The sequence below is a fragment of the Rhododendron vialii genome, chromosome 7a, assembly GCF_030253575.1.
Source record: "Rhododendron vialii isolate Sample 1 chromosome 7a, ASM3025357v1".
Taxonomy (NCBI): Eukaryota; Viridiplantae; Streptophyta; class Magnoliopsida; order Ericales; family Ericaceae; genus Rhododendron; species Rhododendron vialii.
Genome location: NC_080563.1, coordinates 28836573 through 28980751, shown reverse-complemented (window position 1 = coordinate 28980751; position 144179 = coordinate 28836573). Strand labels below are relative to the sequence as shown.

General features: G+C 38.0%; 5 protein-coding genes, 1 non-coding gene and 1 pseudogene across 19 annotated transcripts; 5 read left to right on the top strand and 2 right to left on the bottom strand.

Annotated features, from left to right (window-relative positions):
• The first annotated feature begins 25261 nt into the window (after positions 1 to 25261).
• LOC131334380 (CHD3-type chromatin-remodeling factor PICKLE-like) lies at positions 25262 to 76092 on the top strand. Of its 2 annotated transcripts, XM_058369357.1 has the most exons (30): positions 25262 to 25277; positions 25482 to 25639; positions 29362 to 29516; positions 29760 to 29921; positions 33642 to 33892; positions 34018 to 34113; positions 34607 to 34743; positions 34821 to 35033; positions 35113 to 35220; positions 40760 to 40810; positions 40905 to 41004; positions 42406 to 42548; positions 42635 to 42738; positions 48627 to 48765; positions 49607 to 49776; positions 52939 to 53005; positions 53102 to 53224; positions 59136 to 59245; positions 59329 to 59410; positions 61340 to 61540; positions 62020 to 62170; positions 62262 to 62367; positions 63613 to 63687; positions 65798 to 65859; positions 66005 to 66081; positions 67050 to 67180; positions 69507 to 69873; positions 70615 to 70747; positions 75180 to 75253; positions 75384 to 76092. In XM_058369357.1, the coding sequence occupies exons 2-30, from the start codon at positions 25490 to 25492 to the stop codon at positions 75903 to 75905; spliced, it is 4260 nt and encodes a 1419-aa protein (XP_058225340.1). In that variant the 5' UTR covers positions 25262 to 25277; positions 25482 to 25489; the 3' UTR covers positions 75906 to 76092. The 2 variants fall into 2 exon arrangements, with proteins under 2 accessions (XP_058225340.1, XP_058225341.1); XM_058369358.1 differs by lacking the exons at positions 25262 to 25277; positions 25482 to 25639 and adding an exon at positions 29003 to 29260.
• On the top strand, positions 25928 to 26033 carry LOC131334925 (small nucleolar RNA snoR100). Its single transcript, XR_009202328.1, has one exon. It is a non-coding gene; the product is annotated as a small nucleolar RNA snoR100 (small nucleolar RNA).
• On the top strand, positions 57511 to 57612 carry LOC131334958 (small nucleolar RNA snoR100; annotated as a pseudogene).
• Positions 76093 to 83562: 7470 nt separating the features above from the next.
• LOC131334382 (two-component response regulator ARR12-like) lies at positions 83563 to 91043 on the bottom strand. 2 transcript variants are annotated; one of them, XM_058369360.1, is made up of 6 exons: positions 90666 to 91042; positions 89574 to 89726; positions 88290 to 88670; positions 87704 to 87780; positions 86359 to 87627; positions 83563 to 83828 (listed from the first exon to the last, which is right to left on the bottom strand). In XM_058369360.1, the coding sequence occupies exons 1-6, from the start codon at positions 90793 to 90795 to the stop codon at positions 83778 to 83780; spliced, it is 2061 nt and encodes a 686-aa protein (XP_058225343.1). In that variant the 5' UTR covers positions 90796 to 91042; the 3' UTR covers positions 83563 to 83777. The 2 variants fall into 2 exon arrangements, with proteins under 2 accessions (XP_058225343.1, XP_058225344.1); XM_058369361.1 differs by lacking the exon at positions 83563 to 83828 and adding an exon at positions 83888 to 84692 and having other exon boundaries at positions 90666 to 91043.
• A 735-nt stretch (positions 91044 to 91778) lies between these two features.
• Positions 91779 to 103896, top strand: LOC131334383 (Golgi SNAP receptor complex member 1-1-like). Of its 12 annotated transcripts, none has more exons than XR_009202146.1 (7): positions 91779 to 92140; positions 93357 to 93587; positions 95112 to 95279; positions 99073 to 99186; positions 99489 to 99602; positions 100015 to 100121; positions 103427 to 103896. XR_009202146.1 is itself a non-coding variant. In XM_058369363.1 (6 exons), exons 1-5 carry the CDS (start codon positions 92102 to 92104, stop codon positions 99600 to 99602), a joined length of 666 nt encoding a protein of 221 aa, XP_058225346.1. In that variant the 5' UTR covers positions 91779 to 92101; the 3' UTR covers positions 100015 to 100985. The 12 variants fall into 12 exon arrangements, 3 of the variants coding, with proteins under 3 accessions (XP_058225346.1, XP_058225345.1, XP_058225348.1); XR_009202151.1 differs by having other exon boundaries at positions 99489 to 99923; XR_009202149.1 differs by lacking the exon at positions 103427 to 103896 and adding an exon at positions 100461 to 100985.
• Positions 103897 to 115571: 11675 nt separating this feature from the next.
• LOC131333473 (deSI-like protein At4g17486) lies at positions 115572 to 120506 on the top strand. The gene is made up of 3 exons (XM_058368010.1): positions 115572 to 115988; positions 117543 to 117830; positions 119790 to 120506. Exons 1-3 carry the CDS (start codon positions 115856 to 115858, stop codon positions 120041 to 120043), a joined length of 675 nt encoding a protein of 224 aa, XP_058223993.1. The 5' UTR covers positions 115572 to 115855; the 3' UTR covers positions 120044 to 120506.
• An 11169-nt stretch (positions 120507 to 131675) lies between these two features.
• LOC131333544 (uncharacterized) lies at positions 131676 to 133464 on the bottom strand. Its single transcript, XM_058368116.1, has one exon. It carries the CDS (start codon positions 133348 to 133350, stop codon positions 132244 to 132246), a length of 1107 nt encoding a protein of 368 aa, XP_058224099.1. The 5' UTR covers positions 133351 to 133464; the 3' UTR covers positions 131676 to 132243.
• Positions 133465 to 144179: the final 10715 nt, after the last annotated feature.

Sequence of the window (144179 nt, the reverse complement as noted above, 5' to 3'; positions counted from 1 at the left end):
CTCCTCCTATCATTGTAAATGGACCTATCCACTTACATTTATTTTCAACTTTCTCTACTAAAAATATATTTTTGATTATGGACCACTGTGAGGCTTCACATTGTTATTCTTAACAACCCTTAAATGGATAACCAAATGATAAAGTGACAAGTTTTGATTATCCTACCTTAGGTCATTCACAATGGTATAATCAAAAGTCAATTGTTTTTAAAATTAACAATATTGGTGCAAAAATAGCTTATAATGGTATAATCAAATTTAGCAACATCCTTAGAAATAATCAAATTTTAGGTTTTGGATAATCAAAACTAGCAACATTTTTCAATAATCAAAATTTGTGAACCACACATTACATAAGTTAACTAGCTCCAAAATTTGTATACACACGTGTTTCAACTGGTATTTTCTTCTTCTCTTCTTCGCTTACTCTATATCTTCTTCACTTCACTTCACCTACAAACTATTTCTCTTTTTTTCCCTCCAAAAGTAAAGCTCATATCTTTCAATCATTTACAATTCAACCTATCGTCGCCGGATTAAAGTATTTCACTATTCTTTCCAATTTCTATTCCCTCCAACCCCCACCCCCGCCCCCCCCCCCCCCCAAAAAAAAAAAAAAAATCATAATAGGAGGCAAAAAAAGTCACCGTTTTTTTTCCCAAAATTAAAAGAGGGAATCAATATATTTTTGCCCAAAAAAATCGTAAATGGAGAGAAATGAATGACAGGAAACAGAGAGGGAGAAAGAGTGAATGAAATTGTAGTGGATCTCTTATTTTAGTTATAGACTAGAAGTGACTATTGTGAAGCTCAACATTGTTAAGCTTAACAATCTCATAAGTGAATAATCAAAAGTTGATGTGTCAACTTTTGGTTATCATTTTTTGATTATACCACTGTGGATGGCCTTAGAGTATCCACAATGACATAATCAAAAATAATAGATTTCTAAAATTAACAATATTGATGCAAAATATGGCTCACAATATTATAATCAAATTTAATAACCTCCTTAGAAATAATCAAATTTTAGAATTTGGATAACCAAAATTAGCAATCTTTTGCCAATAATCAAAGTCAGTGAACCCTATTATTACACAAAAATGTTACTATCTCTTTTCCTTTTTCCTCTCTTTCTTTTTCAACAATACTTTAAAAAAAATAGTTTACTAAGAAACTACTCCTATTTTTTTTTTAATTTTTTTTCCAAAATTTTTTTTAACTGTTTTAAAAAATAGTTTTTCTACAAAAATATTGTACTTTTTTCGGAAACCCTATTTTGGTTTGAAAACTGTTTTTTTTAAACATTTCTTATATAAAAATTATTTTTCAAAAATTGTAGTTACACAAAAACAGTTTTTAAAAAAAAAATTGGAAAAAAATTTCAAAAAATATTTTTAATTTAAATTTTATTAGTTTAAAAATTATTTTTAGAAAAAAAAAACTATTTTCTATTTCACAATTTTTAGTTTTTTTGTGATTTTAAAAATTATCGCCATTATGAACCTCTACATTACTAACTGAGCAATCTCTTAAATAGATAATCAAAAGCTGATGTGATAACTTTTGATTATCCTTTTTTGATTACAGCATTGTAATACCATTAGGAATATATTATTAAATATACTAATGTGCTCAAAGAAGAGTGTTTTTTTTTTTGATAAGTACTGACTTTTATAGAAGCACAAACTCATTTACAAAATCGTGAGGGCATTCCCCCGAAAACACAAAGCCAAGCTATACAACTTTAGCAAGCCAAAACAAATGGCAGCAGAGAAAGAAACAAAGAAAGCAAAGCTAACCATCCAACCCCTGCCTCCATTGTAACAACCCGTATTTTTTTTTATCATTAATAATATTATTAATAAGTATTATTAGTAATAATAAAATTCTTTTCCTTAATATATATACAAATATATTTATTTTTTTTTAATTTTGCATGCAATTACATACATGCATGCATGCATTTATTATTTGTTTTCCTACACACACATGCATGCATGCACACCCTCTCCATCTCCCACACCTCACTCCCCTGCAATGTCTTTCTCTCTCCCTCCCACAGCTCCCTCTCCTCCAGCCATTACTCCATCCATTCCTTTTCCTCCAAGAAAAACCAAATACATCCCCCATTGCCCAAAACCAAAAATTTCTTTATCACCAAGCCTAATCCGAATTCAGAACCTCCTTATCCCCTTAATACTTCCTGCCTGAACATAAATTCATTCTTATCTCGTTCATTTCAAAGCCCAAGAGATCAAACTTTCATTAATGCAATCTTATCACCTTCTTCAAAATTCTCCTATAAATACCCCACCACTCTGACCCACGAGCACGCCACCATCTTCCCACACTCCACTAAGTCAGAATAGAAGAGAAAATTTTAAGAATTCGAGCTCCAATCAATGGAGTTTTAGAGAGAGAAAGAAAGAGATAGAAAAGTGGGTTTGTGTTCCAAAACCAGCCGAAACCCAAATTGACCGTTCCAAACACTTCCCACAACTCCTAGCATCGCCAAACAACACTCAATTCAATCCCAAGGTTCCCACTCGGCCAAAACCGAAGTCACCTTCCAAAAAGTTTCAAAGCTTCGTTTTCAATCCAATCTGGACAATTCAAGGTATTATAATCCTATCCAACTCCCTTATAAGCATATTTATGTGTTTTTAGGCATAACCATGTTTCCCCCGTAGCCCCATGCATCAAAACCGAGGCCTACGAACAAAAAAAAAAAAAAAGATTCCAACCTGCGGGCTGCAAGAACCAGACTCGAGTTCGTGTTGAACTGCTTCACTGCAAGGATGACCAAATCAAACATTGTAGCCATGACTACCAGAGGCAAACTCCCTTCGGTTTTTATAAAAAACGATCGAAACCACTTTGCGACCTTCCAAACATGATTTTTGACACGTGAACTATTTTTTCTAGCCTTCTCACACCTCAAAGATCATACCTTGTTAATATCATTTTTTTATTTTATTATCTATTTATTAATTATTTACTTGTTTCATTCAAAAGTTTACATACGAAAAATCTTTATGACCACCTTGTTCAAACCATTTTCAAACACTCAAGCAAAATGTATAATTCCTTGTTGTTTATTGTTTTGATCCCTGAGGGGGGCTGGCAGGACCAAGGCTGGTAATCTATACCTGTCCTGGACCTAAAGTCAGCAGGGCTACAAGAACCAACCCATTAGTATTCTCGCGCGCGACGGACCCACTATCTCGGGCGACTGTTTCAGTCAGCATGTGACGGTCCTCGTGGGGATGGGATGCTGATCCTTTCTTGTTTTTTTTTATATGGTATTGTAAACTACTGTGAAGCATGTTTAAATATTAACCCATTGTCTTGCATGCTAATAGTCATAGCTTAGTTCAGATAGTTTGTTTAAATTCTCTAGGATGCCCCCTGGGTGGCTTCTGAGTATGTTTCAGAGCCCAGGCATGCAAAGCAATTCCTGGAAGTCCAATCAGGATCAACGCGCGAGGGTTTCGTACCATCGCGCGATGGTTTTCTTGTTTCCAGAACTGCCCTTGCATGGGCAACTAGGCCCTAGGCCTTTGCTTTAATACCCCCACTATTTAGGGGTTCTAATGCAAAGTTTGGTTATTCTGTTTATAATAATTATTTGATTTCAGTTATTATAAACTGCTTGGTTTGAACCTGGGTGTACACTGGTCCTTCCCCAAAAGGAGGTAAAATTGAACCCGTTGGAGGGACTTGACCATCGCGCGATGGTATGAGTCTGATGCGCGATGGTTGACTTGCATGCTGGCAGATCCATGCATGCAAGTTGACTACTGCTTGTATCAGATTCATTCCGATGCACTATTTTTATGTCCAGCCACGGTTTTGGATTTTATCTCATTTATTTTTCAATATTTCATCCATACATGCTATCTATCACATCCTACAAACATGTTATAGTTTTAATCCCCATTAAACTGTTTTTCCGCCCTAATTGGCTAAAAATTGGATAATAAAAGAAGAATCGCAAACTTTTTCACAAAATGCTTAAGTAGAGACCGATCTCCGAATTGAGCGAAAGGGGTGCCTTAAAACCCTTCCCCTCTCGTAACCAGGCTCCCGAACCCATATATGGTTATAACGGACTGGTTCCTTAATTTTTTCAAATCAAAATAGCGCAGCAGGTGCTTCGAAATACGGTTCCTTGGGTGTCGGACCTTTAAAAACCCAAGTGGCGACTCTGTATTTTGCGAGCGCACGCCGTCCGCGCATCCCTCGATTTCCGAGCTCTCGCATTCGGAAACCCGGGAGTTTCGGGAGTTTCCGAAGGGCTTGCTGCCCACAATGGTGACTCTGCTTGGGATCGAACCAATATTAATCCATGCTTAAAAGTTTAAATACACTTATGAACAATCCTCTAAGAGTCTGTCAAAACGGTGAGCTTCGTGCTGTTGAAGGTCAGAATGGTGATTTAACAGGACCTCGTGTCCGGCCAATCCAATCTGGGACTTTTCCGATTGATCATTTGTGTATTTTCCTTTTAAAATGGACTAAATAAAGTGAGCCAAATTTGAAAAGGCATTTTGCGATTTTGCGATTCTTCTTTTCTTAAAATCAATTTTCAGCATTCTTCATTTGCATCGATGTGGGATAAGTCTCGTTTGATCGTTTTGGCAATCCGACACGGTTTACTGGAGCTCGAGGACCCCGAATGACCAACAACGTTCGACAATGATAAGTCATTCTACCGTTCGACTGTTGCTCTGCGATTACGCGGGCAGCGGGAGGTATATCTTGGCTTTAGTCCGAGGAACCCTTTACAAGCCAAAACCAGCCTTTGCATATACAAAGCACTAGCACTCTTCAAACTAGGACAGGAACCCACAGGGTAAAATTTACTTGCATCTAACCCCCATATACTGTCTTCGTGTTACAGCTTTCCCTATCGCATGCACTGTACATACATACCGCTTGCGTAGGAGCAGGTTTAGGGCGGCTTCTAGGTTCTCAATTTTTCGAGTCTATCTTGAAAATGTTAGGACACTGCTACGGGCCCGATGAAGAGTCATGCATCTCGACGGAGCATGTTAATCAATTTTCAAAGTCCTTAGATCAGCGAGGCTTTGGGATATCAAACATTTGTCTAATACCCAATCGAGGTTTCAAACAGAAAACAAGGAACAACGGAGCAAATGTCGTGATGCTCATACCACCTTGGTTATCGTGTGCAACACGTACACCGTTTAGGCTATGGCATTGGCTGCCTACCTGCCCCGGTTCCGGTATCACGTCATCTATACCGAGTTGTTCCAAGTTCAAAGTTGAAACTTCGAGAATGGAATAGTCAAGGGCATAGGCTAGTTTGACATCTCTTAGTGTTAGTCAATTCAAATAAGGATACACTCTCAAAAGGATTTTTCGAGGAATCTAGTAGTGTCCGAACATTTCAGGACGGACTTCTCTTCTAGATCTAGAGTCTAGGACGACACTGACGACGGTAATTGCGCTTTCGCTTTAGTCTTTTATTTAGATTAAAGTTATTACAGGACCCCGATTAAGTCTTTTTTTACTTTACTGCAAGCAAAGTTCTGAATCATTGCACCACCACGGAGAGTATCGAAGCAGAAAGGCAAACCCACTTGAGAACGTCTGCATCAGAATCCGGTTCAAAGGCTAGTCAGGTTACAATCCCAGTCAGTCGCAACGGAAGACTCTCCGCGTTCTCTGTTGGCTATTCTTCAGCCAGGTTCGTTTTCAGTTCTCCAGGAAGTTAAACCCCCGACATCGCCAACCCCTTCATCTTCATCAAGTTCCTCCGAAACACCAGTCATGGCAGATCAACCCCAACCACTCACTGTGGGAGCAATGTTCACAAGCCTGCAGAATAGTATCGCCGTCATGCAACAAAGGGTTGCTCAGACAGATGCCAATGTTACTCGTTTGAATGACCTCTTTAACACTCGTCTTCCGCCAGCAGCAGAAATGGGAGGCAAGGTCGATGAGGATGTCCATGCAAAACCCATCTTTGTCGAAAACCCGAATCACGCAGGACGGCTCATAGTTTAGCCTAATCCAAGAGAAGCTCGCCCAATAGCTGTAAACCTGAACCCTGCTGTCGTTAGGCCTACTCAAAATCCTGATTTGGTTGCTCTTATGGCCAAGATTACCAAGATGGAAGAATCTGTCTCTAAATCTGAAAGGATCAGTGCCGGAGGAATCGACTTGGACTATCTGTGTTTGTATCCCAATGCCAAACTTCCCGACTAGTTCAAAATGCCAGACCTAGCCAAGTTTGATGACAATGGTGACCCTAAGACCCATCTTTAAAGTTATCACACTGCTATGAAGCTCTTGTCAATCGAGCCCGAAGCCATGTAGCAACTGTTCCCTCAGACTCTCTCTGGTCTGGCTTTCCATTGGTTCTTATCGCTTAACATAGCCAAGAGGAGAACTTGGGAGGATATTGCTGCTGCGTTTATTTCGCAATACAGTTACAACTCCCTGCTAAAAATGACGACGCAAGAACTTGAATCCACCAAGATGGAAGCCAAAGAGTCCTTCGCGGACTTTGTCAAGAGGTGGAGAGCCAAAACTGCCCTAATGACTGATCGTTCGAGCGAGAGGGATCAACTTCGCATCATTTCTCGCAATCTCCAGCCAGATTATGCTAAGCATTTGGTTCTTGTTCAAGCGTTGGCAAACTTTGAAACCTTCTTCGACTCTAGCCTGACCATCCAAGATGCGCTGCAAAGTGGTATTCTATTGAAAGGAGAATCCTTTAACCCTCCGAAATCAAAACCTCGGGCATACGCTGGCAATGCTAATGCACTGTTTGGGGGTGGGACTTTCTCCAACGCAGCAACCAGTGGCACCAATGCCTCGTTCAACACTACCAATCACATCGCCGACGTCAATCAAGTGCAAACTCCACAGAACAATCGTCCTCGTAATCAACCCCGCAGTTTCTCTGCGTTCGAGGCTCTATTGTCCTTTGTTATGGAGAAATTGATCAAATCGGGTCATCTGAAACCCCTTGATCCAACTCCTCTACCCAAAAATCCTTCACCCAGTTTCAAAGCCAATCTTTACTGCGCCTATCACCAAGGGGCTGGTCATCTTACAGATTCCTGCTTCCGCCTCCGTCATGCGATTCAGGATCTTATAGATGAAGGGACCCTTCAGGCTCCACCTCCACCATCTCAAAAACAAACATCCTTTCCAATTCCATGTCAAAGCACAACGCTTGCCAAGTTGAAAACTCGGGAGGGGCATGTCCCTGTTCTTCGAAAGTTCTTCGAACGACTCCGTAAGTATAGAATACGTCTCAATCCGCAGAAGTGTACTTTTGGGGTCACGACAGGTAAAATGCTTGGTTTTCTGATCACTACTCGTGGGATTGATGTTGACCCGTCGAAGATTGAGGCTGTACTTGAAATGAAGCCACCAGAATCTGAAAAGGGAGTGCGGAGCTTTTTGGGGAAGGTTCAGTTCATCAGCAAGTTCATCGCCAAGTTAACTTTGACTTGCGAGCCGATGTTTCGTCTTCTAAAGAAGAATACTCCGTTTCTATGGACAGACAGGTGTCAAGCAGCTTTTACATCCATTCAAAATTACTTGCAGAATCCTTCGGTTCTCATGCCTCCGGTTCCCAGGAAGCCTTTGATACTTTATTTGTCTGTGAATCTTTCGTCTATGGGGTGTTTACTAGCTCAAGAAGGAGATAAGGGTGTCGAGAAGGCCATTTATTACTTAAGTAAAAAGATGGTCGGATGTGAAGAACGCTACATAGCTCTGGAAAAGACATGTTGGGCTCTTGTTTGGGCTTCTAAGAAGCTGAGACACTACATGCTGGCTTATCTAGTGAAATTGATTTCTCGAATGGATCCTCTCAAGTATCTGTTTGAAAAGCCAACACTTACTGGTAAGTTAGCACGTTGGTTGCTCTTGTTGGCAGAGTTCGATCTTGAGTATGTTACGAGGAAATCCGTCGAGGGACAAGCAGTTGCGGAATTTTTGGCCGATCACCTTGTTGATGGACCAGAGGACTCAGATTTCGTGTTCCCAGATGAGGAAGTGCTAATAGTTGTTGAGGACGTGTGGACACTCTACTTTAATGGAGCGGCCAACCAGAAGGGATATGGGATCAGAGTACTTTTGATTACACCTGATGGCTCTCATATTCCGCTTGCGTTCAAGCTCAATTTTGATGTCACAAACAACCAAGTTGAGTATGAGGCCTGTATTGTTGGTATGGAGGCCGCTCTTACCCTCGGAGTGGAAAAACTCGAGGTCATTGGTGATTCTAATCTCGTCGTATCTCAAGCCAACGGGGACTGAAAGGTTCACGAAGAGAAGTTGAAACTGTATCATCAGGACTTGGAGGATCTTATTCCTCGTTTTAATAAGGTTACTTTTACTCACATCCCCCGCTTAAAGAATCAATTCGCTGATGCCTTGGCAACCTTGGCTTCCATGGTCGAACTTCCTTTGGGTGTCAAACTCCGCCCTATTCTGATCGAACAGCGGGACTGTCCTACCTATCAGTATGTCAATACCATTAATGATGTAGATGATGGCTTACCTTGGTACCACGACATATGGAATTTTGTTGAAAGTGGGGAGTACGCGGCTGAAGCTTCTAAGAAGGATCAGCTCGCGCTACGAAGGATAGTTGCCCAGTACATCCTTTGTGGAGGGAAGTTATACAAGAGATCCCATTGTGGGATGCACAAACTCTGCGTCAATGGCTCTGAAGCCGCAAGGATTATAGAGGAAGTTAATAAAGGAGTCTGCGGTCCTCATATAAGTGGTGTCATGCTTGCTAGGAAAATCCTACGATAGGGTTATTTATGGTCCTCATATGAGTGGTGTCATGCTTGAGGTGCCATCATTGAGAATCATGGCAGAGTGCGAACTCACGGAATCTAAATGGCTCAGCGGGAGGTTTGTTGAACTCATGCCTTATGAGAGGAGACTTCATGCCTTATACCATGTTCAGGGGTATCAACAAGAAGGTGAAGTCTAGGGACTTGGTTGAGGGAGACATGGTTACGAAAGAGATTCGGGCGCCTGTATTCGATCCCCGTGGCAAGTTTCGTCCGAAGCGTTCAGGGCCTTACATTATCAAGACTATCCTTTCTGAGGGGGCAGCTCAACTTATAGACCTCTACGGCAATGAGTTCTCCACTTTGGTGAACCTAGATCAACTCAAGCGTTACCACTCTTGAGATAAGCTCGTTGGGCCGAAAACCACAAGGGTGGGCGGTTCTAAGCAAAAATTAGAGCAAGCCTGCTGGATCGAAAACCTGAGAAGGCGATTCAGGCAAAAATAAATAGGCAATTTTCAAAAGCTCGATAGGCCGAAAACCCAAAGTGGCGGCACTAGGCAAAAGTTAGAGTGTAAAAGGAGAGTAAAAAATACTCGAGCGAACCTAAGCTTGAACTACGTTTTGACCTGAATCCTTGAAAAGGGATACGTAGGCAGTCTCTTCGTGAGATTCGGTCACATTCCATCAACATGATCCGAGGTTTACCATTTTGGAATTGTCTTCGATATTCAAAGCGGCGTGGTGTTCAACATTTGGATCAACAGGAGAAATTTTTAAATCTTTCGATTTTATTCAAACTACTACTTCTATTACACAGCTGAGCAAAGCCTTAAAACAGTTAAGCATAAAAATAGAATAAAATGCTAGAGGCCTTAACAGGCTCATAATTTATTCTAGATCATTAGAGTCTGTCAGGAGTCAGTCGTCGCCTTGTCTTCTTGCGATTTCCCTTTTCAGCCACGCTTTGTATCGATGCATGAGCTCTGTGCTGAAGTCTGGTTCTGCTCCGCCAAGTTGCCGTAGACCCCAATTGCGCTCATATCCGGCTAGGTTCTGTGCAGTGAATGCAGGGATATTGAAAGTTTTGATTCCGGCTCGGTGCAGTCCTTGACTTATCCCTAGCTGACGGAGAATGCGACCGGGAATGTAGAATGTGAAAGCGGTCAGCTCGGCTATCACCATCCTCTCGAAACCTATAGAATTAAGGGCCATGTCTGGAATGTCCAGGGCCTCATGCCTCCAAATGATCTCATTCGGGAGCATTTCCTTCATGAACGTGTACCACTGGTTCACGGACATCTCCGGATAGATCATCCATGCATCCGACCGGGTAGATGAGGCCAGTTTGCCTCTAGTGCCGTGAGCAATCCCAATTTGTCGGATAGCCATAGCTGTATGAGAGGGTTAAAAGACAAGTAAGGAGCCATATAAAACTTGAGCGAGAAAACAACTGAGGATCCCCGATATGACCTAAGCCGAGAGATGAGGTAAAAGGGTAAAAGTGCGAAAACTGGAAAAAGGTGAGCTGAGTGAGAATTTACCTACAGTAGGCGTGGACTACCACCGAATACGTTTGTTTGGCCAGTAAAAACCAAATCCAAGTCCATGAGTGTCTTTGCTAGAACCAGCGGCACCACATTTCTTCGAGTACCCATTTGAGCGGCAACGCTCACTAGCGAGGGGTTAACTCGCCCATTCGGAGATACTAGCAAGTAAGCGGCCAGTACACTGATCGTCAGGGCGAATTGGCGTCGAGCTTGCAAAGCGGTGTCCTCTGTGTTCCCTTCAGGCCCGTACCATTCCATCAGACACATGATGTTGATTTGCCCCTTAGTTAATAAACTTTCAGCTGCTCCCCTCGAAATGTTGAGACATGATTGCAACAGTTTTGACATGCTCTTCCTGTAAGGTGGTATGACAATCATGCTCAAACTGAACCCCTGGAGATATGCTTGGAATTCTTTCACAGTTGGGCACAGCTCGTTGTCCCCGAACCTTTAAACATGAATTTCTGGGTCCCAAAACTGTAGCGCCGGCATCAGAATTTCGGGCCGGACCCTCACGTTTCGAAGAAAATGAAAAGCGACCAACCTATGAAATCGAAATGATAGCCAATCTCCGACTACAAAGGCCGTTAGCCATGGGCTGATCAAGACTGGAAGGTTATTTGCCATTGTAGGGGTGTTAAAAGTGTTTGCTCTAGAGGATGTGCCTCACATTGGCAGGGGCATACTCTTTTATAGCCAAGGCTTGGTAAAATATCTTCACTTTCCTAGGTAAATATCCAAGCAAGGTGGCATTGCACTCTTCAATGCAAGGGCACACCTGTGAACTGCCCCAGAGGTATCCTGGACGGCCAAGGACAGTGACAAGGCATCCAATGTCTCAGATTCGAGTTTGGTCAAAAAAAAGTGGCTTGGCAGGGATTGTCCATTGCGCGATGGTTTGGTCTGCAATTTGACAATTTGCAGCAGCTACTGACCAACTTTGGTCATTTTTCATTACAGGGGTTGTTTTGCAGTTTTGATGGTTCTAGTAAGTCACTATTGGTATATATGACTGTATCCAAGTGTCGGATTCGGAGTATCGCGTTTAACGAAGATTTTGAACCTTCGGTGGCCCATTTCAAGGTCAAATGGGGATTTCAGGTGGTTGAAATTGGTTTCAAAGGTTTTTGCCCCATTCTCTCATGACGTATAGGTCATATGAGCCTAATATGACTGTATGGAGGTGTCGGTTCCAGTCCAGGACATAATCGAGTCGTGTTTTGCGTCTTGTGTCCGTTTTTGTGTCTTTTTAGCACTTTTTGGTCTAAACTTTGCTCAGGGATGTATTTTTCAGTTCCATTGATTTATGCAAGTCATGTTGTACATATTTGACCTCGTAGAAGTGTCGGTTTTATAAACACTGAAGTATTTTGAGTTTTGGCTTGTTGTTGCCCAAGATTTCATTTTATTTCCTGTATCCTCGAATCCTGGTCGTGTCCTTGGACGTATCCTCAAATTTTCTTCTGATTCAGTCACATTTATACATGTTTTTGTGTCTGTAAGCAGTCTCAGCATGTCATCAATGCAAGTTTGGTATTAGTGGTGAGTTTTAATTGCTCTAATCTGTTGCAGGAGTAAATAAGTCGTGAAAATGCAAATTTTATGGCTAAACCATGATCTATCCACGTCAAAATGAAGAAAACTACTGCATGCTTGGCACTTCGACCGATCAAAATCATCATGTCTGCTTGGGCACATCCGCCCGCGAATCAAAGGCACGCAGACCCGAAATCAAAAATCAAAAGTGCAGGAAGTAAATGAGGCTTTGTAGTAGCCCTCAATCCTCTCCTAGCCAATCACCGTCGCCATCGTCGTCGTCCATCTCTCTAGGATCTTGCTTGTATCCGGGATCGTCCGCAGTATCATCAAAGCCGCTGTCGTCGGACGACCCCTCTTCCCCCTCTTCTTCCTCTTATTCCTCTTCTTCTCCTTCTTCTTCTTCCTCCTCTTCGTCTTCCTCCTCAGAGACCTCAGGGAGGATTAGTCGTTTCTTGCGGACCGGCTCATCTTGCGAAGGCCTCTGGCGCATCTTGATTTGGTACCATTCCTTTGCGCGCGCCACCGCCTCTCGGGCTACCTCCTCACTCGTGGCGGTCGGCTGTGGGCCTCTCGTCTGTCGTCTAGTAGTGACCGGAGGAGGCAGAGCCTTTTCTGCCAATTTCCTCTGTGGGGGGTCTCTAGCGCTTTTCCTGCTAGGAGCCGCCTGCCTTTGCGTCTGCATGGTAAATTTCGTGCATTAGTATACATTGTGCATATTGTATGTCTGAAAGTAGGTACGATCAATTCCAAAATCAATGGCTATCAAAGCAAAATATGCGTCAAGCAAGGAAGCGTACATCAAGTATTGAAAGCAGGAATGTATCATTTTCTGAAAGGTATACCTGAGATCTTTGAGCCGCCAATGATGGAGTTGGCGCTGGATAGCGCAAGTCCAATAGCAAACCATTTGCCACTCTTCTTACTACATTCTCCAGTGCAAGCATGCGACGAACAGCTTCGTTCGCCCACTCAGTTGGCACCTGTAATAGTGAATTGGGAGTTATCAGGGCATTTCAACGATGATTCAATTCTAATGACGTGTAGTGAAAGGAAACAACAATGTCTTACTGGAACAGTAATCGGCGTAGGCTCAACTCTGGCAGGGGCTAGGTGTAGCTCGGCTGGATTGCCCTGAGAGTCTACCACTACTATCTTCCACAACAGCTCTGGTGGCCCACCTATCACTAGGGGTGATTTCGGTTCGGGGTCGGTCGGTTCGGGGTGGATTTTTCCCGGACCGAATCGGTTCGGGGTGAAATTTTTCAGGACCGATCCCGACCGAAGTTAGGTTCGGTTCGGTTCGGTTCGGGGTGGATTCGGTCCGGTCGGGGATTTCGGTCTGCCTGAAATGGAAGGATCAACCTCTTCGCCGGCGACTACTCCGGCTTCTTCTCCGGCGAAACCATGAGAAAGAGGAGAGAGAAGGAGGGGGTCAACTATATATATATATATATATATATATATATATATTACTATAATACTAGTAAAAAAGCAAAAGAAAGGACAAGGCTAGGGCAACTAACAGTCTAGCAGCTATATATATAAAGAACGGACTGTGTTTGACAAGTTCAAATTTTTTAAAAGGACATGGTTCAGACGTTCAGTGCATTGTTGCTTGTGCAGCAAGTGGGAGGACACGCATGTGTACAATGGTTTTGGGAAAAAGAAAAAGCTGCCGGCTTTCTTCTCCCTTTTGTAAAAGAAATATATATATAAAAACAAATTTCGGTTCGGTCCATTCGGTTCGGTCCGTAATTTCACATAACCGAGACCGAACCAAACCAGGTTCGGTCCGGTTCGGTCCACCCCGAACCGAAAATTTATGGCGCCACCCCGACCGAACCCCGAACCGATCGGTCGGTTTTTTCGGTTTTTTTCGGTCCGGTCGGTTTTGAAACACCCCTACCTATCACTGGTCTGCTTAAGCCTCATCTCACACGGCCTTCGCCACCACTCTGTCTCTCTCCTGTAGCCCTTCTCTCCTCAGCAGCTCCATGAGCCTGACTCCGGACCTCTCTGAACTCCCGAACTCTCAGTGGTCCTCCCAAACGCTCCCTCTCGTATTTTGCATAGTCCATGTCGGGATGCAAGTGGCGTGTCAAGTCGGTGTCAGGCTGTGTGAACGTCTCCAGCTCAGCTAGTGTGTACTCTCCTGTGTGTGAGGCCCGTGGTGGAAGTGGCCCCGACACTTGGAACTCAGTGAAGCCGAGCGACTGGCGTGTCACCCGATCTCCCAAGTACCACTGCCAACTAAAGGCTGACTCTAGCACTCTAGCAACACTCTGCTAGTTGTCACAACCCTGCTCCTAGCCAAGTACTCAGGCTCTGGCCCTGGCACTCTCCAAGAATCCCACTCGACCTACACACGTGATAGGGAAACAATGTAAGTATTGATCAGCGACATCATTAAAGCAATACAAAAGGTTATGTACTTTGTTCGGTCAAGTTCGATGTCATACCTGTGAGGGTCAGAGCTCGTCGAGGTATATCCGGAAGCCGTTCAGGTCGTCTCTCCCTTTCTTCTCTCCCATGTTCTTCTTGCTCCAAATGTGTGCGCGTGGGAGAATTCCCAAGTCTAAGCTTTTGGATGCTGGGCGGCACATGTTCAAAACCTCGTAAGCCCAGAGCTGCTTAGTTCATGAGCAAATCAAATCATCAGTGCATACAATAATACGATCAAGCAAGCTATGTAATCAAATGGATACAAGTGTAATCTGAAATTATGCTCTACTTTATGGAAATCATACCTCCCAGATTCTCCAATATCCAGTAGTGCTCATCTTCGTCCTCGACGAGTCACCCAAGAAACCATAGGCCGCGTCTAATGCCGCTCCACCCCAGTCGAAGCGTGAGGCTGTCCTCAAATCTCTCAGTGCAGGCAAGTATGACAAGTGAACCTTACTGCGCCTATTCGGGTACAGGGTTGTGCCAAAGAGGTACAACAGGTACACCCGGGCCATCTGCTCCGCTTCCTGTTCGATTGTCACCTTTTTCTTAAGGTATCTGGTGAACTACCTATACCGTGCCATCCCTTCCTCAATCTTGGGCGCCTCTCCCAAGAACCACTCCAGAGCCGCTGGGTCTTCATGAATGCCCAAATCAAATGGGATAGGCTCGCCCCCTACTCTCAAGCCGGTGATTGCTGCGAAGTCAGCGAGTGTCACTGTCATCTCCCCTATAGGTAAGTGAAAGGTGTTGGTAGTGTCCCTCCACCTCTCTGCAAGTACTACTAGGACGGCATGGTCATTTCTGGCCGGGGTGAGCGTCTGAATGAACTCACCAAAGCCCGCCTCACCACTAACTCCCTCACTCTGGCGGGCAAACCTTGGTACAGTGCCAAGGAACTACATGCGCCTCCAAAGCCGCGAATGTCTCTCTGTCTCGCTCTTGCCTGTTCCAAACACAAAACAAGCAACACGAGGGCATGTTAGTATGCAAGGCTTTCATTCTCAAGTTCTAGGTAATCAATGTAACTTGGCAATGGATGGTTGGTTCAAGTTATTATGTTGCATACATGGCATTCGATACGAAGATTGTGGTATCGTAGTTTGGTCTTTTCTTTTAAGGGTTACTGTGTGTGTTTCGACATTCAAGTACAAACAGGCAAATTCAAATTTGAAGCTACAAAGGGGGATTTCGGAAAGTTACCTCTGTCCAGTTGCTCGAAATATGAGTCTCGGGATCTCTCAGGATGAGCTCGGAGTCGTACTCTGTCCGCCATGGCCTGTATGCCGCAAAGCCCGATGGCACAAACAAGTGTGGTGTGGGCGGCACGTACCCCTCTGCTGTAAAAGGGACATGAGTCAGTCCCTCCGCCTTCGTCACTGCCATCACTCTGGGCCCATAAACCCTAGTTCTGGTCCTCTCCTCGACCTCCATGCGTCTCAGAACCTCCTTCTCCTCTGCTTTCTCTCTCTCGGCCCTCGCCGCGGCCTCTGAAGCTGCTATCACTCTCTCATGCTCCTCCCGGGCCTCCAAAATCGCAGCCCCTATTGCGGGGTTATCCTCTAAAAGTTGGGCTAGTTGTTCGTCACTCAGGAGCTCTGCGACATCCTATTTCGTGATTGGCGTATGGCCCGATGATGTTGCTGCTGGCCGAAAGAGTACATCCTCCTCTCTGTACACAAACGGGACCCCTGTGGTCTCTACCTCCTTGGTTGCCACACCATTGCCTCTTGCCGGATCTCTCGGCAGAGACCCACTCAGCCCAACGCCATCACCACCAGCACCACTATCCCTGGCGCCTTCAGAGCCACCACCAATCACCACCGAGCCTTCCACTGCCATGCTCGGATCCAATGGCCGAACAATAGACCCCGAGGTCCCAGCCTCCTCCGTCGTGCGACGATCTAGCTCCGTCGTGCGATGCTCATCGTCACCACCAACCTCCTGCTCGTGGCTTTGATCTCCATCACCGCCGCCTGTTACCATTGCACCAGTACCCCAAGACAGCCTCCACTGGCCGTTGGTCTCTTATTTCGACCTCCATTGGCCCTCCCTCGTCCTTCGGACGATCAACAACCTCTCCTCCACTGCCATCATTGCCGTGATCCGCCATGGGTGTGTGTTTGAGCGTGGGTTTACCTATTTTCGTGAAGAAATCAAGGGTTTGAGGGAGTAGAGAGTTAGAGAGAGTTTGAAACCGCTGGGAACTGTTTCTGTAACTTCCCGGGGAAGAAAAGGGGAGAAAATAGGTGTGGGCCGGGTCTGGGCTCTTTCTAAGCCCAAGCCCTAATAGGAACCCTCGCGTGACGGAGTGGCTCTGTCGCGCAATGGTTTGATTGGGCCTCCAGGCCCAATGCAGCTTCTGGATAGGGCCGGTCATGTTTATCTCTCTTACAAAGGCCCATTGTCTCTGGGTATGACACTACAGCAATTTTTGATGGTCGCCATGAATTACATGATTTTCAAATCCGGATTACTTTTTGCATCTCCAGCGGTAGTCTGCCTGCTCACACACTCAATTTCAAATCAACGACGATCTATCCGTCCAATCTTCAATCAAGGACGATCCATCCGTCCCATTATAAATCAACAACGATCCATCCGTCCAAATTTTAAATCAAGGACGATCTATCCGTCCAATCTTCAATCAAGGACGATCCATCCGTTCCATTATCAATCAACGATGATCTATCCGTCCAATCTTCAATCAACGACGATCCATCCGTCCAATTTTAAATCAAGGACGATCTATCCGTTCAATCTTCAATCAACGACGATCTATCCGTCCAATTTCGAATCAAGGACGATCCATCCGTCCCATTATCAATCAAGGACGATCCATCCGTCTAATTTTAAATCAAGGACGATCCATCCGTCCAATTATCAATCAAGGACGATCCATCCATCCAATTTTAAATCAAGGACGATCTATCCGTCCAATCTTCAATCAACGACGATCCATCCGTCCCATTATCAAATCAAGGATGATCCATCCGTCCAATTTCAAATCAACGGTGATCTATCCGTCCAATTTCAAATCAACGACGATCTATCCGTCTGATTATCAAATCAAGGACGATCTATCCGTCCAATCAACGACGATCCATCCGTCCAGTTCTACTCAATGATGATCTATCCGTCCATCTTGTTTATTCCCCAGGAGAGTTTATTCAAACGGTTGATCAGCTCTCCGATCCATTGGTGCACGGTATTTTTTTTATATACTTGTTTGCATTTTTCCATTTTATCAGCTTTTGGGTAAATTGGATGGGTGTCTAGAAATCTTTGACGTTACCCGTACCAGTCAATGGTGCTCTGCGTGCTGTCAAAGAGAGACTACTGTAGACACCCCAATCTGGTTTCCCAATTGTTTTACTTTGTTTTTCGGTTTCTTGTTTCCCCGATGATGAATCAGATCAAAAACAGTCTTGAGAGTGAAATGGTTTGAGCTTAGAGTGAGTGGAGCCCGTCCTAAACCCTGAAACCCTAAGTCAAAACCTTGTTCTCAGGGTTGACCGTCGCGCGATCAGTTGACTCTCTCGCGTGATGAAGTACCTGCTAGGTGTTGGTCAAAGTCAAAGCCTTGACTGTTGACCATCGCGTGGGTTGGTACCACTGTCGCACGATGGAGTCACTCCCTCGCGCGATGGTCAATACCTGTCACTTTCACCTTTTTCCAGCTGGATTTTGTGATGATCAGGGGGTTACTGTCCTGAGGAACCCCGTTTTCATCGACTAAACAGTGTTCTGCAGGTGCATGGGTTGCACCGCCCTCACAATCTTTCCCATCACCTTGTTGGAACCCTTTTCCACCAAGCCTCCTTCAACCAACCTTGTTGGTTGGTTTTTCCACCAAGTCAGCCACCCACTACCTTACTCCCTTATCTTGTTCTATAAATACCCCCATTGTCTTTCAAGAAAAAGGTTACAAAAAATCAAGCAATAGAAGGCATACAAGCCCAAGTATACTTCATATTCTCTCACTCTAGCCATCGTCATATACTTATTTCACAAGCTCCACCACCTTGTTCAAATCATTTTCAAACACTCAAGCAAAGGTATAATTCCTTGTTGTTTACTGTTTTGATCCTTGAGGGGGGCTGGCAGGACCAAGGCTGATAATCTATACTAGTCTTGGACCTAAAGTCAGCAGGGCTACAAGAACCGACCCATTAGTATTCTCGCGCGCAACGGACCCACTATCTCGCGCGACTGTTTCAGTCAGCACGTGACGGTCCTCGTGGGGATGGGATGCTGATCCTTTCTTGTTTTTTTTATATGGTATTGTAAACTACTGTGAAACATGTTTAAATGTTAACCCATTGTCTTGCATGCTAATACTCATAGCTTAATTCAGATAGTTTGTTTAAATTCTCTAGGATGCCCCCTGGGTGGCTTCTGAGTATGTTTCAGAGCCCAGGCATACAAAGCAATTCCTGGAAGTCCAGTCAGGATCAACGCGCGAGGGTTTCGCGCCATCGCGCGATGGTTCTCTTGTTTTCAGAAACTGCCCTTGCCTGGGCAACTAGGCCCTAGGCATTTGCTTTAATACCTCCACTGTTTAGGGGTTCTGATGTAAAGTTTGGTTATTCTGTTTGTAATAATTATTTGATTTCAGTTATTATAAACTGCTTGGTTTGAACCTGGGTGTGCACTGGTCCTTCCAGAGCCCAAAAGGAGGTAAAATTGAACCTGTTAGAGGGACTTGACCATCGCGCGATGGTATGAGTCTGATGCGCGATGGTTGACTTGCATGCTGGTAGATCCATGCATGCAAGTTGGCTACTGCTTGTATCAGATTCATTCCGATGCACTATTTTTATGTCCAGCCACGGTTTTGGATTTTATCTCATTTATTTTTCAATATTTCATCCATACATGCTATCTATCACATCCTGCAAACATGTTATAATTTTAATCCCCATTAAACTGTTTTCCCGCCCTAATTGGCTAAAAATTGGTTAATAAAATAAGAATCGCAAACTTTTTTCACAAAATGCTTAAGTAAAGACTGATCTCCGGATTGGGCGAGAGGGGTGCCTTAAAACCCTTCCCTTCTCGTAACCTGGCTCCCGAACCCAGATATGGTTATGACGGACTAGTTCTTTAACTTTTTCAAATCAAAATAGCGTGGCAGGTGCTTAGAAATACGGTTCCTTGGGTGTCGGACCTTAAAAAACCCAAGAGGTGACTCTGTATTTTGCGAGTGCACGCCGTCCGCGCACGCGCTCCCTCGATTTATGGGCTCTTGCGTTCGGAAAACCAGGAGTTTCTGAAGGGCTTGCTGCCCACAAAATCCCAATTGACTGAGGCTATTAGGCAACATTCAATTCTACAAAGGAGAGAAATTAGATTTTTTAAAATTGAAATCACCAGGGTGAGGGCTAAATGCAAGGTTTATAAGGAGGAAGAGGACAAGATTGATTGTATATGGAAAATTTCTACTACTAATAGAGCGACGGGTAACAAAGCACTAAAAGTAGTTGCATACAACCCAAACCATAATTGTGGGAGGATTTGGAATAATAGGTTGATGAATAGCAATTGGTTGGCTAGGATTTACTTTGATGATATCAGGATCAATCCCAGTTTGAAGATTTTAGAGTTTATGGAAAAGGTTCAGGAAAATTTCATGTGTAACGTATCACAAAGTCAGTGCTATAAGGTAAAGAAGAAGGTGTTTAGAAAAATTGAAGGCAAATGGAAGACCAATATGCTAAGTTGTGAGATTACTGCTATGAGATAAAAAGAGCCAATCCTGGTACTTCTGTGTATATACACTTGAAACCAGACCAAGATGGAATAGTAACCAACGTATTCCAAAGATTCTATATTTGTTGGGAATCATTGAAAAGAGGATTTGTAGAAGGTTGTAGACCAGTTGTTGGGGTGGATAGAACTCACTTGAAGGGGGGGGGGGGGGGGGATTATAATCTTGGTCCACTACTAATAACTATGGGTATAGATGCAAATGATCAGACATTTCTTGTGGCATATACAAATGTGGAGCAAGAGAACACAAGTACCTGGACTTGGTTTTTGCAGGTTAATTTTGAATCTCTTGCCTATTTACTAACTTTCATTTGATGTAAAAAATCACTTCTAAATTATGACTTTGTTTATGCAGCATTTGATTGTTGACATAAAAATAGTGAATGAGCCTAGTTGGACTATTATTTCTGATTAGCAAAAGGTACACTAATTTAATAATCTATTGTTTTTTGTTTTTCACACTTGTTTATAAGTTGTTGTAAATGGTGAATGAACCAACTTCCTTTTGTTTGGCATAGGGATTGGTGTCATGCCCCGCCCCGCAAAAGGCACCCAAAGTGGGCCCCAGTTAGTGCGGCCACGTGACATTGTACACAGAAGACCCAACCATATAACAGAACTTGACAGAATAAACACCCAGCGGAAGACTTCTCACAAAAAAACAGAAATGAGTCAATGTACCTATAACAAGCTTGACCATCAACATCTCCCAAAGCTAACCCTCAAATATACCTCGACATGTTGATCGGTAGTGGACCCACTCTAAGCCATCTGCTATCTGGCAATCCAAAAAGGATAATCAGAGTGTGTGAGACATAAAAGTGCTCGATAAGATATCACAATACCCGAAGGAATATCAACATGAAAATGAATCTACCCACATAATTGAAACACTCGAATGTAACAGTTGTATCCATCACATGCTCCAAACACAATAATAATATCCAACGATAACACACCTATAAGACCACGTCATAGGGGATGACACGTCTGCCACATTCCCTTATACCCCAAGAGTTGTGTCCCACATACCATGCTCCCATCCACCGATAATCAGTCGGCATGGCATACGACATGGTATGCCTCACACGTAAACTCTCGACGGTACAATCAAGACGTCAACAAGTACACATAATTCTCAATCATGCATAACAACAATTAACCTCATGTCCCACACCGTGCTCTCAACCACCGTTAGATATCCAGTTTGGCTTACGACATGGTGTGCCTCACACGCACACTCTCTCAATATATCAACAACTAACAAAGATAGCATGATATAAATCACCACCACAACAATACCTTACTGAACATAACCATGTCAAACACACTCACCTTTGATTTGACTGGAGCATGCCAAACTTGCGGTTTCAGCACCTCCCATTTTACCAACTCGCTACCTAGTCACAAGCTAACTCATATTAGCATACGACTCCACTGGAATGTTCAAACAAATGTATGATAACACTCCATAATATTTTACCAAGCTAACACATGTCAAAAGGTTAACCAAGTCCCCAAACATCCCATAAGACATTCAAACGAATATTTAATATCGAGTTGCAAAACTAACTAGGTATTAAATAAACCCCAAAGAATACAAACATGTCCATCACAAAAGACCTATATGTGTACCAAAACATACATAAAGTTCAAGTACAACTTAAACCCCAAAATCTATATAGAAGCTTATAACCATTTCACCATATTCTGGCCATAACTTCTTTTAGGATTAGAATTAGGTTAGAAAACCACCACCATCAAAAAGTAAATTTTTAGTACATCAATTTCGATATATAATTTGCCCAAAACGGAGTCCGGATGAAAAAGATATGATCGTCCGAAGTTTCACGACAGTTGTTGAAAATTACCCGAGAGGTACAGGTACCACAAAAACTCAGTACACGTACCCACCCAAAATAGACCCAAATGTTTCAGTTCTGATCCGCCGGTACAGGTACCACCAAAAAGTGGTACAGGTACCAACTGGGTTTTTCAGCGAAAATCCAGCATGATTTCCTTCCGATTCCCAACCTTTTCCTCTACTCAAACCACATCTAAAACTCCTCAAATTTCACCAAATCATGTTTTAACTCATGTATAAAGAGCTACTTAAGAATATCAAACCCCATGAATCAAATAAGCTTAAAATACAACAACTTAAGAGATTCAAGTGGTATTCTTCTCATACCCAAATCAACTTGCATCTTCTAATTAAGGCATGAACCTAACTATTAAAGCATGAAATTAGGCTTACCCAAACATGAAATCTAACAAATAAAACATGGAATTACCTAGATGATCAACAACCTAGAAGCTCTCCTCTCTTCTTTTCCTTCTTCTTTTTATTCCTCTCTCTCTCTCTCTCTCTCTCTCTCTCTCTCTACGTTAGAAACAAGATGAGAAAGGGAAAGAAATATCTACCAAAATATCCCCCAGGATATTTAACAAAGGCCTAAGGAAAAATTATCCGACGCAAGTGAAATCACATGCTCACTTATGCTCCACCCTTAAGTCACACACAAGACCCTCAAACTTCCAATATAAACAAATCAACCCCAAAAACATATAATTCAATTAAAAGATGAATTAAATACTCTAATATCTGGGATGGGTATTACAACTGAAGCATGCAATCAAGGAGTTGCTACCATCAATTGAGCATAGGCATTTGTGTAAGACACTTGCACAACAACTTCAAAAATGCTGGATTCGCAAGCCAAGTCTTGCATGATAAGATGTGGAATCTAGCTAGGGCAAGTTATGTGGGTAAGAACTAAAGAAAGAAGACCCGGGGACATTTACTTGGTCGTCTCACCCAGATAGAAACCCTTGTCATTGGTCTAGGTCACACTTCATTGTTGCCCCCAAGTGTGACATTTTTAACAATCTCTGTGAACCATTCAACAAGGAGATATTGTGTGCTAGGGACAAACCTGTGCTTACTATGTTGGAAAGACTTAGAACGTATTTCATGAATAGGTTAGAGGAGAAGAGGGAATTTGCAACTAAATGGGTAGATCACTTGGGTCCTACGATACATAAAAAGATCGAGAAGACTAAGAAGTGTGGTGACTTTGACATAGTACCATGTGGGGGGCGATAGTTTGAAGCAAGAGCCATAGTGGTGGTCAGTACACTGTGAATCTACAAGCACAAACCTATTCTTGTAGAAGATGGGACCTCACTGGAATTCCATGTGAGCATGCTGCAACAGTCATAGCTCGAGAGGTTGGACAACTAGAGGATTATGTGAGTGCATGGTACCATAAGCATTGTTTCCTGACTTCTTATAGCCACATAATGCATCCTATGAATGGTTCTGATATGTGGGAGAAGTCAGGTAAGCCTCCAATCAAGCCTGCAGAGTTCACAAGGCAACCTGGGAGGCTTAAAAAATCAAGAAAAGAGAAGCTGATGAACCTCCAAAGAGCCAATACAAGCTGAATAAATTTGGTGTGAAAATGACTTGTAGAAGATGTGGGACACAAGGTCACAACACCAGGACATGCAAAGCCCCTGTGGATTCCCTCCCAAGTGGATCTACAAACCCCATTCCAATCCACAACACTAGTGCAAGAGGAAGGGGAAAGGGAAGGGGAAGTGCAAGAGGAAGAGGGAGGGAAAGATTCACCAATAGTGCACAATGAATCTGTGTCTAAACTGGACTGCTGCAGTTTGATAGCTAATAGTAGAACCATAATGTGGGTTGTTTTTTTGTAACTAATAGCAGAACCATAATGTGGTCTGTTTTTTTTTTTTTTTGTAGCTAATGACATTTGAATCTGAACTAATTGAACCTACTTTAGTTTGATAAATGCTGAATTTGTATTTGATAGCTGCTGAATCTGTATTTGGCATTTAATATGCTCTTTCAATTTAAGTTTTGTGCTCTGCACTTTCAGTTTCAACTTTGATTTGCAATGATTGCTGCACTTTGATTGATGCACTTTCCTACACCATGCCAGTTTAGATGCAGCTTTGTTACCAATTTTGGAGTGGTGAAATCATTTCATTGCACAAACAAATGCACAAGGCAGTGGTGAAATCATTTCATTGCATTTTAAGACACAAATTTAGGACACTAACACGACTTAAGACACCGTCATAACTTCTGTTTCAGCACTTCAAACATGGACACAACTTCATGGTAGATACTTTAGATTTCTAGCAGTTATACTCTTGTCAACCATAAAATGATCAATATGATACTCATTTAGAGTGTTTGAAGAGGAAGAGGATATGAGGAATGCATGGGTGGATATGGAGGGAGGTCACAAGAAGGGAGAGAAGTCACAGGAAGGGAGAGCGGTCAAGGGATGGAGGCTGGTGGTGTACTCTTGGCATTGTACTCTGTTTTTTCTCGATTGTAAGTATGTATATGGGAAAATGACGGATCATGATGTGTTTTGATAATTAATACCCGCCAAGGACATTTTCAGCATTAACAAATGTTCTCAGCATGTCCTCGGCGGATATTAATTATCAAAACACGCCATTGGCCGTTATTTTCCCTATGTATATAGACCCAAAATGGAGGGAACCCATTTCAGTTTGGCGCTAGATTGGTGGATTGAAGTGGAATGACATTTCTACCCTTTAAGGTGTGGAATGTGCTGCTCACATGGGTGCTTTTTGTTTAAAAGTTAATAAAAGTCAGAGAGGAGGACAACGTAGACTTGGTTTCAATAGTTGGAGGACTAAGTAAACATTTTTGATAGTTTGAGGATGAAGTAAACAAATGGTGTATACTTTTAGGGATGTTTCCGAAAAAAACTTTTTAAGCAACCAATAACCCAATTTTTGTTTTAAACACCCAATAACCCATTTTTTTCGAATATTGTAAAAATTCTTCAATAATTTGATGAGTTATTTGTAGCTTTAAAGTGTTTGAAAAAAGTATTTGAATGCTAATTGAATAGAATCGACCTGGTCTCGCAATTTGATTCTGGTCATATTTCACGGTTCACACATATTTTTACAATTTTTTCTCTAGTTTTGGTTCTTAATTTTTGAAAACCGTTTAGAAGAGTCCAATTACTAATCACGTAGGAATCGAACCAATGCAAATCATATACACCCCGTCGCAAAGTTGGATACGGAGTATCACTTTCTTCATTAAAATAGTGGGCCTAGTGGCAAAATCAGAAGCTGCCGCTACCCGGCGAGCCTTTCAGTTACAAATTCTCTCACTACCCCCCCTCCCTCTCTCTCCAAATTTATTTGCGCTTTCTCTCGCCATTGAACTTGTTTTCATTGTTCACTTGGGGTTCAATTCCCTTCGTTCACTCACTCCTTCAGCGATTTCAGTTCTGTCTCGCTCGCACCTTTGCGCTCTTTCGGTCCTATACATACATATATCGTATCTCTGTTGTTTCAGGGAAAAAAATGACGAGTTTGGTCGAGCGACTCCGTGTTAGATCAGACCGAGGACCCATTTACAACGCAGACGTCGCAGAGGATTCAGACGAGGAGTTTCTCGACCCAGAACATGGGTCTTCTCGACACAAGATCGAAAAGATAGTCAGAGATGATGGGGTTCGTCATTGCTCTCTCTCTCTCTCTCTTTATGGTTTTCTTTTTTTTTTTTTTGGTTTGTTTTCTTTGGTATTGCCAACTTAACCATTACGGTTGTATGAACAATTGCGTTGGGAACTGATTAATGTGTTGTTTTGCTTTCCTTAATTCATAGTAATGTGTAGCTGTGCCGAAAATTTTGGTTTCGGGCTTTTTTTGGGGGTGGGTTTAGTGTTTAAGAGTTTTAGGGTTTTTTGAGTGAGATGTTTCGATGGATGTCGGGTTGTGCATACCGATGCTCTGGACTATTAATGAAGGAAGCATGGTAATGTGCACATAAATAATTGGGTCTCTAGGCCTGCCCTCTTTGATGCCATTCGGCTTTGATTTGGGGGCATGCTTCCGCAGCAAAACAGATATAGGGGGCCATTGTTTCAGTGGTGTTTTGAGAGCAGCTGCTTTGTGCATAATACCAAAGGTTAGGTCTGTTTCCAATCCTCCCCGCCCATACCCCAAATGATTGGGGACTACATGGGTTCTGGTTGTTGTTGTTGTGTTGTGATGTTTCGATGGATGTCGAGTTCAAAAGGAGGCATTTCCAGTTCAGCTTGAAGGAATTGGTAATAGTTTTACCTATAGGTGGCTTGTTAAATTAGAGTGGAAGATGGGTTCTATCTATGGCTGGACCTACTAATGAATCACTTACTATACAACGCACCTAGCTTCTCGGACATTACGACTTCAAGTTGAGAAAAGGGGTCAGACTGGGATGGGGCAACAATAAAGCTATGATAGGTGTCACAGTGAAAAACCAGACCTTTTCTTCTTTATCCCTATCTTTTGGTTACTAGCCCAATAAAGGTTGCTTAGAGATGAGTTCTATGAATGATGCTCTACTTACCAAGTTGGGTACCCTCCAACTGAGGCATGTCATTTTTCGTGTAGAAGATAGGATAAAAAAATTCTTTATTCAAAACTTTTTGTATTAAATGGCTATTTCAAATCTGTGGAATTCTTGATATTTTGTGCCCGGTTGAGCAACAAAGCGGGGGGCGAACTATGGACCACCTGCTGTGATACGAAATATTGTGAATCTGTGATAACGCTCCTAAACTCTATATCAAAACCTATTTCAAAAGCTAAATTGAGCTGTTCTAACTGGATAAATTTGATATTTTGAGGTATTATGGACTGGTTATGAACTCCTTATTTCTTACCTCAATTCAGCATTCTTGCTATCTCTGCCATTTACACAGGTTTCGTGTGTTTTTTTATTGTGTGGGTGGCATCCTTTTATTGTTTTTTTGACTGGAAAACTTTAATTTCTGATTCCCGGGTTCATGCAGTGCAGCAGTAGAGTCATGCTACGTTAAACTGGAAAGTGTAAATTACAACTAAATATTCATTGGGGGAAGTTTGTATTTTGATTAATTCATAAATTTATGTTGATAAGAAATTTGCAGTAGTTTAAAACCAGGTATCAAGATGATTTAGAGTCAATGCTGGAAATAAAGTCTGGAAGTAATGAACGTTTAGTAGCTACTCAAGTGTAAGTAAACACGCTAAATGAAAAAACCATGGAAAATATTTAGTTTCAACGTTGATAGAGTAACAGAATGGCCACTTATAGGAAAAATATGATCCATGACACATTCTCTGGAAGCATAAGCTAACTTTGGGTGTACTCATACATGTCTATTTCGGTGACAGGAGATATTGGTTAAGCTAGTAGGTTGTGGTACTTTGTACATTTGTTTCTAGTGTTGTCAAAATCTTATGATTTGAGATACGTATTGTACGATTCGATAAGTTTAGAGGTAAAACCGATACGTATCTCCTAATGTATGTTCTGTTTAAGAATATCGTACAATATGCATACATACGTATCTATTCGCATCTTATGTTTACAAAGATTCTATGATATGTTATGCTATGATACGTCTTGTTTGATTCAGTGTGTTTAGAGGTCAAACCTTGTGCATCTCTATACGTATCTTACACAAATGTAAATATTTTGTAGGACCCGTATTCTAAAATTGATGATGTATAAAACAGAATGTGCACATATCGTTGCTCATTCTAAAATTGTTTTCATTGATTTATTTTTCAGAAGGCTATTTAGGAATATAACTTTAGAACATGCTATGTTCTGAACCAACATTATAAAAATGAAGTGTGACAATTCACTAATTTAATGATTTTCTATGGGAGGTTATTTGGAGACCTTGTGTTGTGTCATACGTGTGAATGTAAAAAATTGCTATGCAGTAGTATTTTTTTTCTTTATTAGATTGTAGCATTCTTCTGCTGATATTCTTGATGGGGACATGAAACTAGTAGAATATTTAGTTTATACTTGGCTTGTGATATGGGAATTAGGAAAATACGGTTAATTTTTTTGAAGGATGGGCAAACCAGCCTCTCTAAAAATAGTTTTTTTTTTTTTTTTGGGGGGGGGGGGCGGGGGGTGTCCAACACATGTCGGAACTGGCACTTCTCGGACGATGTCGGACATGTGGTAATAGTTTGTTTTCGTGTCCGTGATTAAGAAATAGGAATCTTGACTCAGACAAGTCACCGACACTCTCTTTGCAGCGTATCCGACGCATACTAGGTCTGTATGACTAAAAATTAAGATGCGATTTACACTTCTTAGTTCTTACACACTTGGTAACGTATGGTTTTGGAAATTGTGAAACGAGGCATATCACTATCTTATACAAGTTGTCAATATGTAATAGCTATGACACTCATATTGAAATGCAACTTAAAATACGTAGAAGAATACAAAAGGTACATCAATGATTTATTAACTACTGTAATGTATTACTCTATGTGCTCTTTCCAGAGTCGAGATACAAGATATAGTTGTTATCTCAAATTGAATTACGCGCCACGTATATGTGACAAGAGATGAAGCATGTAGTTGAGAATAAATAAAGTGAAATGATATTGGTACGACGGTACCGTAGGGAAAATGCATCGATGGCCGTGCCGGGCCGTCTCAGGCCACCGTACGGCCGATCCGAGCCGTCCAAATTTTAAAAAAAAAAAACCCGAATGGGCCTACATGAGAATCAATGGCATCCGACGAGCACCGCGCGGCCATCGGTGCATTTTCCCTACAGTACCGTTGGTACCAATATCAGCTCTCATAAATAAAAACTATCATGACCATGAGTAGTATTTCTTAGACATGTCCATATCTTTAAGGATTTCTTTAGGGCAGTGTCTGTGTGAATTCTTCATGATTATTCTATCTTCATGTCCTGTCATCTCCATCCCGTGTCCTGTTCCATATCCACGCTTCTTATAAAGAGGAAAGTTCTAGAAGGTTTCATCTTTGTATAGGTAGGTACAGCACCAGGAATTGGGCTGTTTGATTTTTTTTTGGAAGTAAATGCTTCAGTTTCATGTCATGGTTGTCTCTTTTATATGTTCTAGTGGACACACAGTCTTATGTGACTTAATATGACTTGTTTTCCTACGCGTCGTCTTCTTTCTAAAGAAGATTCATGTCGATCATGTGGTGAAAGGGGAAATCTTTTGTGATGTGAGACATGTACTTATGCGTATCATCCCAAGTGTTTGATTCCACCACCGAGAGCTCGTCTTCCTAGCAAGTGGTGGTGCCCAGAATGTGTATGGTCCCATTGTACAAGACTATTACTAGTTTTTGTTGCACTCGTATGCCAATGTATTGCTTCCATGCTAATTGAAATGTTTTACTGTCGTCCTTGCAGGTTAGCCCTCTAAATGATATCGACAAGATCTTAGACTGTGAAATGCGCCCTACTGTTGCCGATGATAGTGATGCCTTTAAGCTGGGCTCGAAGCAAATATTTGTGAAGCAATACCTTGTCAAGTGGAAAGGATTATCCTATCTTCACTGCACTTGGTAGTTTCATGTTTCTACCAGTAGTTTCTTCGTTTAACAGTCTTTAAATTAGCTACTCTACTTCTCTCCTAATGTCGCAAGGCTTTGATAAAGTTTGCTACCTTGTAACTATTTGTAATGCTTCTAACTTAGTCTCATTATGTTGTACTTGATTTCGATCTTCTAATCAGTTTCTGTCTTCCCTTTTTTTTTTTTAATCTAATATTAGTTTTGTTGCTATAACCTCATCTGGTGGATTCTTAGGGTGCCGGAGAAAGAGTTTTTAAAAGCTTACAAGGCACACCCTCGCTTGAGGACTAAAATCAACAATTTTCAGCGCCAAACATCATCAACCAATATTTCTGAAGATGAGTTTGTAGCCATTCGACCTGAATGGACTACTGTTGATCGGATTCTTGCTTGCAGGTCCTACCATTTCATCATTTACATTCATTTTGTTGTACGAGTAGGGGTTGAATTCTGTCATCTGAACCAAAATTTCTTGCTTTGTTTTGGATTTCTGTTTGTTTGAACCCAATTCCACCAAGAGTTGAAGTATTTACTTGTGTTTGGGATTTTTCTTGTGTTGGGCATGTGCTATGAAACTTGTAGAGAAAATTGACATGGACCCTAACCACAAGGATTGACTATTCGTTCACACTTTACACAATGTCTACAAATAATACTTAAAAGGAGTCCAAAAAAATGCCAACGAAATGGGATAATAAACTGCAAATTCTTCAACAAACTTTGTGTAAATAATGTCATATTAGATAGTTGAATCTGATTTTTAATAGAACTACGGGCAAAAAGGAAAGAAAGAAAACTGGCATGAACTATAGCAGTGAGGATTGATTATTCATTTGCAAAATGTAAACAAACAGCACAAAAAGGTAATCCCAGATGTTGAATAAACCGTATACTTAACTGCTCTTTCCTTATCAAAATTTTCCTGAATAATCTCGTATTCATAAATAGCCGAACTTTTTTTGACAGAACTACTGAGCATCACTTAATATGTAGTAGTATGATTAATCTTATTGTAACTTCTTGGAGTAGCGTTCATTGGTTTTTTATCCAGTCTTATTTAGGTTAATGAGCTTAAGTAGTTGTGTAGATAATTATACATATGTAGCGTATTTTGTCGAGCAATGACTAATTACACAATTTATTCTATAATTCTCATCAGCTTAATTTGGGCTCACCATGAAAATAATCACAAGTTTCTTTTTCTTTTTCTCATTCAATGAGTTTTATTTGCCAAATTAAACACATATGGTGTATTTTGTTGTACAATGACTAATTACACAATTTATTCTATACTTGTTTTGAGTATTATTTGGTCTCAACATGAAAACCTTAAAACCATCACAAGTTCTTTTTTTCTGTGTCATTTAATGAGGTTTCATTATTATCACCACTTTTTATTGCCGCAAATGAAACAAAATCAAACTTAGTAACTGTAGTGAGCATTATTGTTGGAATTGAGTTAGGCCCCGTTCAGCTTTCTTTCTAAACCTTCTTTTTCAAAAAGAAGGTAATTTCAAACTCAAATATAACGAAAATGAAAAATAATATTTCAATTTTTTTTTGCACCGTTTAGAAGATCTCAATGAGATCTATCAAACAAGATCCATATTGGTAGGAAAATTATTTGTGGAAACACATGATTTTTGAGCTTGAAATTACCTTCCTTTTTTAAAAGTTCTTTTTTTAAGAAACTGGAACGCCCCGTTATTAGGACCAACTACCGTATATCTTCACTAACATCACTCAGTTATACACAAGTAAAGAATCTTCGTACACTTCCACAGCGAAGTGGCCTCTTCATATGGGTTTTGTTTTTCTACTTGGTATAAATAGTTATCCTTCACTTCTTATCCCCTCATTGCTCATTCCCGTTCCCTATTGGGAAAAACTTTTAGCTCTGTTCATCTCCTTTTATATCTATATTATTTCCTTTTGTATGCTAACCATCACTTAATGCCCTTGTTTGCTGTTGAAGATACTGTCTCTCACATACTTCACACAGTTTCGCTTTTTCAATGTCGTCCATCCCGTAACATGTGGTAATGAAGATGTGGGGGGATGCAAACTTAGGTTCTGGTATATGAAATGAATAGAAAAAGGAAGCCTTCTTTGATTGGTCGGAGTGTCAGACTAAGGATGAGGGGATATGAAATCCTATTGGATGAGGAATTCCTCACATATTTGTAATCCAATGTCCAATCCTATCAATCAAACAGATAGGGATGGTAATAAAGCAAATCCAAATGTTGCAGACCCACGATGGGTATGTAACGAAGATGTGGAGGGATCTAATCAATGAAATAAACAGAAAACACAAAGATCAAAGGGTAAAATTAACTTATTGTGTACCACCTAATTATAGGATGATCTCACAACTGGGCTTCTAAATGTCAGTTGTTATGTTCCTGTTCGTTTTGGGTTTTGAGGGAGGTTTTTGAGAGTAATGAGTAGAGAGAGAGAAATAAAATTTATTGAGGACTGTGCACGGGGGTTTTGGATACCCAAAACGAACAAGCCCTACATATTGAGTTGTTCGAGGCATAACAAGAATATTGATCAATGATACCAATATTTACTTACATCTGCAGATACTTACTTCCGAATCGACCCATACTGTCCAATATCAACTGATACATGGGTGTATGAAATCACGGATACCCATACGTGGCCGTATCCCTAATAGTCATTCTTATAATGATTTAGAACCTTGCTCACAATGTTTTGTAAACAAAGATGTTCCATCTGATTGAGTAGTTTATGTGGTGGGATGCTGGTCCCACGACCGTTAATACACGAGGATAAGGTGGGATACGATTGGCTAGTTTACGTGGTGGAATATAACTACAATGAATGAGTAGTGCAAAGGGAAAGGTATTAATTTGTTCTGGTTCATGCCAAACGAACATTTAACTCCAACTTGTACATGCACAAGTGGATTTGCGAAATTGTCTTCTGAACCTTAAAGTGCAGGTTGAATTTTAGTGAATCCGAATGTGGAAACGGGTAATAGGACTAACACCAAAAGCAAGCCTAATGATAATAATTTTTTCGTAAGCATGTTGCCTGTCTACGTATGTCTTGACATAGAGAGCCATTGCCTTTTTTCTTCTTCCTGTTTTTCATTTTTCTTTCATTCAAAATTTTGCTTTTCATCGAAGTTCATAGTGTAAGTTGGAATGAAGATGCTGTTGTGAGAGGAAACATGTCTACAATTGGTATGACTTTTATCTGCACTTGAGCGGTCTCTAACTGCTAGAGTTGAATGTTCTTAGGTCAAACTACTACACTCTTGTTTCATTGTAGTACAGCGTAGAAGCATGCATCCTTTCATATCTGGTCTACAGTTCTATTTTATTTGTTCAAGTAAAGCCTCTACCGGCCCAAATGTAGGACTTAGATATGTGGAGCTTATTTCCTCATCCAACACTGAAAGCAATAGTTGCAGGCTGAATTCTAGCTGTCTGAGTTGTGAGGTATAAAGGAACATTACTTGCATTACATTTAGGCAAGCTCATTAACTTTGTTGCACTTAACAGCTTGGTGTATGTGAGGTGAAAAATTTGGAGACATGCTAAGCTCACCTTTTTGGCCTAAATGGGATGAAGGAAAATATGTTACCATGTATTTGATGGTGGAAATCGGCAGTCTATTTTATTTCTTGTCCATCTTGATGAAGGATTTTGTGATAATTACGGTTTATACAGATCTTAACAGTAATTGTCCACGACGATTTGTTATCATATCAGAGTAGAACTTCTGACCGTAGGAAGTAATTTAGCTTGTGTGAACAATGAATTAAATGACCAAATTACTCTGCCTTCCACTACGAGAAAAATGCCATATGGAAATTTGACCAAGCAAAAGGCGAATAATCTTGTAGTTTCTCTGGACAACATTACTCTGCATTCTAAAAGTGGGGAAAATGCCAGCAAATGAAGTTCTGGCAAGCATGAGTTGAATATCTTGTTTTCTTTTTAACGTTTTGGGATTTTGTGGTAAGTTGATAACACAGCATTAATATGTTTCTTTGTTCTTTTACTTGATGCATTCTGATCATGTCTCTTACTTGTTACAATGTTGACATGAGAGCTTTAATTGCATTCCTGAACTTTGCAGGGAAGATGAGGATGAGAAGAAGTATTTTGTTAAATGGAAGGAGCTTCCCTACGATGAATGTTATTGGGAATCTGAGTCAGACATTTCTTCGTTTCAGCAAGAAATTGAAAGATTTAATAGAATTCAGTCTAGGCGTCATAAACTCTCTTCAAGCAAGCAGAAGAGCAACAATCGTGATGTTTTCACAGAATCCAAACTGAAACATAAAGAATTTCAACATTATGATCGCAGTCCCGAGTTTCTTTCTGGAGGTGCATCATTTCTATTATTCGTATTATCCTGTGATTGGGTTCAAATGTAGTTCTTTTCTCCTTCTAGTTCTTTCCTCCTTCTTTGATCCTCCTGAAATCCTAATGGCGTTTTGGTGTAAATGAAGGCTCCCTCCATCCTTATCAGCTGGAAGGGTTGAACTTCTTACGCTTCTCTTGGTCTAAACAAACGCACGTGATACTTGCAGATGAAATGGGTCTTGGTACGTTCTCTATTGTTCTTTCTTTGTTTTTGTTTTCTTTCTTCCTGGAGTTCCTATCTTTTTCCTATTTTCATCACCTTTTTTGTGAACAATAATTTCTGTAGAAAGAAGAGTTGTATCACTCTGAACCTTCTACAGCAAGATAAGTAGTACTGCCATTGTTCTGTTATTAATTCTTATGATTCCTTCAAGAGTTCTGAACTTTTGTTCTGTGCAATGTGGAATGATTTGAACCTGGTCTTCGTAATCAATGTTCGAATTCAGTCTTAAGGAGAAAAAATGATGTTCCTTGAGATAGAATATATCTTAACTTGTTGACAAATAAGAACTTGGGTTTGTGAGGATTTCTAGAGCCATATGCTTGCGTCAGGGCAAGTCACATAATTGTTCTAATGCAGACTATCCTTTGATCATCATGATTTTTGTGTGTGTGTGTGTGTGTGTGTGTGGTAGTTGGGATGAGGATGATATGTCATTTGACCTCTGCATGCAGGGAAAACAATACAGAGCATTGCTTTTCTAGCATCGCTGTTTGAAGATAATCTTTCTCCACATTTGGTCGTAGCACCACTCTCAACATTGCGTAATTGGGAACGTGAATTTGCAACATGGGCACCGCAAATGAATGTTGTATGTGCATGGTCTTCTCTGACTTTCTGTGACTAATTGGTCAGCATGCATTACCTGATGAAATTTACTTGCTGCAGGTCATGTACGTCGGCTCTGCTCAAGCTCGTGCGGTTATTAGGGAGTATGAATTTTATTTTCCCAAAAACCATAAGAAGATCAAAAAGAAGAAATCTGGTCAAATTTTTGGTGAAAGCAAGCAAGATAGGATCAAATTTGATGTCCTTCTTACATCATATGAAATGATTAACTTAGATACGACATCATTGAAACCGATACAATGGGAATGCTTGGTAACTTCTTTGGCCCATTGAATATGTTGCAGTTGGAGTGTGCTTCTTGCCACTAAAAGATGCTGACATCTGTATGTAGATCGTTGATGAAGGTCATCGTCTCAAGAATAAAGACTCAAAGTTGTTCTCTTCCTTCAAGCAATATTCTAGTAAACATCGTGTTCTTTTGACTGGAACTCCTCTTCAGGTTTGTTGATAACTTCCTGCAGTAATTTTTTAGTTGTTTTAAAATCTGTTACTTCTCGTAATATGCATAATTCTTGGTGTCATTTGCGTATCCCTTGGACAGAAAATTAAAGGCCACGAGCCGAAGTGCCTTATTGTTGTTGACATTTCTTAGGGTGACTTATTGGAACTTCTTAATAGTTGTTTCCCGTATCAACTGATTTGCTGCATATCAGTTCATAATTGTTGGTATTTGAGAAATAATTGGACTAATACTGGGCTTATACCTGTATCATACAAAAATTTCATTCTCTTCATTCTCCATGACTTCTTCTTATCAGCCATCTCAGTCTTAATAGGTTGTCCTCAGCATGTAATTGCTTCACTGTAAACTATTAATCTCATCTGTTGGCCATGTTGTCCTTCTCCGTTTTGATGTTGTCTTCCAGTAATATTTCTGTTTTTTTTTTCCTGTGGACTTCTTTCCCCTAAATTTCTTTTTATATTCTCTTTGTTTACGTTAATTTTTTCCCCCATGAGAAACGGTCCAACCCAGTTCTAACAAGGCACTTCTATGCATGATTCTATTATTTTTTCCATGTGAAATACTCTATTGCTGTTTATTAGCATCATTTTATCCTTGAAAATTAACAAAAGTTACGAGATATGAACTTTAGCCATATGTCATGGTGCGGTTGGACTCCCATTATGTTTTTGGCGGAACAGCTGCAAATTAGTTGCATTTGACAATGACATATACCCTCCTGATACCCACACCCAATGAAATGTAACGTAAGTTGTGATTATTAGATTGTTAACCACCAACTCATCTGAAAGCTCAAGCTGTTAGAGAGAGGGCAACTTTATTATTTATATCTTCAACACGCCCCCTCACGTGTTAGCAAGGCTATCCTCCATAAGCGTGCTAAACACGTGTAAATATTTAAACATTAAGTAGACGGTGAGGTTCGAATACATGATCTATTGCCTGCCGTGCTACCATATTAGATTGTTTACCACCAACTCATCTAAAAGCTTAAGTTGTTAGAGAGAGGACAACTTTATTATTTATACCTTCAACATTGATCAACTGCATATCATTATTGTTCGGGAAAGGACTACTACCCTCGCCTACCAGCATCAACCTATAGTTGACTGAAGGTAAGCGTCACATTTTGGAGGAATTTAGGATCTCATGAGCATTGGTAAGAGGTGACATTGCAGTGTTCTAAAAGTCGGTCTAGGCGGCCCACTAGTTGGTGCCTAGGTGCTAAGCAGGGGTCCAATACCTAGATTAAAATCGGCTTAGGCACCGATTAGTCGGCCGCCAAGGGCTCCATCAGCCACTACGTGCTAGGCCTCATCTTCCACCCGACTAGCGCCTAGCAATTTTTAGAACACTTGGACATTGTAGCAACTTAGATAACGTTTTATTAGAGCTGATGTGGTAATCAACGGACTTATCTCCTTGATGTAGAATATTTATCTTCTCCTACTATTCATAGACTGTGTAAGCACTTTTTATCAGCATTTAGGAAATAAGAATTTTTTGTTTTTGTTACAAGGCAAGAATATCACTGCCGCTATTTATTTTTTTAGCAAAAGGAGTGCCCCAATTGTTGGGTTATCTTTTTGTCTCTACAAAGGAATATGAAAATTGTTTAATGGCTCCGCCTCATTCCATAATCACGTGATAAGAAGTCATTTTCTCTTTTGGAATAAGCAAAGAAGTCAATTACTGGTGGTGGGCCAGAGAGTATAAGTTCCACCGTGTTCTTAGCACCAACAGCCACTATGAAGCCTTGTTCCTCCTATAATAAGAAGTCATTTTCATTGGTGGATAAGCAAAGTCGTCAATTACTGCTAGTGGACCAGAAAATATAAGTTCGGTTTTGTTTTTAGCATTCAATCAATTCAATGATTGCATCCTAGCTTTATTTGGGATGAACTCAATGGCCCCTTTAATTGCATTATTATTATTATACTAGAATCAGCTTATCTACACATTTTTGTTCAGTCAAGTTATCAAATGCCCATAAGCTGATTTTTCTAATCGAATAGTGAGTTTGTTATCAGTTTAACGTTTGTCTAAAGCAATAGATAGAAACTCCTTAACTGAGAAATGAGAATGCAAAAAGGGAAAACTAACCAACGTTACCAACTACCCGATGACAAAAACTCCTTAACTGAGAAATGAGAATGCAAAAAGGGAAAACTAACCAACGTTACCAACTACCCGATGACAAAAACTCCTTAACTGGGAAATGAGAATGCAAAAAGGGAAAACTAACCAACTACCCGATGACAAAAGGATGCACATAGCTACTGTAACTTCATTGAAACAATTAGTTCTAGTGTGGAATTTCTGGAATCCTGACTTTGTGAAAAAAGAAGCTTCTTTCATCTAATCCCTCCGAATCTTAATCATATTTTCACAATTGGAAGGTGCACTATAAACAGCTAAAAGTGCTTTACATCTGGAATGATGGCTTTATTTACCACCCATTGGTTTGAGTGGTTATCAATGTGCTGCACAGGGAAAATTTGAACAAAAAATATGAATGAAAATAAGGTTTTATATTTATCACCAAGAAAATAAGGTAAGTACCTGCCAAAATCAGTAGACTCGATCTCCCACTTTAATACTTTCATGCCATGTTTTGGGAGAGAGATTGATGGAGAAACCGCTTCTTGGTCTACCTGCTACCGTGGATGAGTCGTAACCATTTAAAAGTCAATAATGAAGTAGGCTAGTACATATTGCCTTTCAATGTGTCTGATATTATACACCTTTAATGTATCTTACTTTATATGTCCTGTGTATCTTTATTGTTCGAAGTTGTGTTGGCCAATGGGAAAAATAAAACAAATTCAGCCGTTGACCGGTTCATGAAATCTTGAGTTTTTAAACAATCAATTGGATTCTATGTGAAGAGTAATTTTGTTTATTGGAATTGACCCTTTGGAGAAAGGTTAATCCGAGCATGGATTTCTACAAAAGTAGAAATGTTGAGATCTCATGGCTGTAGAAACATTTAAAGCGATATCTAATCATGGTTCAACCAGCACCCTTTGACTAATGGGTACAAAACTGTAGAAACATTTAAAGCGATATCTAATCATGGTTCACCCAGCACCCTTTGACTAATGGGCACAAAACTTGGAAACATATCACCAGGTTTTTAATTGTAGTATAATTGTGCTCCCTTCAGGTGGATTTTGAGTCAGACATAATATTGCTGCCCAAATTGTAACCGCTGAGAATAGAGCACAGAATTTTGGTGATTTTGGTAGGTAAAAATCTATTGCATTGTCTTAATTTAGGAAGTTTTAATGGGTCAGTTATTAGAATTCCGCCATATTAGGTAACTATCTGGTTAATGAAGGTTTCTAGGGATAGGTATTCACATGGGCATTGAGTTTTCTTCTCTCTCACTAACTTGTTTTTCTGTTCATTTAGTCTCATCCTTCATTTTTCACTTGTATTCTTTTCTCTATTCAAGTAGTAGGGAACAGTTTTGGGTACTTGTTTCAACTTTTCTACTTTTTCTCCATTTCCTTCTCATCCTCTATCTCCTTTTTATTTCACATTCATTATCGTTCTCCAGAGTAATTTCTTCTTTCTTTGATAAAAACTGGACCGCAGGGTATGTCATTGTTTTTCTTCTTTTATTTCTCTATTTACATGTCTATTTCTCTGATCTGTGATAAGCTCAAACTTTTCATAAGGTTTCCAGGGGCGAATGCTTTGTTATCTTAGATTTAGGGCTTCAGTTTACAGCTGAGAGTCTGAGACTGATTGGAAAATGTTGCAAAGTGTTTTCTCCCCTAGAATGATGCAAAATTCTCTCTCTCTCTCTCTCTCTCTCTCTGCCCTTGATTTTGGCAAATTTGGATATATGCACATTTGTTTTTAAAAAGTTAAAGACTCAGTTTAGTTGATGGGACTTCTCGTCTGAAATTGCAGTGGTTACAATGAGGGGGTTTTGTACTAGCTCACATTACTTAGCGTGGGCTGATATCATTATTGAGTAATTCATTTCCGGATTTTTGTAGTCAGGGCAAATTTCCGACAAGCTTTAGTTAATATTTTTCCTAACTCGACCTTGCGCCTCATTTCTACTGCTTTGGATGTTTGCAGTTCCATTTTATTTTCACGCGGATATCTTTTGAGTTCGTTCTTGAAATTTTATGAGTCTGATTGTGTTCTAAATCATCCTGCAGAATTTGATATCTCTGCTTCTTTGTGCTGTCTCCAAACCCATAGCAGTGCACTAACACATCGGAGTACCCAGTTCATCATCATGTTTTCGCTTGCCTAATTCACTTGTTTGAGCTAGGACATTGTGTGGATTTGGTATCAGTAATTAGAAACGTCTGGTAAATGAAAAAAAAGTGGTAGTTGTATTTCTTTACGACAAGAATAAATACACTGATGTAATTCCTATTGCGGTTATTTTGTTATTCATACAACAACTGTAGTACCCTGTAATCCCCGGGCCATGGTGGTATAGCTGTATAGGCGGGAGAGGACTGGAGATAGACCTAACATTTAACAATATATGCACAAAGTGGCTGCTATGATAAAGTTTTACCACTGAAATAGCAGCCCCCCTACACATCAAAAACTCGAGGAAGTCAAGGGACGTCATGCCATGGAACCATTCCCACAAATCAAACCTGGAAGGCACAGAGAGTCATCATTCAATTAGTAATTATCTGTAGGAATGTATTATGCTGCTATTTGCATAGCCAAGTCCAAATCTATCTCATGGAAGCTTTGGATGATTATCTGTAGGAATCTATTATGCTGCTTTAAATGGACCTAAATGCTTTGGATGGTTTTATCAATAAATTGTTGAAGTTTAACCAAGTAAAGGTGCTTTAACCCCCAAAAGAAAATGAAGAAAACATTTTCTAAGGTGCAATCTGCATTTTTAATGTAAGATAGTCTAATTCTGCTCGCTTATTCCTCTTCATGGATTTACTATTTCCTTTTATTGATATATAGTTGCTCCCTTATTTGATATGATTTTGAATGAGTTGTTTGTGTAACATCCTATTTGTATGAGCGAAATCGTACTTCAAGGGTAATATATAGGTAGATTCTTGTAGGTATAGTGGATGCATAATGCGGCAATCTGATATTGCTTTCAATAAGTCAGAGCAAATAGTTTTTCCTTTCTTTTTTGAAAGACAGTAAGTAGTCAAATGGCTAACCCAACCATCCCTCTTTAATGGTCCCACATGTTCACCAATTGAGATAGCATGGAGTTAGTTCCTCGATCTTACACACTCTATTTCACTCTATTTTATTAGAGCGGCTTGCGCCCTAGTTTCTAAGTTAAGTTCCATTTCATAGCAAGAAATTACAATTCTTTCCCCTAATGTTGGGGTCATTTCTATCCCCAAAGCGTATGCGTTGTGGTTAATGCCTTATGGCTATTTGATGTGATTTCATAAATTACTTTTCTGTTAGCTGTAGTACTTCAGCCAATTTTTGTAAACTTTCTGCTATACATTTCTTTACTGATGATGACTAGTTTGTCGATGTATTTCAGAACAACCTGGATGAACTTTTCATGCTCATGCACTTTCTTGATGCTGGCAAGGTTTGTATCCATGCAGGCTGCAGCGCTGTAGAAGTAGATACTACTTACATTGAAAGAATTGCTTTCTCTTATAACGGAATTGGAAAAACTGCAGTTTGGAAGTTTAGAGGAATTCCAGGAGGAGTTTAAGGATATTAATCAGGAGGAGCAGATCTCAAGGCTTCATAAGATTTTGGCACCTCATCTGCTTAGAAGTATGAATCTTAAACTCATCTTCTGTGCTCTTCAAGTAAATGTGGAAGAATAGATATATGATTTCTAGCGTGTTAAGAATTTACTTTCATTTGGCGATGTCTTTACTTCTTTCCTTTGCATATGTTGTAAACAGAAACACATATTTTCATAAGATACGTAAGTCTGATGACTCAATAAAAAGGGTAAGTACAGTATTAGTTGCAACCTTAAACTTATTAGTGGTCTTGCAAAGCTTTTACTAGGTTTAGATGGCAAGGAGAAATCTTTAGTTTCGTTTTTTCTTTGCGGCTTAATGTTGAACAATATCTGGTGAAATATGATTAAAAATTTAGGTTGACTGATGCAAATACTTATCAACTCTTTTTGCTCGTGAATCTTAAGGTTAGCTCCAAGAAAATTCGGTTTGACAAACTATTTCCTTATTCAGACACCTATATTGGCATATGGCCGTACAATGATCTATCTGCTGATGACGTCAACACAGTATGTCAAAATGTCTACATTTGTTTTGGCCTTTAGCAGGGTGGTTTCCCTTCAGGTACAGGAAAGTCATGGTACCATGGTGCATAATAGTGAGGTGATTTTTTTTGCCTGTAAGCATAATAATGTTCAGGGCTTTGAGCCGGAATACGTTACTAATAGTAAACACATGTTCTTGCTTTGTTATTGAAGCAATTGAAATCATCAGACGTGTCTAGAACGTGCTCTTTCTGTTTTTCTGTTTCATTTCCTTTTATTTGCTTTCCACCACCTAAAAGGAAACCATGTTTCGGGTCTCATGCAAATAAAGATGGCAACATTACAGATATTTTCTTTTCGTTATCATTTTTCTACTATTTGGCTAGTCTGTTTGTTGTTTCGGAGTGGTGTTGGTTTTTCTTGATCTATGTCATGCGTCGAGAAATGGACGTATAAGCTAAAAAGCAGCAAATTTTCTTCAAGCTCAGCTTTATGGAGTCGATTTTGTCGGTTTGATTTCACTTTGACTAGATTTAATAGTTGTTGTTTTACCAAGCCTGGTGGAAATAAAACCGATTGTAGTGCCGATTCTACTCATTTTGGAAGCCTCATGGATTCTTCAAATATAGGGTCTTCTCAATGCTTGATTGAGGGAAGTTCATAAGTTATGCAGTCCATGGACTTGTGGCCCTCTATTCGCCTGATGAGAGATATTGATCAAAATATAGACTTGAATATGGAGATCAAATCCCTAGGTTGAAGACTAGCTTGCTTAAAAACCTTCTCATTCTTCCTTGTGCATTTGTTTCTCCTGGTCTAGATAGTATCAGTTCTCATTTGTTATCTCTAGCCATGGTTCTTCCGGTAAACAAGATTTTGGCATTTTGTCCATCTATTGAAATACAGCTGTAACATGTAAATCACTGTTGATGACCCTGCAGGAGTAAAGAAAGACGTCATGAAGGAAATGCCACCAAAAAAGGAGCTCATTTTACGTGTGGAATTGAGTAGCAAACAGAAAGAATACTACAAGGCTATTCTCACTCGCAACTACGAGTTACTAACTCGAAGGGGTGGTGCACAGGTGAGATCACCGGTTTTATGGATAAAGAATCTTGTCAATATTATTTTGGTGAACATTAACTTTTCTTGGATATTCCTACAAATCAGATTTCTCTTGCCAATGTGGTTATGGAATTGCGGAAACTCTGTTGTCATCTGTATATGCTAGAAGGAGTTGAACCATATGTAGAGGATGCTAATGAGTCTTTCAGGTAATCATGATTCCTATTAACTCGACATTTTTTTTTATGTATGTGTTTGAAAAGTTGGGTTCCTTGCTCAAGTTACATTTAGTGAAGTGAGAGAACAGATGTATAAAGTGAGGAAAAATAAGAGAGCAACTTATGGTTCTCCCTCTCCCACTAGTTAAACTCCTGAAGTTGGTGCACAAATGTCACTCATGCCCACCTAGCACACAATGGCCCTGTTTGAATGGAAGGATAGGATTAGGTGGGTTTGTAGTCAAGGGGTTATTAGTCCTGTGCATGTTGTGCATGGAAAATACCTTATGGTCAAATTCTGTCCGGTCTATCCCATGTTTGTTTTGAATGCTTCTTGACAAGGATTAATGGTTCGATTGACTGTATTGCCCATAATGCAATTTGTAATCCCACCCTTGGTAGCACGGACACTTCGTTGGAGGTCACGTACCGGTGTCGGACACTGACACTCTCCGGACATGTGTCCAATACTTAAATCCAAAGTGTCCTATTTTTTTCAGCCTTTATAGTTTGGACACTCTGGGTACACTCTAAAAATGCTCCGGACACTCTTGGGACACTTGCATAACAAGTCGGGGTGTTGAACGAAATAGAAGAGTCAGTAGAGTTTAACTGTGGTACAAACAACATAAGCTTAAGTGGTACAAAAAGTAGACTCTAATTAAAACTTAGGGAACTCTTAATTTTTGCCTTTTTGGGTGATGGATGATATTTTATTACTGATTGTAAAGACACCTAAATGACTCAATGCTTTTTGTTGAAATACTTATGTAAATGATGTAATTGTAGGTGTACATTGTGTTACGTATTTACAATTAGTGCTTTATATTTGTATATTCCATGCATATAATAGGACGACCTATATTTTTTTAAAATGTGTTGTGGCCTCCAATTTTGTAAAATTTACGTGTCGGAGTATCGGTGTCGTGTCGTGTGTCCATGTCGTGTGTCCATGTCGGTGCTACATAGATCCCAGTATCCCACCCATGTTTAGCTCTTGACCCTTTTATCTAATCTCTTCAAACATATGATCTCTTTTATAATATTCTTCAAAAATAAGTTTATTTTTGGGTATAAAATGATGAAAGATAACATTAAGTTCTATCGTTTTCTTTATCAAGGTTTGTAAAAATTGAATTTTCGGAGTACAGAATGATGAAGGTTAACATAATTTTTTTTTTTAATCAAGGTTGGTAAAAAAGCTTTTTGGGCTTCAGATCGATGAAGGATACATACAACAATAATATGTTTTTTATGTGTTCTGTATTTTGTTCTTCATTGGGGTTGGTCAGAATCAGGGGAGGCTCGGGAATCCATAAATTTTCTACACACTAGAGGGCTATAGAACGATGAAGGAGAACACAAAACAATAGTACTTTTTTTTATTATATGTTTCGTATTTTGCTCACCCACTCTTCATTTGTGGTGGTTACAGTTAGGGGAGGGCTTACTCTTATTGCTCCTCAGGTTCACCTATTTTCTTAGGATTGGCTGCCCTGACGTTCTTGTTTGGAGTAATTTGATTATCACTGAACATGTCCCCCTTAGTCACACTGCTGTAATTGACCCAATATCAACCCTCTCTGTACGTTAAGTTTTTTGGGGTACAGAATGATGAAGGATAAATAAGTGTGTTTTAAATAAAGTTTGCTATGAATTTTATTTGAAGATTGGTTGAAAAAGTTGTTTTTTTTTTTTTTTTTTTTGGTACAATACAAAATGATGAACTTAAAAGATAAGTTCCTTTTATTTTATTTTATAATTATTACCAAGATTGGTAAAAAAAGTTCTTTTGGGTACAGAATGATGAAGAATAAAAGAAGAATTTTTTTTTAATCAAGGCTGGTACAAAAGACTTTTTTTTTTGCTCCAAAATGAGGTTTTACAGTAAAGTTTCTTTTTTAAAAGAAGATTTGGTGGGAGTAAAGAACAAATAGGGCTAGAGATAAAATTAATTTAAATGAAGTTACCCTTGTGTATATTTCTAAGCCAAGTAAGGCTTTTTTGGTAGACTAGAGCTTGTCAAATCCCGGTTCGGAAAAATATACAAGAACATGAGATGAGGGGAGGTGGGGGTATTCTCAGTCCAATCCTACCTTTGGTCCCCAAAATTAAACAGGCCCAAAGGGTTTAGAAATATTGCTGCTAAGAGACTTGGTAAATAGAACAACTAATTGATTCTCAGATCTCACAAACAACATGCAAATTAAACCCTTGCTTAGTTTTTCGTTAATGATATGGTAAACTTCTGCATCTTTTGTCCTGGAATGTTGCACTATATTGTGATCTATCTTAACAGCTGCCCTATAATCATGAAACAACTTCATGGGTCTACAGTCATCATCTTCAAGTCTTCAAAACCTTTGTCCTTAGAGCCACATAAGTTTGCAAATTGTATGAGTTGAAACTCTTAATTCGGCTTTGGGACTGGATCTTGCCATTTATATTTGTTTACTACTTAGCCAAATTTACAAAATCTTGAAGTACACTGTCAATGAGAGTCAAAGCACCATTGATAAGTAAGGTGCGGTCTTGACCTCCACGTGGCGGGTGCACGAAGTAGGCGCCCTTGTTTGAGTAGCACACTTGTGAGATTGAGTTCTATCAAGACCGTGTGTCAAACCAAGACCACCCCAATCTGCATCAGTGGATGTTCAAATTTCCTCCCAATGCATGAAGGGGGCGCACTTCTGGAAGCTTTAGCCATTGTAGACCTTTGCATCCCATGCCTGATTTGGGTGAAGATTGGGTGTGAAGAGCTTTGAATTGCTCTTCTGTCCTCCTTTCTTTGCGTTAGTAATTGTAGCTCTTGGAGAGAGAGTGTTTCGTGTGTGATCCCGTATCTCCAACAGTTGATATGGGATCGTCAGGCTGTGGGTGAGGTCACAAGAAAATTATTGTCCCTCTGTTCATTTTTTCGAAAGTGAAAAATTGATTGGAAAAGAAACCACAGGGTCAGGAGTGTCTTGTTGAGACAAGCCACCACTGCCTTTACCCTACTGAGATTGATGTCAACAAAAGCCTCGCGCACCGGTTGAAGGTGGTGTGAGGAGGAAGACCACGTGCCACCACATTGGAGCCACCTCAGCACCGAGTTAGAGGAGCGACATGTGGCGGGCATGTCAATTACCATGTCATTGACACATCAACAATAGGGGCGCAAGGATGCCACATCAGCACGACATGGTAGCCAGCTAAGGGCCATATCAGTTCTCTATGTAGGTGACACGTGGCTGGCATGTCAGTAGAGTTGTTGACTGTAGCCAAAGACCAATGGATCAAACCTCTGATTCCAAGTTACATTCCAAGTTACATTCAGGAAGTTAGAGAAGAGAAGAGAAATGCTGTGAGAATAAATAAGAGAGCAACTTGTGTAGGCACTCCAATTTGGACTTTCTGAAATACCTTTAAACTTCCCCAATAATGATAAAAGGGCAAAACAGTCTTTGGATAGCTAAGAACAATGCTCCTTTTGAGTTTTAAAACCCAAACAAAACTTTTTCGAAAACCAGAGCCAAGTGCTCAGGACCCTGACCAGGTGCTTAGGTCCAAGATGGACCAGAGCGCTCAGGAGTGTCTTGGACCTGAGCGCTTAGGTCAAATCTGAGCGCCCAAGTCCTCTGCGCGCACCTGAAAAAGCAGAATATCTGTCAGCCCGCTTTCTGCGGAACTTTTCTGCCAATTTCGGCTGTGCAGGCATGACTCTCCCTCTCCCAAGCAACTATGATGGGATTCTCTTTGAATACAATGATGATTTCCACTATTTTTTTATCAAAAATTTCTCTATAAATACAAGCCTTGTATTTTTTGTATTTGAGAGAAGGGAGCTGATTTTTCTAAGGAGAGGGCTGAATTTTCGGCAGAAGGAGATAGAGCCCAAGGTTTGTAACACTCAAATGCACCAAAAAAACCTCTTTTCTACTTCAAAAACCAGCCTTCTAGCCAAAAAGGAAGTATTGTTCAAGCTTAACAAAGGTAAGCCATCCTTGGCTACTGTTTTCTCACCCTGAGGGGAGCCACTGGGCTCAGGTCAGTTCCTTATACTGACTCAGAGCTCAGCTGGCCTTTAATATGTGAACAAAGCAGAAGTTCAAAACTTCTGAGCTCAGGAGGACCTGAGCGCACTTGAGCGCTCAAGTCCTTTGAAGAGCACCCAGGTTTCCTTTCCCTAGGCTTTCTGGTCAGTCAATACCAGTTCATCATTTAAAACATCTTCATAGCCTGTCCAACTTTACAAACATTCATAGTTTGTTCTTAAGCTTTGAAACTTTACTTAGTTCAAATGCTGCTCATAGTTATGTTAGAGCTAGTTTCTGTTCATTTCAGTACTGATTCTGAGCCTCACACGTGAGCACTCAAGACCAGTTCTTGAGCGCTCAAGAGGGGTTTTCATACCAGCTTCTGTTTTATTCACTGTAAATGTATGCTTCAGGTTATTTGTTGTTTCTAGGTGTGCACTGGTCCTTCTAGAGCCCAAGGTAGCTGTTCCTGATCCTGCAAGGCAGGACCTGGGCGCTCAAGACCAGTTCTTGAGCGCTCAGGTCCACAGCTGAGCACTCAACAGTGTTAGCATTAGCAGTATTCTGTTTTGTTGTATATCCTGCCATCTCATGCTTATTAGTTATTACCATGACTATACACATGCTCATAGGCAGTGGCGGATCGAGAAATATGACAGAGGGGGCACTAATTCATATACTATACTGCACTAATTCATCGTAACTTAGATTTTTTTTTTTCCATAGGCAAACATAAGAGAATAATACTATACGTATACTTTAACCGGTATCCATTTCATGTATAGGTCTACAATGTTTATAAAAATACGCACAACAGTTGAATATTTATTTGTCAAGTTCTTCACCTTTTATAATTGACCTCCTAATTTACATATCAAAAGGTATATGAATCAAAAACCTTAAAGCACACAATTAAACGCTCTAATGACTAACTAAAGAAATTCTAATTATAACATATAATCGGTATATTCAACTCACATTTATGAAAGAGTTCCCTTAAGAATTTTAAAATATTAAGGGGTAGGGTTATTTTTCAGGGATTAAATAGAAGTTATATTATGTAACTGGTGTAAAACTGATAATTGTTTGAAGGCCAGGGGGGTCACGTACCCACCCTGGCCTTTGTGTAAATCTGCCCCTGCTCACAGGCATACACTCACGTACAATGTGTTTACTGTTTTTAATCCCTTTTATTGTTCCCCCCTCGCTACTTGTTTTAAAAGTTAAGAGGCAAAATGATTTCGAAATCCCACAAGCACTAAATAGAGACCGACCCTCGTGTCGGGCGAAGGGGTACCTTAAAACCCTTCCCCTCTCGTAACCTGGCTCCGGAACCTACGTTATCTTTGGTTATGACGGACTGGTATATAAAATAAAGCCTTCTCTAAAATAAAAGCGATGGATATCGTTCAAGTTTGGTTCCTCGGGTGGCGAACCATAAAAACCCGGGTGGCGACTCCAAATTGAACGCGCCGTTTGCCAAATTTTCCAAGAAAAATAAAATGAGATGGCCTCACTGCGGGGCGGGTAGCCCACCACTTGGCCTTGAATAATGTCCTGGCACAAGAAATACCCTTGGGAAGGTTACTCATAACGTAACAGCTCACATAGTCACATATATAGTTTAAAATTGCTTTTATTTTACATGCACGTGGACAAGCAATTGCCTCTAAAGGTTAAATGATTTGTCGATTTAGCTTTCATGTTTTTTGCAAAATAGAATATTTCTGATGCGAGTATTTTGGTAGAATTTGCCATTTTTGTGCTCATCTTCACCTGTCTTTTTTCTTTCTCGAGAGGTATATCTTTACCGCTTCATTTTTCTAATCTCTGCTTCTAAATTGTTCCTCTATCTAACAGAGAACTTGTGGAATCTTCTGGGAAGTTGCAACTTTTGGACAAAATGATGGTGAAGCTAAGAGAGCAGGGGCATAGAGTTCTGATATATTCTCAATTTCAGCATATGCTGGACTTGCTGGAAGATTACTGCGGCTACAAGGTTTGAATTCTAGACCCGTTCAATGGTCTCAAAGTAGTTTTGTCAGTAGTCTTCTATGGTAGTTCATAGCTATGTTGCTCAGACTCGGGTACGGGAATCGGGTGCAGGTGTGAATCTAGGTGTCGGACACCTCAAGTTGAAAAATACAGGATACGTGGATACGGATCCAGATTTGGACACGGGTACGGGGATACGATATACTATTAGTTTATATATATATATATATTTCATAAGTTTGTAACAGCTCAATAAAAACATGTACTAAATAATGGATAAATACATGTCTTTTTAGTCCATATATAAATAGTCCATTAATAAATAAGATGTCTTTATGGCCTACTATGTGAGAAATATAAGCCTTAAATGGCCCAACCCAATAGGCCCAAACCAAACAAATAAAGAGCCATGTCTTCATAAATACTAACAAAACCCTAAAGAGTCTTCTGACGATAGAGCAGCAGCTCTTCGTCTACGACAGGAATCACAGCAGCAACAGCTCTTCATCTAGGTCTCTCTCTCTCTCTCGTCCCCTGTTCTTGCTCCATCGTCTTCATCAGCCCCGATCGACGTCGTCATCAGCTCCGATCGACTGGTCATTCTCTGGTCTTCTCTCCTCATTCTCTCTTCATCTTCTTTTTCTTTCTTCTGAGATTTGGAACTGCAAAGTAAGTGTATCCGGATTTAGCTGGCCGTACCCCGTACGAATCTCACACCCTTGTCGGGTCTTGTCGACACGGGTACTCCACCAAAAATGGCGAGTCCGCGTAACATAGGTTCATAGTTTGTGGGAGATTTATCCATGTTTGTGGAAATTAATTTGAATTTCTTTTGTACTTGTTAGAAATGGCAATATGAAAGGATTGATGGAAAAGTTGGTGGGGCTGAAAGACAAATTCGCATAGATCGGTTTAATGCAAAGAATTCTTCCAGATTTTGTTTTCTGCTATCTACTAGAGCTGGGGGTCTGGGAATAAACCTAGCAACTGCTGACACAGTTATTATATATGACAGGTAAATATTTTTCTTCCTGAGTTTGACAAGTATATGTTTGTCCATTATCTCGTTTGTAAGTGGTCATGGAAAACTGGCAGTAATCCTTTTCATTTATAATTTTAAAATGAATTGGGGGAGATTTTGAAGACCCATTAAGAGATATCTTCAAGAGCAGTTGTGAAGCCATACGGGCAGAGGATGTTTTTATTGTCAAAAACTCAAAATTGCTGATTGTAAGGAAGAATAAATAATATGATTTGATTTGCACATTCCAGGCCCTTTCAAACAGTAGCAGTCACGGATATATTGCTTGGTCTATGCCTTTGAGACCTTTAAAATCGTGGCCCATGTCCTCAGTCCAGAATTAGTTTGTCAAGACAGCAACTTGAATGTAGGTGTTAAGGTAGGATGCTGTGTATTGGTCGTAGACTTGTAGGTAGCTCTACATTGAGCTTTCCGATTAAGATCATTTCTGGTGGTGTCTATTGGTTGGTCCTATAAGGTGGATAGGGAAAATCAGAACAAAATCCTTGCTTACCTATCATCCCTGTGGAATGGGTCCAAACCAGAAGACATAAATTTGATATAAGGTGTATCTAGTGTTTATTTTTAAAGCCATAGTTTCCTTTTTGGAGAAATTATAACACGTAGTCTTAAATCCATATAAGAAATAAAGGAAATTTCAGTAAGCAGAAATAGATGCAAGGAAAAAAAAAGAAATCATGGACTGTTTTATGGACTTTACGTAGCTGAATGGCTAGAAAGAATTCACGTTGACGACCCCAAACACATGGCTTGGTTTGTTTTGGTTAGAAGTGAAGACTGAGGAATTACTTTACCTACATAGTTCTTGCACCAATACATGGATTGGATAGAATTCCAGAATACCCAAATTTTCGGAGGAAGGAATGTGAATTATGCTTCCGAGTTGGAATTTGGGCCGAACAGTGTAGACTAGATGGGTGGTGAAGAGTCCCTTGAACCTTTTAGTGAGGCTATTGTTTCTTGTCAGTTGATTAAGAAGTTCCTTCTGAAGAGAACATTGTCAGTTGTCTTATGATGGCATTAGGGTAAATAGGTTTGTGGGAATTGGAAATTCCTTTAAAACAAATCAAATCCCATTTGTCTCACGTAAGCTGGCCCGGACACATGGTTATAAAAAAACAATTAAGTCACCATAGCATCAGGAACGAACTTATAACTTGCTTGAGAATACGACGCTAAACCTTAAACTCGATTGCGAAAGTGTTAAGGTAACTTTCTTTTATGATCTTTCTACGTAAATTTTTACTACTTATTACATGCTTACATCTTTTCTACAATATTCAACCAAGTTGATGATCCTTGTTTTAGCGGAGTTGTCTCTCTAATTAATTATGTGGTTGTTGACATGTCTCTTTTAATTAAGAGGAGGCTAGAGATAAAATAGAACTAGATGCTACGATGAGATATCTTTTTATTTAGGGTTTTTGAATTTGTTGAATGTAGGTAAAAATTGGCAGGGGAACTCGAGTAGCGATAAATACAAACCAAACCAAACCAAACAGAGCCTTAAGTCCCAATCAATTGGGATCGGCTCCATGAATTCTTTTTTCCGTTGACCTCTGTCGAGGGCATTGTATTCTATGATATTCAAAAAACATAGATCCTTTTGAACTACTGCCACTAATGTCAATTTTGGTGACCCCCTGCCCTTAGTGTTATCCTCAACCTAAGCCATATCACTCCTCTATTCCTCCTAATTACCGCATTGGTCGATCTACGATAGACATGTCCAAACCACCTTAATCTATTTTCTTTCATCTCATCTTTTATTGGTTTTACCCCAACCATTCCATGAATATTTCTGTCCTGCAAATTCTTACCACGCATAGGCTTATTGATAGCGATACTGTGTTCCATTGCTATATTATATTATGCTGACTTGATGACAATAGGGAGTACAAACTGGGATGTTGTTTTGTGTACGACTGAAATTGGTTGAGAAAAGGGAGACATCTTTAGGACTACTGATCACATGATTTTAAGATTGGAGGAAAGTTTTGACTTTGTATAAGATAAGGGTGGATGATGCCAATGTTGTGGAAGCTTCGAACCAGCATCTCCGATATAGGGTCATAGGTGGGTTGAGGATGAGTTGTTTAGATTCATGCAGATTGTATACTAGGCGAGAACAAAACTTCTGCCAATTAATTGCAAGGATCGTCTTTGGGGGTTCTTTAGCCGCTTGAATGAATGAATGAGGTCATGGCTTTGAGTTTGCCAGTGATAGTCATAGGCAGGCAGTCAGTTTAAGTTGAGGGCAGTAAATGATGATTTTTATAGACTTTGGTGCAAGGGGAAGGAAGACATTGAAGATCATATTTACATAGTTTGTAAGGGTGATTGAGAAGCCCTGGCTTTGATTTTGAAAAAATGTGGTTCTTTGTGAGCGTTGAATGTGGGATAGTTTATTTGTGATCACGTTATTGGACAAATAGGAATAATTCCTCATGGCGATTCTAGCACAAAGAGCTAAGAGGCACGGACAGGTCAGCCGACGCCATGTATCCGTGTCTCGGACATGTACGTGTTGAACACGCCTAAATATGTGTAAAAAAAGCTTTTTTATTCTAACAATATTTTATATTCTTACACTAATTCATTTGGATATTCCTTTATAATTCCTCAGGACTAATTTAACTTTTCTGTGACGAGGAATGAGAGATGATTGAGAGGAGAGAGAATAGAAAGCTTTTTTTGTAATTGTATGGAGGGAACATTGACACTCATACAGTGAGGCTGTTGGAGCTATTGTCTTGAAGAAAACACTCTACATTTGGTAAAAACTAGGGATATGGTAGGCCTTGTTCGTTTGCTAGTTTTGGGTATTTTAGTTTTGGTAGTGGGTGGAGAGAGAAATAGGATAATGATTGGAAAGAGGGGTACTGAGTAGAGAGAGATAGAGAGAGAAATGAAAGTAATAATTGGAGAAATAGGATAATGATTGGAGAGAGAAATAGGGTAATGATTAGAAAACAAAACTAAAACAAAGTTAAAAAGAGAAACAAACAAAACCGTAGTTGTTGGGTTGGTCTATGATAGCAAGATGGAGATTTTGAAGTCAATTTCGTTTTCTGTTTTGTTGAAAATGCACTCTCATTTTATTTCTGCTGCATTTATTGAATATGTTTGGCGTAGCGATTGGAATCCCCATGCTGATTTGCAAGCAATGGCTAGAGCTCATCGACTTGGGCAGACAAATAAGGTGAAATTTTATTCTTCAACAGTGTCCAAGAAGACACTGTTCTCGGTTGCCTTGGCAAGGATGTGTTCTGTTTGGTAAGTTCTTTCCATTTTCCAGGTAATGATTTACAGACTCATAACGAGAGGAACCATTGAAGAAAGGATGATGGAACTGACAAAGAAGAAAATGGTTTTAGAGCATCTAGTTGTTGGAAGGCTCAAAGCACAAAACATTAACCAGGTAGAGATTTTCCATCTTGGGTCAAGTATGAGGTTTTGCTGTTCTACACAATACCATGTGCATGTTGCAAACACAATCTCTAGCCGATTTACCAGATCAAAATTTTGTCATTAGAGACAAACAATTTTGTTTGTTGCTGGTCTTCTGTTCTGCATTATGTTTATGTTCTTTTGGGACATGCTTTGATTTTATTCTCTCTTAAATTTTGATTTCTTATATGGTTCCGAAATTTTCTATTACTGATGGCATACCAATCATAAGCATTTAGATAAAGACGTGATGTTTGACACCGGTATTTTGTTTGAAGTAACAGAATTTTCTATTTGAAGTAACAGAATTTTCTAATGACCAGGTACTTTTATTTTCTTTTAACAGTGATTTAATTAGATGTTGCCTTTTTTAATTATAGAAAATAGTATAGTCCTAAGGTACTTGTGACGCCAATCAAATAACTAGAGATATTTACTACTTTAAAGGCTCAACCATTATTGGTGCTACAGAACTACATAGGATCAAGAGCACTTTTCTCTCTTATTCTTTAGGCATTGCTTAAATCAATTGTAGTATATTGTACAACCTTTCCAGTCAAACCTCAGTGCGAATCATCTATCATGTAGAATCCCAAGTTACCACTGACATATATTCGAGCTTTCAGTTTGATTATATGTCTCACTGTTTAAATATTGTTACATATATAGGGTACAATATTCCACCTGTAAATACCATAATAGGTCCAATGTCCGTTAGATATATGTCAACAAACAGAAAGTATAATTTCTTCAACCATGCAGAATTCAGACAGGTGCAAAATTTGTTTGTGCAAGATGTATCAATTAGTGTTCTTTGGAAACTGTTACTTCTCAATAAACCTCTTGTTATACCTTCTGTGATTACTTGGGTAAATCTATTCCAGATACTCTTTCCAGAAAGGAAAAGGAATTTTAGCGAGACAATAAATTTTCGCCAATTCTCCATCTTCTCTTTATTTTTTTCCTTTTTCATTTCAGTTCCCTTTTCCCTTGGGATTGAGATTCATCTTCTCCCTTTTGCCAAATTTTGTTTCAGCTATTAAACAATCTGTATAAATGAAAGGGAAGTACATAAATACAAGAGGCATATGACCATGTGTATCAAAATTATTAAGCAAAAATAGAACTATTACAACTACTCCATAGAATAGCGGCAAAAGTCCGAGTATCGTTCCACAGGGACAAGAGTATGTTATTGAGTCGGCTTCAACTAGTTTCTACTTCAATTCGAGAACGAGATTCAAGTTTTTGTGTTAGATTCTAAATTAAGAAAACAAAATAATGCAGCTTTGAAAACAAGTGGAAAAAGTTCTAGGGTTTTGAATCCGGTTTTCCCCTCGTAGCTTGATTTTGCTTGGTTAAGAACAATCTATTCAAATCAACTCAATATAATCACGAATAACCGATTGGCATAGACTATCTTCACGTAGAACAAGTCGTTCTAGCACGAGCTGTAACTAAGTAGGTTCGTCTAATAGCACCCCTTGTCTTATAAAGCATAACCTATCTTAACCAACTCTGCGAATCAATGTCAAACCATGTATGCTAGTGTTTGAAATCTAGAATACAAACACAAGATTGATAGAAAGCATTCGAACCATTCAACAAATGAAAGTATCCTTAGGCATACAACACAAGGTTCGAATGAACAATCCTTAAACACAAACAAAGTTCAAACTACTTGGAAAGAAACTTCCATCTAACCCTAGAATAGGAGATTAGCCGGTCATGGGAGGAGAGGACTTCAAGTTGTTATTATGTGAATTCATGCTTCCTTGAATTCTCCTCCCTTCTTCTTTCTTGCTCTTTCTCCTTTGCTTAGCCTTGAAGTAAGTTTCCTTAGCCCCAAGGTAAGTTGTCTCTCCCCTAGGTTGGCCCCCAAATATATACTCAAGAGCCGGAGTTGGCTCTTCAAAGTCCAAAAAGTCCAAGAAAGGGGCTGAAGTCGGCTGAATCTGTGGATGGTGCAATCCGTCCAGTTGGATGGACTAGACACATGGCTTCGAAAACCGAGGCTTATTCTTTTAATTTGTCCGGATGGAAATGAGATGCAACCGGTTAGATGTGAGTCTTTTGTGGCTGTTTGCCTCCCGTTTTGCCTCAAGCCTTGCTCCATTACTCATAGCTTTGATCCACTTCTTCTAATTCTTCCATTTTAGCTTTGAATCTGTCATACTCGGCTTCCATCACCTAAAACGCAAATAACATGTATAAATCTTCAAGTAGCATGATTATGGACTTATCAAGTGTAAATTGGGGAACTTAAATGTGAACATTTAAGCTCCTATCACGCCCCCCAACTTACACTTCGCTAGTCCTCAAGCAAAGACAGATAAAAACAAAAATTGTTATCAGCAGTGATACCCACAAACGCTTGTGAGTTCCCTTCCCATTCCATATCAACTCAACATGTACCCATAAATAAGAGCAAGCATCTCACACAAGTTAGGAAATCCACCACAATGATATAAAGAGTATGCAAAGTTCAAGACACTATCAACTCATAAAGCCATTCAACAGCATCACTACCCGGCGTGTGTGTGAATTAGCTAACATGGGCATACTCCCAATATCAAAGCAAATGATTGTACAAAACTCAATCAGAACCAAGCTTCAGCTCAAATTTCACCAAGTTTTGCACTCTACAAATGAAACACTCAGAAACTTGTGCAAATATGTATTCTCACTTGTGCGCGTGGAGGAAGTAATGTAAACAAGACAAAGTATTTGCACACAAGACCCTTGAAAGACGGTACAACAATGATGACTCATAGTCTCATGAATAGAATGCCAAACACCGGGAAATATGGGAACACCATATCACAACATCCTTCCATCAAAGACACCAGTCAAGACATTCCATAACTAGGATCAATTAGGACTTTATCTTTGGTTGTATGGTTAGGTAAGGATGAAGTGTACAAGGCTAGGGTGGAAACATTATGAGTCCGAGAATAGGCTAGCAATCACAGAAGTCAAGACTTGGGCTTATTTTTCAATGTCCTTTTCTTCTCTTCATTCTTTTTGCCAATCCTTCCGATTCTTCCCCCCAAATTCAATAACACTATGCCTCAATTCATTTCATATTCAATTTCCTCTACTTCACACACTTTGAGCAAAAAACATTTGAATCCCTTTTTTCATTTTCATTTTGATCTCTCTTTTTTTCTTTCATTAGGGAACAATAACATGAAGTACAAATGCTCAATCAAACCTCCCTTTCTCTAAGCAAATCCTAGCCTGTATTCTAAAGACATATGGCCATGGAGTTTAACAAAGAATGGTATATCATTTTCAAGGCTCAAAATGGCGAACTAGGGAGAAGTGTGTAAAGCAAAGAAACGAACAAGCTCAAATGATAAGGATGGCCTAAAATCCTTTCCTAGACATGGCATAACCCTTCAAGTGTGCAGAAGCTCAAGATAAGACGTGCCGTGTGGCCTAAAATGATGCATTCCCGGCATTCAACCAAACAACAAACGAATAATGAGACTTAGCAACAACCAATGTGGGCTTCCGAGAAAGTCATGCAAGAGTAAATATAATTCTACCCTCCAAGAAAGAATGGCTTTATAGCTCACCAATGTTTAAAGTCTCCACAATTATCCTTCAAGATTTTTGAGTCAACCGCCTACTCCTTAATCAAGATCATGGACATGCTAGCTAGAATGAAGTGCAAAGTACTGAGTATAGATGCCATGAACTACTTTAGCAAGAGCTAGCATAATGAACTTTGATCCTAACAACATATCAAAGAAGTGCATATAACAACTCATATGTTCAAATGCTCACTAAATCCATGCAAACGTGCCAAGTTTCAATGAAAATAGCTCAAGTCCAACTATTTTTTCATTTTTAAGGTTTCAAATTTTTTTGTGTTTTTGAAGTTTTCAATTTTTCTCATTTTTGTACTAGGAAACACGAAAACAACTACTAAACACCCAACATGAAATCCCTCCCCCCAACTTAAATTGGACAATGTCCTCATTGGACCACAAAAAGTAGAGATATGACAAACTAAAGTAAAGAGAGAAAGAGGGATAGCACCTCAGGGGATTGACTAACCACAAGCATATGCTAATAGGAGCCCACCGCTCCATGGTAGTAGAAACAAGAACCTGCAAGGGTTAGTATCCAACAACAAACAAAATGCAAAATAGAAAATGTATAATGATCCCTACGAAAATGAAAACTAAAAGATTGACAGGGATACATATGGTGATTTTGATATGCTCAGACAAAAGATTGGTAGAGGTTTAGTGAAGGTTTGATGTGTACAGAAATTGAATTGGGTCTCTAGGCTTGCCCTCTCTGATGCCATTTGGCTTTGATTTGGGGGCATGGTTTCGCAGCAAAATAGGTATAGGGGGGCCATTGTTTCAATGGTATTTTGAGAGCAACCACTTTGTGCATATTGCCAAAGATTAGGTCTGTTTTTAATCTTCCCCCGCCCATACCCCCAATGATTGGGGACTACATGGATTCTGTTGTTGTTGTTGTTGTGATGGAGGCTATGGTGGTTTAGTGAGAGAGGGTGAGGGTCGAAAATGACTGGTACTAAGAAAAACTGTGGTCCCCCCATTGTTTTTAAGTCTGCTGAAATTGCTCTCTGTATCCGTCCATATAAGTAATGGATGTGTCCGTAAGGATTAACTGGACACATGGCCTGAGAATTTTCTCTGAGAGCTGAATGTTGATATGTCCATACGGATTTCCCATTGGACGGATGGATGAATGGCCCAAGAAAATTTGCGGGGAGCTGGATGGTGATGTGTCCAGACACATTTTGGCATGCAGCCAGATGGATTTGAAACACACAACCATTAAACTCAAGGTCTAAAACACTCATTAAACCCCAAGAACAACTTAAAACCTTTCCAAATACCTTTGAACCCCTAGCGAAATGCAACCTATAATCCGGTTTCACAAGTCTAACTAAGTGAGACTACACTCAATTCCAAGAACATACTAATAAAAGCTAAAAATCACACACCAAGAAGTATAAAAATAAAAAACTGGTCTTTTAAAGTCAGATTCCAAAACATCACATTGATATGTGATACGGAGTAGCATCTGCTATTTCATTTAATGATGTGCAAAACTTGGGTTTCCTTCCAAGAAGAGCTAAGTTTTATGTCTTCAGGTAGACGCAATGAACACTCGTAACTAAATGAATGAGTGTTGAAGTTTAACACACAAGACATTAACCCACCTCAGCTATCCTGAATGGTGTTGTTTTTTGGTTAAAATCTATAATATGTTCATTGCACAATATTTAAACTACATATTAGACTACGTGATTTATGTTCCAAATCATGCAAAACATTAGAGATTCACCACATGGATTGTGTTCACTGTTTTCAAAAAGTGTACCTAAGGTATCCACCAAATATAGGATTTCCAATATTATGACTGTGCCTTTTTAAAGTAAGACACTTTAAAAAAGTGTCCACACACTTCAAATAAAGTCCTGGGAGTGTCGATGCCCGATAGGAGTGTCTGAAAGGACACATTAACAGAATGACATAGCTATATAGGTGTGTTTGTGCTTCTTAGATGATTAGCAATGAGGAAAGGAAACCAAATTATTATACTAAGAAAGTAAATCCATTTTATGCTGCAATGCAACTGTAAATTGTTTACGATGTTAAGAATTGCTTATAGACTTCACCATGTTTTTTTGATACTTTGAGGATCGCATTAATTGGGTTTATTGAGTGGCATCTGTAACATACGGTTTGTACTTGTAAGTTGTGGAAGATTAGATATCTTTTATTGTATTTTATGTTGTGCATCGTGACAGAAAACAGTGTGGAATCCCCGATTGTTTTCCTTTCCTTGGAAAGTTTGATGAATGATGAGATTGTTTTAATAAAATTTAGGAAGAGTTAGATGGCATCATAAGGTATGGCTCAAAGGAGCTATTTGCCGACGAGAATGACGAAGCGGGGAAATCCCGGCAAATTCACTATGATGACACTGCAATTGACAGGTAAGGCCTACTTTCTATTCAATTGACGATGGTCGTGATATTCAAAGTACCTTTTTCTTCCATTAATGGTTCTCCTTTGTTAGGTTACTAAACCGTGAACAGGTTGGAGATGAAGAGGCTACCATAGATGATGAAGAAGAAGATGGTTTTTTGAAGGCTTTCAAGGTCTGCATTCTTTGGTAGTACATTTTTATATACCTTTCCAGCAACAGACACTGCATTTGCACTGCATACTCACATGCAATGGGTCCCATATCTCCGTGGGACCCTATGCGTTGAGCATGCATCAAGTACCTAGTGGTTTCTATTTGAGTGACAATATTGATTTTTCTTCTCTAGTCCTTTGTACTATTTTGACCTAGTTATTAGCATCAAGTACCTAGTGATGTTACTTCCCTTCATTCCACATGGTTAGTAGAGATTGCATAGTATGTTTGTACTTTCTTTTATAAAATCTTAAACAAGAAAACAATCTAGTAGGGGTGTCCCCCATACAAATACTGCTCAAAGGAAGCCACATGGCTACCTAATGCTAACACCATTACACAGGAAGCACAACCAAAATAAAACAAAAACAGCAACACATCAAAACGTCTAGTATAAAACTAGACTAGGAGTATAATTCTCTCAGCCAACCCATTTAGTACATAGGGGTCTGTTCAATTGAGACGGCTTCACCCTCATTTTGGATCCCTGATATACTTACCATTTCTATCGGTGATGTGCTCTATTGCAGTTGCCTTTATTCTGAGTCTCTTTGATTCTTTCCATCTGTAATCTATATAATGTGGCAACCAAGAATTTTAGCATAGCCAAATTCTTGAACCCATCCCCCTTCACATGCTGTATAAACCATTCCAAAATATCATTCAGACTTTAAGGAACCCCTGGACTGCTATTTCTCTCTGAAATTCATTCCATACTGCCCTAGAGTGCAGGCACTCAAAGAACAAGTGCTGATGAGATTCTTTAGCATTTCTACATGGAAGGCAATCTTCTTCCACTCTCATTCCCTTGCTTGCAATTTGCAAATCTGTCTCGTGTATCTTTCCAGCTTTGCCAGACAAAGGGTAAAGGCCCATCTTGGAATACTTTTACCAAACCAGACCAACTTTGTCAATTCGTGACGGGGGAGCCTGTATCTTGTTGCTTCCCAAGCGAAGAGAACACAAGTTTTAATCACATCACATGCCCATGTGGTTTTACTGAATAATAATAAACACCATGAGACACAGAGAACCTCGCTATTTCTACATAACTACGAGCTATTATAGGTATATAACGGAGTTCTTTATGCCCACATGTTATTATAATACGTGATGGTTGTACTATGTATACACTATTATGTGGTATCCAGGCTCTGGCTGTGTTTAATTTGTATTGATATATTTGTGCCACCCTAGCCCCCAGTTAATTGTCGATCCCTTCCAAATGGAGCAAGAGACATCAAGACACATAAATGACCAGTAAAAGAGTCAAGGGTGAGGTGACACGATAGGTAGTTTAGGAAATATGTGCATTCATGAAGGATTTTTTTTCGAAGTTTGGGCATTAGGAACATTTAAGGGCTTACACCCTTTTTATGTGGTCATAGAGAAAAACAAAAGCTTGTGTATTTTGTTGTCATTCTTGAAGTTGATAACTGCCAGACGTCAAAATATCAATTACTTCTGCTACTGGGAAGCTATGTGAGGTATTGTGTGGAAGTTTAAAATAGTGTACATGTAAGTTAACTTGTATGGGGTGATTGTTATATTGTTTTTGTTATAGCTCTTCCCACATTGGTTGATTATCACTTCCAAAACTAGTATATGATCCTAGGTGGCCTCTCCACTTATTGCCAATGGGTTTTGAGTTGGTTGCTTTAGCCTTTAATAGATTTTATTTGGTGTTGTAAGGTGTTTCCGTTGACCAGGACTATATTTTGGATTTAAACCGCATTGACTACAAGAAGTTGAATGTTGGACTCATTTCTTCTGCTCTTTTGTTCGACTAGTCTTCTTATGCTATTCTTTCTTTCTTTTTCTTTTTTAAATTGATGTTCTTTTTGTTGGCCCTTGGTTTATGGAAACTGAAGTTTCGTATATGGTTTAGGTAGCAAATTTCGAGTACATTGATGAAGTGCAAGCAGCAGCGGAGGAGGAGGAAGCACAAAAAGCCTCAACTGAAAATAAAACTGCTGTCAACAACTCAGAAAGGGCTTCTTACTGGGAAGAGTTGTTAAGAAATAGATACGAAGTCCACAAGACTGAAGAGTTCAATGCTATGGGCAAGGGGAAGAGAAGCCGTAAGCAGGTAGTTATCCAACTTATATTGTAGTAGGGTGTACATTACTTCTGCATTGAGTTGTACTTGCTATTACGTTTTACTGGAATATTCTTTGTTTCTCAGGGCACCTTTCATTAAAAATAGCTCTTTTCAGAATGATAATTAATCCACATCGTGTTCCTCTGAATTTGCGAAGATATAGCCTTCTCGTACTTGTTTCATTCTTTCTTATAGCTCGTCACTCATGTTTTGTCAATTGAAGTGCCATTAATTTGAGCCTTTAAAACCATGGAGTGTGCTAGAATGAATTTTTATCCGTATTGGAAGTGGAATTAGTTTTTGAAAGGTTCTTGAATAAATATTTGTTTGTAACTTATGCTCTACTAGTTTTAAGTAATCGATATGTGGAGACTGAGAGTGCATTGAATCAGTAGGAGCATCTATGCCTGTTTCACTATGAACAGGTGGATTGCTGAAGTATATTTCTTCTTGTAAAACTCGTTCAGATGGTGTCTGTTGAAGAGGAGGACCTTGCTGGGATGGAAGATTTATCTTCAGATGACGAAGATGAAAACTATGATGCTGAACTTAGAGACGATGAAACAGCTCAAACTGGAGCTCCAGCTGGGAGGAAGCCTTTGAAAAAGAAATCTTGTGGTATAGTGCTGCACACATGTTACGACCTTGACAAGGTAATGATAAGTTTATAGTCATATTCTAATGAAGCACCTTCCCCAATCTTTTACAGTGGATATCAGTGAACCACTTCCCTTGATGGAAGGTGAAGGGAGATCGTTAAGAGTACTGGGATTTAATCAAAATCAAAGGGCTGCATTTGTTCAGATTTTGATGAGGTTGTATTTTCCTTTCCTATTTAAATGCAGAAACCTTCAGTGTCTTTTGTTAGTGTATATAGGCCTAGTTCCCCTCACACAAAGTTTGACACAAGTTTTTTGTGGGACCTATTTTGGAGTCCCATGCAAACAATCGGAGCTATTCAATTTGTTTAAAACGTATTTTTAAGGGTTTCCGTAAAAAATCAACTCATTCGGATATCGGTAAGTGCTTAATCAGTTCATTCGGTTAGTTTCTGTCAAATTTTGGTAAAATTGAACGAACTAATCAAGCCCTTACTGATATCGGAATGAGTTGATTTTTTATAGGAACTCTTAAAAAAACCTATTTTAAACGAATTGACCGGCTCCAATCATTTGCATGGAACTCTGATTAGTTTTGTGTCAACTTTTGTGTGAGGGGAACCGGCCCCGCTATATATATATACCGGGGACACCCAAAAAAACACCTCATAGTTCCCGATCAAATTTTGATGATCCGAGCCGCTCAATGTGATCAGAACGTGATTATAAGGGTACCCGCGAGAAATTAGCAAAAAAAAGACCGGAAAGGGCTTGATCCGAACAGTTTCAAACAATTTTTTATTGATCGGTTCAAATAAAAACTGCTCAAATCAAGCCTTTCCCGGTCTTTTTTTTTTTGCTAATTTTTCGCGGGCACCCTTAAAATCACATTCTGCACACATTGAACGGTTCGGATCATAAAAATTTGATCGGGAACTATGAGATTGAGATTTGGGGTGTTTTTTTAGGTGTTTTTTTGGGTGTCCCTTGAACCGTCCTGATATATATCTATATATATATATATATATATATAGACACACACACACTTAGGATCCAATGAGGGATCCCGCACGGCCTTACTGTGCGGGACTCTCCTTTCCTGAGCGAATTGCGACGATCCGAGCCGCTCAAAGTGATTAGAACGTGATTTTAAGGGTACCCGCGTAAAATCAGCAAAAAAAATGATCGGTTCAGTAAAAAACTGCTCGGATCAAGCCTTCCCGATCATTTTTTTTGTTGATTTCGCGCGGGTATCTTTAAAATCACGTTCTGAACATATTGAGCGGCTTAGATCGTCGCAATTCGCTCGGGAAAGGGGAGTCCTGCACAGTAGCACCATGCGGGATCCCTCATTAGATCCGGACTGTATGTGTGTGTGTGTATAATACATCATCTGAAATATGAGAGTTTCATTTTAACAGTTGCTGATCTTTATAAGTATTCCTCTAAAATGTTTGACAGATTTGGGGTTGGAGAGTGGGATTGGGCAGAGTTCACACAGCGCATGAAGCAAAAGACTTATGAAGAAATTAAGAAGTATGCAATGCTAATCTTCTTGTTTAGTCTTTCAGATGATTTCAATTATCCTTATTCTGACTGTTGCATTTTCTCCGTCATGTTGGAGTAGGTGCAAATGTCTTGTAGTTAATTCTGCACCCTATGGGTGAATTGATTGCTTGTTCTAAGGATTGTGCAAGACACTGCTGGTTATTTTCATATTTTCTTAAGTTAATCAAGTCAAATTATTTCTTCCATTTTTCAGGCGGCTTTTGCATGACTTTTTTGTGCATCTTCTACTTCTATGTATCTGCAACATCAAATATGTCAACTTTTCTAGTGACTTTTGCATGCCCAACGAACGCTTACAAGGGAGTTCATATTAGCTTGATATACATTGTTGGCCCAGTTCCTAAAAGCTTAAGTACATTGTGCTACACTCTGAAACATCTAAACAATAGCTTTTTTTTGTGTTCTGTTTCAATGTTGTCTCTCCTCTTTAGATTAAGTAACTGGTTGCAAGACCAAATCTTCATTATGCAGTCATTACACAGTTATCCTTTATGTCATCACCTCAAAATGACATCAGATCCACGAGTCGGGATGTACTTTCGTCATTTTTCTTCCCCAACCATGTGGCTTGCTGTATTAATCATTTAATCCTCTTTTCTAGTTAAATAAGAGAGTAAAGGCATTACACAATCATTTTGCATAGAAGATGATTCTGTGCATAGTGTCGCATTTGAACATATTTGATCAGTGAGTGTCCCAACTCTACATGAAGGACTGCCCATCAAAAAAAACTATACATGAAGGACATGTTTTCTACACCCTATCTGAGATGTGGAGTGTTTGACATTGGTGCTTCCGTGTTTCACAAATTCAAAAGAATAAATGGAAGAAACATTCGACCACTCGCTACACCTAAAACTAGTTGTGAAGCTAGGGGTTGATTTGGATACTAGAGTTCAATAAAAAGTCATGATGTGGATGCTAGAGCATAGTTGGCAAACCAAGTTTCATATTGTAATGCTTCCTATCTTTTTTTGCTTTTTTATTTTCTTGATTATAAGTATATTCAAAATTTCAGTAAGCATTAGAGTATACTTTCAGAAACCAGTACTAAGTAAAGTCAGATGTACATTCGTCAGAACAGTACATTTCAATGTACAACTTTGATGCCAATGTGGCAAATTTGTCTAAGGCGTGTGCCAAATTTACCATCAGTTCTTCCTGATTCAGTTTTTCACTTCCCCGCTATGAAATCATCATTGTACTTATCGTTTGAGAAACTAAGAACAATGACATGCTAAGATGAGAGCCTCTCCACTCATTGCATTTTATGTCTGATGCTTCAAGATGCACTAATGTTTGAACATAATTTAGATGTTTTTGCATTTAAATGTTAAAAAATGTCTTTCTGGAATCTAGATAATTGAATCATATATATATATATATATATATATATATTTCAAACAATTTGATATGTGACATGAGCAGTTTGATTTTTATTGATTTTCCCTGTTTGATGGTTTTTTTCCTCTAGTTATTGGCTTTAAAAAATAAAGTCCCCTGGTTTGATCTCTTGAAATTTTACTCATATTTGTTGGTGCTACAAACAACAAATTGCCAGTCTACCTATCCTTGAGAAAGGCTCATTGTGAATGATAGGCAGTCCTCAGAACTTCCTTAAAACTTATTTAAAAAAATGGGTGGCCCTAGGCAAGTTGAAACTTGAAACTCAAGGAAACTGGTGCTTGATCCTTGATGATATGAATCCAAACTGGAAAAGCTGTTTCGCACAACAGGTGCAACATGTTTTATGTTTGCCTATGTGCACCATGTATTGTACATCAATTAGTAGAACATGTATGACTGTTTTTCAGGTATGTGTTACTGTTACTGGGATGCAAGACAATATTGGTATAGTTTTCCCAACTATAGTAAGTCACGATGTGACAAATAAAGGTAAAGATGAGTTTCAAAGAAGTTATGAAAGTTGGATAGTGAATGGCACGAATGCATAATCATTCATTATGTTGAAGTTCAGTTGAATAGTAATAATTAAAATCTCTGGAGGTTTTTTTTTTTTTCATTTTTATATTTTAGCCATATGGGGTACTTTTTAATGGTGAATCTTGATCTCCAGTTATGGGAGACTTTTTGTAGCTCACATCGCGGAAGATGTTAATGACTCACCAACCTTTTCAGGTGATTATTTGTTCTCGGTTTTTTACTTCTCTTCTTTCTTCAGCTGTTTTTGTCTTTAATTTTCTCTGTATATTTTTTTCAATCTGGGGAGTGGGTGGTGGTTCCACTATTGAGATTTTTGTTCAACGTGTGTTTTTGGCTGCAGATGGCGTACCTAAAGAAGGATTAAGAATAGAAGATGTGCTTGTTAGGATTGCAGTTTTAAATCTGATACAGGACAAGGTAAGTTCTGTGTGCTTGATGAAAGAGTTTTACTTGACTAGCTATTTTATGCTGTTAAGAATATGGTAGAGATTACGAGTAATGACTCTCCGTCATCTCATGTACTTGTTGCTTTGTTTGTGCTGTCTGATCGATATTGTTAATATGGCTGAGATTAAGTGGAATCACTGTCATCTCTATGTCAAAATAAGATTGCTATTGTAAATTATCGAAATGATGCCTGTCTGGGGAGTTTAGATCCCGTGAGCATTTTATTCTTGCGAAAATCATTGCTGAATGACTGCTGGTTCTGTCTGAACCAAACCTATATGCCACTGCAAGCCAGGTTTTAACTGTTTCTTATTCTGGGCCAATCAGTTATGCCAAAGTATGTGGTCTAACCTTTAAGTTGTGAGAAAGACCACCATCACTTACTATGTCGGCAGGAATATCCTTAAAAGAAATTATTTTGGTAGTTTAACTTAACCAGATTAAAAATTGACATGTATTATATTTTTATATTACCCTTCACTCTTTCGATGTGGTAGTTAGGAGGAGTGATATGGTTACGGTAGATAGTAGCACTAATGGGGAAGATTAGACCGAAATTGACTTTAAAAGTGGTAGTTCGAACTTAGAAAGGATCTAGGTGTTGTGGATATCACAGAATACAATGCTCTTGACAAAGTTCAGTGGAGAAAATGGATTCATGTAACCGACCCCAATTATTTGGGACTTAGGGCTCGGTTTGGTTTAGTGAATAGTGAGTACTTAGTCCGTTGATTTTGCTTAAATTTAGCCCTTTATTTGGCATTGTGTTGCTTATTTCTCACTCTGGCTCATCTGTGGATTTGATAGCTGTGAGGATAACATACATAGGACAAGAATTTGGACATTTTGTATTGTTGTGCTTCATGTTTCCTCATTCACAATTTTGATATCCTTCGTGGTAATCTTTAAAAAGTAAATAAACTTTTTCATGATTATAGGTGAAGATATCGTCAGAAAATCCAGGTACTCCTCTTTTTGCAGATGAAATTGTATCTCGCTTCCCAGGATTGAAGAGTGGAAGGGTTTGGAAAGAGCAGCATGATCTCGTACTGCTACGAGCGGTATTGAGGTATGTGTTTCTTGCTCTCTACAAAGAAATAATAATCCCTAGAAAGGAGGATGCACCCTTCTCGAGGGGAAACAATGATAAGCGATAACTGTTAAAAGTCATATTCAGAAGTTAATCTTGGATGGGGATCTCATGTGCCAGTGGCAATTAATTTATGCTATTTTGTTTGACTCTCAATCGTTTGAAATAATATTTTAAGGCAGCGGGAGTTATGAAGGCTGAAACACTTTGGAAGTAAAGCTATTCTCTCCGCCCCACTTTGTTTGTCCATTTTGGGAGACCAACCATTTAAAGAGCCATACATTTAATGCGCTCTAATTAAATCCATGCTTCTTATAACTTCTTCTGTCCCTTGTTGTTTGTCCATCTTTACATTTTGGGACGTCTCAATATGTTTGTCCACTTATTGGAAAGGCGAAACATAAAACTTGTAACAATTGCTTCATTGATATGTTTCACAAATATTTATCTTTATAATTCGCTGTATCAGAGTAGCAAGAAATCATTTCCCATGTTATTGTCTGGTCGAAATATATGGGAAGGCAGTGTCTTAGTTGCAGGAACCTCCTATGTGGGTTGCCAATCCACCTTGGTACCTCACTCCCGCACTCCCAAGTCAGACTTTCCTAGGAACCTTGCTCCCATTGAGAAAGGAACCCGCTCCCAACTAGGATAGAACCTCTTAGGCATATAATCCCAAAAGAAACAAAAACAAAAGATACCAAGCAAGGGAAAAGACAAAGTAGTGGTAAGATATTAGAAAAATATTAACTTAAATTTGCTCAATTACTTAATATAACTATAATATTACTTAGTCACTAAGACAATCTTGGCAATTGACATGAATGACGCCTATTAAAATTTACTTGCATTACATATTTTCATGTATTATTCCCAAACGCTCCCCGTCTCGAAAGAGGAGCTCCTATAATCCTCCGCCACCGATCCCGCTCCCGCCTCCGCTTTGTGCAACTAAGATATGGAGAACAACTGGAATCACGTATTAAAATTATAAATATTTTATGTTTTGCAATTTAAGTGGTAGAATATTAGTGTTTTTATATAAAACACATAAAAATATTTATAATTTTAATAATTTTTTCTAAGTTAGAAAGCCCAAACGAGAAGAGATTGATAATATAACATCATTCTTTTTGTATTCTAATCACTACCTCCGCAGTCGTTTTCTTCCAACATGCGACCGTTTTGTGTGTCTGACTCTCTACATACATCTGTTTGGCTTTCAAATTTAGAACAAGAATATAATAACCAGTATTTGGACAAGAGTCCGATATTTGTCGGGGAGTATCGAAGTATCTGTTAAGTGTAGATGTCCGGTGCCGTTTCTTTATCACACCTTTTTATAACTGTCCATGCTTATAAAAGATAAGGTACTTGAGAGGAATATTAATTTACCTTAAAGTTTAACCCTATAGAATTGCGGGTGGACAGGCAATAAAGTGCTGGCCATGCTTCTTAATTAAGTTCAAACTGCATGTTATCGCAGATGTCTTAAAAGGGTAAGTTATACATTGACTTCCAACTCTTCGGAGCTATGGACACTTATGATAACATTCAAGACCACTCCATTAAACTTTTATTTATTTATTGGTTTCTATTGATTTTCCTAATGATGAGCTACTTATAATGAGATTGCTGGTTTACTCAAGACTGGTTTCAAATAATGCCCATTACGTATCGGCCGTTATGTAACGGGATTTCCCGATGCTGTGATTTAAAACCCTGCAAGAGGGAGTGTGAGGGGGAGAGGAGTTTTTGTGCACCTATTTTTCTCTGATAATTGTTTTGCCTGCCCTTGTATATTGAATATATGAGGATTCTGTTGTTGGTTGAAGCTTTGCGAACTTGAGTCTTTTTTACTTTTTCTTTTTATCACCCTGGAGTCTTCGACTTGAGAAGAAGTATGTAGTATTATGTTTACGTTTATTTGTATGAACATATGGATGTATTTATGCATTCACTTTTACATACATATTAATCTCCAGACGGCATATGGTGCATTTTCTTTTGAAGGGACAACCCCCTAATGATCTATGTGAATGTGAGCCAGTCCACTTCTGCACACGTGACATTCCTGTTGGTGCTTGAAGTACTAATCAGTTGGCTGAGATATTAGACATGCAAAATTTATTGGAACTATTGTATGAGAAGTCTTTTTAACATTGGCATTGGTTTGGTAGGACTTATCCACAGTTAGTTGTAAGAAATATGATTCGTCTAAAGAACTCAAATTTTGCAGAAACTTTTCAGTTACATTGTTTTAGATTAATCAGTTAAAATATAATGTATTTGGTTGGATGTGAAGGCATGGCTATGGAAGATGGCAAGCTATGCTTGACGACAAGGAACTGAGGGTTCCGGAAATCATTTGTCAGGAGCTGAATCTTCCCATTATAACCCTCCCTGTCCCAGGAGCATCTCAAGTACAAGATGGTGCATATACAGCTATTAGTGGAACACCTGTGAATCAGACTAATGGAACTGCTAATGGGAATGGTTTAGCAGCTGATGCTGCACAAGGACCACTTGATACAAATCGGGCCATAACATCTCAAGGTTCGTCCATGATGTATAATTTCAGAGACATACAGAGAAGACAGGTTGAGTTTATAAAGAAAAGGGTTCTTCTGTTAGAGAAATCAATAAATACAGAGTACGGAAACGAAGTATTGGTAAGTTCTGTCAGAACATATATTACCTACTTATTGTGTTTGTTTGTGGATGATTTGTCGATATGAGTTGGCAGTTGGCACCCGCTAGTTGAACTCTGCAAAATATTTCATCAAAAACGAATAAAAGAAAGCTGTAGGAATATGTTACCTTTTGTTTAGGTTGTCTTCATTTGTTTTTCCTATTCCTTGGAAGCCAAATGCATGTCATCCTTTTTCTATTTTCTGTAAATTTTCTAATTAAATACAGTAAAAGCCAACATATATGTAGAGTATTTTCCTTTGCAGCAGTTGATAGAAAATAAATAAAAATGCAGTACTTTTATATGATGGGGCGTATGCTAGTTTGATTACCAGTTAACTTTGATTGAAACGAAAACCCTTGTTTGCCTCTATTATTGATGTTGTTTGTGTTTATGTTTGTTGTTTGTTTTTATTTTGGTAACAAATCTTCTTGTATTATTCGGTTTTCATTTATGTTGTAGTCTATCCTAATGTACTCCATTAGTTAATAACAAGCTCAGTAAGTTCGAGCATATAATTCTGGGAAACCAATTTCCAAATACATTTGTATTGATTGGATGAGGCCTGAACTCTATGCATGTCCAGCTGGAGACTATTAGTGTCCATTGTCCTGTTTGGAAGAGTTTTCCCGTGAAGTAGACTGCATAATTGCATCTTTAAACTTCAATTAACACTTCACATAGATGAATTAACTTTATTTATTTTCTGTTGTTCTCACAGGGCGAGCAGCAAACAAATGAGACTCCTAGTTATGAGCCGGAGACTGAAGCCAAGGTCATAGATATTTCAAGTCCATGCTCCATGGAAGTTGATGCCCAAACCATGAGTACTTTACCGCAAATAGAAGTGATCAGTAAGTTTTACTGTTTCATCTAGTATACTCATGTGATTGTGTGAATACCTTAAAAGAGTAATTGACATCTCCCAGAAGGCCAGAAGAGATAAATAAGAGACCTAATTATGTCATTGGCAAAAGCCCATTAGTATTTGAATGATTTGTACCTGTAGGAGTACGTAAGCTATTATGTTATTGGCAAAAACCCATTAGTACTTGAATGATTTACGCCTCTAGGAGTACATAAAGTACTCCCAAAAAGAAGTAAAAGCGTTCTAATACAGTGCTAGTAGTACGTCTTTGGTTTGTAGCTAGACTTGCGTGTATTGCTTGACGAGAACTCTTCTAGTAGTAGTACTGAAGGCTCAACAAGTCTTCTATCAAGCTTGGAGTCTTGGACAACAGTGGTGCACATTTCTTATTACTTCCATATTTGGTATGGGTTAGACAATGCTATTTCTGTCTTTGACTTCATTAGTATGGATAAGAAGGTCCAGGATGGCCGGAGTTGGGTGGTGTTCTTGGTAGATAGTAGGCGCTAAGACTACCCGAGACTACCATTGGTGGAGAGGAAGAGAGTTGAGGCAGTATTAGAGTAGAGAGAGAGTGGCAGTGTGGGAAATGAGGACTTCCTACATAGAGGAGCGTGTCATAGGCCAGCTCTGTTGGTGGTGGGAATTCGTTAGAATTGGATGCGTCCAAGAGATTACACAATCAACACACAGTACATAATTGCAACTAAATACTCTATTGGTCTCACTTACACAGTTACTGCTCTCTCTCTCTCTCTCTCTCTCACACACACACACACACACACACTGAATTCCCACGAATTACTCAGCACACATACATATAAACTATTCTAATCAATCACAACCACGTACACACAACTCCAATATCAAACCTCCCAATCCCCTAAAACCTACCAGAAGAGCTGGCCTCGACCCCTCATCTTTATGACCAACTCTTTATGTGTTTCCAACCTAATTGCCCAATCCTCTCCTCGATCAAGCTTACGACCAACAAGCTCATCCTAAGCAGTGCTAAGTAGGTGTGATACACCTTATGAGGTGTCACATCTCTCATTTAAAAAAGACTTCCTTTTATCATAAACTGATCAGAGGAGGGCCACCTGTAACGGTGAACCAAGCAGTTCTTAAGATGGCTTCAACTCTAGCTTCTAATCCTGTAGTCCATGATGATCCTGCCCTCAAATTGAGTGCTGGCTTGATTAGTTTACTCTAATTTCTCCTGGCTTTAGATGATTAAGTATCATCTGCAGGTCATATTAAAGGTCTTGAAAAATATATGACCTAGTCTGGAACATGAATGAGGTGTCTTAAAGAGCTATTGTTGCATATTCTTTTATAAGATTGTGTTTGAGGTTGCATGGTGGAATATATTTTGTCAGGTTGTGTTTGAGTTTGGAATGTTGAGTACTTTTATGCTAGCTTCAAGCTTCCGGTGAATCTTAATTGGCTACGGGAAATTTAGAAAACTATTGAAAACAAATGTGGGGTCTTTTTTTTTTTTCCTCAATCGAAACTTGGAGAATTACCAAATAGGCTCCTTATCTTGTACTTCTAACATGGTAAAGGGATACTCTTATATAGATAACCTATGAAGCACCAACACTCCTAGAGGTCACCATATTCACGTAATGGATGGGGACACGTCTCGGACATGCCACATGGCGTATCCCTTAAATTAAATTAACCTCTGGAGGGGTACATGGCTGGGACGTGTTCAGGGACATGGCGGGGGTAGAAGTGTAATATTTTTATTTATTCGGGGGCAAAAATGTTATTAATCAAATGTTTGGATTTTAGTGTGATCAAAGTGTGTGTTTAAAGGGTCCATTATGCCTCTCCCTAGTCAGCAATTGCCTAGGTGAGTTGGTATGTGGAATTATTCTCTTGCCCTCCTTCAAAGAAACCTATATAAACAAATCCTAAATGATCGATAAAACCCCTATCGATCAAAGTAGTCTCTTTCAATCAAAGCAAAGCATGAAACATCAACATCAATTGAAACCCGCCATCCTTGAAGCCGAACCCCACCATCCTTGAAGCGGTCTCTCTCACTATCTCTCTCTCACTCTTGTGCTTTCTCACTCTCTCTCTCTGTATACATTTACATATATGTGTCTTGTGGGCACACGCCCCGTAAAATTTTATTTTTGTGTATAAAATCGGGTGCGCCCCTTTTTTTTTGGAAAAGCACGGCAAAACGTTACAATTTAGAGTCGCCATTCGGGTTTTAGCGGTGAAACACTCAAGGAACCGAACTTGAAACGTTTGCTACGTTTGATTTTGAAAAGGGGTAGACTGGTCCGTCGTCACCTTCGATGTCTGAGGTTCGGGAGCCAGGTTACGAGAGGGGAAGAGTTTTATGGCACCCCTCTCGGCCAATTCAAAGACTGGTCTCTACTCGGGCATTTTATAAAACATTTGCATTTTTTTCTCATTGATCATTTTTTTAGCTAGTTAGGGCAGGGAAGCAGTTAAAGGAGAGATTAAACTGTAACAAGTTGCATTTATGGCAAAATGTGATGGATGATTGATTGAATCAATGAATATAGATTGAGAACAAGCTCTTCTGTGAGGATTTAGATAAACTGGAACACACTGGTCAAGAATAAGGCACGCAGGCAGAAGTCTGTATGCACTGGCCACGCCACTGCATTCAGAAATTTCCTGCGTACTTCACTCTATAACTGGCGTGCGCCGGTAAATCTAAACTCACAACTCTTACTCTCAACCCTCTAGGTTCTGGAAATGACCAGTGCACACCCAGGACAAACCACGCAGTTTATATGACCGGACTCATACAGATACAGACGGCATAAATGAATAAGGAAACAAAATAGACAAGACGCCCCATAAACAGTGTGGGGGAAGTAAACAGAGGCCGGGGTTTAACTGTCATGCACGGGCCAGCCACTGGATCTTAGAATAACTGCCGTACGCCGGTCACAAGGGATTGTACGCCAGTTACATCATTGATCCAGTGCTTGGCTTTGTATCATCTGGGTTCTGGAACATGACCAGAAGGATCCTAGAGGCCTTCTAAAACAAAAATAATAAATAAACAGCTACACAGTTCTAGAATACAAAAAACAGTGGACTGGTTATTAGCATACTATAACGTGATAAAATGAAAAGAAAAGAGAAAACAAACAAACATTGATCCCCACGCCAGTACTGCACATACAGCCATAACTGGCGTACGGCTTGGTTCTACTTGCGTGCGCCATTTCTTAGCTATACATGGCTTTGAAGCCTTGCCAGCTTTAGGGCCAGGACTGGTATTGAGAACCAGCCTTGACCCTGCCAGCCCCCCTTAAGGGTCAGAACAGAAGGTTACGAAAGTTGGTATACCTTTGGTTTTGAGGTTGATGGAATGTTTTGAGCTTGAGCTTGAGGTTTGATGGATGGATGAAGAATGTGAGGGTGATGTGGTTTGTAGGAAGGTGTTCCTTGCTTACTCTTTAAAAATGGAGGAAAAGAGAAGAAGCAAAGAACAAAAGAGAGAGAAAGAGAACTTGGAGGCTCTTAATGGTGGTAACCCCTTTGCACATGAATGCAAGGGGGGGGGGGGGGGGGGGGGGGGGGGGGGGGGGGGGGTATTTATAGTCAAAAGTGATTGAAGAGGGGTTGTGATCAGTTGGGGTTAAGAGTTGGTTAGGTTAGTGAAGGAGCCTCCATGCATTAAATGCATGGGACTTGGGTTGAAAGGAGATGTAGGAGAGAAGGGGACAGCCCGGCCTTTTTGCAATCATCAGGATACTGTGCAATGTACTGGGTGGCCGCAAAAGTCTTGCGCACGTGGTTGAATAGTGACGATTTGACTGGCGTACGCCATCTTTGTACCAGCGTGCGCCAATGGTAACTGAGTCAACGGTCGATGACTGACACGTGACAGTTTACCAGCGCACGCCAGCACAGTACTGGCGTAAGCAAGTAGGGTTTTGATTAGGCCATTTGGTTCTGGCTTGAAGGGTTTTGAAAGAGGCTCGACCAAGGTTTGAATGAGGTTCGGGACACGCAAAGCTCAAACACACCACAATCTCGAGATGTTCTTGACCTTAATCATCATCGGGGAATCAAAGACCACAAGTAAACTAATCCGGATAGTCCAAAATAGGGTGTCTACATGTATGTACTGGTATATATTCGATGTATACATCTGTCAGTATGTGCATGAGTGTATATCTTACATACCTGTGTTTGTATGTACTGGTATAATAGCATTACATAACAGTGTGTATATTAATTATTACATATAAGAAAAGTGTATATAAACTGTTACTGCACATATTTATGGTATAGTTATATACGTAGTTATTTATTTATTTTTGCCATGCCTCCCGCCATATCCGTGTCGCCATTTTTTAGAATTCCAGTGTCCGTATCTGTATCTTAACTAAAGTTGTATTCTGTTAATGCAGCTGCAGAAGAAGTTTCAGCTTCTGCCTGTGATGATAATCCAGATCGTTTGAAAATGGCTCAGCTGTATAATGAGGTAGAAAATCTTTATGTTACACGTCAAAAATCGTATGATTTGTATGACATAGGGATATTACCTGATTTGGACTGTACCACCACATGTGCTCCATGTGAGATTATGTAAGCTCTTTACTCTGTGTGTGTAGATTTGCAAGGTACTCAAAGAAAATGCTGACGAATCAGTGGAGGTATATTTGGCAAAAAAACCAGCAGGTTTCCAGTTGAGGAAGAACCTCCTTCCGCTAGAAACCATTTACGAAGACATAAACAGGATTCTTTCTCCAGTTCAGCAGCATTCTTCTAGTGCAGAACATAACACACTGAATGCAGATATACAGACGGCAATACCAGCCAAATTGGTGGGACCTGGTGCTCCATCAACAGTGCAGTTAGTAGATGACTGCAAATCTGGTCCTGAGGCAACGACTGAGGGAAAGGTGCCAATATTGGAGCCAAGCTCGAAAAAAGAATCTAATAGAGCGGAACAAGATCTAAAAAAAGACAGGAGCAGTTCTCGTGATGTTCCTGCTGCGGATTCGTCCACTAGAACTGGTGGTGATGTGCGAATGGAAGAGAAGCAGCATTGTGAGGCTGATTGTAGTCGTAACGCCCCAGCTGAAGAAAACACCGAGAAATCGGATCCTGGAGTAGTTATTTTGGAGGATTAAAATCAACACAAATTGTTATTAGCCGAACTGCCTGAAGTTATTTTCTTACTCTTTTTTTTTTTTTTTTTTTAAGGACCACAGAGGAATAACATGTTTCAAGATAATTACATTCAGAGTTTGACAATCAAAGAAAACCTAAATGGGGTATTGTTTCATCATTGTTTTCTGAATCCTTTTAGAAAGTACAGTACAAAAAAAACAAATCCACTCACCTTCTGGATGAATGGGTCTGTACCAGACTATGAATATGGGTAGTTCATAATCCGATATTATTATTATTATTATTATTATTATTATTATTGCGTATATGAAAATGAGCATACAGGAACGCGTGTGGAGCTATCCTATAGGCCAAGAGTTCCTCTCGCACCAGAACCTTGGGTTGGTCTTTCTCCCCTGTATTCATAGGGTCTTTTCAGTGAAGATATTGGGTTTGTTGTAGTAACTTTTATGCCTTGGTGTTTCTTTTTTAAAATGGGGCTTCCTTCTTGTTCTCGACTTTTTGACAGTTTATTTGTGGAGTGTTTTTTTTTTTGAGAACGGGAATTTCATTGCGAAAGCTAAAGCTGAAACACAATATTTTATTTTATTTTTTTGCTGACATAGTTGGACGTCTATTTTGATATAGTTGTCGTGTTGTTTGTAAAGTAGTCACAAATGTATTATTCTTTAGTTCCATGAATTTCTATTTCAGGTATTTGTTACATTTGCTTGTTACCTCTAAGCAAGTGTGGGATTGGAATACAATTGGGTTTGGCCGAATGAGTTATTCTCTTGTTATTTTATTGGCCCTGTAAAAGTTGATAAATATGTACTCCATTTTTTTTGTTAAGGAATTCATTGGGTCTCCTCTCGACGTAGCATTTCAATTACCAATAGTCACTTTTTCATGTTACTTAAATAGTTCATCTAAACTCTTCTATTTGACATGTTATTTGTTACTTTTTATTTTTTTGGCTAATTATTTTAAGTGCCAAAATTTAGAACCACTCCTCTTTTTAAGACAACTTTTTATTGGATTCTCCGTCACATAATCTCTGTATAATCATCCATTCTTTACATTTCTTGTTTGTAGTTCTCCATATTTCAACTCAATGAAATTGATTTTAAAAAATAAATTAAAAAAATCACTTTCCCATTCAAGATTTAGTGGTCTTGAAAACGATTTTTTGCGCAATAAACTTCAAGTCAAGAAGTATTCAATGCTCCTTGGAGTGCACCAAGACCTCTACGATCACATGTCTGTGTGATTTCTATTGTCAAGTATATATTCCTATAAGATTAACGCAAACATGTCAGCAAATTACTTTTCCTTTAAACTTCACGGTCCATCGTTATTGACTCTCTCCAACACAAGTCACCAAATTACTTTTCACGAGAGAGAGTATTTTTTTTGTATTAACATGCTTGAAATGATTTTCACATTACAGAGCGCGTAGAGAGAATGTACACTTATTTTTAGCTTTGCCAATCAATATCATTAGAGCATCTCCAATGGTGGGTGCCATTTTTGTAGGTGCCAAAGCCAAATTTGGTATTCTACAGTGTTTTTGGCACTTTGGCCAAACTGCTCCGGTGGTGGTGGTGGTGGTGGTGGCACCCTTCCTCGACTACCTCCTAACAATCTTTTTTTAACTAACTTATGAAATATAAATTAATTTTGTATATACTTTAACTATTGTTTAACCACCTTCTAACAATTAGGGTTTTACCTAATTGTTTTCTATCTACCTCTCCCTACCTAATTTTGTTGGTTGTACTTGATTTTTTATCCACCTTTTCTATCTACTTTTTTATCTACCTTATGTCCTTACCTAATTTTTTATCTATCCATCCCTTACTTAATTTTGGTTGCCAATTGTACATTCACCTCTTTCGCACCCTTCTTCCCCAAGTCCTCTCCACTGTTTTAGGTACACACGAAAAGTGAACTATGGTGTGTTACTATTGCTTGCAAACCTGAAAGTACAAGTGGAAGTACTTGAAATGAGTCGAAAATGAATGTGTAAGTGTTGGACTTAAAGATGAGATAATAATGAACGCTTGAGTTCAGAAAGCCATGTTAAATAAAAAAATTGGTTGTTAGGCGAATAGCCATGCTAAATGAAAGTTAAATTGTGAGGCGCGGAACCCTTTTCAAGGCATTGGTCTTTTTTAATTTATCAGCAGAAAGAAATTTTAACTCGATAAGGATAGGAGAGAGGATGAAGTTATTTTATTAAAACTCGATGAGGGTAGGAGAGAGAATGAAGTTCAAACACGTAGACTGAAACTAAAACCAAGGGAGGGGAGGATCCAACCAAAAATTTAATTGCAGAAAGAAAAGAAAAATACAGATCACAGCAAGCAATCAAGCATATATCGGGTGTTTGGCGGGTGGATTTGATTTTGGGTGGATATATAGTTAACAAAAAAGGAAGTGGCAATATCATGTCTCATATGTAATGAGGGTGTATGAGGGTGAATATGTAATGATGGATGATATGTTAAGAATGATAGCCCCACCTCTTAAGAATAATGGATTTGTAATGAAGTGTTTGGATAATGTTTTGAGAAGGATATGGAAGGTGGATATGATATGATTAGATGTTGAATGACTAAATTGCCCCCACTTATATTTTTAAAAATTCATTTATTTAATTATAATTATAGTAAATACATATTTACCATTAATTTTAGGATAATAATTTCATTTTAGAATACAAATGTTTAAACTTAATTTCATTTTAGAAAAATAGTTACAAAAATTAGAAGTAAACCATATTATTTATTAGAAAAAATATTATTTCCCAAATTTAAAAAAAAAACGTAATTGGAAAGTGATTGAAGGATATATATATACACACAGGCACACACACTTGGAAAATTAAAAAATGCACATGATTGGAAAGTGAATATACGTAATTGGAAATCAGAAAATCATTACATATATGTAAATATACATATACTCCAGTACCCAACATCCTCTTAAAATATCCAAAAAAAAAAAAATCCTCTTAAACCCCACTTCTTCATTCACCCATGGCCACACCCTACCCAAACCCATCCTCTGCAACTCCTCGGCTACTCCATCCACCGCCGCCGGCGTTGATCATCACCACTCGGGCCGTAAGCCTATTGCTCCGATCGGTCTGGTATATCTCTCTCTTCGCTCCCTGTCCTCGTCCGTATCTCTCTCTCTCTCTCTGATGGAAGAGATGCATAATCTTTGGTGATGGAAGATAAAAGGTAAGGGCAGAACAGTCATTCCACTACCCCGCTTCACCACCGACAGGGGTACCCTCTATTCTTGGCAAATCCACTTGTGAGAGGAAACGAATCGGGGAGCAAATCAGGGGGGAGGTTGTGGGTTGTCAAACACCGAAGATACCTGTCGGCTGGCTCAAAAATCAGGGGCATCAGCAATCCACCAGCCAAACACTCCCTATATGACATAAAGAATAAAATTAATTCTCTAAGTCTCGTAATTCCTTTTCAAGGTACTCGTTTCTTGTAGTATTTAATAGAGTTTAATTTGCAACTGATTTTCGATTATTCGTGCACCGTTTTAGGCCTTTCTCACAGTTGACGGACCCGGGGACCCTGCCGAGCGGCACCCCTGCCGAGCGGCACCCCTGCCGAGCGGGTGCCGAGAGGTCAATCCGGCCGTTCATGTCAAAATCGACGGTCCAGATCGAAACATCTTTTACTTTTTCTTTTTTTTTTTTTTTTAAATCCATTCGGTATCTTTGCATTCGGACCGTTCAAAACACTTTTGAACGGTCGAGATACGCTCGACACCCCTGCCGGGCACCCCTGCTTGGCAGGGTCTCCCAGTCCCACAGTTGACAAAGCCAATTCCACATTCAATCATTGTCATTACCTAGCCTAGCCTAGCTAGGATTGCATAATTAATTTATGTGCTGCCACATGTCCCATCATCATGATTTAATTTATTAATGCAACCATCTGGCAGGGCCATGAATAATCAATCCATCATTAAATAAATGATCACCAATAGCCAAATGGAGGGATCTCTCCACATGCTAGCTCCGCTCCAATTAATATTCGACCTAGCTAACCTGGATCTTGCCAAGTGTTAAATTATACTAAGGCTCGTTTCAGAAATCTTTTAAAAAAATAAGCAGCTTCTTTTACATTTTCAAATTCAAAAATAATGTAAATGAAAAATAATTTTTCAAATTTTTTTGTATCGTATAAAAGATCTAGATGAGATCTTTCAAACAATATCCATATTACATATTTTTATATTTTAATAAACTTATAATTTTTAAACTTGAAATTACTTTTTTAAAAAATAAGAATTTTTTTTCGCTTTGCGGAACGGACTCTAAGGCCTGCCATTTGAGGGTGTGAACACAACAATAAAAGGCCCGTCAACACATGCATGTTTGTGAAAACATGTTTTGACTCTTTTTTTTCCAAAGCTGCTAGCCAGATGATCTTATTATTCAATACAGTTTTGTTTTATGAGATTAATTAATACTAAATCTCTCTCTTTTTAATCAACTTATATATGTACGTTGTACTACTACTGGTACTAGCTCAAGATGTGCAATAATAACACATATATAGCTAGATCACATGTATACTTTTTAAGTACGTGTGTGTGTATATATATATATATATATATATATATATATATATATATATATATATATATATATATATATATATATATATATATATATATATATATATATATATATATATATATATAATACTTTATAGAATATAATATTAAACTATAAAGTACGGTATATATAAACATACTGATAACATATAAGTATATTATAATCTATATAATAAGATATGTATTAAACTATTAGTTATACGTATATCGTGAATGAGAGGGTTAAAACTAAGATATGCGTGTATACATGATATGTCTTAAACATGGTAATTTAGGATTAAAATATGGAAAGAAGAATCTTTAAGATTAAGCACAATGAATAGATTATTCAAGTGTAGTTCTTCAATAGATTATTGTAAGTTATTTTTATTCCTATTGAATTTTCAATAAGTATATATATATATACACGGGGCGGTTTCGGGAATAACTAATTAGACACCTAAAAAAATACCTCATAGTTCCCAACCAAAATTTAATGATCCGAGCCGCTCAATGTGATCAGAACGTGATTTTAAGGGTACCAGCGAGAAATTAGCAAAAAAAAAGAGAGACCGGAAATGGCTTGATTTGAGCAGTTTTTAGCTTAGATTTGATGAACGGTTCAATTGAAAACTGCTCTAAACAAGCACTTTCCGGTCATAATTTTTGTCGATTTCTAGCAATTACTCCTTAAAATCACGTTTTAAACATATTGAACAGTTCGGGTCATCAAAATTTGATCGGGAACAATTTCAAAGTTATGAGGTCTTTAATTTAACAAGTTAAGGGATCCCTCAATGCAAGCTCACTGTGTGTGTATTATATATATATAGAGTCCCCTTCTCCTAAAGACTACCTTAACTTAATAAAATAAGAACCTCCCTTTCCCGATCGAATTTCGATGATCCGAGCCGCTCAATGTGTTCAGAGCGTGATTTTATGGGTACACGCGAGAAATCAGCAAAAACAAAGATCGGGAAGGGCTTCATCCGAGCAGTTTTTGTTTATTTTTTATCAAACGGTTCAAATTAAAACTGCTCGGATGAAGACCTTCCCGGTCTTTTTTTTTGTCGATTCCTCGCGGATACCCTTAAAATCACGTTCTGAACACATTGAGCGGCTCGGATTATCAAAATTCAAAAGGAAAATGGAAGAAATGGAGAGGTCCTTATTTTAACTAAAATAAAGACCACCTTATTTGAAAATGACTATATATATATATATTCATTTGCATGCATGATTGCACCATATGTATGGAATTGTTTACACTTACTAGCTTAATCTGCGGAAAATATTTATAGTATATTATAACTTTCACCAGTAGTATTAAAAATTATTCTTTAATTTGTTTATGAAACCATCTTTTACATATGCGTTATGGGAGAAGTTGAACTTTTCAAGGCATGCATATACAGTATGCATGAGAGATCCATGTAAAATGAGGGGGAGATCGAGGAGGTGTCTATTTAGAGGTATAACTATCAACTTCGGTCGACGTCGGTCACCTCATATCACCTGCAGTATTTCGATTTCTCTGTTCTACAGTATCTCTCTCTGTACCAACCCCTAAAACTTGACACATGTCCGCTAAGGTATAACACTGTCACTTTAATGCCTTTACACTCCTTTTCGAAAGGAAAAAATGAACAAAATAATCCCAGAAATCATTCCTCAAACGCCCTCTTGTACTTGCAAAGTTAATTTCTTCGGACCAAGCTCCCATCCAGTATTTTTATCCTCTAGTCTTGTCCAGTTTGGGCCTTTACTTGACCCACAATAATGATCAGAATCGTTCATGTTGAACAACTCATCGAGTGGAATACTCATGCCAAATTTTAGTTTGATCAAATATCGATACATATATGAACAAAACAAAATTTATGTGAGGACAAATGGCATGAGAAAATATGATTTGAAACTTGTATCCCCGTTTTATTTATTTATTTGCAAAATGAACGATTCTGATCATTGTTGTGGCGGGGCTCACAAAGGCCCAAACTGGACCGAGCAGGAGGGTAGCAACACTGGACGGGAGCTTGGTCTAATTTCTTCTCCCTGCAGACACCTTATTTTAAAGCACGATCGCAGTTTTAGAGATGGTGGGTGTGTAGGGATAGTTTAACCTCTGAGCTCTTCAGACTAGTGTTAGTGGAATGCCACAATTCTCGTTCATTACCAGCAATGCGCATTCAAATGACTAGTTAATCTTGTAATGAAGTAAGGAGTACTATTTTTCAGTCTTGTTCTTAAGATACAATTCGATCCTAGATCCTTCTAGGGCCAAATTTCAACTTGTGAAAAGCCTCTCTGTAAAAGAGAGGTAGCTTACAATTCTATTAACTAGAGAAGAATAAAACTTCAACCTGCTCTAATCCATAGCCAGTCTCGGTTCTAAGTCAAAAGAATTGGCAGAGGCCTTTCTATGGACAAGAGCAGACAGGTTTCTTGGGTGTATTGGTTTGTGGTTCGAATTTGGAGGTTATTCTTGGAATTATTCACCACCGGTAGTGGTGTTGCCGGTCATGAGCGGCTGTAGTTGCAATGCTTGTGTGATAGTTGAGGAGTCCCTTTAGTTACGGAAAACAAATCTCCAACGTATAAAGGTAGAAACTGTTTAACCCAAATCAGATCATTTTTTTTTTTACCGCAGAACCATTTCTGTCAACTTTTGTTTTACGTCTGTCCAAACACTAGATAATGCAAAAAAGAAAAAGAAAAAAGAGGGTTCGTTTTCCACTGAACAAACAGAGCGCACTCTCTTCATCAAACCAACATTATCATCTCTGATGCAGAGAGAACCTTCGATTCTTGGGAGTCTGGACAACCTATAATATGAACTTCTTTCCAGCAGAAAAAGGTGATTTGAAAAAAGCAACTTGGCTTTCAAGCGTGGATGAAGTTTATTAGGTATATATTGCTCTGGGTGGAAGCTTTTTCTGGTCGACTTTGATTATGAGCATAAAATTTCGGTGATTACTCAAATCAAGGAGAACATCACTCTCCTACGGAGGAGCAGCCCCCACCAGGCACAAAGGAGTCCCTTGGTTTAGAGGAGTCCCTTGCATTTATAATCATCATAGGAAAGAAAAAGTACCTAACGTTAAACATAAATAACTGAAGAAAGCAACATTTACGAGTAAATACCAATACCCCTTGTCTAAGTTAATCTAGTAACTAAGTAGATAAATTCAGTATAAAAGACTCGATGGAACGAAATCTTATCAAACAGTCGTCACCACGCAGCTGATCCTCCTCTCCTATCAAATCCAAATCCAGTCTCCTTCCCATTCAATCGTTGGCTTATCTTCTTCCTGCACCGTACATATGACATTGGCTTTATCCAACAAAAGATAAAATGGAACAAGATACTTTTGGTTGAAGAACAAAAATGGAAAGCACTGGCAAGAAGCATCTTTTTCTCGGAGAGCATGATACTATGGGTTTGGACCAAAGAATGAAATGTTTGTAACAGTTACGACGATGGGTTGAAAAGTGTAATCTCAAATGCCATAAGCAACTTAAGGCAGGGCATATACAAATATCTTAAGGAAATAAAAAGAACCTACTAACATTGTACATGAGGTAAATATCCCAAAATTCCAATCATAGGGTCTGTAATACAATGAAAAGCAAAACAAGGGCTCTGAAAAGACGGTAAATTTGCAATTACAACTTAAGTGGCCAAACATTGGAGCATCTATCCTCTTCATCTAATACTAGGAAGAAACAACAGGAGACAATTCAAGAAAACAGCATTAGCACTATAAAAACCGACAAGATTTACCCGCAAGTCTTTAACTTAACCTAATTCCCAAAACTAAATGTGTTGTTTTTAAAGAACAGTTTTGTGTGCTTGGTAGCACTTATGAATTTAATTTTGTATGGCTACCATACTCAGAATGGCTCAATTTCTCACTTGTTTGAAGATATAAACCATTCTTACACTGGAAAAAGTTGAACTCTTGGCTGTTTAGAGAGACCTTAGAATAATTATTTAGTTTGAACAAATGCGTGAGTAGTTACATATGTATCAAAGGAATCCTGCATATGGCTTCCTTCGCCCTGTAGAAATTTGAGCAAGTGGAGTCCCTTAATGTATGCAGGGATGTATTAATCACTAGAATTGATGTTGAAATCTACTCCATGAAGCCTAACCTCTACAATTTTGGGGTTTCCTACAGAAACTCAAAAGAGCTGCAAATTAGCAATGCTGATAGGAGGAAAACTTGTCGTTTTAATAAACGTTTATACACCATAGATATGAATAATAAATCCACAAACCAAACCTAAAGGAAACTAACACTATTCTAGACAATCTAAGAAGCCGGTGACATCCCTCAATGTCTGTTTTAGACACATGTCTAATAAGGACTTGCACCTAACACGCCAAAAATGTGTCCAAAAGTTTTTCACTATGTTGGTTGTCGGAAATGCTGGGGACAATTAAGATGCACTGGGGATATGTCAGGAGGTAGGAAGGCAATTCTGTAAAGTTAGGCAAGGGTCGATAATACCATCAATCCTTAGTTCTTGCATATTTATAGAGTGATGTTTGCTTTTTTACCTACATAATATGTTTGTCTTCTCATCAATATTCAATGAAAATACTGTTTTTCCATATTTGTTTGAATTTCAAGGGAATACTATCTTTATGTGATATTCACTGTGTTCTAAATTTTGACTGAAAGTTGTGTGTCTGGTTATCTCGTCCTATATCAATATCTGCGCTTCTTAGTCAACATAGTTATTTGATCTGTCAAAAAGATAAGAAAAAACACTAGGAACAACAAAGAGTATTGATACAATATCCTACAAACAAGTAACAACAATCAGCATCTAGGGTATCAAGACAACAAAATATTGAATAGACATAACAATTTCGGTATAGCAAATATAAAAGACATAATAAATAAGGAACTATACGTAATAACATCAAAAGACGGAAATGACATTCACACTCGTTTGCCCTTACCATATAAAAATTACCAAATTAATTTTTGTTTATTACCTTTTCAAATAATTTTATACGAGGGGTAATTTCTATGTGAATATGTACACGAAAACCAAATATGCATCAAAATAGAAAAGTAAGTGTGAAAATCCCTATCCCTAACGCAATGGTAGTAGCGAAGACCACGTACAATTAAACAGTTAGTTGAAAAGGACTGTTTTATCGTCAAATTTATCCACAAAGTTCATTTTCATCAAAGATTAATAACAAAAGAGTCTCATCACATATTCACGTGGCAGCTTTTGCCATGTTACTCTTTTGCACCCAAAAGTAGCTGTTGTTCTATTCTAGTAGCAAGCGACTCTTTTTTCCCTCATTTTAAAGTCATTTCACAACCACCACGATGTCCAAAAGTTCCCTCTCTGCGAGGAATATTCAAAATAGGCCGGAAAAGTAACTGAGACAGAACTATTATCCTGCTGTCTAGTTTTCCGTCAAAACCGAATGTACTAGACCATACCGGCAGTTACGATACAAGATTGACAATTCTGGTAGAAGCTATTCACGACATGTTTGTCTAGCCGATGATGTTGGTAGACAGAATAAAGTTCCAGTATGTTTTCTAACAAATGCAAGCATACATACATGAACAAACATTAGCAGGCACTGATTGGTAAGTTAGGGAACTTTGTCCTTGATCCATCTTGCTGAGAAAGTGTACATGGATTTATGAAACAGGTCGCTTGACAGATTTTTCATTTTTCGTTCATAATCCAAAGGCCATGACTTATTTATAAAGATAACTAAGAAGTAACATATTATGTGAGTGATGCAAATCAAGACATTTGAAAGAATTGAAAAAGACAAATTGGGAATTAGGGATTCGATACCTCTTTCATCAAAGCACTCACAAGATCTTCCAAGCAGCCAACATCATCATAGGATTGACAATCATGTGGTCTTGTTTGATCCACAATGTGTCCTTGCTTCAGCTTTACTGTTGTCCCGATTGCTGACTGTTCTACCTCGTTATGCTGCATGGATAAAGGATTAAATGGATTCGTTCGTCCAGTCATAATATAATCATTTTTCCCATTACATACTGCGTTCCTTGAGTCCAACATCTGGCTGGATGGACCCAGAACACTGAGAGGAGGGATCGAAGAGTTCATCGAGGTGCACATCAGATTTTGGTTATGGGATGGATCAGATTTCTTGACATCGCACCCTTGATTTGAGTTATGACTCATATTTTCCTTCGAATTACTGCCAAATCTTGGGGCTGCATGGGATTGTAAATCTGTTCTCAAAACAGGAAAACCAGTGCCAACTGTAGTGATGAAAGAAGTATTGGGAGACTTGCACCCCTTAACCATGGCTATGGAGGACTTATTGTTTCCAAAGTGAGTTGGAATATCTTGATTGATAGTGTCACTCGATGTAAAAGAATTTGATTGGATCTCGGAAGGAAGATTTGGAGGCAAACCGTCATTGCAACTAGCAAAATCTCGTAAACACGCAGAAAATTCCGTATTTGAGGCCAACGTCACACAAGATTGATTTCCACATACTTGATTCCTTTCAATCCTTTGAGGCTGCTCTTGTAAAATCATGGGATTGTAGGGACCACCAAGAAGTGAGCTCTTGGTTGAGCTTATACCGTTTGTGCCTCTATCTGAGATGCTACGGGAAATGGGAAAAACCGTTGTGACATTATTAGCATTTGAAATATCTCCAATGTAGCCAACAGCCATGTGTTGTACTTGATCGAATTCAAATGAAGCGGGCATTCCATGAAGTATACTCCCATATTGATTCCCAGGTAGGAGAATCGGGTGGGATTTCGTCTGATTACCTATAGGGGTTTTACTCAAGTTGTCTGCATGACCCAATTGAACCATCCCGGTAGACGAAGAAATGCCGCGCATTCCAAGACCAGCCGCACTGTTCAATCTACCAAGCATCCCACTGGATGATAAGGAATTGACAGCAGCATTCTGAAACTGACCATGAAACTGAGCAGAGCCAGCTAAACCATTGTAATTTCCATATCCATTGAGAGAACCCGTTCGCAGATAAACAGAATCTGCACCGCCTAAGGCTACAACCATATCGGCTTGTTGGCTGCTACTAATCCTTCTCAGGTAAAGCCTGTATTTCTGCACAAGTTTGAACCAAAAACAATTAGATTTCAGGAGACAAGTAGTTTAGGCATTAATAGATAAGGATTCATGCCTGAAGGTGGCTTGCCACATTTTCTCTTGTGAGTGTCTCCACATTCATCATATCGAGAATCCTTTTAGGTACAGCCTCTGCGTTAGAAATGGGTGAGTTAGTAAAAGAAAGCTCTTTGAGTTAACTTATTAAAGGCATGATCAAAAGATTACGTTACAGCACCTATTTGAATACTACCTACAGGCTCCAAGAGTACTTCAAACTTACAAAGTTAATATGAAATAGCCAACTAGAATATATACGGAATCTAATGGAGTCAAGAATCTGCAATTGCCAGTGTATCTCTGGTTCCCAACTAATCAGGATAAAAAAAAAAGACTCATTAGAGAAGACATATGGTCTACAAAAAACTAGAATAGTTAAAAATTCATTAACGTAGTAATAGAAATGAGGATTTAGGTAATGAAAATGAGAAAGAAATGGAAAAGTTCTCTGTACTGGATCAAGGATTTGGGTATGGAACAGTTTTTAAAAGAAACGGATCACAAGCTCATTGTTGCCTTTTTTTTTCCTTGCCGTAATCGTTTATCCAAATACAGCATAAAGAAATGAAAAGCGATGCAGCTAATGAAGGCAAAAAACTTACTTTCAAGTCCCAATTGATTAACAGTTGCAACAAACTTCCGGTGCAAATCCACTGTCCAAACAACTCGAGGCTTCTTTTGCATTGATGCATCCTCGTTATTGTCTCCATTGTCTGCATGATCCTCGCCATCATCTTCTTTCTGGTCTTTCCGCTTTCTATTCAACTTACCATTTTGATATGAGTCCCCCATTTGTCCTCCATCACTTTCATGGTAAGGCTTGTTAGAATTGTTCTCGTCCTTGGACTCAACCTTCTTTTTCCTCACTACATGTTGCCAGATATTCTTTAGCTCCTCAATTCGGATAGGTTTCAGCAAATAATCACAAGCTCCATGTGTGATACCCTTCATCACAAGCTTGGTATCGCCGTTCGCAGATAACACTAGAAAGTAGAAACCAAATCAATGAATCAACACTAAACAAATAACGCTAATCATCGGTTGAAAATATATCCTACCTTTTAGTTAAGGGTCATCATTTAGCCCGAAGGCTTGCAACCTGCCCGGCCCGCCGGGCTTTTACCCGGCCTGAGCCCGTAAAACGGGCGGGCTAGCCTGGCCCGTAGTTTGTAATGGGCAGGCTCGGGCCTATGAATTTTTACTCGGCCCGACCGTGAGCCCACCCGGCAGCCCGCCCGTGGTACCCGCACAAAAGCCCGCCAACGGGCCCGCCTATTAGCCCAAAATCCCACAAAACCCTTTCTTTTTTCCCTTGGTTTAGTTTTGCCCAAGGAAATTAAAGCCCACCCGTTGGCCCGCCCTGCTTTTGGCCCGCCAGCCCACCAATTGGGCTAGCCCGTGGGCCGGGCTTGGGCTTCAACTTATGGTAGGTAGCCCGGCCCGCCAAAAAGAAAAAGCCCGGTCGACCCGGCCCGTGGGCAGGCTTGGGCAGCGACTTGGCGGGTTGGGCCGGCCTGATGATGACCTTTACTTTTAGTCTATAAATTTGAAAAAACACACACTCAGCCATGTAGAGCAAATGGAGAACTGATTCTGATTTCTGAAGTCATACATTTTCAATATAAATGCCAAACCAAGTTTAAAACAGCAACACCAAAATACTAGTCGGTGATCATTTTCAATCAACTTGAAGCAGAAAATAGTTGAGTACAATAAATAAACCATAATCTCATGAGAAAGTAACTCATTAACAACGAGTCAACAAATTTTTGGATCTAGTTATTTATAATGGTCTGCTCCATTTGCAATCTAATTAAATCAAGAAACTATTTTTATAATGCAAGGGAAAGAACGAATAAGCGTATCATGAAGTGTTGCAGGCTTACTTATGACTGGTAGATCCATCTCAAGGCCCACAAGCTCGAGCAGCTTGAAACCATCCATGTCAGGCATATGGACATCACTGATAACCAAGTCAAACTTGTTTATGTTTTCTCGCAACAGCTTCAGCGCCGTGATTGCTTGATTGGTCGTCGTAACTGAAAAGTTGAAAACCGTAATCCATTTAAAAACAAACTCAATTCCCCAACCCAAGTACTACAAGGAATCTAAAAACCACTTCTACCAAACAAAATGGAAACTATATCACAATCGAATAAAAAAACTGGGTATTGCATGGAACCGAGGCAATTTACATGGGGCCATTATATCTCCAAATAGTAAGATAGATTGAACAGATTACAGATGTTACACATTAACAACCACTTTACAGAACAAAATCATCCAAAATTTAGGTCTCAGGTGGAAAACTGAAAAACTGAATCAACTGGAGTAAAGTGTAGATTAATCTAGAGTGTTAAAACTGAGAAAGTTTTCACTTGCGAATTACAGACCAATCAAGAACACTGTAGTTAAAAACATACATAAATGAGAATTTGGGTAAAAGAAGCATAAATCTTAAAACCACATCCAAAAACTCGAACAAAACAACTTTTTGTGCTGGTGTCTTCGTGTGTGTGCGCGCGCGCGCATGTGTGAGAGAGAGAGATTGATTGATTGAGTTCAGTAACGTATGCAAACTATCAAACAACGATGGAACCCTTGGATCGAGGGATTTGATAAGAAAAGAAACGAAAGAATTAGACTTCCTTGCCAAATCACACATCTGGATTGAATACTTCGGAAAGAAATGGAGAGAAAACGATATTTTTTATTGGCTCTTTCTCTTTGTTTTTCCCCTGAAATGATGAGATTTGATGAAAAAACACTCCCCTTTCTCATCAAGCCCTTCCTCCAAATCCAAAAGGGCTATAAACAGTTTCCATAGCAGCAAACAACAAATCAAATTAGGATAAAAAAAAAATCAAATCAAACGACGAAATTGATTTGTAAATAGCAATACCTTTGTGGTAAAAAAACAACCACCCCAGGTCGAGAAACAAGAGAAAGAATCAGAGAGAGAAAAGAAGGGGTCGAACCATGGTACTGGCATTTACGGAGCAGGGTTTGCAACAGCATTAAGCAAGTGGGGTCGTCGTCGACGGCCAATACACGCATGCCCACCGGAAACTGCTCAAGGCGTTCATCGGGAAATTGCTCGATCGCCATTTCTTTTCTCAGTAGTGATTGCCAGAGCAAAGGGATATATATATATATATATATAGAGAGAGAGAGAGAGAGAGAGAGAGAGAGAGAGAGAGAGAGGAAAACTGAAGCAGAGAATTTCAAGGCTTGATTCTAGCTTTATCAAGGTTTAACTGTGTTGTACAGGGAACAAAAATTCATTCAGTTAATTTACGGAAGGTTGATGATTGGTCATTATGGACTTAAGAGGGAGAGAGAGAGAGAGAGGAGAGTGCAGCTGGAGGGAAGGAGATTGGAGATTGGGAATGTAGAATCTCTGACTAGGGCCCACGAGGAGGGATAGTGCTGACTTTAAAATGAGAGTGCTTTGATGATGCTTTCGTTCTTTTCTTTTCCTCGCTCCTTCTTACATTTCGTTTAGCGGCCAGATGTAAGAGGCGGATATGTATCACTTTAGATTATAATATAAATTTTTTAAAATTATATAAAATATTATAAATTATGATATATAAGCGTTTAACGAATGACATAAATAACGAAAAGAGATAAAGAAAATGAAACAGAGAGAGTATTGCTTTTGATAGTGATATATTAACCTCCTGATTATATCTCTTTGTTTGTTCTTATTCTTTCTTGGTAAGATTTGGATTTTGTTTCGATGAATCACAACCCTCAGAATTGAGTTCATTCATATGGACCCATCGTCATTCATAATAGACAAACCCGTTTAATAGCATCTTCAACTCATTTTTAAAATTTTAAAATAAAAAAAATTGACGTGACATATTGAGAATTTTTTTTGTAAATTATCACTATTTTTCTTCACTTTTTATATTAATTTTTAGTAGAATCTTGAAGGAATTCATTGTCCCTTTTATAAATTTATAATTTTCAAAATAAAAGTGTGATACCTAAAAATAAAATTTGGAGATCAAATTTTAAAAAAATGACCTATTCTACCAAAAAGTACATACTGAGAAGAAAAGAGTTGATAAAAATTACAAAAAATCTATTCTCCTCACATCCGTTCTCCATTTTGAGTTTTTATGCTCCAAAACAGCTGCAAAATGGAACTTTTTACATTCCTTCCATTCGTCTCTCCCCAAACTAGAGGATGACCCTCTCTCTCTCGATCGATCGATCGAAAGTCCAAACCTAGTCGATCTCGTTTAGGTCTTCGTGAATTGATCTCCAAATAATAGTAGAATTTGGAAGCCCCTCTCACATCATCGTCATCGTGATCATCATCATCATCATCATCTCTCTCTCTCTCTCTCTCTCTCTCTCTCTCTCTCTCTCTGTATACACACACACACACACACACACACACATGGATCCGCCTACTTCTTGGGACTCCCTTCGTAAACAGGTACGCCGCCATTCCGAAACCTTACAAGCACTATCAAACATTTGTATATGCATTCTCTTTGTGTATATCTTCGGTGTGAAAAAATGTGGTTTCGTATCCTACTCGATCGAACCCCGATATCCAAATGAGTTTATTTTTTTTGAGAACTCTTAAAAACATGTCTTCAACAAATTGAACGTCTTCGATTATTAGCATGGGGCTTCGAATTTGTGTGTGTGTGAAAATATGTGTCCCTGGAACTTGTATATATAAATACTATGATGTATTTATGTTACTTTTGTCTGAACGTGTTAGACTTTCAATTCGGAATTGTAATTCCAGGCATTTTCTCAGTTATTTTAGGTTTTTGTAACGGCCTGGATATTTCTTCTTAATGCATCAGTAAAGGAGGATATGTATGGATTATCTAGTTTTTCCATTTGGGATAGAAAAAAATCATGTGCTCTTGGTCAAATTTGGTTGTTACGTTATTTTCGATAAATTGCGAAAGTGAATTGCATCTGCTTGGGAATACATAATTGCTACCCTAATTGAAGTGTTATATGCAGAATGGGATAGTTATACGGGAAAATAAAAAAAAATTCCCCCGGCATTAATGTTTTGGTATGATGAAAATTGATCAGATTTTCTCAATAGCCCTGTTTTGAATGGTTATAAGAATGGTATGGCGCACATGATTTAGAAACCGGTGGGAGAGTGATTCTCAATGCGGTATTAGATTCAAAGGGTGGAGAAAATATTTGCACCATTCTGCTTTGATTTGAGCTGTGTAGTTTGTGACCTTGACATGATGAATTTGTCCTTGACTACTCTCCTCTCTTGTCATTTAAAAGTGCAAGTGACGATCACTCACTCTTTTAGCATTCAAATTGTCATGCTGTTTTTGGGACAAAAGGAAAGAGGAAATGTTCACAACATTTGATATGGAATCCAACGCTGTTTCATGAATTGTTGAATTGCTCTTTAATCTATGTTTGGAGCGATGCTGCTCTTCATGGAAACCCTCTTGATGATTTATGCCATGACTTGACTCTTCCCTTTTGTTTCCAATCGAAGTGACAGCCAATCTTTTTTTCCCATCAAAAGTGTCATTGCGATGTCATGATGAATATTAGTTTCCTTCAATTTCCTTTTCTTTCGGGAAAATGATTGTCTTTAACTTCACATATATTAAAAAGAGGTAATCTTCATTATTCTTCAAATTATATGCGCGTAGGCAAGGAAGCTTGAAGCACAGTTGGATGATCAGATGTATTTGTACCGTAAGTTAGTTTCAACCAAAGTCGATGGCAGTACAGACAAAGATCTTGAATCAGGGGTAGAACAACTACTCCGACAACTTAAGCAAGTAATTTCACATATGCAAGCTTGGGTGTCATCTGGTGGTTCAGAAATATATTCACATACGTTAACTCGCCATCAAGAAATTCTTCTAGATCTTACTCAGGTAATTGCTTGTTACTGTTGAAGAAAACATGACCTTAGTCACATCAAGTCATGTAATTGTTACTGACAAGGACTCATGTTGTTTAACATATATGTAGAATATGTGCATCTGCACCTGCATTTATGGTTACATAGAAAAAGCAAGCATAGATGCAGGCACCAATAGGTAAAATCCCAATGACACCTCACTATGCAGAAGTTCAACATAGACATTTATCAATCAATTAGGTTGTTGGTTTGATTAAAACCTTGCAAAAATCTGTATCGCGAGTGAATTTCATATTGGTATGTTGGGCAATCTGTTGGTTTATTGCTGTCTTGCTCACAGTTTTAAGGAAGACCTGGAGGCAGATGGTATGTTTAAGGGACCATTTTGTTGTTAATTTGAATCCCCCACCTCTCTCCCTCCTAATAGCCATTGAATAGATGGTATATTTAGGTGACTATTCTGAACTCAGAGTACAAATGGTTTCAGTAGCTGCAATCTGCTTTCCAATCTTTGGAAATAAAGAGCAAAGGAATTCCCTTGAAGCACAAAGATCCAAAAGGAAGCCACGTAGCATACACAACTACTCAAAACCTTCTCATGAGGGGCAATGACCGTTGATTTGGAGTATTTATGGTCTTATAAGAAAAAAATTGCAAAAGAACAAAAAGGCTGAATGAAAAGACCACATCCTTTCTATGGATGGAAATGTTGGACAGAGAGAGAGACGTTCTCAAGAATTGCTAATATATAAACAGCTTATTTGAATTTCTAACTAAATGAGAATCCCCCCCTAAGATAGGAATTGAAATAGATGATGCTATTGTAGCAATCAAAGTACTAAGAGCTCTAGAGAATCGATACAAATGTGGAAATGAACAAGCAGGACGAATCTCTCACCTCGAAAAATCTTGCTGAGGAACAAATTACCCCATTACGCACAACAATACGGATCCATTTAGAGAAACAAAATGAGCGTTGAGAGATCAATAACCCTGGGTAGCGGTGATTCCCTCCATCCGCTGCGTGACGGTCCTACTTGTGTGTGCAGCACATGACTCTTATATTGTTGCACGAAATAAGGAGTTGGTTTCTCGTATAACCACTTTCCAAGCACTGCAACATATTTTCTGCTATGTGTGCCAACTCCCAAACCAAGACCGCTTAGATATTCTCGATAACCTGGACAAGTGGTGCTTGACTAATAGCAGCGTATAGGCTATCAATCAAATTATCATTTGTGACAGCAGTCTAGCCATTTAAATTGATTATACTGTTATTTTTATGATTATGAATAATGGGTACCTGGGCATATTTTTTAATTACGACACTTAAGTTTGTAACTATAGAAAAATGTCTCAACTACTTTTGAAATGGATTTCTTCATCATGAGTTCTGGGTTATAGTTTTTAGTTTTGACCTAAATCCATGTACCCCTGTGAAACATCGCATGGTCATCTGGAGAGTATACCATTCCAATTGGCCAACAAGATTGTGCATTTTGGTGCTTATGCTGTTCCTAACGTGATTTAATTGCAGGAATTTAATCGGCTCCGATCTAGCCTTCGAGCTAAGAAAGAGCATGCTTCATTGCTCGAGGATTTCAGTGATTTTGATAGGACAAGATTAGATTTGGAAGTGGGTGCTGGATCTGGTGAGCAGGCCGTCCTTAAGGAGCACGCATCCATCAGCAGAAGTACAGGGCAGGTATCTGAAAGAAGTTTTTTATTTTAATGCTTGCAAAATTACGATTCCTTTTCAATTGTTTATGTATCAATGTCTTGAACTTATGAACCAAATGCTGAATAAAATGTTTAAGATTTCACTCATGGGTATTTTAGCAATTTGGCTTGGTACTTGCAAAAGTAATGAATATAGGATTAGGCTTTATGGTATCCAGTTTAGCCACTTGGCTTAGCAATTTTTCTCCTATCTTCCCCATTATGGTACAGCTGGAGATACCCCTCAACCTATCAATCTATGAATGTGTTAATTATGTGTAGAATTTCATTAGTTGTTTAGTAGAATGATCACGTGAAAGTTTGGTTATCTTTGATTGGAACCCTATTTTCTTCAAATTTCCTTGGGAACTCAATTTTTTATGGACCACCAACATGTTTGACACGCCGGGGACACGTACGGGACACTACATGGACACAGGGGGACATAGCAAGGGACATGTATGGGACATGACGGGGTTAGATATGTAATTTTTCTAAATTTTTGGAGGTGTTAAATATGTTGCTACTTCAAACATATGTGCTGATAGGTAATTAAATCTATAAAAACTAAACCCACCCATTAGTATTTCGACCGAAAAGGGAAAAACAAAAGCAGGTCCTTGTTCTGAATCCCTAGCCCCTAGGTAGATCGTTTTTTCACATCAGGTCTCTCTCTCTCTCTCTCGCACACACATAGTGTTCCTTTCATCTTTCTTTGGGTCCCTGAGCAACAACTCAAAAGCGGGAAAAATGGGCCTTCTTTCTTAGTAAGGGTACGGTCAATCAATTGGGGTCAGCTACATGAATCTTAATTTTCTATTGAGCTCTGTCCGAGGCTACCTGTTCACTTTGATTCAGTAAGCCCCTATGGAGCACGGGTACTGGTACGGGGTACGGGTACGGGAAACGGCAAAACCCCAAAAAAGTAGGGTACGGGTACGGCGGGGGTACGGCATATATATATATATATATATATATAATGTTTTTCTATTTTTTATTGCATAAAATGAAATATAAACCCATTTTACCAACAAAAAGCAAAATCAGTACAAAATATGCATATCTACTGCATATCTATTAGTATTCAGAATTTTAGATACATATATACATATACATTACACATGCATACATTCGTACATATATACAAAGAGAGAGATTATTCCGATCGATAAAAAAAATATACAGAGAGAGACGAAGAGAAGAGAGATGAAGAGAGAGAGGGACAAAGAGAGAGAGGGGTGTTTATAAATGACAAATAAATTACACAATAAGCCCACATTTTATAATTATTTACAAAAAAATCCCAAGAATTTTGAAAAAATTTCATTTTGGGCTAAAACGTACCCTTGCCGTACCCGTCCCGTACCCTTGCCGTACCTGTGCCGTACCCTTGCCGTACCCAAAATTAGTACCCTTGCCGTACCCAAAATTACCAAAAGTACCCGACACAATTTTGCCGTACCCGGTACGTTTTTGCCGTACCCACGCCGTACCCGTACTCGTACCCGTACCCGGTACGCGTACTGCGACATTTTCGAAGTACCCGTGCTTCATAGGTAAGCCCAAATCCTTCCATTTCACGGCAACCAAAATCAGTTTAGGTTTTCCTCTTCCCCTAGCCGTACTATCCACTATTATCATGTCACTCTTTTCGACTATTGCGTTTGCAAGTCTACGGTAAAATACGACGATCCCGATGATCTTTTTTCATAAAACATGGAAGTTCTGCCAAAAATTATGCACTGGCATATACATTTAGAGATGTAGCACTGATAATATTGATGAAACACTGGTGCATAGAGACAGTTATACATATTATGCCTAAGATATTCATATACATACATATATATATAAGTAAATAAATAAATAAATAAATATATATATATATATATATATATATATATATAGAGAGAGAGAGAGAGAGAGAGAGAGAGAGAGAGAGAGAGAGAGAGAGAGAGTTGAAAGTAAATCTGATATGGGTTTGGGGTCCCCCAACTGTCAAATTTTTTGTTCCGTAGGCCAGTGTTGTAAAACAAGGAATTAATCGGCGATTAATGGCCGATTAATCGCTAGCGGGGCTTATCCAATTAGGTCTGACTAATAATTTATTGCCGATTAGTCCGATTAATCGCTCGAAGGTGGCCAACCACCCGACTAGCGCCTAGCGATTTTTAGAACATTGCCGCAGGCCATGGGCTATTGTATGGGCTGTGGAATTTTTGACTGAAGAGTTTCAACAAGCTTTTATAATAACCTGTTTGGTCCAACTAATATTGTGCCAAAAATCATTGCGTTAGCTTTTTAACTCAAGTTAAAGTAACAAATGAATAAATATATTAATTAATCAATGCATCCCCCTACCCGTATCCAAATTTAGACCCATACTTGTGTACCCTTCATTTTCATGTTTGAAATGTCCGAGCCTTAGATCTCCACTTGACACTCACACCTGCATGGGCCGTATCCATGTAACATGGACCATCTCCAACCTATGTGGAAAGTATATCATATTTATGTTCTAAATTTATTTCAGCATAGTGTTATGTTATGTATTACGCCACAAGGGGGGCTGCCTGACGATGCCAAGCAGAGCTAGTGTTTAACGTAATAAATATGTTGATGCATGTATATGTATATATATTATGTCATTTGAGAAACTACCTCCAATTAGCAATTTATCACTACCTTGTCCTGGTTGAATAGGGCTTTTAATTTGTTAAGAATTTCGGCGACACTTCCGCATTGTGCAGAGAAAGTTCCTCAGGCTCATCTGACCCACTCACAGCCCCTGATCTGTGTGCGAGGGAACGATGGTGCAATGATCTTACACTGCTTTTAGAGCTGGTGCAGCACTGGCTTAGGCAAGCCAATTCATTAGCTACAAGCTATTAAAGCAAAAGCTTTAGAGATGCTTGTACTTTTTTATTCTCAGATCCCACTTTCTGACCAATAATGAAAACTACGCAGAAGCTCAATAGAACCGTTTTCAAGGAACGATGAAGGTTTGAAATGCCTGTAATCATCCACGGGAAAACCAAATTTTTTCAAAGCTTTTTCAGATCAATTGTTTTATCTGGCTTCAAGTTGCATGGTGAGTCTCATAGGCTTTCAAGTTTCACACAAGAGCCATTAGGTACTACATTTATGGACAAGATATGAAATTGATAGGGCACACCATGTTTTGATTTTCCCATTCCAAGTACCCGAACAATCCTCTGGTAATTCTTTTCTGTAGCTGGAGTTACATGTAGATTAGTCTGTGCATTTGACTATGATCAGCTGCCACTTTGAAAGGATTAAAACTCGCCGAAGTTGTGTCTAAAGTCTAAACCCAATGATTTAAAACAAAGAAAAGACGAAGGATCATTCACTGCAATATGATAATTGCCCCTCCCTTCATTACCAGACTGATATTTTGTTTGTGTTTTTTGGTCTTGGCTTTGAATTTTTTTCCCAAGGACCGCACAAGTGCCCAGAAAATGGACAAAGAAGAAGTTAACATTGCAAACTTCTTATTTAACGAATAACAGTTGTTGGCAACAGAACGAACGTCGTGTATCCTGTTTAAATGTATTGAACTTGTCCATGATATTATGGAAACCTTATGCAGGTGGGTTATGGTTGAAGAAACCTAAAGGCAGGTTCTTTGCCCTCCTATAAAAAAACTTCCCCTTTCGTTCATTTTCCAGCTCCTCTGTATTTTTCTTTTGTGCAGATAAGCCAGATATATTTTCCATTTGTGGAAGACAAAAGTCTTCACTAATTCGGTTTTGCTGCAGATGGATTCTGTAATTTCCCAAGCACAAGGGACACTGGGTACACTCGTATTTCAGCAATCAATGTTTGGAGGCATCAATTCAAAGCTTAGCAATGTCAGCGGCCGACTTCCAACGGTATGCAACATATGTGTCACCTGACATTGTTCTTATAGATGCTTGTATCTTGATAGTTTTTGGTTGGATTTTTAGAAAACACAGGGTAACGTGATTATACCGTTGTGGTCTCCGTAGCATTTAAGTTTATGGGTGTCAGCATCCTTTCAAGGGAAAAAACCAAAGAATAAGACACAAAAATGTTGCTTTGATTAATTAGTTGTGTGAGTGTGACATGTGATTACAATCCATGGGCTTTTATAACTTGACTGAGTAAGTATTTCCCTCAAATGAGCTGATACTTCGATGGTTTAAAATTTCAGGTGAATCATATCCTCACATCAATAAAGAAGAAAAAGTCCATGGATACTATCATCATTTCCTTAGTTGCTTCTGTCTGCACATTTCTCATTCTGATTTATTGGTTGCACAAATAGGTAATGTTGCGATTCTTTCAGTGAAGTCTCGCGATAGGTCATCTATATGATTGTAAATACGTTGTCGGATTGTCAGTAAATATTTGTATTTTTGGTGTCACCATATACGAGTAATCATTCTACAACTTGGTTCAGGACAAACCTATTCCTTGTTATTTAGGTAATTAGTCTGACAGTTAAGATACGATTCGCCAAAACTTCATCGCCTTTTGAATTTCTCTCATGTTCTTTTTTGTCTGGCAAAAATCTCATTTTTGATAGCGAATTGGGTATCGTCTGTTGTCTATACTACTATGACAAATGTGTCTTATCAAATGCCTGGTAAAAGTTTTAGCATGGTTTAAATTCGATAGGGTATGCTAATTTTTTTTTTTTTTGGGCTAATTAGGTTAGGTTACTACTATTATTTCAGCTACAACCTTCTCTTGGTTGAGAGTCAAAGCACTAAGGTTGTATCTAGCGCACATGGCTCTCTCCTACATCGGCTTGGATTTCCTGAATTTGGCATCCCAACTTAAGGTACGAAGCTGGAGAACTCCTGTTCTTTTAGAATTGAATTATGTAGATTATATCCAACTACCCCTTTTCCAACTATCTATCTGCTCTCACTTTTTCTGTTGAGGAATTGAAAACCCCAAATTCATGTCTTCCATTCTTTGACGTACGGATGGTTTGAGATTTCTCCATCTTCACCACAAAGTTAGAACCCAAAGTAATGATGGGTTCCCCATGAGGAAGTAGGGTTAGAAAAGGGTGGCACCAGGCTCTTGCCGCACCCTATGATCCACTCTCATGACAATTGTGTCTATTTAAAATGTCTTACGAGGACATGCTCCTCTTCCTCGGCGAGTTTTGCAGAAATTCTAGAATCCACTCGGTAGTGGATGTTACACATCCTTTTGATCATGGTTGAAGATGCTTCACACCAGCAGCTTTTTTGGTTTTCGGGTTTGCTGATTCTATTTTGTAGCATGTGATCTTTAATTTACGATTTTGTACTCATTTAGTCTAGTTGCTTTTTGGTCTCTAGGATTTATGAACTTGATGGGGGTTGTACTAAACTTTATTGCCTTTAAGTATATGCTCTTTTCTGTGTGGAGGAAAAAACTTCTCTCTTGAGGAAGCATAATAGAACATGGATTATCTCTTCATATATAGACTACAAACCTTGTGAGAGCTTCCCTGGTAGGATGTGAATGCTGCAGTTCTGTAACTTTATACGTGTTTTGTGTATTGTGTTTGCGTTCTTAGTTGTAGTGATGTTTACTGACTTCGATATTCACGGGTTTAGTTTTGGTTAGTTTTGCATCTGTATGCTCCTTCTGAAGAGTTCGTTTACTTACTTTTATGAACGAATGAAATTCGTCTTTATACCAGAAACAAGTGAATAGACAAAGCAAATGTATTTCTTCCCTATAAGTATAAGGCTATGACACATTGGCACCTACAACCTGCTGATAGTTGTACGTATGATTTTTGGTTGGGTTTTGCTGTCAAGAGACTCATATTTGTGCTTTGGAAAGCTAATCAACCACAGAATTGTTGTAACTGCCAACTAAGTTTTACCATGTAGTAATGTCTAATCCAGAAGTGGTAAGATTAAATGCGTTTTTGGGTTATCACGTGTCTTCTACCGGGGAAAAAACACGCAATTGTTTTGGACCCAATATAGTGAGTTGTTTACAGTTATTGGAGTGCTCAATATAGGTGTTAGCTAGTGGACACTTAAACGCCTGAATTTAACCATGCCTTTTTCAATGTTGTTTCTTTGGATTGAATTGTTAATATGGAACACTCTTAAGACCATAAGCATTCGGTTATTTTGTGGATCCAACCACAGAAAGATGCCTCTCCAACAGCCTCAATGGAGGCTCAGTCCTTGCATTTTTATTATTATCTACAGTCCTTCGATAAATATGCCGAGGAACTGTTCGTTGTGAATTGGTATCAATTCAATACCTTGCACTTCCTCTCGTGTGTTCTTTTCCACTTGTTCCTGCATATCTGAATTTTAATTTGCTCCTGTTCTCTTGTGGTATCTGTATCATAAACGCCTACCACCAACATGAATCTTCTTTTGCTTTTATTTGTGTGAGTTGATTGCAAAATTAAGGGTAAAGAATTTAGGATTCAACTTTTGTGGGGTTGGGAAAGTAGAAGTCATATAGCTTATATACATAGAATCCTTCAAGTGAGATTTGAGCATAGAGGGACAAAATCTTCTTTGTAGAGGGACAAAATCTTCTTTGAATATGTTCTGCTTCATTGAAAAGAAGATAGAATCGTGCGTAACGAAACCCATTTTTTCTCCATGATTTGTGCTGTTTGTTCTTCGTGAAAAATAGACCTCTGAAAGAAAAATTGCATATCGTGCAAGTTTGTGAAATCACTGTATGAGTCGATGAATGATCGATCATCTCAAATCAGATAGTGAATTCCACCACTTGAGTCGGTGGAATGATTTCTGGTCGATACATGACACCAGGGATTATCGTACGAATAAAAAGAAAAAAGAACAAAATGGATTAAATCAAGAAAAAGTAACTTATTGTTGATGTTGAAGGACTTTTTCTAAATTTGATTCCAACCTTTTTGTTTTCCCCAGTCCCTCGTCGAGAAGAATATTTAATAGAAAAAAATGAATCTAAACTGAATTTCTTTTAGAAATTCAGAAAAGTTAAATATGGTATTAGGAATAAGTTTTCTTATGTACTACTATAAAGGAAGAAAGAAAAATTAGAGTAAGGAATGCATTCTAGTGTCCAATTTGAAAGTCTAATATGGAGGAGCAAATATTGTTGTCGTGGTCGTCGTCTTTTCATTGATTTCCATGGTAGGTTTGGCATGTTAGATCTTTTGTCACATAAGAATCCGTTATATAAGTATTGGGTCTCCGAAGGTAATTTGTTATAGATGTAGCTTTTATCCCATTTTGTTGTATCCCTTAGCTCCCAATGGAAGGTCTAGGATTCGAGTTTATGGAGAGATGTCGAACCGTCTTTTGTTGTTAACTCACTATATCCCCATTTACCCGCTGGTGTATACAATGGCAGTGGCAAGAGTTTGTTACGAGATTTTGTGAAGTGGTAGAAGCGAAAACCAATTTATTTAGTCCATTAGATTAGATTAGATACTGCCCATAACCAATTCCAATAAGCGTATGTTCCAAACTTAGCCGAATTGCTGAGAGAAATCATTAGATTAGTAAAAGCTAACGATTTATACCTATCTCCAGGGTTACTACTATTCTAGGGAGATAACGAGGATGTTGATTCCCATTACTTACTTTTAGAATACTACAATTACTGATAATGATGTATATACTTAATTAATGATAATGACGGTCCAAATCAGCATCCTCAAATACTTGTCGGCCACTTGTTGCAAAATCTGCATTATTGTGATTGATCGATTACCTTTGACCATCTACAAGTAGGCAAAATGTCTAACTTGACAAGCAGTTACTTGTAGATCTAAGTTACGTAGTAATTCATTCGCGTGCGGGTGCTGAAGTGGGAGCGCGAGCGTGAAAGTGTATTTGAAAAAATTCTAAACTACTGAAATCCACGTGACCGAGGATTAAAAGAGTGAGCGCAGTCCGATACTTGAAAACAGAATCGTAGGACATTTTGAAGGATTATGTGATTAAGTGTAGATGAAAAGAACTCATAATGGTAAATCAAATGGAGATGGGGTCAAAGGTATATATATTCATGTGAAATTCCTGATCATTATTTGTATGTGAATCACAAAAAGATGGAGTGCAGATCAGCGAATTAATGATTTCTTTACCAAGTTGATTTTCTTTTGTCCAATTCTTGCAGGTAGAACATTGAAGAGTTCCTTTTGAAGAATTTGCTTTGGTAGGCCCCTAAAGTTCAGAACCGACTCTATTTGTTTACACATCAACTGGGTCCAAACTGTTGGGACTTTTGAAACCTGATTCAGTCTAATTTGTGCTTCACTAATTATTTGGGGTTCGACTCCTTCGGTTAGAACGTAAGGTCGAGGGACCGCACCTCCTCCGAAACATCTTGGATCCAAGACACCTTTGATTCCATAAGCTTTCTATGGTCACTTCGCCTAATCTTTTTAGTTTTGATAACTCTTGACCTAATCTTGGAAGGTACGGGTTGACGAGAAAAGATCAAACTTTTACAGGTTGGTTTTGAGAAGACTGTTGCCCTATATATAGTTAGGAGTAGGCTTGCTTCTTATGCTTAAATTTTAGTAATTTTTTTTTTAAATTTTTATCAGGGCATCTTGTGCTGAATTGACCTTACCTTTATGTGCATTAGGTGCTTAAATACGGTAGGCCATTTTCGTTTGAGATGTGTGTTACACATGGCGAAAACCCCATAATAATAATAATAATAATAATAATAATAATAATGTTGCCCTTTTAAAAGCTTTCAAGTTGCGAGGTAGGTAATCTAGTCTAGTTATTAAGACATAGTAATGGAGGATCAAATCACGCCAACTTCACTCGCCCCATAAATAAAACTCATCATTATTGTCACTAATTCACTGTTTGGACCACGGAGGGTGTCATTTCAAATCAAATTTACTAGTGTCTGTGCAGTGATAGTCACTTTGACAACTAGGACATCAGAAAGATGTCTTTGGTCATGGGTTAGACTCCAATCGGCATATTATCAATTCTTGTATTTGGCCAAGCAATACAAGAATCTGTTATGGCTTTCATTGGACACCCGCTACTGGATAATGAGATTGATTCCCTCGATTAATTGGTGTATTAGAACATATACCAATTAAGTTATCAAACAAAAGGTGTTACTTGTGTAAGGTTCGCATTTTCCGAATTAACTCAACATTCAGGCATGTTAATTTTCGTGGCAATGTTTATAAATTTCAATTCGGATTAGGAAAATGTTTTCCACCGCGTAGCTAGATGTTTAACCTAGTTATATTAGTAATTGAGTCGATAACATTTTTAGCCGAACACCTTGCGAGCCCGAACTAGATCCAAGCCAAATCCCGCTAACTGCATTTTCTTTTGCCGGCCTTTCATATTAACCCAAAAACCAATTTAGAATAGGCCCCTAAATTAACCACCCCATATTTGGCCCTAATTAATTAATCAGTCCCCCACTAGCTAGCTACAATCACCCTCCATCATCACTTAAGTCGACACTCTTACGTAACCCATTTGTACACTCCTCCACTCCCACAATTCTTTGCTGCAACATATATATATACACACAGTCAGTCTCAAATGAGAAAGTCTTTATTTTAGTTAAAATGCGGACCTCCTCATTTCTCCCATTTTTCAATCGAATTTCGATGATCCGAGCCGCTCAATGTGTTCAGAACGTGATTTTAAGGGTATCCGCGAGAAATCGGCAAAAAAAATGACCGGGAAGGGCTTCATCCGAGCAGTTTTTGTTTGAACCGTTCGATAAAAAACAAACAAAAACTATTCGGATGAGGCCCTTCCCGGTCATTTTTTTTGCCGATTTCTGGCGGGTACCCTTAAAATCACGTTCTGAACACATTGAGCGGCTGGATCATCGAAATTCAATCGGGAAAGGGAGGTCTGCATTTTATTAAAATGAGGTGGTCCTTACGGGAGACTGACTATATATATATATATATATATATATATATATATATATATATATATATATAGAGAGAGAGAGAGAGAGAGAGAGAGAGAGAGAGAGAGAGAGAGAGAGAGAGTCATTTTCAAATGAAGACCTCTCCATTTCTTTCATTTTCTGTTCAAATTTCGATAATCCGAGTCGCTCAATGTGTTCACAACGTGATTTTAAAGGTATTCACGAAATATCGGCAAAAAAAAAAGACCGGGAAGGGCTTCATCCGAACAGTTTTTGTTTGAACCGTTCGATAAAAAATAAACAAAAACTGCTTGGATGAAGCCATTTCCAGTCATTTTTTTTCCCTCATTTCTTGAGGGTACCGTTGAAATCATGTTCTGAACATATTGAGTGGCTCAGATCATCGAAATTCTATCGGGAAAGAGAGGCCCGCATTTTATTAAGTTAAGGTGGTCCTTACGGGAAGTGGACTGATATATATATATGACTATATATATATATATATATATATATATATAGTCATCTTCAAATAAAGATGTCTTTATTTTAGTTAAAATAAGGACCTCTCCATTTCTCCTATTTTCCGTTCGAATTTTGATGATCCGAGTCATTCAATGTGTTCAGAACGTGATTTTAAGAATACTCGCGATGAATCAGCAAAACAAATGACCGGGAAGGACTTCATCTAAGCAGTTTTTATTTGAATCGTTCGATAAAAAACAAACAAAAGCTACTCGGATGAAGCCTTTCCGGTCATTTTTTTTTTGCTGATTTTTCATGGGTACCCTTAAAATCACGTTCTGAACACATTGAGCGGCTTGGATCATCGAAATTCTATCGAAAAAGGGAGGTTCTCATTTTATTAAATTAAGGTGATTCTTAGGAGAAGGGAACTCTATATATATATATATATATATATTCCGTATATTACTTGCCTTATGCTCCTCGATCTCCTTTAACACCCCTCAAGCTTGACCATGAAATTCTATATGATGACACCGGCCCCCACACGACCCCTGCCCCAATAGTGTACTAGTTAATTAATTGCATCTATATATGGTCACACTATTAATTTTCACTATGGAACGAATGAATAATGGGAAATGATATTGACCCTTCAAAAATTAATATAGGCACTCTAAAAAACAAAGAAAAGTGATTTTGGAGTTACACTGATTTTAGAGTGCCTGCATTAATTTTGAGAGTGCCAATATCATTTCCCATAAATAATATATGCAGCACAGTAACATTGGCTGCATATAGCAATTAAGTATTATTAATAATTTAGAGATGTCCCTCGACCCTAGCTACGTTAATTAATGGAACGAATTCATAATTTCTACTATAATATCCATGTCACAACAATTTTCTTGGCATTTTCTTTTTTAACTCTTTTCACTAATGTAAATCGCACAGAGAAAAGAGTACATACTCCATATGCACAGATAGTAAACGCGTCCCACAAATATGATCGTAGTCGCTCATTTTATTTAGAGTCCCTGAAAAAAATTATTTCAACCGGATGCCGGTAAGGTCCTTTCTGAAATATCCAATTTTGTCACAGAAAAGGTTAAGAGGAGTTTTTCCAAAATCAGGGATTGCTCTACTGCTACTCCTTGGTTTGTTACTTTAAAAACTTCATGTGGCCTTTGTGTCTCACACCAATATTAATTTGTCTTCTCTCCATATGACATTGCCGTTGCTAATTTTTATTTTTTATTTTTCATTTTTGTTTCTCATATAATAAAATTTAGCTAGTCTATTCGCATGACCATCCACTCAATAAACGAATGACTATTATCAATTCATAAGGTGGGATTTTATCAGAAACTACTATTTAGCCATCCCATTAGAGATGCTCTTAATTAAAAGATTTTTTAAACAATTTCTCGGAGGAATGTGGTTTTTTAAAATTGTTTAGCCATCCTATTAGAAATTGTTTAAATCAAATTAAGGATTTGTTTTATAAGTTGTTGCAATTAATATTCCTAAAATACCAAAATAAATGACAAGTGATCACAAAATATGCAACAGTGCTAACCACACAGATAATACTGCACAGATTTTGTTATGGAGCCCACCATGGGTCCCATACAAACGATTCGAGTCGTTCATTAAATGTAAAACATTTTTTCAAGGGTCTTCTATAAAAAATCAGCTCAATCCGATATTTATAGGTGCTTGATCTAATCATCTAATTTTTCATTCAAATTTTCAGATCATGAAAAGTTGGATGATTGGATCGAGCACTTATAGATATCGGATTGAGCCAATTTTTCCTAGAAACCCTTGAAAAAATGTTTTACATTTAATAAAAGGCTTGGATTGTTTGTGTGGGACCCGTGGTAGGCTCACAACAAATTAAATATATGCACAATCTGTGTACTATTTGTCTGTGTAGACAGACTTACTGCAAAACATGTATGGTGTAAAATTTCTTTTAGTTTTATATATGGTCGCCAATTATCCCTTCAACATGCATGTCTGTTCCTATATCCATCTTTTTTGGTTCAAATGTTTCCTATATCCATCAAACATGCATGCATGCCGAATTTCCTATTAGTTGCACAGTTATGTGGTGTTAAGATAACTCATCTAACATAAATGTGATTTGCTTTGCCGATTGAAAAAAAATAACAAAATGTGATTTAGGTATTAGGTCGACCTAATTAATTTTAGAATTATTGTAAAAGGGAGAATCAAATTCTCAAGAAACTAAGGGCAAGGAAATTATTGTAAAAGTGAGAATCATTTGGGGGCTTAGTGTTTGTTAAACTGTAAATTTTATAGAGTTTCAACAAATGATTACCAAGGCCAAAGCCAAAAGCAAGGGCAAAACTCCTAACTAGACAAAGCCATAGAAAGTTGTGGGAGCGAGCTTTTTGTGTTTATTTTACATTAATATCAATTCCATGTTGTAGAGTACTTTAAACTCGAAGGCCACAACTGCAAAAGTGTTTGGGGATCCTATTTGTACAGAATAGATTTTAAACTCGAGTAGTAAGTCTTTGGGGTTGAATTTGGAGGATAGATTTTAATAAATTGTTTGACCATGTTACCTTTCCCTTGCCTAGGAGGGGTTAATATATAACGACATTAATTCCTTCTTCCCCTTATATATACATACACACACACACTCCCCATCAGGTAAGGTCAACCGCACCTGAAAAAACATGCAGACTTGAATCCAACGGTTCTGATTAACATAAGCAGACTTGGGCTCAACGACTGGGATTGAAGAAGAAAACTCGGCAAAACAAAACCAGTTTCCTCATTTCCACTGTACGTTCCACTGTTTGCTTCTCGTTTCTACCAAACGAAGAGAGAGAGAGAGAGAGAGAGAGAGAGAGAGAGAGAGAGAGAGAGAGAGAGAGAGAGAGCAACCGATCGAAGACGAAGACGACGAACAGCAACCTCCACGACACAGGTCTCTCTCTCTCTCTCTCTCTCTCTCTCTCTCTCTCAACAAGGTCTGATTAGGGTTTTTTCTCCAGCTATAATCAATCGAAGAAGAGGACCGACTGGATTTTCTTTGATTCATTTCAAACGACGAACGCCTAACTCGCAAGGTATCTCTCTCTCTCTCTCTCTCTCTCTCTCTCTTAATTTGACGACTGGCCTTTTTAGGGTTTTTTTTTCTTGAAAATCTAATTTTTTTTCTTCGACAAGAAGAAGAACACCCCTTTCCCCTTCCAAATCTGAAAATCTGATTTATTTTTTCCAAAATCTGAATTATGTTTGAAAATCTTATTTTTTTATGATTTATGTTATGTTTCTGAAGAACGAAGAACAAATTTGAACGAAGAGCAAATTGAACGTGGGTACAACATGACGATGATGACGACGCACCAAGGTTGATTTCTCTCTCTCTCTCCCCTCTTATAATAATAGTGCAACAGAAGAGTGGCCGTTCTTTAAATTCCCCTGTTAGAAATATACCAAAGTACCAAGGCGTGACTAAGGCTGTGCACATAAAATTCTGGTACTCAATTATGACCAAGAAATTTGAAAAGTTCACCAAATATGAAAACTCTCTGATTTGGATTATTGTTGTCAAAGTCTTTTGTTATATGACTTGGGGATTTGTTTTTTGAAATTACGGTTAATAGGACAATCAGATTAACAGGGCCATTTTTAAAAATTTCTGATTTACGCTTTCTTCTTGTCGATCGGTCTCCATATCTGGTCGGGATAACAAATAGAAATGAACAGATTTTCAAATCAGTTCGAAAAAATCTGATTTTTACAACCAAATCAGAAACTTTTGAAAATGGCCATGTTAATCTGATTGTCCTGTTAACAAATCCCCAAGTCATATAACAAAATACTTTGACAACAATAATCCAAATCAGAGAGTTTTCGGTAGTGTTCGGTTGCCATTTCATTTTTAGTTTTAGTTTAGATTTTAATCATTACCTTATTTTTTTCTCCAATCATTACCCTATTTCTCCAATTATTACTATCTCATCTCTCTTTATCTCTCTCCAATCATTATCCCTCTCTTCAATCATTACCCTATTTCTCTCTCCACCCACTACCAAAACTAAACTAAACTAAACTAAACTCACAACCAAACAAAGCTGGTGAACTTTTCAAATTTCTTGGTCATAATTGAGTACCAGAATTTTATGTGCATAGTCTTAGTCACGCCTTGGTACTTTGGTATATTTCTAACAGGGGAATTTAGAGAACGGCCACTCTTTTGTTGCACTATTATTATAAGAGAGAGAGAGAGAGAGAGAGAGAGAGAGAGAGAGAGAGAGAGAGAGAGAGAGAGAGAGAGAGAGAGAGAGAGAGAGAGAGAGAGAGAGACCTTGGTGCGTCGTCGTCGTCATGTTGTACCCACGTTCGATTTGTTCTTCGTTCTTCAAAAAACATAACATAAATCAGAAAAAAATAAGATTTTCAAACATAATTCAGATTTTGAAAAAAATAAATCAGATTTTCAGATTTGGAAGGGGAAAGGGGTGTTCTTCTTCTTGTTGAAGAAAAAAAACCAGATTTTCAAGAAAAAAAAACCCTAAAAAGGCCGGTCGTCAAATTAAGAGAGAGCGAGAGAGAGAGAGAGAGAGAGAGAAGGAGATACCTTGCGAGTTAGGGGTTCGTCGTTCGAAACGAATCGAAGAAAATCCAGTCGGTCCTCTTCTTCGATCGATTAATATTATACCTGGAGAAAAAACCCTAATCAAACCTTGCTGAGAGAGAGAGAGAGAGAGAGAGAGAGAAAGAGAGAGACCTCTGTCGTGGAGGTTGCTGTTCGTCGTCTTCATCTTCGATCGACTGCTCTCTCTCTCTCTCTCTCTTCGTTTGGTAGAAACAAGAAGCATACAGTGAAACGTACAGTGGAAATGAGGAAAGTGGTTTTGTTTGGCTGAGTTTTCTTCTTCAATCCAAGCCCGTTGAGCCCAAGTTTCCTTAAGTTAATCAGAACCGTTGGATTCAAGTCCGCATGTTTTTTCAGGTGCGATCGACCTTACCTGATGGGGAGTGTGTGTGTGTATATTTCCTTAAAACTAACTTTTTCCGTGAAAACATGGTTTCACAGTAGTTATGTTTTCATGACTAATTTTATGTAAAGTATATATACTATGTACATTTTACCTGATAATATATATAGGTAAGTACTAAGTTTAATTTTACATGAAGCTAGTGGAGCACAAAAACTACGAAAATCCACGTTGATTCATCATCATTAAATTAAACATAACATATATTGCTTAAAGAAAACACATGAAATCCAAGGGGACTAGGGTACCTAGCTAGCTATTTCATGCGCATGTATAGGTGGCTGGGTAAGGTTATTTAGTAATTTATTGTGTATCTAGCTATAGCTATCTCTCAATTTTGAGAATGATATATCGATTTCTACTGGCCATAATGTATTTTAATTAAACACCCATGTAGGGAGGTATTCCCGAGCACATACATTTAGTTACCGAACACGAGATGTTAGGAAGCACGTGGTAAGTACGATATGACTTACCGCCGAGCAGTTCGGTGAAACAGCAATATGGACCAATTATATGGGAAGTCATTGGTCCATGTAGTCTGTTTGGCTAATCAAAGGCCAATGACATGAGAAGTCAGTGATGTAAACTAACTGTTCGGCAGATAGAGACATTCTGATTATATTAGAACCAAGTTACATGTGAAGTAACTGGTCAAGAAAATCTGTTCGGCAACGAGATGGCCGAACAAAAGAAAGAACCTCAGTCAAGTATTGGAGCATAAGGAACATTCTGGAAGAATCCAGAATAAATAGTATTCCGTTAAGGAATAAGATCCCGAGAATATAAGATCTGAGAAAGATACCCAACGAGTATGGGATGTTCGGCCCGTAATGGAAAAGAATCCTAAAAAGGATTCTTTTCCATAAACTGATAAAGGAAACGAGAATCCTTGATATCCTGGGTTTCCTATACGAGTTAGGAATCCTATGGCAACAGAAATGCTTGGGCAACAAGCATATGAAAATCTATAAATATGAGGTAAACCTAGAGGAAAAAGGTACGCAATACTTTGCATTCTTGCTTTCGTACTGATAACTAGGGTTTGACTGCTAGTACGTGATACTAACTTTGGCATCGGAGGGCCTTTGCCACGAGAGGCAGAGGTGCTCTCACCCCTTGTCTATTTTGCAGATTAGGGTTCCGACGACGAATTAGGGTTCCGGTGAAGAGGTACGAGAAAGCCGTTGCAGTTCAGTTGATCCGAAGCATCAATTGTTTTCATCCCCCTACAACCCATTATAACCTTAAATTTTAAAATCGAAAATGCAAAATTTATATATCCAGACAGCTAGCCGGTGGAACCCTAGTTAAGTAATTTACTGTATGAATTGTATTGTACAAGTGAAGAAAATGGCTAATATTAACTAATTAAGTACTTTTCCTGAAAAGTTGGATTACGTGTGTGTGTATATATATATATATATAATAAGAAATATACTAGTAATTGTCATCCCGTCAGAAATTAGCACTGTTTGTGGTAGATAACTTGGGTACTTCTACACCTCAAACAAAGTTTGCTCCAACTTCTCTTCAATTCACCACAAATTAAGCACAGGGTGTGGATATATCCTCTCATTTGACCTTTATGTGACGTACGTAAAATAAAACTCATCACTATTTCACTTGATGATATATATATATATATATACACACACGAGCCTTTTCATTTTGTAGACTTCAATATAGATGTTAATCGATCATTGATGCAGAAAAAATCAAACTGATTCAAAATCATTATCCACCTAAGCGATCGAAACATAATAGTGACAAGGAAAATGGACGGACGGTGTTGAGTATTTATTTCTCTTACAAACAATGCAGTTCGATTTAGTCCTCATTGATGTATGTTCCACTTGATTTTTCGCAGGAATATATAATTAATATAGCCAGACTTACAAAGTGAATAACTTGGATCGTCAAGTAAAACTGTTGTGGGACTTATTTTACACACGAGGATCTGGATTCGTTGGTTTGAGCTGAGGTTCATTTGGACCAGCCACGATATATATTCTGACAATAGAAATAGTGTATTTGGGGTGGCCTAAAAATGGACCCAACAAAACTGTCCATTGTAATACATATAAATAAATTACACAATTATTTATTTTGTGGGCGTGAGAATAGTCTTTTCTCCATCAACAAGAGTGAGTGGGGTCCATTTGGTCCAACTTATTTTTTAATTCACGTTTTAGTATAGTGTGTACGTGGTTGGTGATGATCATTTGGCTTCGTTACAATACTTATTTGTTGATCGTTCATCTTAAAAATCAAAATAATATTCATATCGTGGCTATGAAAATTAACCATATTTATCTTCCTGGAATGGATTATCCATTTCTAAAGGTCATCATGCTTTTCATTTTTTCCTTCACCAAATTTCATAAAATCAATTGTGCTTGATATGGTATCAGTTTATGGTTAATTCTATGATTGGGATACGAAGTATAGATGCTCACGCACACACACAAAAAAAAGAGATCCTCAAAGCGAACTTTATGGGGGCCTAAATGGTCTCAACTTAATACCTTAATTTTATTATTTTTTTGACTTTACAGTTTCTATGTTCTAAGATAACGTTAAAAAAAAAACAACAAACCTTCTTAGAGTGACTTCAACGCAATAAGCTCTCATAATTTTCATGCAATTTAAAAAAATGAGCTCTCTAAATTTGACGAGGCCAAATCTTGTGTCCCCATATATTGCTTCAAAATTTTCTTTAAATCACGAAATTTGTTTTTGCCGTTCAAAAAAATAAAATAAAATTGCAATTTGCCTAAAAACAGAACAAAAGAAAAATGAGCAAGATGTGTATGGTGTACAATTTTTTTTTTAAGTTTTCGATCTTCAAATTCAAATTGTTTCTGATAAGCACCCAAGAATGAATATTCTTGGTGCTTAAGTCCTATATTATATTTATGTTTCTATAATTATTAGTTTACTTGATATTGCAAGTAAGGTATTTCTCAAGTGTTTACTTGATATTGCTTAAGTCCGGTCCGACGATCGGAGACGTCCATTGCATAGAGCTTGTCGAGTACTATAATTGTACAACAATTGTACCAAAAATCAACTCAATCAAATATCGTTAAGTGTTTCATCGGAACACATATAACTTGAAAAGAATGGATTCAGTAATTTTGATCCAATGTTTCGTATCCATTAGGATTTGTTTTCCAAGTTATATGTATTCCGATGAGATACTTTACAATATTTGATCAAGTTGATTTTTGGTACAACTGTAGTATTCGACGAGCTCTACACAATGGACGTTTCCGATCGTCAGACCGATGTCGGCAAGGCCGCACCGGCGGCCGCGCAACACCGACCCCGAGTTCGGCGGTAGGGTGAGGTAGTTGGGAACCCTCACCCCAGTCTCTCTCTCTCTCTAGCTTTCTTTCTTTCTTAATTTATCGTTATGGAATGATAGCAAATTAATTACAACTATTTTGATAATTTCATGACCGCGCGAGAATCAAATCGTCATTCCAGGAAATTTCCCAAAACGCTAGGGGCAAGGAAATACACACAGTATTGTGTGCGTTTTTAGAAGATTCTTTTCCCTTTCTCCATCAACAAGAGTGACCGGGTCCATTCATTTCAAAATAGTAAAGAATAAAAAAATGAGTGAGAACTGGGTCCATTATACTATTTGGTCTGCTGGATGGTTGTATTGTATGGTTAAGTGAGAAAATAAGAAGAAAATTGCATTAACATTTTCTTTCCCTGAAAGCTTTTCCGTTCAGTTTAAATTTTGAAGGAGGTTTTTGGGTAATTAGTAAAAAGAGATAGATAGAAAAATGAGTATAATAATTGGATAAAAAACTTATTAGAGAGTACGCGCAAAGAAGGAATTAAATCTAAAGACCCATAGCAAACACAGTTGAATTATGTAGAAAAATGCAAACAAGTACTTGTCATCCTCTTGGAAATACTTGTGGAGGATTGGGGTACTTGTACACCTCAAACAAAGTTTGGTTCAACGTTTCAGTATAGTGTGTGGTTGGTGTTGATTTAAATTCGTATAACAATATTTATTTTGATAACTAAACAGTATATTTGTTATTCTTTCATTTGACAATCATTGATGCAAAGGATTAAATAGTTTGACTATCGTGGCTATGAAAATTAACCATATTTATCTTCTTAGAATGGATTAACATATTCTCATTCTTTCTTTCACCAAATTTCGTAGAATTTATTGCGCAGATTATGGTATCAGTTTGTTATTTGTTGAATCAAAACAAGGGTACAAGTTATAAATGCTCAAAATAAAAAAAGAAAGAAAGAGTATAGAATAACTCAAAACAGAAAAGGAAAGAGTATAGATCCTCAAAGGGAACTTTATGGTGGCCCAAATGGTCTCAACTATTACATGAATTTTAGTAGTATTAACTTTTGTATTTAAAGTTTCTATGTTCTAAGATAACGTATAAGAAAATTGCAACAAACCTTCTTAGACTACTTCAACGCACATGTGGAATCTCATAGTAATTTGTTTGTAAAAAAAAAGGTGAGCTCTCTAAATTTGACGACGCCAAAATCTTATGCCAAATCCAACACAAGATTTCACCATTATTCTACTAATATTGAATTTGAACACTGGCTATTCTTTCTTCCTCCCCTTGGTAGAGTGTACCGATGCTAGTCTTGTTAGCCTGATTGGGTGGCTTGTTTTTCACAGAAATTAATCAAAATTTAAAATTTTGGAATCTGACCCGCAAGAAAGTAGTTTTTCCAAAATTCTCTAGTTTTGGCGTAAATGACTTGCCTTTGACAGAATTGAAAAGAGAATAAGGTACCCACCTTTAACAAAATTGAAAAGAGAATAAGGTACCCATAACCTGACCCAAACAACCATAATAATAGAGTTGGGAAAAAAAATACTACTACTGGATATAAATATAGGGCTGCTGGACCGCATTCCCACTCGTGTTCGTCCGCCTAACCACTTGCATAATTCGAACCTAAAACATTAACAAATCTAGAAATTGAGAAAAGAACAGGAACTCAAATCCCAAAACCCCAATTCATTCCCCTGGAATTCCTCTCATTTGTCTTCCACTTCCCAACGGAAAATCAGAGGAATTTGCGTTCTCATAACCCCACTCTCTGTTTGGATTCCAAGAAAAAAGCAGAGAGGAAAATTTGTTGAAGGAAAAAGAAAATGTTGTGCAGAATGATACCAAGGAAGACGAAGACGGGAAAGGTTCCGGTGTACCTGAACGTATACGATCTCACTACCATCAATGGCTACGCTTATTGGCTGGGCCTTGGTGTTTATCATTCTGGTGTACAAGGTAAGAAAAAAGTTATTGGTTATCTTGGTTGGATCTGGTGTTTTTCTGTACTGGAATTCTTTATGCTTTGTTGGGTTGCTGAGAAATTGGAGGAAATTGAAAAGGAAAGGTAAGTACAAGAACTTTTCAGCCAAAAACGGAAAACCCAATTTGGAAACGTTTGGTTTTGATGGGTACCAAGTTTTGGAAGTATATTTTGTGTGGATTAAGGGGTGTTGGGGTTTGGTGGTTGTTTTTGTTTTCTCAGGTGATTCATGGAATAGAATAGAAAGAATTGAAGGTCATTTTTCATTTTAATTTGGGTTACCTTTTGCTTTCTTAGTAACCAAACTGAGAATTAGGACGAAAATGGTATGAATGTAGGGTAAGTTTTAGTGGATTCTGGGTGTTGATACCTCTGGTCTTGAGTGTACAAAATGGATAGAAGAATTGTTCAAATGTTTTTGTCTCCGGTGCAAAAATTTGATTTACGTTTTCGCTGCATCTAAACATAAAACCAGTTTGGAAACGTTTTTTTCTGATAGGTACGCAGTTTCAAAAGATGTTGAGTGGATTCTGGCTTGTAAGGGTTTTATTTTCTCGGAAACCAAACAGACCCATTTTGGAAACATTGTTTTGGGCAGGTGGAGGGTAGTGTGGAAACACATTAGTGGATTCTGGGTTGTAAGGAAATTTTTTTGTTTGGGTTTTTCAGGTGCATATTAACGCTTGTCGAATTGGATTTCATTTTCCTTTTTTTAATGGTCTTTATCTTTTTGTTAATTAGTGTCTGAACAGAAAATTGAGGAAAAAATAGTTCGAATGCTTAGTTTTTCGTCTTTTTCGCTTATATTCTGGCTTATATTGTTTGTAAGTTTGTAACATGCCTAATTGTTCCAGAGGTCTGATTTGCTCACTAAATCCTAATAGCCTGTTTTGTTAACGTGAAAATGGAGGAAATCAGAGCATCAGAGGTTTTCTTTCCAAGTTCTGAGCCTGTTTTCTGTTGTACTCTCGAGTCTCGAGATTTAGAAGTTACCTCAATCAAGCAGTAAGAGCCTGCTGATTTAAGTACTAGAAAACTTTGTGCTTGAAAGTTTGAACCTTCGTTTCTCTTCGGCACGGTGTCCCTGCAACCTAATAGAGTGCCTTCTTAGAGAACCTATTCTGGGAGTTTAGGATTGAATTTGTAACTTTGAATCTTATTTTTTTCTTTAAGTCTCTCACCTTTCAGCTACCGGAGACCTGAATTAAGTCTTTGGTATGTTTATTTGATAATTAAGGATATGATTAGAAGGCATCAAGGGTAAATTAATTGTTCTGTATGTCGTTTTCGGTAGAAATTCATCTGAGCCTTACTGACCTAGATAGTAATACAAAATTTCGGAAGTTCTGATACCTTGTTTACATATTTCTCAGCTTCAAAACAGAAATTTAAGCTTCAAAACTTTGGTTTTCTTTTCAAAACATCGGTTTGGTTTCGTTTGGTTTAGTTTGATTTTGGTTTTGGTTTTGGATTTTATTGCTAAAATCTGTATTCAGTATATTATTTATTTATTTATTTTTTGGGGGCAGTTCATGGGGTTGAATATGCATTTGGCGCACACGAACATCCAACGACTGGAATTTTTGAAGTGGAACCAAAGCAGTGCCCTGGTTTCACATTCAGAAAGTCAATCTTGATTGGAAGAACAGATATGGGTGACAAAGAGGTCCGGGCATTCATGGAAAAACTTGCCGAAGAATACTCAGGAAATACTTACAACCTCATCACCAAAAATTGCAACCACTTTTGCAATGATGCTTGTCTACAGTTGACCGGGAAACCTATCCCAAGTTGGGTTAATCGACTCGCTCGACTCGGTAAGGACTATTTCATATAAGGACGTGAGTAACTCTGCTTGCAACCTCTTTATTTTCCCTTAGCTTTTCCTTGGACCTTTTGAAAGTATAAGTAAAAAGATTACCTCCTTCATCCAATTTTGTTTATCTTGCTTTCCATTTTAGGATATCCCAATATGTCTATCCAATTTGAAAAGTCAAAACATAAAACTTTTAGTTTTCCCAAACGATGCTTCTCAATATCCTTGAAAATGGAGCGGGATAAAGGAACAATGTTGGGAAAATGTAGACCTTTGATTTGAATTTGATTTCCTAAAATTCTTTCGCCTTAAAACTCACAAAATGGACTAACCGCATGGGATCGAGGGAGAATATTATTTTATTTGTGGTTCTTGTTCTCTTTTTGGTGTTTGCTATCTAGCTAACATATTATATTCTAGCAGTTGCTAGATAGACAAACTTGCATGATAATTTTGAACAAGTTTATTGTTAGGCCTTTTGCTTTCACATGCTTCTTGAATTTCTTATTGGCTGCTCAAATTTTCCACTGAAGCAAGTAGAACTCTTCCCACGACATTGACTTTCATACGTATTTCTTTAAGTTGAATTGTTTGTCTTGAGATTTGGTTTTTATTATTGTGTTCCCATTTAAATAAAAGATAAGAGAAGTCATTATAGTCATAGATTGGGATGCACATAATTCACTCTATGATTAACTAAATTAAGGTGGTCCCAACAGATCAATCTTTTAACTTGTTAAGGATATTAAATTTGCTTAAGAAATTGCTAACTTGAATTATGGATCTGGACCATCTGCTTCACTGAGGTCACTTGACTTTTGAACCCAGTTGTTAAATTCATAAACAATTCAGCTTCTTTTCCCACTTGTATTTTCTTGATAGCTCACCCAAACATACCAATGGTAATCCAAGATAAGGAGTAGTGCTACATGTACCGACCTCCCCGGTACCGAAATCGTACCGCCGGCCGCCGGTGGGCCGTCTCCGGCCACCGGACGGCCGATCCGAGCCGTCCAAAAATTTTAAAAAAAAAATATGAGGGGGCCTACGCGAGAATCAACGGCATCCGAGGTGTGTAAGGTTCTTGATCCGAGCACCCTTTTTTCGTGTATATATGTATATTCGCGGGAATATACATATATACACGAAAAAAGGGTGCTCGGATCAAGCACCTTACACACCTCGATCCGAGCACCCTTTTTTCGTGTATATATGTATATTCGCGGGAATATACATATATACACGAAAAAAGGGTGCTCGGATCAAGCACCTTACACACCTCGGATGCCGTTGATTCCCGCGTTGGCCCCCTCGTTTTTTTTTTTTTAAATTTTTGGACGGCTCGGATCGGCCGTCCGGTGGCCGGAGACGGCCCACCGGCGGCCGGCGGTACGATTTCGGTACCGGGAGGTCGGTACCAATATCATTTCTGCAAGATAAGTGTTTTTTGGTAGTTAATTCAATGAAGACCAAACAAGGAACAAGATTATTGGGGGATATCCCTGAAATACAAATAGACCAAAAGAACCACCTACCATACTCTACCTCACAACTAGAAAGCACAAACAAACAGGACAAAGTCAACAACAAAAACAGAAGCCCCACTCTAGGAGCTAAGGTCAGCACTACCTTCTAAGAAACAGCAAAAGCTTTACAGGAAATGTAAGAGAAGTAAGAAATGAAAATTGCAAGTAAAAATCTGACTTTGACTGATTAAAATGTTGTTCAGAAACGTATAACCGAGGAAGGAGACTATATGCTAAAAATTCACGGGAAAGGAATATACTTGTGATTAAAATGGTGTTCAGAATCGTACAACTGAGGAAGGAGACTATATGCTAAAAATTCATGGGAAAGGATTATACTTGTGTGCTATATGACAAGACTATTTATAGTGCGAGCCATTCTTTATTTCCTACATGTCTTCTTATATTATGCATCATATTTGCACATTGTGAAGGTCTTCTTTGCAATTGTGTGCTCCCTGCGGGTTTGAATGAGACAAAGGTGCGGCACGTTAGACCAGAAGATAGGGCTTTTGAGAAGAAGAAGCTAAGAAGCCAGTCAAGTAGGTTTCCATCTTCTTCTAATGCTCATCCTTCATTGTCATCTGGTCCTTCAAGTTCTTCAACCAGAGGTAGTAGACAAAGATCTTATCGTGCTCGATCTTCATTTCTGAGTAATTCTTCTCCGCCCTCGCCAAGGAAGCTTTAGTGGCATTTGATTTTTGGAACTTCACTGGGTCATAATTTCATTGGCATTTCCTTTCCTTTTTGTTTGTGAAAAGAAAAGGGAAATGATTTTCACTCTCTCTTTTGTGTATAGATTCACTCCACCTTTTGTCCCTATTTTGTGAAATTATAAAGCCAACTTTCGCTTATAAATTCCTAATTAAATACACAATTCATGAATGAAAGGGTGACTTTGCAAGTTTGCATAAAATGGAGTGTATTTTTCAGCAAAGGGAATGGTGAAAATAAGTCCCCAAAGCACAAGCAACCAAAAAATGGGGTAAATTTTCCGATTTAAGTATTTTCCGTATCATGTTACTTGGTTCTGCTTTTATTTTTTTCTGTTTTTTTGGTTGAAAGTAGAAACAGCAGCTTATATGTGTTTCAGTGTTTCTTTTTATGTATCTTTGATTTAGTGAAATGGAATATTTGTTTGCCGCCCCAAACATTGGCTGACTGTAGAACTTTTGAGCAGCACCTGGTGAATCATTGAGTAGCGCATGGAATTTTGTATATGTCTTGTAAACAAATTGACGAAATATAACAAATTATGGTTCTATTCAACTCTTACGAAACTCTTCAAAAAAAAAAACTCTTGCGAAATACTCCTTTGGCCTTGGGCTCCCAAATCTATAACTGAGGAGGAAACTAAATTCTATGCAAGCATCGGGCACACACCTGTGCGCTCCTCAATGTAGCATGCGTGAATGTGAGGATGCGAATCCATTAGATGTATCTTTCTCCTCCCCAGTTTACAACTTGGAAACTGAATTCATAGTGTGATTCTTTTCCTGGTTCGAGCAGTCAACCTATATGAGCAAAGTCTTGGACTCAGAAGTAGTAGAAGTGTGTAACCAAAAAAAAAATAGTAGAAGTGAAGGCCTTTCTTACCATAGTAGCATGTGTAGAAAAGTCATGTTTTATCCTTTTGTTTGTTTAACCTAATCTCTGGAAATTGAGAGCCAAGTCTCTATGTTCTTTTTGAAAGGCTGGTTGTTGATTTGCTGTTGTTTCCATGGGATGGGATGAAGTCCTGTTAATGTTCAAGATGATGAATGTAGATGCAAGGTTTTTTTTTTTTTTTTTGTGGATGCCACTTTTGACTGTTCATCTGTGAATGTAATTCCTCATTAGGTATGAGGGATACAAGGTATATTTATTGGCTGTGATTATATATGAGAGAAATGGGTACTACTGTACTGTAGAAAACGAACAAAGTCAGTCTTGTACTAGTTCGATTGAACGGTTTCAGGCCCCCACCCATTTAACTCCATAATAATTATGTCTGCAATACACCAGTAGGGGGCAGGGACCTCTCTCAATGTGGTGTGTCCAAAAATTGGTAACCACTTTACTTTACGTGGGTTGAAGGTACAAAAAAAAGGGTCCAATAGATCCATCCAATACACAGCTCTGTCTGTTGACTCACTTTCCAAAATTCAATCTACTGTTTCTTTTGTTGATTAAAAAAAAAAAGGGTACTATTTCTACCGGATTGAGGAAATGTGTTTTTTTGGTCAAATGGCATACATCAGCGAGATTAAATGAGTTAGTAGGTACTCCACAGGAATTAAAGAAAAAGAGTGTTAGGGACAAAAAAAATTGGCAAAGAAAATATTCTTAAAGTATACATAAACGGTTCAGATTCACTGTGCAGTACATCTGAGCCATTCATATACACTTTAAGGGTATTTTTTTTACCCATTTTTTTTGCACCTAACATTTCTAATTAAAGAATGTCTAATCCCAAACGTGCCCCTCGTGGGGCTCAAACCTCTGCCTCCACTGAGGAGGCCACTGAAGATGGGTACGGTTATAAGGACGCGAGATCCCAAGCACTGTCTATTATTGTGACACGGTTTTGAGTCCTGGAAATTACGCAGTTAATGAATAAGTTAATTACCATATATATTATATCCCCCCTTAGTAGTCATGGACATTAATTAATTAGCGGTAGATACGGTTGTAAGAGTGAGTGAGCAGCAAATGAGAGTTTAATATTACTACTACTACTACACACTAGAAGATCGATGTGATCATAAAAACACCAAGATGGGGTCTAGGCTGCTGCTAGGATTAGCTAGATATGTGGTTTTGCAGCTTGTCGAATTTCTTCAAGTGGGTAATCGATCGATGATGTGTGTGGAAAGAAAACAAATGGCCTGGCATCATTTCAATGACAGAGTACCATAGCATAATAATGTTTGAAGAAAAGGTCAAAAGTTGGGCATCTCTTCTACTCCACATAGTAGTTGTGTTCGGTGGACAAGTAATAATATTGCTGAAGTAAAAGCCCGGCCACTTCGTTCGCTAACAATTCCTTAGTCACAACTCAATGTAATTAAGTTCTTTTCAACATGCATGCTTGGGTCTCGGATTGGACATAGGGTAGTTCTTAGCTTTGTTAGAAATTTGATGTCGTTCTTCTTGTCTTATTAATTTTTGTAACAATTTCAGAAATTAATTTTAAAATTTTTTTTGTGCCGTTAAAAAAAATAAATTCTTTTCAACATACTTTGGGTTTGGGCCCTGTAAAATGGGCGGTAATAGACTTAAAACAATATTGCTGTTATTACCGATTGCTATTAGCTAATCGGGATACCTAAAGCACCTCCTTTGCGCAACATGCGCCAGCACCTGGAAACTATATTTATTTCCATCTGAAAAAGAAAGTTTTATTAATAACTCAATAATATGGTACGTCAGAAAAGGTTGGTAGCCCAGGATCCAGTATCATGCATGGTATGCAAGATAAATCCAACTAGGTTGGCTTGGCACGTACGTGGTACTACTATTGAAACTAATCACTGCCAACCAAAAGCAAAAATGAAAATTCATCATCCTACAACACATTGAATGAGGTTATACAGCAGAAATAAAACTATATATGCAGGTTTGATCAGAACATTAGGCTTATAAAATCCCCTCCAAATATCTCTTCAAATCCTCCAGTGATCAATACACTCCCTCATGTTGTGTTGTCCTTTGATCCGCATACAAAGCCACCCTTGTTTTTGCGATATTCAAAACTTCACAGACTTCCGGAGTGATGTTCTTGAATACAAGATCATTTCTTTCCTTAATTCCACAAGACAGCAGCATAAAAACACTTTTTCCAGATCGACCTGCTTTTCCTTTCCAGATTGAAATTTCCGTTTGAAAATTAAATCAGAATTTACTCATTTCAACCAGTGTAGAAAGGCATGCGCAATACATGTTCCACCACTTCATGATTCCTGCCCAAATCTTCCACGTGAACTGTAATGCAAGAGTAGGCGGTGGGGTGTTTCCGGCACTGAACTGCATAATGGGCATGAACCTTGATCTGCAACAACATTTTTTCGTCATAATTAAACACATATTTTGGACAGCGTGCAACATAAATATTTCTACCTTGTTTTGGACCTAAACCCTTCCAAACGGCATATAAATTCTGGTTTTCTGAATAAGCCAAAGTACTTTTCCCAAACTCATACACGCAGATTGAACGACATAAGCATTGTCAAAACTCAAGCTCCACATCAGTTGGTCTTCCCTATCAGTATCCGGTCAAAAGCCCCTCGGCATTTCCTGCAGAGATTAGCCAGCTGTTCCTCTTCCCAAACAAAAAATGTCCTTTAGAATTGCAAGCTTCTAACTTGTGATCCCTCATCTAATATCCCTGACCTTTACATTTCTCTGAGATGATGAGCCGATGAGGTCTGATATTGTTTTACTAAAGGTATGCGCTTGAAGGTTTTCTTGAAGCAAGAACCAAGGATTACATGACTGTTAGGAAGGTTGGGAGTTTGCATGCACCTATTTACAAAGAGCTGCCAACGTTTGCATAATTCACGCCGAAGCATAAAGGTGTCTCACCGCACATCAGTTTGTTTCTTCTTGCCTTCAAGGTTCATTTAAGCTACAACTAGGAATGGAAAGAGTAAATCTCATGCTTGAACAAAAACCTCCATGCCAGCAAGTGGCGAAAGATCTGACCGAATGCAGTTATGCAGGTTCATTTCTCTCTCTCTCCCTCTCTCTCTCTCTCTCTCTTTCTCTCTGTATTGGAATTGACTTGTTTTTTTTTTGAACAATAAAGCACTTGTTATTCCATTTCATATTCTTGCGCTAGGTGCAGCTGTTGGGCATATTGCCGCTCTCAGGTTTAAACATCCTGCGGATGCTGGGCCCGTAAATGTTGAGTATATATTTTTTGAAAGTGCATTCATGTGATATGTTAGAGTTTTCTAACACATGTGAATTGCGGTGGAGGATCCCCTGGACGTACTGGACATATCAATAGTACTAGCTAGCACTACTGCACTACACCTATTGGAACTTGCTTCCTAAATGCCGTACGTAGTCCCTAGCTAAACCCCCTACTGGTAACTAATTACTCTATAATTGTTTCCTTCTATTTCTGCCCTGTTTCTTAATTCTGTCGTATCACAAGCAAATTAAAAGTTCAATCATTTGCTGTTTGAAGTCTTCTTTATAGCTTCTTTCGTTGGATTGTATTTGTTTTAATGAATCATTTAGCGAGGTGATTTACTTCTCGAGTTTGAAAAGGAAAACATTTGATTGTTTTTCCCCGCGCTCTCCCGGATCTTGTTTAATTTCCGTGAAAAAATACTGTATTTTTATGGTATTAATAGGCTTGCTTTCACTGTGCATGCGTAATTCATATTGTTGTCTACTGATCTTCATTACATACCAACTCTAACAGTCTAATCCATAAATAATTGTATTAATTGTTATTCAAGTAATTAAGACAATTCAAGCTCCGTTGAAGAACATTTAAGAAAAAGCTGTAGTAATCCTTGTATGTATGTATGCATGAGGACAGAAATATCAGGCAAACCAACTAAGTTTATTTTCAGGTTATGCATTTTGAGCAATATGTATATGGCAAACTGTAGTAATATGTACTATATGATTCGTAAAATTTAAACACATTTGCCCAATGGAGTGGTTGGAAATGGCTTGCAAACTCCTTTTGTCCAAAACAATGTGTAAGATTTGTAGTAATAACTTCGAACAAAAATGTTAACAGCGTTGCTTCTTGGAGGAACCAGGGGGCGTGGGGCCCACTCCGATTGATCAGAAATGTTTTCTTTGTAGAGCTCGTCGAATTGAACAAGTATGCAAAAAATCAGCTCGATCAGATATTATTAAGTACTTGATCGGAACACATATAACTTGAAAATAATGGGTTACGGTGAGTATGATCTAGTTTTTCAGATTCATTCTTTTCAAGATGGGGTTCAAAGGCTATCCATAGGCCTAATCCCAAACTTGCCCCTCATGGGGCTCAAACACCGGCCTCCGCTGGGAGGAGATGAGACAAACCAACTGAGCTAGCTTGGTTTTCTCAATATGTGCGAGCCAAATTAATGGCATCAAAACCATTACAACTACGTGGACACCAAAAACTATTATGCTGTGTTTGGATGAGTTTTTGAGAATTTTTGGGTAATGAGTAAAGAGAGAGAAATTAGAATAATGATTGGAGATAAGGATAATGAGTGGAGTGAGAAATGAGAATAATGATTGAAATTAAGGGTAATGAGTATTTTTTGAGTTGGAATATTTTTTCCAAAAAGCAAACCAAACAAAGCATAAGGTTTCATTATGTTCTATAGCGATAGAATATGTTTAGCCTTCACTAAGCGGCTATAAAGACTTGACCTCAAGCATTAAGTGAAAAACTCAAGGGAAATGATTTTAACACTCTTTTTTTTATTCATTATTTTTATTCATGTGAAAGTACCAAATTGTCCATTAAATAAATGACAAAAACAGAGTGCCAATTGATAAAAGGAATATTTAAATATTCATCATCTTTATCCATGTCATGTAAGAATTCATCCCACGCAATTTAAATAGTTATGATTTCATCCCCATCTTAAAATAATTCCAGAAATGCCCTTATATATATATTATATTATATTATTAGTAAATAATTTGGGATGAAATTTTAAAGTTAGGGTTTTAACCGTTATTAGAGATACCAATCCCAAAAATAAAATCCCGTAATTGACGTCATATCCCATAATTAATGGAATTTGTTTGCCCCGGCCATAAACCAAATCCTGTAATTATGGGATCAAAGCCTACCATATTTGAAACACCATTTCCATTTTGGCCATTTTTGCACGAGATCATTGAAATGGCAGCTGTCATGGGATCAAAGCCTACCGTTGGTTCTTCAATAATAGCTTCAGAAGCTTTGAATAGATCCCCTTCTCCCCCCGTCGACCTCGGGTTCAGAAACGATGAGTTTGGGATAAAGAAAAATGGGTTCATATATGTAGCATCGCAAACAGAGCGGCCCAAGATCTGGAGTGGTGTTCGACATCTTTGCTGGTTAGCTCCGTTTAGTTTTGTACCTTTTTCGTTTCATGGTGTTTTTTGTTTCAAACATGATGTATTTTTTATATTGTTGAGTTTTCATGAATAAAATATTGTACATTCATATTTTTTCGTGGTGTATATTCATGAATAAAACATTTTATATTCATATTTTTCATGCTATTTTCCCGAAATGTTATGGATTTTCAAGTTTCGCCCAGAAATCATGATTTTGGTTTATTATTTTTCATGATAAATTAATCATGAAAAACATGGTCAGTTTGAATATTGTGTATGTTCCAAAATATTTCTTAAGATCATTTTGCAAAAAATAAAAACATGGTCAATCCAACATGTTTCAAAAAAGAGCTATTTTCCCGGAATGTTATGGGTTTTCAAGTTCCGCTGAGAAATCATGATTTTGGTTTATTATTTTCATGACAAATCAACCATGAAAAATATGGCCAGTACGAATTTGTATATGTTCTGAATATATTTTATGAGAATTTTGCAAAAAAAAATGGTCAATCCACCATGTTCCAAAATGTTTCATGATAATACGTTACGTGGTATAAATGAAAAAATAAATATGGTTGTCGAATGTAAATCGGTGAAATTTGGTTATTACGAATCTTTTAAGTTTTGAAATTATCTTTCATAATTATCTCCCATAATATTGAGATTGAATCCCACTAAATTAGGAAATTGTTGAATCCTACTAAATTAAAAAAATGGTTGAATCCCACTAATTTAGGATGTCAATTTAATAAAACATATATGAATATATTTTTAAAAGAGTAAGATGGGTAATTTACCATCTGAAATGATGAAAACATAACTGTTCAAAATGACCGAAATAAATTCTTAAGTGGGATAAGATCTGAGGATGAATATTTAAGTCTCCCTTGATAAAATGACTTACCCATTAAACCAACTTGGTGGTTAAAGCGGGTATTGAGAATTTGAGAGAAGCTTTGCGGGTGCATTTACAAGCATTCATAGCAATCTTTGTTTGTCAAAAGCCTTAGATTGGCTAAAGCTTAAAAAAGATAATAGAATCCAATATTGATAAAATAATTAACAATTCAAAAAATAGAATTCAATAGTGTATGTTATTCACAATTAGATTTCATCAAAATAAAAGGAAATTGATTTCTACACTCTCCTAATTAATGCAAACACTACTCTCTTTTTTCGTCTTTTAGTGGGTAAATTTACGGAACGGTCTCTGAAATTGTAACAAGGGCATACACGTAGGCTCCGTTCAGTTGTCGAAAAAGTTGTGTGGAAAATTGGTTCCCAAAAAAAGTGAAGTGAGGTGAAGTAAAAGAAAAAGAAAATTATTTTCCTGTGAGTGTTCATTTAACAAAAGAATTTTGCAAGAAAAATTAAGGTTTAGTTGTTCATTTGTCAGGAAAAAGAAACTTTCGGGAAAATTTTGTGAGTGTTCACCCATTTTCCTTTTTCCGCGACTCAAAATCCTGTGTTTTTTGCAGGATCACTTTTGCAGGAAAGTAATTCTTGCAGGAAAACTTAAATTGGTAAGTCCTAGAATTTTCCTGCCAACTGAACACTGGGAAAGTTATGGGAAAATTGATTTTCCCATCTTTTCCTGTACTTTCCTGGCAACTAAACGGAGCCGTAGAGATTGTTTCGTAAATTCACTCGCTAGAAGACGAAGAAATGAGTGTTTGCATCAAATAGCTAGGAAAGTGTAGAAATCAATTAAAAAGGCAAAACAAAAATTGTGACAAGCCTATTCAATGTTATTTATTTAATTAATAAGAAAGAAGACATTATGTCATGCGTGCTTCAAATGATGTAAAATTAATTTGTAGTAGCAGTACGAGACTCATAATTTCGTACTCGTATTAGTTTTGGTTTGGTATTTGTCGGTTTTGGAAAAACTAACCAACATGTGACATACCTAGCTAGAATAGAATAATATCAGAGCGAGCATTAATTACCGAAGACCGAGACAATTATAAACGGAAGTTGGATCGATCTTGGAAAGGACTATTCCTCAGTTTGATCGATCAAAAGACAAAAAACAAAGAAAGGACTATTGAATCACGAGATTTTGAATAACGAGTCCGCACCACTTTTTTTTTTGCCCATGATGTTTGGCCTACTTCTAAAGAGATATGGGAGGGGCACCGTAGATATGGATGAGACAAGTTCAAAGAACATTAGTCACTACACCAAGCATTCATGTTTCTGACAAGAATCGAACCATCACCTTTTAACTTTCGTGTGAAAAAAACGAAAAAATGTCGTTAGGCTATAAGACCGTTGCACACACCACCTCCTTCACAACGGTCAAACTAAGGAAATATTATTCCATCTTTCATTGCCGTTTAACATCAGCTACTACCACGCTCTCCCTGAGTCCCACCATTAACGTTCAAACTCAGTTGGGGCCCTTTGCCCTAACTTAACGGAACTGTCTTATTTTTTGTTTTTTTCCTGAAAATTTTGAAATTGTTTTAGGTGTTGGGGCTTAATTGTTTGGGTTTTATCCCTTGTTATTTGGGTTTTTAGGCCTTTAGGTGTTTTATGGACCTATTCATTTGGGTGTTTCCTTGATTGGTATCTTGTCAATCAAGGGATTAAGTTTAGGACTGGGCACTCTGTTGCCGTTCTCTTAGCCTTGTTAATAATCTTGTAACAATTTCAGAGATTAAGAAAAAATAATAATTTGCCGTTCAAAAAAAAAAAAAAAAAACTTTTTAGCGGATTCTGACTAGGCAAATTTGGACGAGTTTTGCGGGTTAAATTTAACTTTACCGTAGAGAGATATGTTCGGCAACATAATACTAGCACATCCAGGTAAAAAAGCAGATAAAAAAAAATGTTTGCTTAATTTAAAGGGACCTGTAGTAGGCGCGCGTGCGCACACATTGGAGTATTTGTACACCAACGGAGTAAGTTGTAGCTAGGTTAACATTAGCTTATCAAACTTCAACATAACCTAACTAAATATCTACACTAACATATATAAGAACTATTATTATATCCAAAAAAGAATACTAGTAGCAGCTAACATCCTAAGAAAATCATAACGTAAACTAGTCAATGAAGTGTGGTTAATTGGGCGCAACCCGTACGATTAATCGATATTTTCTAAGTGAAAATTTTGATTTATGTTGATTAATGTTATCTTGCACATGGGAATATGCAATATGGACGGTGAGGTTGGATATATCGAGTTAAAGATGGATTGAACAAGTTTTGACTCTTCTCCGGCCGAGTTATGACCCTTATTCGATTATGAAGGACGACACCAAACCAAATAGAATTATCTACCATGACAAATAACTGTATGCCAATTATTCCCTCAAAATATTTCAAAATTTAGCTGGAATAGTCTGTTGAATATTCAACTCCGAATCATTTATTTATTATCTACTTCAACTCCAAATCAAATGGTAATGAGATGAGATAATGAGATGAGATCGAGGCTCAATCCTCAAATACCTTCTTTTTTTTTTTGATCGGCAATCCTCAAGTACTGATATAAGTATTTACTCATGTGAACAAGCTTTGCAATTACTCTTGCGTATATTAGGGTCCGTTTATTCGCCAAAGAGTACTAAATTAGATGTGCAATTTCATAAGATATGTAATTTCATCAAATTATTAGTGATAATATTAAATATTTTGGAGATTTTATATCTTAATTTCAACCATATGAAGTTTAACTCAACACTGCAAATGTAGCTCTCTATAATATATAGTTCGTGTAATAGTTTACTTCCTCTGTTCCTTTTTAAATGTTCCAGTTTGAAAAACACGCAGTTTTAGGAGTCAACTTTCATCTCTACAGCTTTACTTTATACTTTTTTCATCAACTTTTATCTCCACTTTACACTTTCCTGATCAACTTTTACTTTCACTTTCCAAAATTATTCTCTACTCTATACTATTCGCATCAATTTTTACCTCTATTTTTCAAAATTATCCTCTACTTTATTCTTTCCACGTCAACTTTACCTCCACTTTCCAAAATCATCTTCCACTTTACCTATTAACTTTTCAAAGTGGACACTTATTTAGAGACAACCCAAAATGAAATAGTGGTCATTTAAATAGGGATGAAAGGAGTATATCCGATTGAATAAACGAGCCAAAAACTCTACCGGCTTACATCAAATTTCCCGTCTCTCCTCTCTTTTGTCCCAAAATCATCTCTCTCACTCGATTTTGGTAGGGTTCACTTGCAGTAATATAAAAAAAAGATACTAATTTGGACTTATATATAAAAAAATAAAATAAAATAAAAGAAAAAGATATATAATTGGAACATGGAAATAGGATGGGGTGGGCCACATCCTATCCCATATGACAGAGGCCATATCCCATGTAAAGAGGAGACAAACACCAAGGAAAAGTGGACCCTCCTCACATGCTACAATATTTGTACAACTGGTTGGCAAACCTTGGAATCTCACAAAGACAGACACAACCCAACACAACACACACACTCTCCCATCATAATCAAAACAACTCATGCCAGACTCATCACAACTAATGATCGACAAGAATGCTCATAAGAAAAGTAAACATAAATATACATTCGGTGTACACAAAATGGCGTTATATATACTGAGAGAGTTATTGGTGGAGAGATCAGAGAAAATATCCACTACCTACTAATGGGAATCAATCATGAGAAGTAGTAACAAAAATTAGCCTATCAGTTAGTCAGTCCTCGTAGGTTTATTTATTTATTTGGAGAGTGATGGTAGAACCAAGAGAAAAATTGTTAGGGACTAAATTTTACCTACAGTTTGATGTTTACAGTAGAATTTGAGAATAGTCGTTTGGGGAACGTTGAAAGGTCATTTTTTGAACAGTTTCTAATTCCGGAGAGAGAGAGGTTTATTAATTACAAATTCCTCCAAACTTGGGTAGCTTTTTGTGTAGGGTTTTGGTTAATTTCAGTTGGACTGGTGATGTGGCAAAGATGGCTTTAGAGCCATCATTAGTTCTATATTAAACCACAAGCCATTTGAGAACCAAATTTGCTTTCCATGGAATTCCATGTTCTATTTTTGGGTTCCAAATTACTACTGAGTATAGCACCACAATTGGCTACCACTTGAATTGCTCTTACTCAATAACATTTTAATTTTTGAGCTATAACCATTTGTCCTTTTGTAAGTATGGGATGGATAAATATGTTAGAGAAATTAATTGAAAATAAAGCCCAAAATATTACTAGCAAGCATAAGAGGCCGGATGAGAAGAAAATAACAAATCCAAGTTTCAACAAACACATGTTTTGTATACTAATATCATATCATATACCTTTTGGAACTGTTTCACAACATTGAATTGAAATTACACAACAATCCCTATTTTCAATCCAAGACCTAACTCTGTAATTTGACCAACAAGACAAAGAAGACATTTTCTCTTCCTCTTCCTTGCCTTTTTCCCTAGCCTTTCCTTTCCATTTTCTCAGGGGCACATCACAATAATGAATAATGAACACAAAAAAGAAGAAGAAGAAGTCAGAATCTACAATTTAGATCTCCTACTATCTACTTATCTTGTACATTGATTTCTTATGTTTATGTTCACCAACAAATGGGTTAGTCAAACTGTCAGAGAAAACCAAATAGAACAGAGCATAATTACCCAATTCCAAAAAACCAGAGGAGAGAAATGATGTAATTTGATTCCCCATAATTGACCAGGGCATGATTCTTGAGTTCTGGGCGGTAAGAAAGGTTTTTTCTGAATTTTACTGGTCTCGGCTTGGATAACCTGCTTTTGATCGAACCGAAAAAAAATTAGTGAACATGTGTAAGTTAATCCGAACACCCGAAATTGACTCCAACATCATCATCTCTTCCAAGCATAGACGAGGAGAGAGAAACCAGAAGGATCTTTCAGTTCATTCTCCTCAACGCTCTCCCACTCCATAACAGAACCACACCCAGAAGAAGCTGAAGACAGAGAAGACGAAGACGACGAGCTTCTAGTCCCTCTCAACAAGCTCTTCTTCATCTTCTTCTTCTCAAACCCGAACCCACACGACGACTGCTGCGACCAAAACAGCCCTCCATTTCTCTCATTCAAATACCCAACTCCGTGATCTCTCTCCTCGTCGAACCTGAACATAAAAAGAGCGAACCCATTGTCATCTTCTTCGAACAACCAGTTGTAGACGTCCCATGAGACATTCACGTGTGCCCCGTCGACCTCGACTCGCTCGTTTCCCCTGAATTTCCACTTCAAGTGCTTGATTTTCAATACCCTTTTGTTGTCCACGCTGAAATAGAGCCTCCAGTCGTCGCCTGCTCTGGAAAAATCGATGGAGATGTCTCTGCTCTTGCCTCCGAAATCGGCTTTCGTGGTGTACAGTTTGTCCCCGTACACGTGCTCTCTTCTCAGGACCATGAGTTGGGATTTCTTGGGATTCTCATGAGCTCGTGTCTTGGTATAGGCTTCGGCCGGAGAGTCGCCGGCGAGGAGGGTCATTTCGCCGTCGACCACGGCGGCTATGTAGTACCCGGATTGGGGCTCGGGTCGGGACCCGAATTTGGCTTTGGATAGGTCCCAGAAGACGTGGACTGTTTTGGGGGTGGTGGTTGTGTTGGTCATCTTGAGCTTTTTGGATCCTTGTTTGTTCCAGAAAATGAAGGGTTTGATGTGGAGGTGGAAAGATGGGGTGGAAGAGGGAGGAGAGAGAGTGAGGTTTGAGGAAGGGTTGTTGTTGTTGTTGTTGTTGAGGAGGAGGTGGAGGTGGAGGGAGCGACCGAGGGCGGTGCGGGACCAGGTGAGGGCGAAGAGGCCTAAGTCGGTGTGGTAGACGGAGGTGGTGAGGTTGGGAGAGGTGGAGGTGGGTGGTGGCGCCGCCGTCATGGAGTGGTGGTTGGTGGTGGTGGTGGTGGGAGGGCGGAAGCAGGAGGGTAGAGGAGAAGAATGGCTGTGGTTGGATTTGGTCATTTCCCCTTATGGTTTTAGGTGTTGGTTTGGTTTGGTTTTTGAGGTTAGTTAGGGTTTTCGGAGGATTGGGAGAGCCCTATGATGGGGTTTTAAGGAAGGGTCGAGATAGAGAGAGAGAGAGAGAGAGAGAGAGAGAGAGAGAGAGAGAGAGAGTTAGTTGGCAAGGAATGGTGGGGACAAGAATGGTCTGAACATAAGTTTTTTCCGTGAAGGTGGGGAGAAAGATGTTGTACATACATACGATGTGGTAAATTCATGCGTGTACCCCAGGTACGGTTCCCGGTATTTTGTGAATTCGGGCTAAACATGCTCCTAAATCTACATATGTGCTTTAGATTCACATAGGTACACCGGAGTGATTATTTAGTGTTCTTAGAACATTGCCAAGTGATACCTCAATAATCCTTCTCTTCACCACGCATTTGTCTCTGGGTTGTACATTACACACGCTCTTTTTCACCACACAAATGTGTAATAGAAAGGATGATAGAACACTACGTGACAATGCCCTTTTTAACAATGAATCATTTTTCTGTGCGGTTGGATCCATTATGTTGTACCAAAAAAATTCATATGATAATCGATGCGTATAAATGTGTGTGTAAACTACCTTCTTCACATGTTAATTAACGACATCACAAAGTGTTGATATATTGCCACAATTATAACTTGTAAAAGGCAAATTACCAAAAGAAACTATCAAATCCAGATAATTATTGGCTAAGTATGGTTTCGGATGTGCTGAAGTGCAAGCCGAAGTCATAAATCACATTGAAAAATGGACTTCATTGTACCTATTGTATCCACAAATATTTATGATTCACGGTATTTATACTAGTGATTAACTTATGCAGAATAATTTTATGGTTCAAATTTGTTCAATTTTTTTTGGCATTTACACCAAACTTTTATGTGATATGGGTGAGTAAGGATGAGAGAAATCGAAAAAGTAAAAAATTATGATTTTTACACAAGTATTTTGAGAAATATCCAAAGAAAAACTCAATTTTTGGACTTTTTATTGGATATTTTCCAAAATACTTTTGTAAAAGTCATAAGTTTTTACTTTTTCGATTCCTCTTGATCTTACTTACCTGTATTTCCCAAAAATTTGGCATAAAACAAACAAACGCAAAGAAAAAAAATTAAATTAGGGCAAAACAAAAAAACTGTGTTGCATAGCGTGATTAATTTAAAGCAAAGTAGAATATTTCATGAACGCCTTTATCAATATTCGGTTGAGCTAAGGTTTTTTTTTTGCAGGAGTCGTAAACAAAATATTTTAAACAAAATGAGCAACTCAAATCATATTTTAAACTAGAAACATGTCCAAACGGGATCTATACTTGCATATACAGATTTTTTTAATTTGTGTAAATATCCTTTTGTTTATTCTAATTACAATTGCAGAATGGTACAAGTATCTAAAGTACGTAAAATCAAACATAAGTGCAAAATACATTGAACTCAACTGGTAGAGATCCATTAAGTGGTACACAAAATAATTAAACAAAGAACCCGGTCCGCGTATTCACTATGCATCTTCGTCCCTTTGTCACCAGCTTGTCATGTTTTCTTTTTTTTTCTTTTAATTCTGTGATGGTTTGATGTAATTTTTCCTTTTCTCTGTATTTGAATAGAATCGCTGTAATTACCTTTTATGGCTTTAATAAAAAGTGTGTTTCGGATTAAAAAAAAGAAGAAGAAGTTGTCTATGCACTTCAGACCTACCAGCCCACCAATTCCCTGCCAAGTTAGGACGCCAGCCTCATTTTGGACACTTTTTTTTGGAGTCATGGTTTGTTTATCACCAATTATATATTTTTTCCGTCCCAAAATCTTTGGACTTTTTCAATATTGGTGCCATTTTTTGAACTTTTATATCTTTCAATATGAATCTCTGAAAATATGCAATATGAATCTTGTTTGATACTCCGTAGTTCTCGATTAGATCTATAATACAAAGTTTTTAAAATTATGAAAAATATCATAAATTGAGAGATATAAAAGTTTAAAAAACGACGCAAATATCGAAAAAGTTCGAAGATTTTTGGACGGAGGGAGTACGTCCCAGTACGTAATTTCCAACCCACCATTCCAAGTTTCCAACGGTCCTTTTATTGTCCTGATTTTATTTTGAAAATGTCTTAATCGACGAGGACAATTTCTTAAAATTTTAGCTGAAAGGGATGATAATTATTTTTGGATTTAGGGAAACCAATTATGTATTTTGTTTAATAAGTACCCCATTTTATAAAAGCTCTGAAAGGCGGGTCTAACGCAACAGTAAAGTTGCTCAATTGTGATCTGCAGGTTATGGGTTCGAGTTGCAGAAACAGCCTCTCTGCTCGCTAGGGGTAAAAGGCTATGCACATCAACGATCAACTTTTCTCCAGATCCCGCAATAACAAGAGTCTCGTACATTGAGTTTGCCCTATTTGCCCTATTTTATAAAAGCTCAGACAACGAAGCAACATCCTGGGGGTATCCCCTGCTTTATAACCATCGCCCATCACTGGCAACAAAGCTACCCAACCAACACTCCTTAGCTAAGCGCCGCGCGCACACACAAACGAAGCATTACAAAAAGAGAGAAAAAAACAGGGCATGAGAACACCTAGCACATAGCTGTGCTTGAAGTATAATTGTTAAGTTTAGTTCGCTATTTCTGGATCATACAGACCACCAAAATCTGTATTTGTCTTTGATTTATTTGGGTTGGAGTTTGGGTGGCTTCAAAATCTTAGCTTAGCTGTAAAAAACACATAAAAAAAAAAAAAAATGAACATTTTCAATTTTGTTGAAAAATTATTGGGTCTGATTTATTTTGTTTTGTTGAGTTATAATTTTTATTTACTCTGAAATTTAAGTGAACTTTGTTTACTTTAGCTATGCATGAATAATTCAGTGCCGATAATATTAAAGAAAAATTAAATTACATGTAAAAAAAAATATAAGTACATTTTTTGAACCTAGGGCTTAATTAAGAAAATATAAGTACATTTTGTATAACCTTTGTTTTTTTTGGCATAGTTGTTAAAACCTTACGATATAGGATATATATCCTACGATTCGTATCATCTTCTTTCAAAAACTATATGTATCTTACCCTGTGTTTTTTTTTTATATATAAAAATCATACAATATGATGGCGTATCCTACAATACATTCGCGTATCCCGATTCGGTACACATCAAACGATTACTTATTGACCAAAAGTTGTAAATCCTTTGATCTAATCAGGGCGACATTGAAACCATCCAAAAAAAAAATCAAAAACTCAAATCCATTAGAGTTTGAATAGAAACAAAAACGTATTTTGATCATATATATTTTGCATGAATCAAATGAGGGATCTTCTTCTCTTCCCTTAACCAAGGCACTCGAAAAATGTCAATGTGATAGAACCAACTTGGGAGACTTGAAGTTTTTCATCCTAAAAACTTTTTTTTTTTGGGGGTATAAAAATACTTATTTTTCATATCTACAATAGATTTTTACATTGTAATTAGGTATAAATATCTTTAAATTGTATATTAGCTTTTATTAATTAACATATCTCACGATAAACGATTCATATCTTGATAAGAAGAAAATACGATACACTATACATATCACTATTTGAAAATACTGTTCTTGAGAGAGATTTGATAAGAAATTTATAAGTGACGAGAGTTAATAAGATACAAAGAAACAAATAACACCAAGGAAGGAAGCAGAAATTTAATATTGAATTTTACTCTAATTATAAATTCCTAAAACTGGGAGCGGGCGAGGTAAAACGGGGCGGGGAAAGAAAATACCATCCCATCCTATATATTTCTTATCGATTGGATATATTAGAACAGGAAGGTCTGAAGCAGGGATGGGGATAAGGCGGAAACTGTCTGCCCTAGTTTTTATCGGTCATCTCCAAATTAACAATGGGGAAAATTTCAAAATAGCCCCCAACCTTTACACCAAAATTCAATTAGACTCCCAACCTTTTAAAAACTTCAATTTTACTCCCAACGTTATATTCTGGTAATCAAAACGCCCCCTTCGGTCCGAATGACTAACGAATTTCGTTAAAAGCTCCTTAAATAGCGTCCCGATCGAATTTCGATGATCCGAGTCGCTCAATGTGTTCAAAAAGTGATTTTAAGGGTACTCGCTTGAAATCAGCCAAAAAAAAGACCAGGAAGAGCTTGATCTGAACAATTTTTTATTGAATGGTTCAATAAAAAATTGTTCAGATCAAGCTCTTCCCGGTCTTTTTTCTTGCTGATTTCTTGTGAGTACCCTTAAAATCATGTTTTAATCATATTGAGTGGCTCGGATCATCGCAATTCGATTGGGAAAGGGGAGGTGCGGATCGATCCGGATTTTGTGCAAGTCCGGACGTCCAGATTTTGCTTCGGTCTGCACCTCCCCTTTTCCGATTGAATTTCGATGATCCGAGCTGCTCAATGTGATTAGAACATGATTTTAAGAGTACCCGTGAGAAATCAAAAAAAAAAAAAACCAAAAAATGCTTGATTTGAGCAGTTTTTTATTGAACTATTCAATAAAAAATTATTCAGATGAAGCCCTTTGCGGTCATTTTTTTTGTTTATTTCTTGATGGTATCCTTAAAATCACGTTTTGAAAATATTGAGCGGTTCGGATCATCAAAATTCGATCGGGACGATATTTAACGGAGCCTTTAACGGAATCCGTTAGTCATTCGGACGGAAGGGGGTATTTTGATTGACGGAATATTACATTGGGAGTAAAATTGAAGTTTTTAAAAGATTGAAAGTCTAATTGAATTTTGGTATAAAAGTTGGAGGCTATTTTGAAATTTTCCCTTAACAATGGCATAAAAGATGAATAAAATGGAAAATTAAAACGAGGAAATCCCCCTCCAATGAAAGAAGTACTTAGCGGCCGGAGAGAATTCTTTTCCTAATTATATATACTACTATTATTCTCAATCAGAATACCTATCTCTATCTTCTTTTTCCTTATCCTTACTAATTACAGTTGAAAAAGAAAGTTCAAAATGTTACAGCTTTGGCACATGGGTTTGAATTTGGAAAACAAGGTTTTTAATTTTACTCCCAAGAATTTTGACTTTATCATGGACTAGTCTAGTCTACAATATTCGAGTCTTTGCACCTGTACAAATTAAAACCAAACATGTGATTTTATAATTACCCTTTTGAAAGCCGATCGATAAAGTGCAGCAGTTTTGATGATCACTTTTATGAGCTAGCTGTAATACTTGGCTAGCTAAGCTAGCTTGTACATGGATGTATGTATTTTAAATTTTTTTATATATGGAGTATGATCGATGACAACATAACGTTAGTCTCTATAATTAAAAAAGAAAGAAATCTACGACAGACACCATCATTTTCTTTTTGAATCTTAACTTTACTAGCTAGCTCCTTTACATTGAATTTTGGTTTTTCTCATTAATTAAAGTGCTACGTATGTTCCAACTTTTCGTGAAAACCCAATTCAAACACAATCCAAAAGCTCTTCAAAACAAAAATGGAAAACTAATTTTTATAATAAAGGGAGAAATATTGCAATACACACTTCATATGTGAATGCATACCACTTAAAGTGTATGTATTTTTTTTTTTTCTAGGGACTGAGCTATTGCGGGGCTGGAGGAGGCCCTAGCCCCATCCACATTTTTTTTATAAACAATTATTATTTACTATTATTTTGAGTGTAACAATGTTGTACAATTTATGATTTAATCGATGTTAATTTTTAATAATCTCCTATGATTTTTTTTTTAAATACTCTTGTAAACAAGTAGTAATAATTAAGTACATGTATACTTGAGTTATTCAATGAAAAAATAAAATAAATTCAAATATGATCAATTTCAAGTATACAAAAGATATACTAATATAAAGAGAAGATTGTTTAAATGAATTTTTTTTTTTGCTTGGCGTTTAAATAAAAAATTTTGCTCTTTGTTTGCCCCAGTCAGATCAAAATCTTGGCTCCACCATTGTTTTCTCATAACAAAAGTGTCATCAACGCACAATATATTAGGCTAGCTGAATCGAAAATTATATAAAGTACTCTCTCATTTCCTTTTTAAGTGTCTTGTTTCGTAATTTCAACTAATTAAAAAGACATTATCTTTACATCTTTCACATCAACTTTTACCTCTACTTTCTCTCCTTACCCTCTATGAAAATATCATCATTACATTTTTACTCACTAACTTTTCAAAATGGAATATACTTTTAGGGGCAAAAAAAAAAATTCACCAACTTTTACCCACTAACTTTACAAAATGGACATTTGTTTAGGGACAGTCCAAAATAGAATACGTAAATGTTTAATTACTCACTTTTTAGTTAGGTGGATAAACAGAATAAAACTTCTAATTAACCATAACGATCTCTTGGTTATTTATTACTGTCTTTAATCTGGATAATATTGCCAACAACTATACTCCCTCCGTCCCTTTTTTTGTGTCCAGTATTCCATTTTGGGTTGTCCCTTAATAAGTGTTCATTTTGTAAAGTTAGGGGGGTAAAAGTTGGTGTATTGTCTATTTTGTCCCTAAAAGTAGATTTTATTTTGAAAAGTTAGTGAATAAAAATGTAATGATGATGGGTAAATAGAGAAAGTGGAGGAAAAAGTTGATGTGAAAGGTGTAATGATGATGTCTTTTTAATAAGTTAGAGTTACGAAGCAGGACATTTAAAAAAGGACGGAGGAAGTACTAAATATGTACGCTGGTAGGATACTCCCCTACTATCACTGTACCATTCTAGTTTTTTTGTTTTTTTTGGAACAGGCAATCGTACCATCCTAGTTAGTGTCCCTTCTTTTTTCATCTTTTTGATAAACAGGAGGGAGGGTTTTGCACCGTCTTTAACTTGTTTCTTTTTATTTAACTTATTTTTCTTGTAATGAAATCTCTGCAGTCAATGATCAAAACATTTGACTTTTAAAATCCACTTCAATTTGAAAATAAGTACAAAATCGTTCCGTTTTGGCCTGTTTTAGTCTTTGACCTTTTACTATCATATTTTTTACGTACCTTTTACATATATATATCTCTTTGTCGAAATGAATGAATGAATAATTTCTTAATAAATAATATTAAATTAAATTAAATTAATTAAACCAAACTTAGCCGTAGTAGTCTCAAATGTTCCACCATGGATGACACATGCATTCGCATTCGACCCCACACAAGAAAAATAAATCAAGCCAGAACATAAATTAAGTGAAGAGTTGTGTAAATCGATACATTCACGCTTCACATATATAAAATAAAACAAAGCAAGAACACAGATTACATCAACTGGTGTTACATGTATTAATATCATAGCACTTACATCAAATTATCATAATACGTTGTTTACGTTTCAAGGGCGTTGTCCCTAGCTAGACACCTTGCAAGCTGATGTCGACCCTCAATATAGTCGGAGAACTGACAAACCAAGACTGAATCAGTTTTCATAAACCCAATAACATAAATATGTATCTCACCTGAAAATTATAACTGCAATTAATCAATGAATTACTTTATAACAATATGGAGTAGTGTTGATAAACCAAATAGTGGGGTGGGGTCTCCCAAAATCAAGCTATAAGTACGTATACACACACAATAAATTAATATATAGTTGAAGGAATTACTAACAAACAACTGTACAGCAGTGTCCCAATTTTGCTTTATTTTGTTTCCTTTACTAACCAAACCCAATCACATCAATCTGTCCCCCGAAACTATGAAAATTCCACATTGGCAACATCACACACCCTCTTCAGTGGGTACCCTTTAATTTACTCTCCTCGTGTGTGTGTGTGTCTATATATATATATATATATATTAAATGATTTTTTAATTGTTGCTTTCACTTCGTTAGCTAGCTGGTTAATTTAATATTAGGCACTAATTAATTAATGTCGTACACAATTTAATACCCTAACCATACATTTGTCGATAAAATTAGTTAGAGGGAGTTTAGGCAATTGGTCAATGAAGATAGATATCAGTACGCACGAGTTGGACGAGGTCCAATAGTTCGCCATGACATACCTTGGGTGTCAGTCTTACGAACAGTTTTTAAAAGACCAATCATGCTTTTTACAAGCGAAGCAGCTCCCTTTTTTAAAGTTGGAGCAAAGCCCCAGACATATTCATATTATCATGTCACATAGATATGTTTAAGAGTCATAAAGAATATTCCACCTTGCGATAATTGTGAAAACATAGTATAGATTTATAATTCTAGATAACATTTTTTCGATGAGTAATTTTAGATAACACATATATATATATATATATACACACACACACACACTAGAATATACATTTTGAATTCTAGTGAAATATGAGTAGATCTTTGTTTGCTACAATTGCGAAATTATAAATGAAGCTACAACGAAAGTTAGAAGTGTTTGTTTCACAAACCTAAAATTTACTAGTAACTTTTAAGTGACTTAGAATTCACAAAATGTTTTCGAAACCAATTGAAAGACAGCTTCTCCAAATTCAAATTTCATAAGCTACTTTTCCGCTTCTAGCAATATTTCATTGACGACATTGCACGTATTGTATGCTGATTAATTAGCTTCAATACTTGTGTATAACCGGTCGGATTGCAGCCCACTGGTAAACAAGTCACCCTTGTATGGTTTTAGTTTCGAAAGTTGCAATTTTGACATGTTTGTAATTGTACGTCTGCTTGTCCCTTGTAATCTAGCTAGGGCAATTGTACATGAATCACAATACTTAGTGGGAGGCAGTAGCTTTTTATGGGTCTGTCATGGTACCTACCTGCCACAAATTTGAAAGGTCGATCGGGAAGGTTGTTAATTATAACTGGTTAGAGACGAAAAACACTTTTGAATATAATTAGGTCTTTCGTCCATTCATTTTGTCAAACGAATTATAGAAATCTAACCTGCCGGGTAAGGCAAAGCATGGAAGTCGAAGTGTAATTAAGTCAACAAGTCAACGTAAAGGTAAACGGAAAAGAAATTTCGTGTTGACTACGTTGACAAGTCCCCTGGTATCCAACCACACAGATTGAATAGTATTAATTACTATTTGTGGAGATATTTGAGGTCGATCGTGCGCGTTCAAAAGTGTTTTGGATGATCTAGATTTTAAACAAACGTTAAATTCTTCTACGAAAAAATTTGTTTAAAATCCGGACCGTCCATAAACTTTTGAACGCGCGGGATTCAGCACTGTAAACTTAAAATTACGAAAAGCTCCGTAAAAAAAGTTTCTCGTATTTGTGGACATACTTGTTCACCGCGGTGGGGAGGTATAAAACAATAGAACCGTTGCCACCCACCGACCACACACCAAACCAACGGGCACGCAGATGATCCGACCATTTCAGATTTCGCCCGGATGATTCGAGCTGTTCAATAATTTAAAAAAAAAAATTGAGTGGGTCTTGTGAAATTTAACTCAATCCGATATATGTAGGTACTCGATCAAATCTTCCATTTTTTCCATTCAAATTACAAAATCCTGAATATCTAAATGGAAAAATAAAAGAATATTGGATTGAACACCTACACATATCTTTAGGTTGCGAGTTCTTGTGCTCTAGTATTTAAAACTCTGGTTGTACTCTTATGTGGTACTCTCTTTAAGTTTTATTGAATTTTCCGCTTGACCCAAAAAAAAAAGTATTGAAATAAAAAAAATGTGTGATAGATAAAGAATATTGGGGCGGACCCGTTAGTTTTGGGATTTCGGATTTAAACTTATAGGTAATGAGTGTAGAAAGAAATAGAGTAATGATTGAAAATATGAGTAATGATTGAAGAGAGATAGAAAAAAAAAATGAGAGTAATGATTAGAAAGAAATAGAGTAATAATTAAAATCCAAAATCGAAAACCCTTAAACGAACGGAAAAAGTCTCCATAACGTCACTAAAAAATAAAATAGGAGTACATCACTGAAAATATCATTCTCGTTATCAATAAAAAGGAAAAACAAATCAATTTCTGAAGTACGTACCAAAAAAAAGAAAAGAAAAACAAATAGTAGTAATATCATTCTCCACAACATATCATCATAAGTTGTGGAGTACCCCACCACCATGTGCCAAGATTCTTTAATTTGCAACCAATGCATTAAACAATGTACGTACCCTAATTTTTCTCATTAATACATTAATCTTATCAATTGATCACCGGACTCAAAACCTACACCTCTCTATATGCTGTATATTTCTTGCCAACCAAACAAGGCATCAGTACTTGACGTACAGTTAATTACTCAAAAAGTTGAGCACTTCTCTTGAATCAATGGCTTCCTGATTCAAATGTGACGAACTTGCCATCAATGGCTCATTGTATACATTGGTGGGGTTAGCGGAAAATTAATGAGTTAACAACTAAAATGGATTCGATGTCTCTCCAAAGACTCGAACCCCAAACTCCCTTTTGAAAATCTAAAGATCGATACAACCAAATAGACTAGAAGACACATCTTAATTTTGAGATATCAGCGTTTCCTCCACTCTTAATGTAAGCAATTATTCATAAAGTACTAATTTAGACTCTTTGTCAATTGATGATTGTCCGTGTTCTAAGCGGATTTAAAGTAAGGGAAAATTTTGCTTTCACACTGCGAGTACTTTGAGCCAAAAGTGTACGTCTACCACTCAACATTCTCCCCTCACCGTTCAAAAGTTTGGAGGTCTGAATTTTAAAAGACTCTTCCACGAAAGAATTATGGACCTGAAAGAGTTTTTCTAAAATTCGAACCATTAATTACTGAAATGGACGGTGAAATATTAAGCGGTGGACGTAGCACCGCTGTACTTTGAGCGAGTTTCACTTACAGCTGTTC

Coding starts and splice junctions, on each gene's coding strand:
- LOC131334380 (XM_058369357.1), top strand. CDS start 25,490: ATGACGAGTTTGGTCGAGCGACTCCGTGTTAGATCAGACCGAGGACCC. Junction 34,114..34,606: donor TGCAGATGAAATGGGTCTTG/GTACGTTCTCTA, acceptor CTCTGCATGCAG/GGAAAACAATACAGAGCATT. Junction 40,811..40,904: donor ACTTTCTTGATGCTGGCAAG/GTTTGTATCCAT, acceptor GAAAAACTGCAG/TTTGGAAGTTTAGAGGAATT.
- LOC131334382 (XM_058369360.1), bottom strand. CDS start 90,795: ATGGCGATCGAGCAATTTCCCGATGAACGCCTTGAGCAGTTTCCGGTG. Junction 89,727..90,665: donor CCGTAAATGCCAGTACCATG/GTTCGACCCCTT, acceptor TCAACTTTTCAG/TTACGACGACCAATCAAGCA. Junction 87,628..87,703: donor ATGTGGCAAGCCACCTTCAG/GCATGAATCCTT, acceptor AAACTTGTGCAG/AAATACAGGCTTTACCTGAG.
- LOC131334383 (XM_058369363.1), top strand. CDS start 92,102: ATGGATCCGCCTACTTCTTGGGACTCCCTTCGTAAACAG. Junction 92,141..93,356: donor GGGACTCCCTTCGTAAACAG/GTACGCCGCCAT, acceptor ATATGCGCGTAG/GCAAGGAAGCTTGAAGCACA. Junction 95,280..99,072: donor TCAGCAGAAGTACAGGGCAG/GTATCTGAAAGA, acceptor GTTTTGCTGCAG/ATGGATTCTGTAATTTCCCA.
- LOC131333473 (XM_058368010.1), top strand. CDS start 115,856: ATGTTGTGCAGAATGATACCAAGGAAGACGAAGACGGGAAAGGTTCCG. Junction 115,989..117,542: donor TTATCATTCTGGTGTACAAG/GTAAGAAAAAAG, acceptor TTTTGGGGGCAG/TTCATGGGGTTGAATATGCA. Junction 117,831..119,789: donor TAATCGACTCGCTCGACTCG/GTAAGGACTATT, acceptor CACATTGTGAAG/GTCTTCTTTGCAATTGTGTG.
- LOC131333544 (XM_058368116.1), bottom strand. CDS start 133,350: ATGACCAAATCCAACCACAGCCATTCTTCTCCTCTACCCTCCTGCTTC.